Genomic DNA, 144,179 nt, shown 5'->3' on the forward strand with positions numbered 1-144,179 from the left:
GCCCACATACCGACATTCTAATCTAATCTTCAGTTACCGCCCAAACAGAGACATTTAAGTCATATATTTAGTAACTACCGTCCACATGGCGACAGTCTAGTCTAATCTTCAGTGACCGCCTAAACAGCGACATTTAAGTCATATATTTAGTAACGACCGTCCACATGGCGACAGTCTAGTCTAATCTTCAGTTACCGCCCAAACAACGACATTTGAGTCTTATATTTAGTAACTACCGTCCACATAGCGACAGTCTAGTCTAATCTTCAGTTACCGCACAAACAGCGACATTTAAGTATTATATTTAGTAACCTCCGTCCACATAGCGACATTCCATTCTAATATTTAGTTACCACCCAAACAGCGACATTTATGTCTTTTATTTAGTAACCATCATCCACATAGCGAGAGTCTAGTCTTAACTTCAGTTACCGCCCAAACAGCGACATTTAAGTCTTATATTTAGCAACCATCGTCCACGTCGCGACAGTCTAATCTAAACTTTAGTAACCGCCCAAACAGCGACATTTTAGTCTTATATTTTGTAACCATCATCCACATAGCGACAGTCTAGTCCAAACTTTAGTAACCGCCTAAACAGCGACATTTAAGTCTTATATTTAGTTACCATCGTCCAAATAGCGACAAACTAGTCTTATCTTCTGTAACCGACCGAACAGCGACATTCATGTCTTTCATTTAGTAACCACCGTCCACATAGCGACAGTCTAGTCTTATCTTCAGTGACCGCCCAAACAGCGACATTTAAGTCTTATATTTAGTAATCACCGTCCACATAGCGACAGTCTAGTCAAGTCTTCAGTAACCGCCTAAACAGCGACATTTAAGTCTTATATTTATCAATCATTGTCCACGTAGCGACAGTCTAGTCTAAACTTAAGTAACCGCCCAAACAGCGACTTTTAAGTCTTATATTTAGTAACTATCGTCCAAATAGCGACACTTTAGTTTAAACTTTAGTAGCCGCCCAAACCGCGACATTTAAGTCTTATATACAGTAATCACCTTCCACATAGCGACAGTCTACTCTTTTCTTCAGTTACCGCCCAAACAGCGACATTTAAGCCTTATATTTAGTAATCACCGTCCACATAGCGACAGTCTAGTCTAAACTTTAGTAACCGCCTAAACAGCGACATTTAAGTCTTATATTTAGTAACCACCGTCCACATAGCGACAAACTAGTCTTATCTTCAGTAACCGACCAAACAACGACATTTATGTCTTATATTTAGTAACTACCGTCCACATAGCGACAGTCTAGTCTAATCTTCAGTTACCGCCTAAACAGCGACATTTTAGTCTTATATTTAGTAACCACCGTCCACATAGCGACAGTCTACCCTGATATTCAGGTACCGCTTAAACAGCGACATTTAAGTCTAGTCTTTTGTAATCACTGTCCATATAGCGACAGTCTAGTCTAATCTTCATTTAAAGCCTAAACAGGGGCATTTGGGTCTTATATTTAGTAACCTCCGTCCACATAGCGACATACTAGTCTAATCTTCAGTTACCGCCTAAACAGCGACATTGAAGTCTTATATTTAGTAACCACCGCCCACATAGCGACATACTAGTCTAATCATCAGTTACCGCCCAAACAGCGACATTTATCTCTTATATTTAGTAACCACCGTCCACATATCGACAGTTTATTCTTATCTTCAGTTAACGCCTAAACTGGGACATTTGAGTCTTATATTTAGTAGCAACCGTCCACATAGCGACATTCAAGTCTAATCTTCAGTTACCGCCTAAACAGCGACATTTATGTCATATATTTAGTAACCACCGTCCACATAGCGACAGTCTTTTCTTCTCTTCAGTAACCGCACAAACAGCGACATTTCGGTCTTATATTTAGTAACCACCGTCAAAAAAGCGACACTCTAGTCTAATCTTTTGTAACAGACCAAACAGCGACATTTAAGTCTTATATTTAGTCTTTACCGTCAACATATCAACAGTCTATTCTAATCATCAATAACCACCCAAACAGCGACATTTAGGTCTTATATTAAGTAACCACCGTCCATATAGCGACAGTCTACCCTGATATTCAGTTACCGCCCAAACAGCGACATTTAAGTATTATGTTTAGTAACCACTGTCCATATAGCGACAGTCTAGTCTAATCTTCAGTTACCGCCAAAACAGCGACATTTAAGTCTTATATTTAGTAATTAGTGTCCAGATAGCGACAGTCTAGTCTTATCTCCAGTTAACGCCTAAACAGCGACATTTAAGTCATTTATTGAGTAACAACCGCCCACATACCGACATTCTAATTTAATCTTCAGTTACCGCCCAAACAGCGACATTTAAGTCTTATATTTAGTAACTACCGTCCACATAGCGACAGTCTAGTCTAATCTTCAGTGACCGCCTAAACAGCGACATTTAAGTCATATATTTAGTAACTACCGTCCACATGGCGACAGTCTAGTCTAATCTTCAGTTACCGCCCAAACAACGACATTTAAGTCTTATATTTAGTAACTACCGTCCACATAGCGACGGTCTAGTCTAATCTTCAGTTACCGCACAAACAGCGACATTTAAGTCTTATATTTAGTAACAACCGTCCACATAGCGACAGTCTAGTCTAATCTTCAGTTACCGCCCAATCAGCGACATTTAAGTCATATATTTAGTAACCACCGTCCAGATAGTGACAGTCTAGTATAATCTACAGCTACCGCCCAAACAGCGACATTTAAGTCTTATATTTAGTAACCACTGCCCAAACAGCGACATTTAAGTCTTATATTTAGTAACTACCGTCCACATAGCGACAGTCTAGTAAAATCCTCAGTTACCGACCAAACGTTGACATCTAAGTTTTATATTTAGTAACCACCGTCCAGACAGTGACAGTCTAGTCTAATCTACAGTTACCGCCCAAACAGCGACTTTTAAGTCTGATATTAGTAACAACAACATAGCGACATTCTAGGCGTATCATCATAAACTGTCCAAACAGTGGCATTGTTTGCTAATCTTCAGATACCGTCGATACAGTAGCCAGTTAAGCTTATCCTGAGTAACCGCCAAACCGGATGATTGTCTTTTGTCTCAGAGCTTTAATTCTCGAATGCCCCTAAATCGAGGCATACATTTGCTACACTGTTCTTCCATCTGCTATTCCCCCACCAACCACTCTCTGGTAGCTGTAATTGGCCAGGATTGAACACCAGTATGGGAAGGTTTGTCACAAATTTTAAATTTACACATAGTGTCATCAATCGTCTAGGCGCAATGAGAGGTAAACTTAATGCTACCAGAACTATATTGGAACAGTTGCAATATCAAATGCAATCATGGAATTAAAATAAAAAACAACAACATTTTTTAAAAAGCATGGAAAGTCATGTCGCGCATAGCGGTCGTGCACCTGGTTACCATTCAATGGCAAATTGAGAATGACAGGAATTTTATAGTTTTAAGATTTGCCCGATGTTTCACGTTTGCACTGGAAATCTGATTTTACAAACAATTTCATTTAAGGTGGACACCTTTATTCGTAATCGTAAGGCAATAATTTGTGCCGAAATATATTGTTTTTATTAACAGAACAATTACAGTTGTATTGCATAGAAAAATTGGAATGCTTGTTATCTGACAATAGTTTGTTTACGGGTTAAGTTTTATTTAAAGAACTATTGCGTAACTTGATGAAGTTGGATGATGAAATCCTCGAAATATAAAAGCAATATCGAGTACTTACTTGATGACATTGTTGTACATTGTGCCATAGAAGTCGTACTCGTCGGAGTGGAAAGTGTTGTTGTGGTCGGTTGTACTGCTAAACTATATATTTATATGTTTTAACACATGTTTTAAATTTCAGTTTTCATAATACTTTTCCCTTCATCTTGTATTAGGGGTAGCAAAGAAGAGCATAATTTGCCTGTAGAAAACATCTTATAATTACAACATAGTTTAGTCCTTCAAATAAATAGCGCTTTATGTATGCGTGCATCTAGGACCATAAGGCTTCAGAAAGGGATACGCAATCGCAAATCTGACGCACTTGTTTATACTATCAATGTTTTAGATTGAACACAACGTCACGACAACAATCTAAATTATACAATTAATTTGCAATAATAAGAAGACATTTATACATTCCAACTTTACTTTCAAACATATGATTCAAATTCAAATAATTGATTGTTTTCGAAATATTGCTTTATGATCCGAAATAGGTTTATATGTCACTTTATCCAATAGGAGTTTGCCGCAACCCCGCGGGGGAACTAAAACCAATTGGTGACCAAATCACTTTTGGAATTAAAATGTTCATACTTCTCACACTTTTATTGAATTTTATTTGAAATAGTTCATATTTACTGAGTGAACTAACTATTTATCGCTTGATGATATCTCACAAAATAAAAAAAAAGTTGGCAAATAAACCAGATTTGCAAACTTATACCGGATGCTGTTTATTTTGAAGATCATTTTAAAGAAGAAACATCAATACGATTTATATTTGAATATTTTAACATTAATAACTTTATTGTGCACTGAATACATGTCAGCTGAACACACATATATTTTTAAATTCGGGTTCATGACGTAAGCTTCAACTGTATTGAAAAAACGGCATCCTTAACTTTTAATCATGAAAAACTTCGCTCATGCGCAGACATGTCGATCGAAAAATTACTCTCTTTGAAAATAAGTGGTTTAATTCACCGTCAAATCTGCTCATGATTGGAGGTACGAAGGGGCATAACGTAAAGGTGTAGCTTTTTGACATGCGCCCCTTCCTATATCTTACATTAATTTATTGAAATCCCATGAGAGTTTTCCCCATGTTTATAAAACATCACGGGCGAGAGAAAAAAACCCGGAAGGGTAAAAAATATGCGGGTCAATATGACTTCCGAAATTATTTCGCAAAAATACACCAAACTACCTTCTAAATGAAACTTTGTGATTAAAAAACAGGCCATCGTAATTACAGGTTATTTGGAAACACAAAGTGGAGGTCGTATTCAAGAACTGCAATAAAATAGTTCCATGTGACTGAACAGCAGCACAATACAGTCAGGGAAAATGGAGGGGAGTTATTTGGAAGTTGAGGCGGCGGGATAATTTAATATCCCCACCTATACCCCTTTCTTCTTTCGTTTTAAGACCTGGATTACGTAGTGCACAACCAGAGGCCTTTACGTACTAATAGCTGGATGACGTAGTTCATAACCAAAGGCCTTTACGTACTAATACCTGGATTACTTAGTACACAACCAGAGGCCTTTACGAAATAATACCTTGATGACGTAGTGCACAACCAGAGGTTTTTATGTACTAATACCTGGATGGCGTAGTGCACAACAAGAGGCCTTTACGAAATAATACCTTGATGACGTAGTGCACAACCAGAGGCATTTACATACTAATATCTGGATGTCGTAGTGCACAACCAGAGGCCTTTACGAACAAATACCTGGATGACGTAGTGCACAACCAGAGGTCTTTACATACTTATACCTAGATGACGTAGTGCACAACAAGGGGCATTTTCGTACTAATATCTGGATGACGTAGTGCACAACCAGAGGCCTTTACGAACTAATACATCGATGAAATAGTGCACAACCAGAGGCCTCTATGTACAAATACTTGGATGATGTTGTGCACAACCACAGGCATTTACGTACTTATACCTGGATTACCTAGTGCACAACCAGAGGCCTTTATGTACTTATACCTGGATGACGTAGTAAACAGACAGTAGCATTGACGTACACTTTCCTGGATGACATAGTAGAACAACAGTAGCCTACACGTACAAATAGACAGATGCCATAGTGCACATATCGCCTACAAGTACACATAACTGAATGCCATAGTGCATAGTAGCCCACAGTTACATACACATATCTGGATGCTACACGTACAAATACCTTTATGACGTAGTGCAGTAACATTAGCACACACCTACACATACGTGGATGTCGTAGTGCATAAACAGTTGTTCACTGGTACACATACCGATATGCCGCTGTGCTTAAACAATAGCCAATACGTACACATACCTGGACAATGTAGTGCACACAGAGTAGCCTACACGTACACATACCTTGAGAACGCAGTGCAAACATAGTAGCCTACACGTACACATACCTTGAGAACGCAGTGCACACATAGTAGCCTACACGTATACATACCTTGAGAACGTAGTGCATACACAACAGCCGACTCGTATACATACCTTGTGATCGTAGTGCACACACAGTAGCCTACACGTATACATACCCTGAGAACGCAGTGCAAACACAGTAGCCTACACGTACACATACCTTTAGAACGTAGTACACACAAAGTAGCTTACTCGTATATATACCTGGATAACGTAGTGCACACACAGTAGCCTTCACGTGTACATACCTTTAGAACGTAATACACACACAGTAGCCTACACGTATACATACCTTGAGAACTTAGTGCACACACCGTAGCCTTCACGTATACATACTATGAGAACTTAGTGCACACACAGTAGCCTACACGTATACCCACCTTGAGAACGTAGTGCACACACAGTAGCCTACACGTATACATAACTTGATAACGTAGTGCACACACAGTAGCCTACACGTATACATACCTTGAGAACGCAGTGCAAACACAGTAGCCTTCACGTATACATACCTTTAGAACGTAGTACACACAAAGTAGCCTACACGTATACATACCTTGAGAACGCTTTGAACATACAGAAATCTACACGTATACATACCTGAATGACGTAGTGCTCAGACACTAGGCTACACGTACATTAACTGGATGACGTAATGTACACACAGTATCCTACACGTACACATACCTGAATGACGTAGTGCACAACCAGTAGCCAACACGTTAACAATGCTAGATGACTTAGTTCACAAACAGAAGTCAACACGTATACCTACCTGGTTGGCATTGTGCTCAAACCTTAACCTACATGTACACATACCTTGATGACGTGGTGCACAAACACTAGGTCACACGAACACATACCTGAATGACGTAGTGCACATGCAGTAGCCCATCCGTTCACATATCTGTTTGATGAGATGCTCAAACTGTAACATACCTCGATGAAGTGTTGCTCAAACAGTAACATTCACAAACACATACAGGTATTTTGCAACCACTATATTGTTTTGAACCACTTTGTTTGAGCTTTACCAACACATTTCTTGATTTTTTTGTTACAATTGTATGTGACATCACAAATATAATAGCAAACTTATTACAACATACAATCGTCAATAAGATGGGAATTTCAAGATAAGATATCGAGTTCATTACAGTTTTTAAAGATCATGCATGCATTGATACAGAACTGTCGATCAACATTATATGTTAAGGATATCAAAACCAAATACGGTCGAACCCCGTTGGCTCGAACTCCAAGGGACCAGCGAAAATACATCGAGCGTCGGAAAATTCGATCCAAGCGGAAATGCTTACGTTCAGAAAAAAAATTTATCCTTCACATTCACTTCGTGCCATCGAGAAATTCGAGCCAATGGAGTTCGAGCTAACGGGGTCCCCCTCATATTCAACTTTGTAATTCTATATATTTAAACAAAGTATGTAGTAGATACTTAAATGAGGATCGAATTGTATGGGAAAGTAAATTTTGCTCAATCTTGTCATAAGTGTTTTATTACTTAAATTTCATATGCTAACCTATTTTGTCGAAAATGATGAGAGGGTGAAGTTTCGAAATATGAGTCCCATGCTGTTCGTATACCGCTTCGATGTGAATAAAGAGTGTCAAGATGTTTAGAATTTGAGTTTTATGTTAATTGAAAACAACTTCAGTTATAAATTCTTTATTGTCCATATTAGCTAAGCATGACTAGACAGCATCCTCACAAAACGTGATTCACATCCAGGTCAAGGTATTGTATGGACTTCCTTGTTTTGAAGCGTAACTGGTTCGAGCTGACTTTTTTTGAATAGCCAAATTATACTCATTCATGAAAGGTACATGTATTAGCCTATGTACATCCTTGTTTGGAAGAGTTACTGGTTTAATATGATTTTATTTCAATATCGAATGGCAAAATGATACTTCGTTCATGTCAAGTTGCATGTATAATATATTAATCTTCAACTCAACGTGCATCAAGATACGCTTTTGATATTGTCAGTTTCATAAAATGACCGTACATACGATGCAAGCATTAAAACAGTTGAATACCTTCTTTTAGCTATTCGCGTTTGAATATGAATATTTATATGAAAACAAATATTCAACTATATAACTTAACAAGAAGTGGAATGTACTTTTTTGACGCAAATCAATGAGTGATTTTGTGATAGGGCATCTCATTATATTTAAAGTAAAACAGTATAGTAATAATTGCAGAACCAAAGCCGGGGGCACAATTTTAACGAGACAATATGGGGCTGTTGAAGCAGTCTGCGGCTGTGGAAGCCCCAATCCCCCACATAACCCTTCCCGAAATAATCGTTGTCAACTAGGCTTTTCCCATTACTATCAATTCACGTATAGTTGCCAATTTTTCGAAAGGCAGCCGTTTAGAATGTGTAGATCTATTGTGCAGCATAATTCATTTGGTGACTTTATTATTTGCATTGGGAGTCACAGTTTTGCCGGCAACGGTCGAAGTTGTTACCAGGATAATCGACGTCATTTTTGTACACTTGATCCTGACTGACGTCTGGTATAAAGTATTGCATGTTCCCTTTTGTTGCATTTAAATCTCCCGCCACTATAAGATATATATATATATCATATACATCCGACTAAATACAAGAAAATTCCACAGACAAATTCTTAATGCCGTTATTAGAGAGTTCTTTATGTTCTTGGAAGTGTTCTGTTGAAATATATGTGAAAAATAGAACAATATGTTGAGGCAATCTCGTAAACTGTTTATCAATTTAAAGAACTATACATTCTTTGAACATGTTGTTAATTCGTTTAATAACCCCAGTGTCACAAAGTGGCTTCCTAAGAAATGCAGTTTCTTCCACTGAACCGCGCGTGGCTATCTCTGATCGGGAACAGTCATAATTTTATATAGTGTGTAGACATCAAATCAACAAATTATTCATACGCGTTCTGCCACAATTCAAAATCCTACACAGTCATATTGAGTACAAAAAGCAAGAAACTCTTCGTTTACGTCAAATATTCTCAAATCTTATATATTTAATGAACATCGGTTTAAAAACGACTGAATTGCATTATTTGGGCCTCGGCCAATTTCCTTTTTTATCAACGGTAACTCCTGCCTTGCTCTCTTTATCGTACATACAACGTACTCCGTCGACAACTATTTAGTGTTGTTTGAAATGCACGTTTTTACCGGAATCTCTACTCTCCGAAAAGAACGGAAATAAGTCCCTGCGTGCTCGGGAGATTCTTTCTGGAAGGTCCTAACTTATGTTTATTGTAAATGTGTTGGAGCTCCTCCGTTTTGTTCTAAACGCTCAGCCCCGACAGTGAATGGACCTCGGTTAACCCCTCGGTCCATATACACCTTCGGGGGCTGACTGTCATAAAACCCTCAGTGGCGTTTAATATTTCTTAAATATACTTCTTATATATAAAAGCAAAACTAGATAGTAAGGATAGTTTGTAACTGAGCACATTGTTTAAGAGAGTACTTGACGATCGTCGATACTTTTAGCTAAGGCTCCTAAACCCTGACAATTAGTTTATAACGAGAAAATACTATGCTCCTGTTCAATGAATCATTTGGGCGGGTGAATACTAAAATTAAGTATGATTGTTTAGGATATTTTGTTACGAAGTGTTAAGTTTATACACATTTAAATAAAACAATCATAAATAGTATCACGGACTTCTATGTAAAGGTTAATGATAACATATTTGTATAATTATATGTACCTTTAATTGGGAGTAAACAAGTGAAGTTTGTCACAACCTCAAACTTATTTTAGTGACATATGAGTGTGTTCTCTAACCTTTCCGACATGCAGTGAGCACACCAGGAGGTGGAGGTATGAATGCTATTATTTTTCAAAGTATGTTATATTACCTTGTGTCTATGACCATAAGGCATCAGAAAAGAATAAATAATCGCAAATCTGACGTAGTTATATATACCATACGGTTTTAAGGTGGGTACACAGGTACATGGGTATGCGAGACACTGTGTTAGTGAAGACCCCAAGTAGGTAGGTACACATGTACATTGGTATGCGATACACTGTGTTAGTGAAGACCCCAAGTAGGCGGGTACACAGGTACATTGGTATGCGATACACTGTGTTAGTGAAGACCCCAAGTAGGCGGGTACACAGGTACATGGGTATGCGAGACACTGTGTTAGTGAATACCCCAAGTAGGTGGGTAAACAGGTACATGGGTATGCGATACACTGTGTTAGTGAAGACCCCAAGTAGGTGGGAACACAGGTACATTGGTATGCGATACACAGTGTTAGTGAAGACCACAAGTAGGTGGTTACACAGGTACATTGGTATGCGATACACTATGTTAGTGAAGACCCCAAGTAGGTGGGAACACAGGTACATTGGTATGCGATACACTGTGTTAGTGAGGACCCCAAGTAGGTGGATAAACAGGTACATGGGTATGCGATACACTGTGTTAGTGAAGACCCCAAGTAGGCGGGTACACAGGTACATTGGTATGCGATACACTGTGTTAGTGAAGACTCCAAGTAGGCGGGTACACATGTACATTGGTATGCGATACACTGTGTTAGTGAATGCAAGAAGTAGGTGGATTCACAGGTACATTGGTATGCGATTCATAAAGAAATTGGAAAAGTCTTCACTTTTCTTACAATACAAAGACTATATTGAACATTTTATTGAAAACAAAATATTGCACATTGTAAAAAACACCTGTATTTGAAGCATATTTAAATTGAGAATGAAGCTGACTTCGCAGAAAATAGACTATATAGGACATAGCCACACGATTAACATTGAACCTAGCACATCAGACAAGAAAAAAACAGTCCAAGGTAATAAACCGCTGTTTTTTATGTTCAGATAATATTTTGCAATAACGTTGTCTTTTTGTAAAGTGTTAAGGCGGTTTATCCAAGAAAATGAACAGACACACTCGTTCTTTTTTAAACAACTAAGGCAGATGTAATGTCCAAATGTATCATAACGGTCAAGAGATAACTGTATTCCCCGCACCAAAGGAACGCTTAAAACAAACATATTTCCATTCTTTCTTTATACTGAACATATTTCGAAGTTGTTGAGATTTAAATGTCGTATTCTAGTTGCAAGGTATGGAGCGATGTGCAAAAGTAACGTAGACAGTAACAGCGTTATAATGAACTTTATAAACACAGTTAAAAACTTAAACACATGGGGGTACATTTGAACTGGAGGAGCCATGTATATTTATATATCAGTTTTGAGTCGCGCTATACTTTTGGTTTAGCATTAAATAAAGTGCAATAATCACGTTATACATCATAAGCTGGCCAAACCGGTTTTTTAGGGTTATCTCTTGTAAAAAAACTATTTTGGCCAATTAATGATATATTACGCGATTAGTGCACTTTTTTATTGCAATACCTGGTATTTTTAAATGGAAGAAATGTATGTTCAATTCATATCCATGTGATTATTAACATCATTTTAACATATAATAGCCCAGAAGTGGGACGTTTTTATGGATTGTGCGTAATTCAAACAATCAAGTTATTTTACTCAGCAGGAGATTAACCCTGTGACGAAATGTGGGAATTTTGGAAATTGCGTTATTTCACATCCGGTGTCGAAGCAAACTGCTCTTCTTGATTTAAACTGATGTTTTGTGCTAATATAACCTTTTTTGTGTATAATTGAAATCCCAGGGGATTTTCTCCACCCTTTAAAAAAGAACACAGGCGAGAAAAAAACTCCGATTGGGTCCGAAATTCGCAGGTCAATATGACTTACTTTCAAAATAATTTCGCAAACAAAATACACCCAAATCATATCTAAAAGAAGCCTTTTTACTAAAATACAGGCCAGTATCGGATTGCATCATACTTAAAGGGTACTTGAGTTTGCGAAGTAAACACAGTTGAGGTCGTATTTAAAAACTTCAATAAAATAGTTTCATGTGTAAGAACATCAACACAAAAAAGTCGGGGGGAAATAAGAGGGGAGCTGTTTTGAATATGAGGCTGCGGAATTATTTTATATCCTCTAATAAATTCCCTTCTTCTCCACCGAATTTACGCTTCTTCAAACAAGAACATTTACATTTACAAATGAAGATCATTGATATGAATAAATTTCGCTATGACCCATCTTGAGACAATACAAATCCCATTCATTTTCAAGGTGGTATGACTGAATACACTTGTGCATGCATTGTCTATGATATTCCCACAAAGATCATTTTACTGAAGCTTTAAATTTAATCTACCTTGTGAGTGGTGTAAGAAAGATTAAAGATGCAGCTAAGTATAAAAGATGATTGCGGCATTTTACTTTAAACTTGTATGAGTAGGCTCGCTGATAATCAAAATAACTTTTTTTATTTATATCGTACATGTCATGCTAAACTTGCGCAACGAACTCATACTTAATGCACAAAAAGGACCATGCGTACATTTTTACAATATATTGAACTCGTGTATTATATTATGACTCGTGACATGTCCTCTGCACAAAATTCATAAAAAAATGAAATGAGAATCAAATTGTGTGGGATAGAATCTTCCATTTGCAAAAGATACAATTGTGAAATCCATAAACCTGGTTGACTAAACTATTGCGTCAAATATGTGATAAACTGTGAAGTTTCGTAATATGAGTCCCATAGTAGTATCATACTGCTTGAGCGTAAATTATATGTCAAGCGGTTTTTATTTATGAGTATCATGTAGAAAACAACTGAAGTGTTTCGTTAAATGTATTTTTATTGTTGATAGGACCTTAGCGTGTCTAAGCAGCATCCTTACAAAACGTGATTTTCATCCGGGTCAAGGTCAAAGCCAATGGACTATCTTGCTTAGTAGCGTTACAGTTTCAAGCTGTTTATATTTTAATATCGAAAAGCCAATAACACTTATGTAAAGGTACATCATATACTGAACTTTAAACTTGCTTCAAGAGACTATTTTGATAGAACTATCATATAGACGATATAAACCTTAAGTATATAAACCTACTTATAGCTCTTCGTGATTGATAGCCCTGTATTTAACTATTATATAAAGTTACCAATATTTGAATGTACTATTTTCATACTTGTCAATGTATAACTTGGTGATGGGGAATTACATTTTACTTAACGTAGTAAAGTATTACATGGTAGTAACATAGCCTCGGCAAATTTAAAACGAGGCGGTCGGGGTGTGGGGGCTCCCCACCCCCAACTCCGAAATTGGGGAATAAAAGGGATTCCATGCGTTGTTTGCCTATTTGTATGTTGTTTTAAAATCGTAGATAAGGGGACAGTATGGCGATGTATCAAGATAACATTTTTTTTTCCTTTCAATATTCATGAATGAAAGCCAATGGCAAATCTTCGATGTCCGGAGGTGTTCCACAAATGAAAAATAGGCCATTTTAATTACTTAGTCATGTCAGACGAAGCTGCCTGTTTAGAATTAGTCAATAAAATACTTTGTATTTTGATGACATTGGCCCGATTGTTCAGAAAGTCGCTAAATAGTTAACGACGAAAATCGTTGTTAAATTTAGCGATAAACAGATAGCGATCGTTAGGATATTCGCTAATTTGTTTTTGATTGTTCAGAAGTTTTTAGCAATAGCGATCGTCAACATTTTCGTTAAACTAACAACAAATTTAAATCACCTCTTACCCTGATATCAAAAATTTAGCGACGGTTAACGATGACAAACAAAATGGCCGCAATAATTGGTGCTCAGAAGGTAAACATCAGTAAAAAACGTGTTTATCGGCCAAATTTTGTATATAAAACTCTCACAGACAAGGAACTGCGTGTGCGTGCAAAGTACAGATTTTGTTAGGAAGGGTTGCAATTTATAACTGACCAGCTTGAAGAAAGGCTCCGTAGACCTACCGGTAAAGGTTGTGCCATGGATCCCGCAGAGCAGGTAAATATTTATACCATTTTTGTTTCATTTTGGGTAAAAATTTCATTTAATCAGAGGAATTATAATTGGACTTATGTGTATATATATATACCTTTCAATCATTAATATTAACATGGACCTTTAATCAGTTAATAGACCCGTGATATTAATTGTTAATTTTATACTTATGCCAGAATGACAAAGCAAAATTTACCTTCCACTGTTGAAATTGAATAGTAGGTTTGTGTCATCTACAGGTAGATACAAGTTATCTACGATAAGATTCAAACAATGATTAATTAATGCATTGAATCAAATCGTAAAGTACCTTATGTGTCTTGCAATTTGAGTGTAATCCACAAATGTATACACGGTTTTCCTGGTGTTTTTATTTCTGTATCCAATTTTATGATAGCATTGATTTTTTTTTTTATTGCTAAACCGGTTTCGTAGTGTTTAAGAGAGGCCCGTCTTCAAATATTCTCAATACAAAAATCGGTGGAAAACAGAATCTCAAGAAATGAACAAAAAGTAAAGCTAAGGAGCGTTATAATTATTTAAATGATAGTACAGTTAGTAATATTGAGAACTGTATAATAAATTCGTAGAAAACATAAATGTATTATCAATGAAACAAAAACTTACGTGAAAACATACGTATGTTTTCTTACCCTCAGGTTTGCATTGCTCTACGTTATTATGCCACTGGGGCATTTTTCGATGTGGTAGGGGACACCCCATGGGGCGCGACAAGGCGACAGTTTGTCGCGTGGTAAAACATGTAACAGAAGGTCTTGTAGAGATGAAAGATCGCTTTATACGTTGGCCGACTAGAATGGACACCCGTCGCAACATTATGGCAGGGTTTGCGGATGTAGCTGGGATTCCAAATGTGATTGGTGCGAAATCATCCATATGTATTAAAAAATATAAAAATTATGAGTGTAACCAACATCACATTATCACTGATACGTTCATATGTTGCATTAATTTTGGTTCAATTCATTCATTTTTTTTTAAAGCTGTTGTTAAATTTATCATTAATCTTAAAAACAAATATTTGTAGATGGATTAAAGAATTTCCATTCCGTTTCATAGTGATCAATTTATATTAATTATGCTCATTTGTAATAAAATGTGTTTCGACAACAGGTGCCATTGATGGATCACATGTTGAAATTACGAAGCCAGGCCCAACAGAAGAAAGGCCGTTCATTAACAGGAAGGGAAGGGCATCCATAAATGTAATGGCAGTTTGTGATAATAAAGGTACATAATATTGCAATACATTATTCAGGTGAATCCTGTTTTAATTGATCACGTATGTGTTTATCATAAACTATCGTGTGTATTGCATATTAACTGAGTATTCCGCCCGATTTTGAAAAGTAAAAGTCTGAATCTGAATTTTCGCCTATTGGAAAGGATTAATATCATTTAGTGATTTGGTCAGAAGGACACTGACCTCAAAATAATGTTTTTTGTATTAACATCAGTATTTGAATTTATATTTGAAGATGTAGGATGAGCTGGGTCTTATGTTTATCAAGGTGAAATCCTTTTTTAAAAGATAACAATTAACTTGGTCATTTGACCTTATGATCCCATAATCAATCGTCTGTTGATAAAGGTCAGTGAATTAACCTTATTTTCAGGAAGATTTACTTTCATAAATGCAGAATGGCCGGGCTCTGCGCATGACAGTTTTGTTTTTCGAGCGTCTTCGCTACAGGACTTTCTGGAGGAAAATATTCATACACTTGAAGATGGTGTTCTACTTGCTGACAACGGGTAGGTCCACATTAAAACTTTTGTGCAACACACAATATACACAAACATTTGAAAGATAAAGAAAAATGAATATAATTATAATTACAACAGTATATCACACTGTTATAATGTATATTTCAAACCTTTGAATTCAATATGTTTATCATATGAGATCAATTAAAACATTATTAATACTCAGAATGAATAGTGTCATCTTTTTAACACAGTATTATTTTCAGATCTGATGATCTCCCTCTGTTTCTTATCTGCTATGGTCCAATCTGAAACAACAAATTATAACATTATTAACAGCCACAAGATTAAAGTATTTCTCTCTCTTGTCTTTTTTAACATATGCTTGTTCGCGTTACATGTTGACGCCGTACAGAGTCTCTGATACACCGGTGAAAACCAGATTCAACCACTGCCGTTCGAGGGTTGTTATAGAAAGAACATTTGGTAGATGGAAGAGAAGATTCTCCGTCATGTGCAAGAAGGTCTGTTTGATAGATTAATTTAGGTTATGTAATAATGCTATATATCTTTAAAAAAGGATATAAAAAAGGATATATATATAAGCTCGAAGCTTTGCCTATATATGTTAAGTTATTCAATTTGTTTTATATACTACACTCTAGGTAAGGAAGACACCCGCTCAAGCATGTAGAGAGATTGTCGCTTGCGCAGTATTGCATAACATTGCCATGTTGTTTGGTGAACCTGACGTTGATGACGGCGATGTGGATGAACTTCCACTTATACCCTATGTTGGTGGTGAAAATGGATTTGCCATCCGTGACCATATTGCGCAGGCCTATTTTGGATAGGAACATTTCCTATTGGAAGGAAGCATGCAGCTGGTGCTATGTTGTTGTTTTGATGTAACACAGTAAAGTTTATGTTACGTGTTCTATGCATTTCTGTTAACTGATCCACTTACCCTATTCGTCACAAACTAATGGAATTATGTCCATGTCATCCTTCCCCTTCAACTCTGTCTGCAAAGCTTTAAACAGCTTCCTTTTCTCCCTAGACGTTGCGATCTTTTCCCTCAAAAGCTCCATCTCCAGCTCAACTTTTTTGTTTTGTCCTTGGAACCATTCCAGTTGAGCTGTCTGCACCTTTTCCTGGAGAGATGTTCTGCAAGGATAACATGTTAATTAAAAAAAACATTAATTAAAATTTAAAATTATTGTATCTAATAACTGAATAAAACAACATTTGCAGCGTTGCCCATCTATTGCTTATTCAGCTTGTATTTGAAACCAAGGTTATTGAAGGTACAAATGTAGTATCATCTTCATATCTAGACGAAAACATTCAATGCGATAAATACAATGTTATTATGTCTATTCACGTCTTGTTGCATAAATATACAGCTACATATTTCATTCCAGAGTTCAAATAAGTTAGTATTCCATTTTAAAGTTAACAATTCCTTATATGTATAAAATTGCTTACTTCACTTGCTGATTACTCGAGGATTGCGTTCTATTTGGGAATTCCTTGCCGGTGGACTGGCTTCCTTTGTCTAATTCTATCGTCTGATATGAGAAAGCAAATTAAGATATAGAATTAATACACATAGCATAGAATTATTCTTTTGTTTTACAAGTCATGATTTTGGCTTCGTATGTGTGTACCTTACTGTACTTTCAATGTAATAAAATATATATCTTGCAGCTGAGTTTGACAGTAAGTTATAACCCTAAATAACACCCATTTAATTATGTATTTTATTTCAGAATTTGTTTCCTCCTTCAGCCTCTAAATCCATTAACATTTTTAATACAGCCTAGAAAATAATTTTAATTTCTTACGTCCAAATCGAACACTGCACGTCTCTCTGCTTCTGACTGTAAATGTATAAGGCATACATTGAAGTGTACTATTTAAGAATAGGGTGTGATTACATGTTCACTCTTTAATGATCAATTGTTGATATATAATTCAATTTTAATTGCTAAAAATTAAGGTATTTAATTCATAAATGTATACATTATATCAACATGATAATTTACAATTGAATAAAATAAACATACATCTGATTCTGGTATGACTTGAATAACCACATCACCATTTAGCAGCTCATCGACCTTTAATTCTGAAAATATATGTTATGTTTATTTTTTTAAGTTACATCGATGATAGATGAAACAAAGTTAAATTGAAAGGATAAAATAAAATATATTGCATCTAATGTGCTGTATCGAAGCAGTTCAATACTAATAACCGTCTCAAAATTTGGATTTTATTTCTACAATGGGTTATGGTGACCCCATGTCAGGGCCTCAAATATCAAGGGAAGGCACTATCATGAAATATAGAATTGCTTGATTATAATTTTAAATAAATAAATTATTAGATCTAAACAAAATGATATAAATGCTTGCAAAAGATACATTTAACATGTATCACATTTATTTGTTTACAACTGTTTGTGATTTAATGATTATTTCATCGTGTTAAAAGTTTGTGACATTCGAATTTTAATAACATAAACCGGTTAAACCATTCTACAATCAAGTGGCACATGAATCATGACAGAAGTTGGCAAGCGCTGGAAGAAAAAATCGCTTTACTGGATAATATTTGAAGCTGCGACACGTAGCATGTATTTGCAAAGGTATGAACTTATGTCATGGACAATTGACTATGGTAAATTATCATGACATCTTTTCATTATTCAAGGATTTGTCATATTCACACTCCACATGGAAACAAAATGGAGGTAGGAATTCCATTTTCTATTTTTAGAACATGTCGAGTTCATTTGTGTATCTTTTTAGCAGACGGAAATATTTTAATAAGCATTTGATAGTGTAGAAATATATCTGTAAATAAACATGATACTTAATGAATTAAGTAGTACTTGATGATTAAATCTATAAATAAACAATCATTTAAGAAGTCTTATACCCTTCTCTGCTGCAATTGTGGTTTCTAGCCCACCAGGAATCCCACTGAAGCCTGGGTCTGCCTTATTGATGTTAATAAGGCGGAGCACCTCCTTGGGTGGTTTTTCAGATGGTGGTCCACTCCCTGTTCCCTTCAAATGCTTTCTTTGTTGCATTTCTGTTGACTTTGCAACCCGGTTCAAGTTGTGAAATTTGTTTCTCACATCTTTTCCTGTTCTTATCCCAACTCCAGCAAGTGAAACAGCACTTCCAATACAATCCCACATCTTTTGTTTCGCATCTTGTGATACCTTTGCGTTATTTAATTTGTCCTTTACTTTTTCATATTCAGTTATGAGAATTTCCCTCTCATATGCACTAAAGTTGCAACCTCTTTTCTTATTTTTTTCTGACAATGACAAAGTGTTGTCTGCTTGGGCAGCCATTATGTTTTTTTTCAATGCATTGTGGGTAATACTTGATGCATTTAAATGCATTGTGGGAAAAAGCAAATGCATTATGGGTCAACCCCATTATACATTTGTCGCTTAAAATTTAGCGATATCGCTAAATTTCCTAGCGATATCGTTAAATAGTTTAATGATTATTAGTTAGCGATAGCGATAACAATAGTCTGAACAATCAGAATTATAGCAATTTGTTAGCAAGCGATACGTTAAAAATGTAGCGATTGTTAATTTGACGAATCGCTAACTTCTAGCGACTTTCTGAACAATCGGGCCATTGTCTCACAAGTGTGAACAAGCGATATCGAAATCCAAAAAAAGCAGGTTCTATTCATTTAATTCTATGTTTATTCAGATGTTCATAATCGACAGTCAGCAATGATTTTGCAGTACTATTTTCAATAGGTAAGTGTATCATACAACAAGAATCACTGCTTTCACGACAAAATTCTTATCTGCATTTGTTTTTTAAGAACATACTTCTCTTTCAGATATTTTCCATAGAGAGGATAAATTTGCGTCGTTTTCCAACAATTTAACATCGATCTGTTTGGTGCAGAGATAAGGCTTCATGTTTCACATTTCAATCCACTACAGAGATTTTTATTTTCTTTATCTTGCTCACGTTGGATATACAAATAATCACCAGCATGTTCTTTTCGTTTTTTTGTAAAACAACATTAGAAAAACAATTTCTTTAGAATAAGAAATCGTTTGCTTTGCCATGATGTGCTGTAATAACGGATTTGTTTAGGTACCGAATAATTCATCAATTTACAACATGGACAGACACCTTATTTTTCGAAACTAAGAAGACAGGCGCAATTTTCTCATGCACATTGTTTCACAACGAACCAGAAAGAACCTAAGCTTCAAAACATGTTCGCAATCGAATATCGTACGGCATGTATTTGATTTTATAAGTTTTTTTACGTAATTCATATTCTTATTGCAAACTTCAATGTTAAGCTTATGTAATGTCAACCCCAAACTATGTAATTAAGAACTTCAAAAAAACATAGTTTCATATGTGAAATATTCAACATAGTCGGACAGTTCAAATCCCGTTTTTGTCTAAGGTAGTATTGTTGACACGTTTCTAATGTATTCCCCTGTGCATTTATTGTCCAGGTTATTCCCTGGTAGATCGTATTACTGAAGTTATTATTTAAATTACCTTGTTTGTGCAGTAAAGAAGAATTCAAATCACGACATGTTAAAGTTGCAGTTCAATAATCGTTTACTACATTTCACTTTATTTTCGTATGAAGAGGCCAACTGATATTCGTGCACATCACATTCACAACGTACTTATACCTGGATGATGTAATGCACAACCAGAGGCCTTTACGTACTAATACCTGGATGACGTAGTGCACAACCAGAGGCTTTTACGTACTTATACCTGTATGACGTAGTGCACAACCAGAGGCATTTACGTACTAATAACAGAATGACGTAGTGCCGGCCAGAGGCCTTTACGTACTAATACCTGGATGACGTAGTGCACAACCAGAGGCCTTCATATACTAATACCTGGATGACGTAGTGCACAACCAGAGGCCTTTACGTACTAATACCTGGATGACGTAGTGCACAACCAGAGGCCTTTACGTACTAATACCTGGATGACGTAGTGCACAACCAGAGGCCTTTACGTACTAATACCTGGATGACGTAGTGCCGCCCAGAGGCATTTACGTACTAATACCTGGATGACGTAGTGCCGCCCAGAGGCCTTTACGTACTAATACCTGGATGACGTAGTGCACAACCAGAGGCCTTTACGTACTAATACCTGGATGACGTAGTGCACAACCAGAGGCCTTTACGTACTAAAACCTGGATGACGTAGTGCCGCCCAGAGGCATTTACGTACAAATAACTGGATGACGAAGTAAACAGACAATAGCATTGATGTACACATTCCTGGATGCCATTGTAGAAAAAACAGTAGCCTACATGTACATATACACGGATGCCATAGTACTCAGAGAGTAGCCCACACGTACACATATCTGGATGACGTAGTGGACAAACTCTAGCCCACACGTACACACATCTAGATGACTAAGTCAAAAACAGTAACCCACACATTCATATACCTAGATGACGTAGTGCACAAACCGAAGCCTACACGTACATATACCTTGATGACGTGGTGTGCGAACAATAGTCCACACATACAAATAGCTGACTGACGTGGTAATCACACAATAACATAAACGTATACATACCTGGATGACGTAGTGCACAAACAGTACCATTCACATACACGTACATGTATTTTGCAACCACCATATTGTTTTTAACCACTTTGTATGAGCTTAACCAATACATTTCCTGAATTGTTGATTACAATTGTGTGTGACATCTCAGATAGATAAGTAGACTTATAACAACATACACTCGTTAATAAGATTGGAATTATAAGCTAAGATATACAGTTCATAACAGTTGTTAAACAGCATACGTGCATTGATACAGAACTGTCGATAAACGTTATATGTTAAGGATATCAAAACAAAATGGTTTAAATAGAACTCTTATTAGTTTTGAGTAATTTTGCCCAATCTATTCATAAGTATTAAAGTGCTGAACCTCGGCTAACCTATTGTGGCGAACATAAAGAAATGATGAAGTTTCGTAATATGAGTCCAATATTATTCGTAAACCGCTTGTATGTGCATATAGAGTGTCAAGATGTGTATATATTGAGTTTTATGAAAATTGAAAACAACTTTATTTTTACATATTTTCCTGTTCATATCATCTAAGCATAACTAGACCGCATCCTCACAAAACGTGATTCACATCCAGGTCAAGGTATTGTATGGACTTCCTTGTTTTGAAGCGTTTCTGGTTCGAGTTGACTTTTTTTAAATAACGAATAGCAAAATTATACTCATTCATGTAAAGGTACATGTATTAGCCTATGGACTTCCTTGTTTGGAAGTGTTACTGGATTTAGCTGATTTCATTTCAATACCGAATGGCAAAATGATACTTCATTCATGTAAAGGTGTATGTATCATCTATGTATCATCTATTAACCTTCAACTCAAAGTGCTTTAAGCAACTTTTTTGATATTTTGAATTTCATAAAACGACCATAAAGACGATGCAAATAGTATAACAGTTAACAAAGCTTATTTTAGCTATTCGCGTTTGATATTGATATGAACACAAATTCAACTATATAATTTTACGAGAACAGGAATGAACTCTTTTCATGCATATCAATGAATGATTTTGTGATAGGGCATCAGTTATCACTTTAAAGTAAATGTGTATAAAAGTACATGTCAGTACCAAATCCGGGGACAAATTTTAAACAAGACAGTCTGGGTAAGTAGGAGGGGCTGCACCTCCCCCAACCACCCCCGAAAAGTAATTTTGAGTACTGACTCGATTTGCGTTTTCTGGTTATTTTATTGTTGTTAAATACAATAATACTTTAACATCAAAATATGTATAAAGTTAAAAATTGTAGTTTTCATGATTCAAAGACAAGGGCAATTCTACCATGTTCCTGACCCCCCCCCCCCCCCTTATAATGGAGATATAACCAGCTGTGCAGCTGTGAAAATTCCCGATCAGTATGAAATTACACATGAATTGTGTTTGTAAAAAGTGAGTTTTTAGTTTGATTGTAATCGAAATCAAATAAGAAATGCAATGATTTACATCCATAAGGATAGCATTCCAATGACATTAAACGACTTTTCATTTTTATGTTTATTCATGTATTTTGTTTGTTTTTCCGTTAAAAATGCTAATCAAGGCAGCTGCCTCGGTGAACCTCAATGCGGCTAAGGGCTGCATGCATGTAAACATGTCACATGTTTGTTATATGAAGCCATGATATACACATCAATGAGAATAACACACGTAATTATACGTCACAAATGCAGACCACACAACTAGCTGCTGAGTCACACCGATAATAGCTTCGCTAGGCGGCTTGTGAGTGAAAACTTGAAATATCCAGGTTAATAATGTGAGCTTAAAATAAGGAATTAGGAAAACGACTTTCAGCACGTGAGTATGTTTATTTACTGTTTTATACAACTACATACAAAATGACCACATGTTTGGAAATCTGTTATAAATTGTACATGTTCACCTTATATTTCTTTGATATAGAATGGGATCCCAGTTTGATTATTAATAATTCATTCATCACATTTCTGTGGGATCCCGGTTTCTAATACGTCTGTTGAATGAAATTTTATCAATTAAATGTTTAAAGCGTGACACATTCGCTCCAGTTTAATATTGATAGGAAGACAAACAAACATATTGGTAGTAAATACTTATTTTATGATACAAAATAGATTAACTTGTGGTTTTAATCTATAATGTTTTGAATTGCCAAAGTGTGCGCTCTGTAAAATGTAGACAAATGACGCAATTAGATTAAGGTGTGTTAGAAGACAGCTTATGAGTTGTAAATCACGATGGACTACCATAATACATCCTAATGGCGTGTGTGAAACATAGTCCTATACTTTATATTTTTTATAAACATAATCGTACGTGCATTTCCTATTAAAACTACAGCAAAATAAAATGTATATAAATATGAATAATTAATTTTGAGATTTAAAACGTGGTATACAAAAGTGCATTCGGAATTCTCTTGACTGAAAATAGAAAATAGGGGAATATTCGGAATGCAGTTTTCTTAAACACACGATTCGGTTTTCAGAAAAAATCAGCAATAAGGATTTTTGGTGGGGTGTGGGTGTGTGTGGGGGTAATTATTGACTACATTTGGAATTTCAAGAAAAAATCAGCAACGAAGTTGTTTTGGTGGGGTGTGAGTGTGTGTGTGTTTGCGGGGGGGGGGGGGGGGTACTGACTACATTTACACTGTCGTTTAGCGATTTTAACTGTGCTGCATGTGTCAAAGTACATAAATGTAAAATCAGATACAGAAGAAAAACCCGATCCTAACAAGAACAAACCAATAATTTCTTCTAAAAAATATCGTATTACTTCATTTGCGATCAATATATAATAGAATCATGTATAGCATGGATATATACATACATTGCGAAAGAATACACATCGAATTGATTTGGTATTTGTTTAAGTAGGACTGATATATTGATTTACTTATTTGAGTGTATTGTTTGCATGCACATATACAAAGCAAGGTTATAAACTTGAAACTTGAAACTTGTTTATTTGATTAAACGCCTATTTTTACATAAAATACTCAATGGCGTTGTACAATACAATGATAAAATATTTTAAATAATTTACAGATATAATACTATCTAGACATCAAACATACTTAATTTGAAATAAACAAAAATAAATAAATAATTAAGCTAAATACATCGTTAAAGCAAATAAAACACATGACATAAAGTAAGATAAATTAAAATATCTAAAAATAAAATGAATATAAAACATAAAATAAACAATCATCGCATGCTAATTTATCACAGTTAGTTTTCCACTGTTCATTGTTCAGTCACTGTTTTTAAAACAACATGTCAAATTTTCGAAAGTAATGTGTTCTTCTTAAACACTTCTAACGATTTCGATGTTGGTATATCAGATGGCAAATCGTTCCACAGTGCTGGGCCAATGGTACTAAAACTACGATCAGAGAATGTTTTATGTTTGTTTGTTGGTACGACGTAACACCCCACACTGGATAGCGAAGAACGAAGATTGCGTGTTGGTTGCTTTACTGTCAACATATCTACTAGTTATGCCGGTGCCTTTCCGACCGAGCAATTGTACATGATGGTTAAAATTTTAAAGTTTATCCTAGCTTTCACTGGTAACCAGTGTAATTCAAACAAAGATTGTTTGGAGCTTTCATATTTGCCTCGAGAAAGCACAAGTTTTGCACACATGTTTTGAATTCTTTGCATTTTCTGAATATCACAGGCAGCAATGCCATACAAGATTGAATTACAGTAGTCAATGTGTGACATTACCAGTGAAAGAACAAGAATCTCCGTTGCCTCTTTGGTCAAATATTTTCGAATGTTTTTAATTCTCATGTAGTTTAGCATGGCTGTTCGGCATTTTCGTTTTACATGCTCCTTAAAGTTTAAAGTTTCATCGAGAAAGGCACCTAAGTAACGTATACAGTGTACAGCTTCGATACTGTCACCAACAATATTGATGTTTTTTGTTTGACATTTTGCAAGTTGTTATGTTACGACTTCATACTGGAATAGTATGTCTAGTATAATTATGAGTTTGAGGTGCGATGAAAATTGTTCAGGTCAAAATTTCAAGTCTCAATCGAAGAAATATGTTCATAAAATAGGTGCATTTTTTTCTTAAATTAGCTCTCTTATTCCCATACGAGATGTACATCTAATATGAAATCATAGAATAACAGAAACTGCTAATGCAGTACATTTTTTCTTAGGTAAACTAGTGTCAAAGGCAAAATTCATTTTATATGACATACTATGACTATACATAATGCACTCTGGTATAGGGTACTGAAGTGAACGGTCCCATATTCCAACTCTGGTATCCTGGATAAAACGTTACTGGTGAATACAGTATTGAAGTGACCAATCCCAGACGCCAATATGGTATCCTGGATAAAACATTAGTGGTGACATTGGTACTGAAGTGATCAATCCCATATGCCACCATGGCATCCTGGATAAATTTGTTCACATTGACACAGATGAAGAGGCTATCACACTAACAAATGAAATCACCTGTGTTACAAATATGTAAATATGGCTTAAGACCACAGTTATTTTAATCATATGTTTCATATAGACACTTACCCGGTTTATCTCTTCAAAACAGTCTTTGCATATAATATATTTGCAAAAACAGACCTCAAAACTCCTATAGTTCAATTTCAGGCTGTATGCAACACATACTGAAAGTTTGGCAATGATATATTTAACACTTAAATACTAAGTATAAGCACCTGTGGTGTTTTCATAAAAGCAGAAATATCCATTTCCATCAAATGTTAAGCCGCAAACTTTTGAAGAGCCAATGTTTTCTCATGCATTGGAATAATCTGACCAAGTTAAGTTTTCCGTGTAGCTTTCAATGGTGTCTATAACATAGCACCACAAAAATGGCCTGCCTACTCTTTTAAGAGTTTTTCAAAGCAAAATAAGATTTTTCCACTTTATAGGCTTAGCGTTTTATATAGAAAAAAATGACATAGAGCCAAACTGAAATGATTCAACTAGTCAAATTTATGCTTTTTCTGGTCCACTGATACACAAAGGTAACAAAACTGATCGGTTTAACAATTTTTTTTAGTGATCATGTGTTTATAGACAGTCTAAACACCACTATATGCCAAATTATTTGCTTCCGGGATAAATGGCGCAGCAAAGGAAATGGCAAAAAACACCCAAACTGAAATATTCATGACAACTGCTAGTTTTTTCATGTATGAGGTGGCTACATGATGTAGAAAATGCAGCGATATCATTATTATGCTCAGATTTTTTTTTGCTTTAAGTATCTGTTTTGAAGGCTAGATTTGACTTAAAATTAAGAGTACATTACTTTACCATTGTCCAAGTTGCTTATTTACACCTGATGTGCTATAAATCTCACTCTTTGGAATCATTTACACACAAACAAGTACTACAGAGTTGACTTACATCTTCATTCTTCTTAATTATTTGATTCAGAGCTGCATATCCTGGATTCAGATTGCATGACTACTACCAAGGGCTGGTGCATAATGTGATAAATGGGCAGAAATGTTCATTAATTCAAAGATTTTCATGACAAAACCTATCAAATATATAGTCTTTTGGACATTTTGCAATAACTTTTTAACAACTCAAAGAATAATCTTTACTAATTGGGTACCCAGATGCATTTTAAAAGCGTTAAATCCAGACATACTTAGAATTCTTCCTTACTTGGAGACGATATTCCTTTCTCGGAAATCCTTGCCGAGAATGGGTATGGAATTCCATCACAAGATCACGTTTTGATCCGCATTGCTTCTTGTCCTTGAAAATACCTATGTGGCTTCAGCAACCAGGCTGGCTATAGAAATAAACAATAAATGAATGTTTATAAAGGTGCACTCTCACAGATTGAGCGTTTTGACAAGATTGTATTAAATAATTGTCCTGTGATTCGATACTTGTTGGTGCTAATCTGGTGTACAATCCCTTTAAGACACTTTGAGTGTATTTAAGTTTTTTCTTTAATGCATAAAGGGAAAAGGTTCTTATGCTCACTTTTTATTTATTTTGCCTTCAAAAGTGTCAATTTTTTAATCTATAAACTTCAAATAAATGAATATATTTATGAACGATTGACAGTATTAATGAATGAAAAGTAGGAATATTTCTTTAGATATGGATCTCATTGTGTTGCTGTGATTGTTTAAGTAGATGTTTTTTCTTGTTCATTAGCTAAAAATCATATGCACACTAAATGAAACATCATTCTGCATCATATGTGTAATCAGTTTTGATACTTGTTTGCAATTAATGTAATGTTTGCTTAAAAGAGCAAACAAAACGTGCGAATAGATGCACAACACAGACCAAAGACCAATACAGGTCAGCTGTTTCATTATAATATGATATTATCTCAAAGCCGCACAAAAAACGGCATGAAAGAAATTCAATTAGGAAAGAAACAAACAGTAAAGCAATAAGCTTATATGATTAAGAATAGCTTTTATTTGTAACCTGATATCAGTGGTTTAATGACGTTTCGCTAATTCAATCTGAGCTAAATATTGTCCGGTTTATTTCCAAACTAATTGCCTCCAGTTAAACATAATATCATGGCAATACCTGCATTGCTGAAAAACAGTCCACAGCCGTAATGTCAAAAACCAGGTGGCATGGATGCATTCGGAAATACAGAAAAATGTTTGAAATTTGTGCTAATCTGACATATCCCATTTACAAGTGATTTACACTGAAATCTGATTGTTCTATACTATAGTTACAAGAGTTCTTTATTACCAAACATATTGCTTTTGAGCATTAGTACACTGTATGTACATTACTTTTTTTTATTTTGTATGTCATGTTTCTCTGCCCAAATTTATTGAAGTATTTTATTTATAACAGGTTCAAGCTATTTAAGTCAGTTACGCTTAACATTTATGGAGAAGCTGGGGTCTTATCACACGCAGATTTGAGTGAATGGCAGAGGGTCTTTACAGTCTTTACTATCAACGACATAAACTTCTTTCAGACGGCATTGGGGCTGTGGGATCTCATCTAGACTTTTGTACTTAATAACAAGAAGGAATTTTGACACAATGGCTATTTATAACAATTTTGACCATGAGATTGAGTCTGAGCAAGCCAGTATAGTGACTTACCACTTTGGTGAAAAGTTATTAAATGGCGATGTAAGTTGAAAAAATAGTTGCACCTAATTTTATAAGGTGCAGGTCTTAGAAATGGCATTGCGGTCTAAAAAAAGAGGTGCAGTTGTATATATTTAAGAGGTGCACCTCCATTTTAAATTTAGAGGTGCAGTAACATTCTCTCACCAAACCATGCTGTTTCATGGAAAGGGTACCGAAACTCTCACTCAGCCATGTGGTGTTTGGCGGGATGGGTCACCTTCTCCACTGGACAGACTATTTAGTTACAATATTATACAGGATTTGTGGCCCACAGCAACGATCACGATCAATCACAAAGCCATGGTGTCGGACCGCAACCGTCCATTTATCTTTTTAGTCATAATCTCGCACTCCGCCAAGGGGGCGCTGTATGGGCTTTGCTTGGCAGGAGGGGATACCCCTCCCAGTCCAACTTCTTAATCTTTACAGTCACGATCACTCACAAAGCCATGGTGTCGGACCGCAACCCTCCATTTATTTTTTCATTCATAATCTTGCACTCCACCAGGGGGTCGCCGCCAGTGTTTCGCTTTGCAGGAGGGGATACCCCTCCGGCACCCTCCCAGTCCAACTTCTTAATCTTTACAGTCACAATCACTCACAATGCCATGGAGTCAGACCGCAACCGTCTATTTATCTATTCAATCATAGTCTCGCACTCCGCCAGGGGATCGCCGCCAGGGTTCCGCTTGACAGGAGGGGATACCCCTCCAGCACCCTTCCATCATCGAACATCTTAATTTAATAACAATATGTCACACAAAAGTGGTGTTGCATGGCACAAGAGTTCCCCTGTCACACGATTCATGTATATCTTTTTAGTTTCAATCTCTCAACCAGCGTGTTGATACTTGAAAGGTGTTCCCATACTTTGATCTTAGTCAAAACATCTCACTTAGCCATGGTTGTGGCCATCCATCTTTTCAGTGACAATATCTCACTCAGCCATAGCGATTTTTGAACTGGTCAACCGCATGTCATATGTTTATGAAATTGATACTTTGATTTTATGATTTACTGAAAAGTGTTTCTTACAAATAATCATACCTGGTACATGTACGTGACAGGCTCTGCTATGTGTACCGGTGTAATCCATGGTCGTAATTAAATTGGTAATCCACAGGAATAAATTATTCGCAATTTCTATCCGATAAACAATTGTCAAACATTGGAATATTATCGATATTGTAAAATCTATAATGACAACTACTGGAGAATGAACTGTCAGAATAGTGACTTTCGTTTAGAATGGTAAACAATGCGTATGACTATCTTTAATAAACAAGTGAAACCAAAATATATATCTCCGACATTCTTTAGAAATATGATTTATTTGTCTTTGTGTGTTTACCAAAAGCATTCATAGTAATTGTTACTAAGCATACTTTGAACTATTTTGATAACTAGCGCTATTTCGCATCTCATTGTTTCAATTTTCATGAGACTGTTTTCTTTCGGTGTCGTCACGCTCTGATGAAATTTTGGTGTCCGGCATGCTCGCGCTTATTATGGTTTGTGAACAGTAGAATACTGGTTCCATTCCCTTTACGTCTTTTTTTCAGGCTCATAGTGGTTGCACTTTTGAAAGAAAGTAGTGCTAAGCGTATATGCGCGTACATGTAGCCGTAATATGGCTCTGCCGAGCTTCGCTCGGTTTAGAGCCCGTATTAATACAATTGTTTTGTTTTACCGAAAATGATGCGTACATATTATAAACAAATGTTCTTACGGTGGATACCGTGTTACGGTATTTCTACCTTATGAGATGATAGTTGATCAATGTAAATATTTTAGGACCCACCAGTTATTAAGTATTTGTGTGTTATCAACTTTAAAATACGAGTACATGGTTACAATTATGTTATAAGTGATATGATTTTTCCATAAATACATTATTTTATTTAGTAAGAAGGTAATTTAAAAGTTGAATCACTTAAATAGTATGTTTGTTATACATGTGTATGTATTGATTTTTAAAATGAGTGCCACTTGATGGATCTACTTGATATTCTTTGTATTATGTCTTTTACCTCATTGTTTCAACTCATACTCGGGATTGAACTTTATCGAGTACATATTGTTAAGTTGAACACATTTTACTTTTTTTTACAAAACTAACTTGGCTGTTTTTGTATATAGATTAATGCTTATTACACATGTGTAACTCTCATCCCATATATGATTTAGTGGTTCGTGATACTAGAAATCACTGTTATTTCGCGTTCAAATCGCTCAACTTACTGTAGAAAATATTGAACATTTATACAGTGGTGTATAACCTATTATCAATTGTAAAGTAAGACAAATAAATCTGAATTTGACCGAGTATATTCTCATTTTAAACCATTCACAGTGGTCTCCCAGATTGACACATGAGTATGCTACTTTAAGCGACACATAATCTGGAATCCCACCTATTTAATGTGACGAAAATATGTTGACAACCTTTATTACATCGATTATTTTTTCATAAAAATATTAAGATTATCAGGTAACCCTAGTTTACAAAGATACTTATTGACATTGCACATCTAAGATAATATAAATTAAAGAGATTGTATACGCATTTTTGAAGTTAAAAATGGAATAGCTATATAAATGGCACTGCAATTGACTTCGTAAAGATTGCTGTTAAAGATAAAAGTGATATACACTCATCCATATATCATTTCATTACGCATGCATATGCTATTCTTCCACAAGATATGTTTGACTGTTGTACTCTGTTTTCAAAACAATCTTTGTTGCTTATATCCTCTTTATGTGTTGGTATATCATTGAAACCTTGTTTTTTCAACGTGTTATAAACAAGGAACAACTACAACTCAAATGTATTTTGGAAAGGGATTTAGGATTCAACATATTTATTTGACAATACATTCTTGTTTTAGAACATGTAATATATTAAATGATTCTTATAGAGATTATAGTCAGCATATACATTCAAATGTAAATCAAACTTAATGCGCGCAATTGGCATAATTTATCATAAAGAGGGAACCCAATGTCTTTATTTTGTATGTTTGGAAATCCAATGTGTTACTATTTTGCGCAGCTGTGATCAAGTTACGGTTAATCGGTTTACGTAAATAGACATACGCCGTAACTTAAATCTGGGCGGATTTTTGCAAACGCACTTGTCAAGCCATCAGTTACTTTTAATATTTATAAAAATGATACATTGTGTTTGCACCCTGGTTAACTGTGTTCATATGCTTAAGAAAACGAAACGAAAAACATTCATGTTTTAAATATTGTTTCTCTAAGATAAGCATTTAATGGAAATATGCACATTCAATGTATTCAATTTTTAATACCTACAATATTACCAACCTCACAATATATATCTTCACAGGGCGTTCGATAATTCTACTATTCAAAATTATAACAAATGCATTTGGTAGAAAAAATGCAAATTTGTTTGGATTGAGAATCTGATTTAAAATATATTTTGTAAAAACAATTAACATCATATAATACAATTTGCAAAGGATATATGTTTGTTTTTATGCTTGTTTAATATTGAACCTAAAAATATATTACATATGAATCTTTGAAATATTCTATGTTTTAGTTCTTTATATGTAAACTGTTGAAGGCCTTAAATATAACATTTGTTGCAACCATTGTACATTCCTGTTTCTTGACAACCAAACTGCTGATTGTCACTTTGACTTCCTTGATATAGTTGCAAACACATGCTTGTTTAAAAAATTGAATCACGTTTTGTGTTAAAACATATCGAGGGTTTAAAGGTAAAAGGTGCCAACTTCCAATTTCAACATTTGGAAAATAACGGAGAAAAATTTTAATCCCTTCTTTTTCCGTCTATGGTCTTATTTTGCCTAGTCTAACTAGAATGACTATTGCTTGTCATGTTGTGAATGTAAGAAGACAAGGTATACAGTATAACACATTATTTTTGCACTTTTGACATTACATATAAATGTGTTAGGGTAAAAGGTGCTAAATGTAGTTGGCACTGTTCAAATTAATTTCTAAAAAAAGCTGCCAAGTGCAGATAGCACCTTTTGTATTCATTTAATTTCAGCAAATGTTGAGTTTTTCTAAAAGCAAAAGGGACCAAATACAGTTAAACCCTTTAACCACTTCAAAGAACTTGATTATTATAATACTCATCGCAAATAGTATTTTATCTTCCGATAAAATAACAACCAATATATTCATGCGGGCCCTTTATTTAGACGTTTATTGCATTTTGTAACACAATAAGAAATGAGGTATATTTTAACACGTAAAGTATTTTACATTTTTCTTTGTAGTGTCTGTATAACTTGAAGTTATACAGTGTACGCTGAATTAATTAATTATTGATAAATTGATGGTTTAATATCAGATAGTGACCAAAACTGGATATGTATTGGTAATTAAAATATTACCCATGTCCCTTATCTTTTGTTAGACAATGAAATAATGTATATCATACAGTAACAATTATGTACACAAATTAAACTGATATGCTGTTTCCAAATAAACAATCTCCGTCGGATAGATTGCTTTTTCTCCAGCATTTTGTTTGCAATTAACATGTCCTGCCGTTTTGTTTGGTATCCAAACATTTTCTCGTTAGATTCCGTTCTTTAATACTGAGTTCCACAGCTATTGTAATGCACTTGCTTCATCACACTCATAAACGTCCTCGTTTTCTGATTATCCAGTCGTAATGTTCACATATCCTTTTTTGTCTGTCTCATCTCCACAGCTCATACGGCTTTGCTTACAGTTTAACTGACGGCTTCTCTGTATATGTTTTCCTTGTCGTGTCCACCCCTTGTATCTGGTTGTTGTACTTTGATTAGCAACAAATTCTGCAGAAATATTTGATGTTACACAGAACTCACTTACATTAGCGCACCACAATTTTATTGAACAAAGTAACAGCTCTCTTGTTTCAGAACTATATTGTTTCTCAAAAAATAGCTTGTAATACAATGCTTGATTCAAATTACATTGCCCTAACAATTGCATGGGTCCATTTCACTAATGGCTTATCATTAAGAACATCGCAACCTCGTCCATATCTGTGTTAGTTTGATGCTCAACCCGTGTCTGCATTTCGTCATGTCATTGATTTCGTAACACTATTCAATCCAATTTGCATAGAACACCTCATAATCGATCATTTTCTTACTGTAAAAAATAGACCCCGTTTAAAAGCAGTATGATAATTATGTTCAGTTTTGATACTCGTTTCAAAATCGATAGACGTTTTTCTATCACGAACGATCATATTGCGATATGTTAATAGCATAAAACACTTTACGATTATTTCAATACGTTCATTGCATATAATGTATTGAATTAAAGAGCATTGCTGTTACGATGAGTTGTAGCATACTTGTCAACTTATTCTTCAGTAATGACTGACCAGTGTGACCACTAGTTCTCTTTCATCTACACAAGTAATATATATTTTATTTATTTTAAAAACTGTTTAGAGACGTGCGCACTTAAAAACATAATTTTAAGGCAGAACACAATTTATTATGATATAGAGTATACAAAAAGCAAATGGGTTGGACACAAGTTCTAATAACATGAGTTACGTCTTCCCCATGAGCACATGAACTTTATAACTATTTGGCGATCAATATAAATAAGAAAAGGGTAAAGCAATGGATAAGTGAAAGAAATGTTAGTAAAAGACAGGAAGTAAAGAAAAGAAGACGAATTCTGACTCACTGCTACACAGGTGATATGTGGTTAATTGTTCAATAAAACAACCTTGTTCAGTTATAATTAAAGAAGGGGCTTAAGGGCCTTAAACCGTTAAGAGTGTTTTATAAATAAGTGTACATAATGGATTGTGAAGTTCAATTTCAATAGGTGTGCACAGCCTAGGAGCAGTTTCATAAGAATCTCGGCTTGAATAACCCTAGGCATTTCGCTGGAATATGTAATATTTCCCAGCGAATAAAGTAAAACAAAACGTTTCAACGAAACATTTCCTTGTCTCGCTGCTTTATGATATTTACCGAATGCAAACATCCGGTACGGTTTCGGGTAGTACTCGTTACTAAAACACGGAATGTGTCATTATTGATACAACTAAATTCACTATTGCACCGATAGTTCCATTTTAATCCATTCAAAGCTTTCAATAATGTTTGTCTTTCAATTATACGGCGGTCATTTTTATTTTCGTAAAAATGACGTGAGTGTACACGTTCTGTCTTCGTCAGGCAATTATGCCATGATCGCCCTGACGAACCGTGATAGTCTCAAGGGTGGAATTGATAAATATTTTTGCGGGAACGAATTTCTATAGTAAAATGTTACTTATTATCTTGAAGACATTACATGCAGATCTAAACTGCATTAACCTTTTGGTACTTTTAATTTTGAAATGCGAAGAAGGCACATAAAGATCAGAATGGGACTGTATTGATTGTTTATATATTAAACTAGTTCATTCAGTGCACTATATAATGATATTCCGGTATAGTGTTAAATTATTAACGAAACTGATCCAATTGTACTTAATAGCAATAGTATAGTACCGAAATCCACTGAATAAATAATGTCGAATGGGATATAGAACAACTCATTATATCATATTTCATAAAAGTCTTATTATTTTTCAAATTTTACGTACAAAAGTGCCCGTCGTAAAATTGCTAATTTATCTTGGTTTATCATTTAAGTTTAGATTACTTTCAACATTCTTGCTTTTTCTTGTTCTTATTCTTTATTATCTAATACGCAAAAGTCCGCTGATTTAAAACGAATCTATACTGTGAATGTAATTTTGCAATAATAATGTTGTTTAAATGCCTATTAGTCTGTAAATAAACCCTTATTCAAAATGTTAATTCACACATTATAAGTTCCGAAGCTGAGCATTGATGAATAATGACAAGTTTTGACTAAATAAATCTTTTTTAAACCATTTAATTTCTCCGTCATGTTTATACTTCAACAATGTCTATACATAACTACAAAATAAATGCAAGTTTGCACATTAACAAAAAGGATTCCGACAATATCTGTGAAATGTGAAAATATATAGAGGATATTTGTTTATTTCAGGGTAAGATCGTATCTTATATCCCGAGTGTCATAGAACACGTTTTTCTATGATCACGAGTGAACTTAAATTCGATCTTACACTAAACTTAACAAACATCCTCTATTTATGCTTAATTTCGGAGTTTTATTAGTTTTTTAATTTATTTCTAAATTACCCCCATTTTGGAAAGAGTTGTATTTACGCCGCGACCTGTGGGGCATCCCAAAGTTAAAGCTTTCAACTTTTCTACTTCCGGTTTATTGAGGAAAAGTTCTCTGTTATTCATTCTTATTCGCAAGTTTTCAAGTGCAAAGCTTTTATGAACAGTAATCAATGAAGTTTCATAAGTGCACATATGTTCCAAAAAATAACGAAAACACGTTTATTTTAAGTGGGGCATGAATACATAACCAAATTACTTCGCCGCTATTTAATGAATGAATATTTGGAAGGTCAAATGTGTTAGCAAAACAAATGCGGATACTCAGTGGATTTTAAACATTCTTCTTAGCTTAAGACTGAATGTGTTTCATAGTAAATCATCTTACTGTCAAAGACCAGTCTGTTTCGCTTGAAAACATGTTTGTTCATGTAAAGAGTGAATGCCACGATCGTTTGTTGACAAATTTTGAGGCGTGGGTGGGGTAAAAATGTCGGATTATCTGTAAATTGTTGTGTGAATTTTCCGGGAAGCTCATTTTACGTATAACAACGGCAAACAGTTCAAAATACATTTGAGCGATGATATAAAATTATATTCGTGTTCGAACAGTTGTTTTCGTGTGTAATTTGTTTGGTATAAAAGCAAATGTTCGAACATTCTGCTTTAAGATCAAGAAAATGTTTGAATAACGGGATAACTGGTAATAAACGGTAAATTGATAATTTCCAAATATATATGTATGAAAATTCATAGAACATTTCTTTAATTTTTAAACATTTTTTGGCCAACTTGTTCAAAGTCAAGTGTTCTATTTTGATCAAGGCAAGAACAAAGGAATTTAAAAGTAGTTCTGAAAGTTGATATTTTCACTCCTTTTTTGCAGTGAATATATCAAATTGATATTTTCACTCTTGTTATTATACTGTTTAAACCCCATACTTCATCGAAAAGCATGAAAGAAAACCCCATATTTCATCGAAAAGCATGAAAGAAAATATCATCACTATCTCTGTTAATACATATTTTATAAACCGACTCATCGTGTTATAATGACCATTGTATTGTTTAAAATCATAAACTAATTAAATACAACTACTTACTTAATAAAGCATTGATGGAAAATATTAATTGCTGATAACGATATTGTAAACGTGTATTATATAGCTGAAAATGCAAATATATTAATGATTGGTTTGTCCTTGAAAATATACAGTGATCAACTATAGTCTCATATGATTTGAACACCGTGTTTTCAGCACCATTCTTTCAAATTTAACATGGTATTTTTCAAAATAACCATTGTTTTCGATATGTATTCACCATTTTCGTTGAATTATAACAGTTATATTATTGTGGTTCATCATATTTTGGAGTAAGATTGCATCTTTTAAAAAATGTTATATCCTTACCAGAGTGAGCGTGAAACATTACTCTATTGAGTGCAATTAATGAATCATTTGTGCAGATGTACCAGTTTTGGTTGTCTACTATTGACTACATATTTTTGATATCATTTAATAGGTATGACGTGAAGAGAAGTAATATGCTAAACTTATACAATGTTTTTGGCCAATTTTAATAAAAGGATGCAAACTTATAAAGCTTCATCAACCATCTTCCTTCAGTAGTTGGTTTGATAATATTAGCAATTAGTAGGATACAACCTTTTTAGTGATAACACAAATGTTTGAGGTCACCAGTCGCTTTTACTCTGGCTAGTTGAAATGGCAAGCGAGTCTTTACATTGGTTACCTTAACAAAATGAAGTTGTTCAAAGGCACTGGGCTCAAAGACGCGAATCGAGAAACACAAAACGTGAATGTACCTAAAACAGAACGCACATCATCACTATCATTATCAAAAAGTGATGAGATTTCCGATCTAGAAGAGTCAGTGACACACAGATCTATTCGTTGTTGATACCAGTTAATGTGTACACAACTTCACACTCGTCTCGCAATATATCATTATTTCACAATTACATATAGAATCTTCATCAGAATCAATATGAACTTGAAAACAATGATGAATACGGTATAAATTGAAAGCTTTATTCATGAACGGAACACAAGTATACATAATATAATTTAATAATATCACAGGCAAACGATTGAATCTAGCCGGATCAGCAGTTCCAACTTTTATTAGATACGATGCAGAAAGCGAAGACAGCCATTTGACATAGCTCGCCTAAGTAAAAGTTTAAAACTTTGTCTTCACATAGTATAATTAATAATGCATCAGCTGTCAAAAGTGTTTTGAAATGCTAAATCAAAATTTATCGGGACCCTTGCGACAGTCTCGTATGAATGAAGCGCCATCAGCTGATATAAGTTATTGCAGTAATACCGTCTTAAGGATGACCTGTATACCCTACCATTAGTATACGTCTACACACACTTTAGCTGAGCGTTAGCCAGAGTTAAATATTCATCAATGCGTTGCGACAGCCATTGTAAATAGATCGCCTGTAATAACTTTCAGTCTGAAACTCTATATTCATTTAATATATGTGTCAGCTGTAGAAAGGCATTTGACATGTAACATAAGTTTAATCTTTTCAGTGATAGAGACTTTGACCTAGCATATATTTAAAGTGACACTCTTATCTAAAATCAATACCTACAAATGTATAACAAACATTACCTTTAAGTGATAAACCTTGTACTACTTACTAAAAAATGTGTTCATGGAAAATAATAAAACTAATAACAAGATTATAACCGTGTATTTTATAGCTGAAAACACAAAAATATCAAATGACTGGTAAGTCCTAAAATAATTAGTCATCAACTATTGTATCATAAGATAAAAATACCGTGTTTTCTGCAATTTTCTTCCAAATCAAACACGGTATCCTTCATAAGAACCATTTTTAAGTGATATTTTGATCATTATTTTCGTTTAATTTCGACGATTGTATTAATTGTGGTACATCCTATTTGGAAGTAAGTTTAAGAGTGGTCTTTTTTGATTTGTAGAAACCAGTTTCTTTCCAAGTAAGCTCGCTTAGAGTACGAATTACTATAAGACGGGTATCAAATTTTACTGTTAGTTTGTGTTGATGTGTTATTGTTTCACTGTTTAATTGTTGTTGCTGTTGTTGTTGTTAGTGATGCTGTTGCCGTTGATGTCTTAAATTATCAGCAACAGCATAACTGTATATGTTTAGCGTACATCCATGATATCGCTTCTTCAATATTGAGCTTGCAGAGCATTTATCATACATTTAACATATACGTTCCCTTAGCTTTAAGCAAAATATAAGATGAATGTCATATCAATATCTGTATCAATACGAAATATAGAACGCTTATTTATTTCAGGTGAACATTTGTGACTAAAATGGCCAGCGGTAAACATCCTAGGTATGTATATTTTGTTCATTTAACATTGATTTTACAGATCATAGGTTATATACATAATGTGAAAACCGTGATAGTGTATTGTTGTTTTGAATAACTTGGTTCCTTTTCTGAAAGGAAAATCATTCAACAGGAACAGTTTTATTAACAGTCGTTTTAAATTTAGTAGCAGTTTCAGGAAATCGTTAGTGGTAACTAAGTAAAACGTCAAAATGTTCCGCATTGATCAGGATAAAACTGTCAGTCAAACGTCTCCTAACATGCCAATACAAGCTAAGTAATATTACTCATAACCCAAAGAAAATATCCATAATCCTTATTACGCCATGCAAAAAAACATGCAAATACTGTAATGTAATTTGGATCATGCTATGCTGTTGAAATGTACCTTTTAGCAACCTGTTTAATAGTGTAGCTAATTAAATTATATTAACACGATCAAGTCAAGCCCAAAGGCTTCTATCTATAGTCAATCATCATGCAAACGATATACGGTTGAAAATATATTAACGTAAAAACTAAGCACTGAATGATATATATTAATAGGATCTTTATGTATATAAGCAGTTACCATTTTCAGTCCACACATCCAACATGATATTGTGTTTATGTTTTGATTTCAGTTTGCCGATATTTGAATATAATGTGATGATTTTTTCTTCAAATTAAAACTGTGAATATATCTTAACTTATTTGATGTATGTCAAATGTTCTGTGTTTCATGTTTACAACAACAATGCAGGAAGTATAATGATGCAATATAATAATAATAATAATAATAATAATAATAATAATAATAATAATAATAATAATAATAATAATAATAATATTGCTATTATCCTTACGTGTTTCAAAGCAGCAATGTCGAAAGTGTTTACTATAACAAATGAATTATTTGTAAGTAGTCGTTAACATTTAACATGACAATGAAACCATGACATGCGGTCTTAATTGACTCTTAAATGTAACTTGATTTTGTTATTTCTTATTTGCTGCTATAGAAACTGTAAAACATGCCAGGTCTTGTTGCATGAAAGATTAAAATAAATGTCAGATAAGGATTATTTCGGTATGCTCAATATTAATTGCAGACATGCGATTCCGAAGTGAAACATCAAATTGTTCTAGAACTGTTAAATTATCAGGTATTCACCATCGCTGTACATTTGACTTTTCCCGAAGCAGTGAATGCTAGACATTTCAATGATTCTAATTTAAGCATTTTCTATTTTTTCTTTCTCTCGTTGTCCTCAACGGTTGGTAAATTCGAACAGCTACAGTAACTTTAATCTAAAATAAAAAGTATTATAACTGTATTACAGCTATAAAAATACAACTGGAGTTATGAGAAATTGGAGAGAAATTCCAATCAATTTACTTGAACGTTATGTTGAAGGATCAGTTGGTGAATGAACCATGTTGAAATACGGTGTTGGACAAATCAGCAAGTGCATTGTCATTTCTTCGGAAGTTAACATCGGATGAAACGACAGTGGCGATGGTTGTGTTAGGAAATGGGAACTTTCGCGGAAAGAAAGCTACAGGACGCGAGAAAACTTAGTGTTGAACTGAGCTATTTCTTCTGGACATTGCTTGGTGCACTTCAATAAGTTATTGTTTCATTTCCTCGATTTCATGTTTTGTCTGATGCTTTATTTCAAGTTACCAAATTCCGAAATAAGTCGTCAACATTGTCATTTAATATTTCTTCAACTGTTAATACATCATGAAATCAAAATCTGCATTAAAATCATTCAAATTATCGTTGCTCATTTTGTTTAAACTGCTTCACTGCAGATTTTTGTTTTGCAGGTTGCGAATTAATTTACTACGATTTCATTGAAAAAAATATTTCCGTAGTTGATATGCCCCGCCCATTAGTATTATTGCGCCCAATTCCAGGACAGAAGTATCGAATAAATGCACGCGATTTCGTTGGGAAATGCCATTGCGCTTTATACAGAAATATTGTGAATTGATAAACAACAACCATCGTAATGGAATGAGGTTTTAATGTAAATATATTAAGATAATTGTCCGAAAGCTTAACCATGACAGATTTGTCTTTCTAGCTGTTAAAGCTTTAGTTCTTTCTGTTCAGGCTTATAAAAAGTTACACTATGTTTTTATTAACTCGAGTTTGCGAAACAGTAAAGGTTTGGTAGCGAGGGAGAGGAAAGGAAATGATCAAACGCAACTCAATCAGGCTTTGTTTCAATATGTGTGTGGAAGACCAACCATGTGTTGTCCACACAATTCATTCAACTTTCCCGTAAATTGATACTTATATATGAGAAAAGCGTTTCAATCGTTTCGTAGACTTTTCAGTGCACAGTTTGCAATCAATGTATTGAAATGTCAACTTTTTTCTTTCAAAAAAAATATTTTATCGAAAATATGACTTGCCTTGTACATATTCTTACGAATTGATATTTATAGATAATATTCAACTTACACTTTACTTGAAATTATGACGTTTTCATGTTTGACGATGTGTACGTTTAAAGTGACACTCTTATTCAAAATCCATACATACACATGTATAACATACATCAATATTGACTAATAAACCTTCAACTACTTACAAAATAATGCATTTTTGCAAAATATTAATAACTGATTACAAGATTGTAGCCGTGTATGTAATAACAAAAAACGCAAAAATATTAATTGATTGGTGAATGCTAAAAGATTTACCGTGATCTACTATAGTCTATGAGGGTTGAAATACCATGTTTTATGCAAATTTCTTTAAAAATAAACTCGTCTTTTTATCCGTCTAAAAAGCCGTGGTTGTTTTCGACAAACATTTATCCATTTTGGAAAAATGAAAACAATATTATTAAATGTGGTAAATCATATTTGGGAGTAAGAGTGCATCTTTAAAAAAATAATACTAACCAATTGTTGCTTTTCTGAAATGGCATGAATCAAACCAGGACGCCAATGGAATTAATAAGAGACACATTTGATCATTGTTTATGTATACATAAATATTTCTAAGATGTCACATTGTTCTGTTCTTCCCATCACAGACCAATATTTCCACCAATAACGAAATTTGATATATTACAAAGGTGTATTCACTTGTAAAGCGCTACAAAACTTGGACCGCACGAATTGTCCTTTACTTACTTGAATTGGTATATGTAACAGCCAGGGTATCAATTTCATTTGACAAAGTGTCAACATTGACATGGCCAACACCGACGTGATCGATTAATAACCGTGTCACCTCATACCTTTATATTGACGGTCGTTTAGTAAACTGGTGATAAATTATGCTTCTCATACACATTAATAAGGGAAAACGATCAAAATATACCTTACCATGATGCTATTTTGTACTCAATATTATCATATGTTACTTCATAAAAATGTCTACTACAAAATCTTCAAAATGTCGAACTCTACATGTTTTAACATATTCAAACTAGCATGTATGAATTAAAAAGAAAGTTACCTATACTACGATCCTTCAAATTGAACAAACAACAACAATCAGTTTGTTTTAAGCACATGGTATTTACAGCAGTACTGTAGCAGAGAATTGACTAGTGTGAAGTTTTTTTTTATCTGGTGCAAAAAACATATAGTCATGGCTACGAATATCTTACTCGTTCGTTTTCACCACGATTTACAATTACTAACGTAAGACTTTTTATTTTCTGCATCGAGGCTATCAAGTACTTTATTGCTGTACACAATAAGATCAACGCAAGAGTTCGTACACATTTGAATGAATAAAGAGAGAATGAATGAAGAAATGACTGATACATTAAAATAAGTGAGCGGATGAGTGAGGGTGTGAGTGAGTGATCGAGTGAGTGAGCGAGTGCGTTTGTGTGTGCGTGCGTGTGTGCGTGCGTGCGTGCGTGCGTGTTTGAGTAAGTCCTGTACAATATATTGAACATATGCACCGAATATAATTAGTTTGTGCCATGCAGCATATTAAAACAGCTAAATTGTGTTTACATAATATTATGACGGCATGATTTAGTTGTATGCATGTCTGAAAAATCCAAACGCTATAAAACATGGACGAGCGTTTAACGTGATATTGGAGTTATATGTGAACATTTTTTATGATAATCTATGTAAAGCGTTGGTGAACACCTTCTTTCGTACATATGCCTTTAATTTCCTTGAATAAAAGTAAAACCAGTTGTATGATTTTGATGCAAGTTGATCATGTGATAACACATAGCACCAAGATAGTCAAGAAGACGTTATTGTCTTAAGACATACATACGTATTATCCAATGATTAATACCATATTGCAATTGATGTTGTTATATTTTATCTTTACATGTGCAGTGACGAGGATACCAATGGTAAGGCTCTCATAAAGTAAGTATTTTTCTTCATATCAAACTCTTAGAATACATGTATATCATTACGTATATAGTACACTGTATTAATTTAATTGACTTCAATCGACTATGATTAAAACCTAAAAAAATGATGTTGTAATTAAGGAATTGCTTAAATCTTGACTTTTGAAATGCAATCTCGATAATTTTTTATGTTGTATTCTAGTTTTCATTCATTATCTGTGTGCTTTGAACTACACTTATTCAATATAGTAAAGATTCATTGTTGTTCCGGATGATAACTGTCAGATACAGTCAAAAATGTGTTAAATTTGTACATTATTTTATATGCATTGAATATTTCATCCGATAAATGTTATTCGTGCCTTAACTATGTTAATATAATAAAAATGTTATCATTGCATCTCCCGGAAGCTTCCTTGATCGCGCAACATAAGTTTGACTCAAAGTAAGAAACAAAGCAAACAAGTATTCAGTCGGCCGGTCGGTCGGTCTGTCGGTCGACCGATCTGTTGGTCAATATACATTTAAAATTGTATAAAGAATTATCGTTTTACCTTTTGCACTTAACTTTCTTATTTTCTTACTACTCACCCTTCCCTGACAAAACCTAACTATCTTTTTCATATGTTGGTGTTTCATTTATGTTTGTTGGCGCGTGACTGTTAACGAGCATCTAGTTTACTTTGATATAGTTTCCTATAAAAACCTCTGTTTGAGAAAACCGTTGTTTAATCAAAAACACAGTGTTTACGTCCATTCAAGGGGATGCAAAGATATAACAAAATCGGTCTGAAACGGTCCTTCAACAAAATGTGTATTTTGTTAAGCATACCACGGAAATTGACAGTTATTCCACAAAATATATATTTAATGAAATAAATATATATCTGTGACTACTTCTAGCATCTACTGATAATGTGCGAATCAGAATTGATGACGTTACAAATTAAAAATATAAAAGTATCCGATGTAAACACTTGATTGCCTTTTCATCGAGCCCTTAGTAGTTATGTTAAAAGTTATATATTGTGACCCAAGATAGTGTTGATATCAGTTCACACAGTTGTACGTTCTGATTAATGATGTGTGAAATAAATGACCGAGAAACTAGTATGCGCAAAGCTATTGTTATTTGTAAATTTGTATGTATACTTAGTAAATACCCTTGCTTTTCTCATTAAACTAATGAAATATTTTCACTTGATACCAACATAATAGTGGGTCACAAGGCACCCACAGTTCACATAAATGTAAATCAGATTCCTTAAAACAACTCGCGTAATAGGGCTGCTTTTTATTAAAAACCAATGTAAATGCTCAAAAACCGTGAGAAAACTATCATATATAATCTGGTATGCCATTGAAACAATTTGAGCACATTTTAAATATTGATGCAAAGTAATTGCCGGTGTTATGGATTTTTGCCCTGTTCGGAAATGTACCGTCAACCAGTACATCACAAAAGTCAGAATTCTTGAAATAAAAAGCTAATTCATACAATATTTGTACCATATGTTTTTCCTCTACAATATGTGTTTTCTTTAACAAAAACTGAAAAAAGTGCATACCAGCTGTTTTTCACAACGGACCCTGAACACAACGTAACCCACTTGAAAAGGTCACGCAACAGTTGTTTACTGTGTACAAATATTATACTTGGCAATTTATGTTGCTTTGTTCTCTCTTTCCAGGACGCTTTTCGAGATACAGAAACCGTAAGTGTTCTTTTTGCTTGCTATTTAAAACTTGGAATATATAGTAACAAGACAAGGATTCGCGAAATTTCGTACTCCAGTTTTTGTTCACTAATCAGATCAATTAATTGTCACATTTAAGCATATTCCAATATGTCATGTACAATATTATATATACAAGGCTTCGCCTCGGGTAACAGTATTTCCCTCATGTTGACAACATGTACTATCACACAGGAAGCCATGCAATATTTATTTTATCATACCGAACACAGTTACATTTATATACATAATTATATAAGATTTTTACAATTACACAACGTTCAAGTTTAATCAATTTATTCTGTAAGTATTGTTTGTTTACAGTAGCTGACATTATTTCTGCAAATGTCGTTTGGAAATATTGCAAACACTGGAAGGTACCAGATTTACAACACATTTTAATAAGCGCTTACCATCTCAGACTTGGGAAGCCCAACATGACTATTTTTAGAAGCGCGTGCTATTTGACAGTTATAATGTCAACCAGTCAAAACGGTACTGTCAGTGTGACAGTAAGAAATTGCCCATGATGGGTATACGAGAAATTAACATGGGCAGGTCACGTGCGGTATAATAATTACAAATACATATTATCCGCCTATCAGAAAGAGATCAACCAATTTATGGCATTGCCTTATCATCGTAAGAGTTTACTTGAACATTACTTTTCAATAATTAAATCCCTTCCTTGTAACTTCACTTTGAATAAAGCCATTCGTTTAATCTTAAATGCAGGTAGAGAAAATTGTGTACATATTTTGTTTAAGGTGCTTGCATGTATTTAAAACCTGTCAAAAATAACAAACTGTCTGGTAAGAATTTATTGTAAATCAACTCGTGTTTGGTGAAAAAGTAAAATATTTTAAAATATTGAAGCCCAGCCACATTAAACCATCGACGTTCGACAGTCTTGTCCTGAACTTACATTAAAAGCTGGGTACTTAAATGTTAATATATTGTCCATTTTCTTCATTATGTCATAACACTCCGTTCAAACCAAATGAAGCCAACATTTGAGAAAACCTATTATAAAAAGTAGGAATAAAATTATGTTTGGGAAACCAAGAACAGGTCCTGAGAAATAATTAAAAAAAGAAGACCATTTTAAACATTATCTTATACGGGCTCTAAACCGAGGGAAGCTCGGCAGAGCCCTATTACGGTCACACATAGCACTACTTTCGTTCAAAAGATGCACATACTATCAGCCTGAAAAAAAAGACGTAAAGGTGATGAAACTAGTATTTTTTCTGTTCATAAACTATATTGAGCGCGTGCATGCCGGACACCAACGTCAACAGAGCGTGACGATACGGAAGAAAACAGGCCCATGAAATTTAAACTATGAGATGCGGCGAAATAGCGCCCCACTAGTTATTAAGATAATTCAAAATATGCTTATAAGCAATTTCTATGAATACTTTTGGTTAACTCAAAAAGACAAATAAAACATATTTCTATAGATTTTCTGAGATATATACTTTGTTTTCACTTGTTTATTAAAGATATTCATACGCATTGTTTACCATTCTATACGAAGGTCACACTTGACAGTTAGTAGTTGTCAGTTTAGGCTTTACAGTATCAATACTATTTAGATGTTTGACAGTTGTTGATCGGATAGAAATTGCGAAGAATTAATTCCTGTTGGATTACCGATTTAATTACGACCATGGATTATACCGGTACACATAGCAGAGCTTGTCACGTCAGCCAGGTAGGTACAATAATGAGCGATCAGGGATACTTTTTTTATTATTTAGACATTTCATGTGTATCCCTGTAACGAGTCTGCCATAGTCTAAAAATCGTCAAAAGACTCATTGACGGCCTTTTAGGTGGACTAGTTAGCCAGGTACAGTACATGATTATTTTGTAAAAAAGTAAAACCACCTTTTAGTAAATCATACTGCGGTTGAGCAGTTCAGAAATCGCTATGGCTGAGCGAGATATTTTCACTGAAAAGATGGATGGGGTGTACCGTCTGTGAACCTCAACAATGGATGAGTGAGATGTTCTGACTGATATCAAAGGATGGGAACACCTTTCAATTACCAACACGCTGGTTGAGAGATTGAACCTAAAAAGATATACAGGAATTGTGTGACAGGGGAACTCTTGTGCCATGCACCAACACTTTTGTGTAAATTAAGAAGTTGGGCGGGGAGGGTGCGGGAGGGGTATCCCCTCCTGCCAAGTGAAACCATGGCGGAGCGCAAGATTATGACTGACAAGATCAATGGACGGTTGCTGTCCGACATCATGTGAATGATAAAGATTGTATGTAACATTAAGATATTTAATATGTAAAAAATATACGACCAAAAGTGGATTATTTGTTTATTATATTATCATAGAGTACACAATGACAAACACATTTTTTATAATTCTCAGACCAAGAGATCACCCAAGGGACCGAATCGCCCCAATCAGATAGCTCGACTGGCCACAACTGCAGTCCAAATACCAGGTAACTGAAATGCAACACCATTTTTTTGTGACAGATGTTATTAAATTAAGAAGTTGGAAGAGGAGGGTGAAAAAACCATGGTGGAGCGCAAGATTATGACTGAAAAGATAAATGGACGGTTGCGGTCCAACACTATGGCTTTGTGAGCTATTGTGATGGAAAAAGATAAATGGTTTTGCTTTGATCCACATATTGTGTGAAAGATTACAAATAAATAGTGCCGAGTGACCCCTCGTGCCAAGCAACACTATGGGAGATGAGAGATTGTGACTGAATATGTTGAGAGGAAGGCTGACACCATAAGAGTGCAAGATTGTGATTGAAAGACAAATCGAACAGATGGTAAGATCCCCGCCAAATGCCCCTGCACTCCTGGGACCCTAGGCCCATTACCCGCTATATTTAACGCGAAGACAAAAACACCGCATTCACTTGGCACTGAGGGCCACCTGAAAGGTAAACACTCGGCCCGCTTCCCCGTCTATCCCCTGTATACCCCGGACCTGGGGGGCCGTGGTTACAACTGACTGGTGCATAAGACCCCAGCTTCTCGATTAATCTTAAGCGTAACGGACTTAAAAAGCTTGAACCTGTTATAAAATATTTCCATAAATTGGGGCAAAGAAACATGACATACAAAATAAAAAAGTCATGTACATACAGTGTACTAATGCTCAACAATATGTTTGGTCATAAAGAAGTTGTGTAACTATAGTTTGGATTTCAGTGTAAATCACTTGTAAATGAGATATGTAAGATAATCACAAATTACAGACTTTTTTTGGTAATTCAGAATGCATCCATGCCACAGGGTTTTTGACATTACTGCTGTGGACAGATTTTTAGCAATGCAGGTATTGCCATATTATGTATTACTGGAGGCAATAAGTTTGGAAATAAATCAGACTTTTGTCAAGATTTCCCTGAAATAAATTGCCAGTATGTTTCTTGCTCTTTGATATTAACATTCGCTTGTAATGACATCATGATCAGTGTTTATTTCAATAGCTGATTGATGAACTGCTTCTTTCCGAATTGAATTTCTTTTATGCCGTTTTTGTTGCGGCTTTGAGAAAATATCATTTTCTAATAAAAGTGCTGAACTTCATTGGTATTTGGACTGTATTGTGCATCTATTCGCACATTTTGTTTGCTCTTTAAGCAAACATTGCATTAATTGCAAACAAGTATCAAAACTTACTACACATGATGCAGAATTATGTTTCATTAAGTGTGCATATGATTTTAAGCTTATGAACATGAAAAACGTCTACTTAAACAATCACAGCAACACAATGAGATCCCTATCTAAAGAAATATTGCTACTTTTCATTCATTCATACTGTCAGTCATTCATGAATATATTCATTTACTTGAAGTTAATATATTGAAAAAAATTACATCTCAACTCTGATGGCGAAAGCAATAAAAAGTGAGCAGTGGGATTGAGATAAGTACCTTTTCCCTTTATGCATTAAAGAAAAAACCTAAATACACTCAAAATGCCTTAAAGGGTACACCAGATTGGCACCAAAAAGATTATTTTCTGTAGCGAATCTCGGTACAATTGTTTCATAAAATTTGATCAAAACGTTCAATCTGTGAGCGTGCAGCTTTAATAAATTAAAACACTAATTTATTGTTTATTTAATATAGCCATCGTGGTTGCTGAAGCCACAGAGGTATTTTCAAGGACAAGAACCAATGCTGATCAAAACATGGTCTAGTGATGGAATTCCATACCTGTTCTTGGCAAGGATTTTTTAGAAAGGAATATTGTCTGCAAGTTAGAAAGATTTCTAAGAAAGTCTGGTTTAAAGGCTTTCAAAATGCATCTGGGTACTCGATTAGTAAAGATTAACCTTTGAGTTGTTAAAATGTTATGGCAAATCGTCCAAAAGACTATATATTTAATATGTTTTGTTATAATTTATTTGGAATTAATGAACTCTACTGCACATTCATCGCATTAATGCACCAGTCAATCGAAACCTTTGAACCTCCAGGTCCAATGGTAAACCGGGGATAGCCGGGGGAAAAGGGCTGTGTTTTTACCATTCAGGTGTCACTGCAGTGCCGGGTGAATGCGGTGGTTTTGTCTTGGTGCAAAATATAGCAGTGCGGGGGCATTTGGTGTGTATTTAACATCATTTCTTCCCTGCAGGGCGGAGATTTTACCCTGGGTTGGCTGGACTGAAAGTCAAAGTCCCCGCTATTCCCCGGGCTTGAGTGGTGTTTACAATTGACTGGAGCATAATTCCTACATAAAAGGTTATGTATGTCTCAAATGAGTGTTTACAGGCATTTTTCATACTTTTACAGTAGAAGAAGATGCCCATGGCACTGGTCCTGCAATCTAGATCCAGGAGTTGCTGCTCTCAATCTAATATTTCAGAATGAAGATGTAAGTTAACTTTGTAGTACTTGTTTATGTGTAAATGATTCCAAATAGTGAGATTTATACTAATCAGGTGTAAATAAGCAACTAATAGACACTGGTTAAAAGCTGTAATCTTAATTTTAAGGCAAATCTAGCCTTCAAAACAGATACTTTAAGCATTTTTTTAAGCTTAGCATAATTATGCTATCACTGCATTTTCTACATCATGTAGCCATCTCATACATGAAAACACTAGCAGTTGTCATGAATCTTTCAGTTTTGGTGTTTTTTTACCATTTCCTTTGCTGCGCTATTTGTCCCTGGAAAATTTCAGTTTGGCTCTATGTCATTTTTTATATAAACGCTAAGCTGATAAAGTGGACAAATCTTACTTTGCTTTGAAAAAATCATAATAGAGTAGGCAGGCCATTTTTATGGTGCTGTCTTTTATATATATATATATATATATATATATATATATATATATATATATATATATATATATATATATATATATATATATATATATATATATATAAACTTTACTTGGTCAGATTAATCCAATGCATGAGGAAATAATGGCTCTTTAAAAGTTTGCGGCTTACCGATTGATGTAAATGGCTATTTCTGCCACTGGTGCTTATACTCATTCTAAAAGCGTTTAATATATCATTGCCAAACTTTCAGTATGTGTTGCATACAGCCTGAAATTGAACTATAGGAGTTTTGAAGTCTGTTTTTGCAAAAATATTATATGAAAATACTGTTTTGAAAAGATACATTGTAGGCTTGGTTAGTGTCTATATGAAACATATAGTTAGAATAACTGTGGTCTTAGGCCATATTTACAAATTTTTAACAACGGTGACTGCATTTGTTAGTGTGATAGTCTCTTCATCTGCGTCAATGTAAACAAATTGACCCTTGTTTATTATATTCTGAGTTTAAAATAGGTGTTAATCTGTTTCAGATCGGAATTCATCACTATAGTACCGTATTCACCAGTAAGGTTTTATTTAGGATACCGGAGTGGCATCTGGGATTAATCTCTTCAGTAAGTTGGATTCACCAGTAACGTTTTATCCAGGATACCAGAGTGGCATCAGGATTTGATCACTTCAGTACTGTATTCACCAGTAACATTTCATTTAGGATACCAGAGTTGGCATATGGGACGATCACTTCAGTACCCTATACCAGAGTGCATTATGTATCTTGGATCGATGACTTCAGTACTATAATCATCATGAACAATTGAAATAAGAGACAAGAATCGCATATGTATCAAATGCAGAGAAATGTGTCAATTCCCTTGGAGAGTATAAAATACAGTGACATTGTTAAAATTAAAACAAAGCCTAATGCGTTCTGAACAATTAAGTGTATTTGCAAAGTATATACTTTTTGTAGTTTTAAACTGAATGAGCTTATGAATGAGGTAATGTAAGCATAATTATAGTACATTTTTGTTCTGATAATGTTGTGAACAGTTATATTGCTTTAAAGTGCATATAATACAAGTTTACAACATCAATATATATGTATCAATAACAAGAACTAATGTATTGTTGAATAATCTATGTGCTTGGTTTTAGCTCACCTGAGCACAAAGTGCTCAAGTTGAGCTATTGTGTGATCGCCCTGTGTCCGTCATCCGTCGTAGTCGTCCGTCGTCGTCGCCCGTCGTCAACAATTTGACTGTTAACACTCTAGAGGTCACAGTTTGGGCACTATCTAAATGAAACTTGGTCAGAATGTTACTCTCAATAAAAACTTGGACGAGTTTGATATTGGGTCAGCTGAGGTTAAAAACTAGGTCACCCGGTCAAATTAAAGGAAAAGCTTGTTAACACTATGGAAGTCACATTTATGACTGTATCTTCTGGAAACTTGGTCAGAATCTTAATATTGATACTCTCTAGGTCAAGTTTGAATCTGGGTCAAGTGTGATCAAAAATAAGGTCACCTGGTCAAATTGAAGGAATAGCTTGTTAATACTCTAGGCCCCAATTTCTCTAAACTTCTTAAGGCTAACAAGCTTAAGTAGCTTTTAATATTTCAATTACCCAAAATACATACTTGAATGGAATTTTGATAAATGAAAAAAGGTTTAATTTAACTAACATATAGATAATTCCTATCTAAAGTATAAAAACTCTTAAAGAAGTAAATATTATACAAATTATTAAAAACCAAAAATAGTGAGTTTAGCTTAATCCGGTTATAAGGGACTTCAGAAGTTTCGAGAAATTAAGGCCTGAGGTCTCATTTACGACTGTATCTTCCTGAAAGTTGGTCAGAATGTTTATATTGATTAGCTCTAGGCCAAGTTCGATCTAGAGTCATTAGGTCAAATCATAAGAAAAGCTTGTTACTACTCTAGAAGTCACATTTATGACTGTATGTTAATTATACTTTGTCAGAATGTTTTTATAGATTAGCTTTAGGCCAAGTTCGACTCTGGGTCATGTGCAGTCAACAACTAGGTCACCAGGTCAAGTAGTAGGAAAAGCATGTTAACACTCTAGAGGCCACATTTATGAACATATGTTCATGGAACTTGATCTGATTGTTATTCTTGATGATCTGTATTGGATTAGATGAGCGATACAGGGCCGTCAGGGCCCTCTTGTTGTTTTAACTGTTATAGATGAATTGTTGTTGATTGTTTATAATTCAGTTTAAAGACTCATACTTTAAATAATTAAATATTTTCATACTTTCTGCATACATCGTTATATTCAATGATGGAATGGTGCTAACAACATCAACTACAGGGAATTTATATTCATTTCAAATTGCTGAGGTGGTCAAACCATTTTTCCAGGTTATTTGCAGAACCTTAAAAATCTAAAATATACACAATGCTTTTTTATATATTAAAATAGTTTAGTACAGGTTAATTGTCAGATAACTGTAATAATTAGTTTGAAGTAAACTCAATCTGTTTCGTTTACCTTCTTATGTTTAAAGTAGAAATCATTTATTTGTACTGTAAATGCTTGTATGATATTCAATATTAGGTAAATTGATATACTTGTGTTTGTTATTATGAGTTTTTTCAAACATTAAAATTTTAAATTTGCTTTGCATTGCCTTTACCTTGCTTGTTATGCACCTTAATAATCTTATTGGTGTATTCAAAGTCATAGTATGTCATATAAAATGAATGTTGCCTTTGACACGTGTTTACCTAAGAAACTATGTACTGTATTACCAGTTTCTGCAGTTGATAACATACCTAGAGCCCGTCCAAGGCAGTGCCTTATTTCATATTATATTACATTTTAGGCAACAATCCAATTTCTAGCAAATAATGGTCAGCATTCGAAAATATATATAACAATATATAATCTTTGTGTCTGGTCTAAAAAATTACTTCGATCAATAACCATAACAACTATATTTTCACCTCTTAATATACATGAAAAGAGCATAATAATGTTTCATACAGCTTCAATTCTATGATATGAATAATGTTACTGTGTGATTATAAATACTTACTTGTGTAAGTTTTTATAACTGTCATAAGTTTCCCTAGATATTGCCTGAAACATATAACAATTAATTATAGGATACCGAAAAAAGCACAAGCTGAGAGGAAACATGGTTAAGCAAAAACCATTCTAGCATATAACACGTATATCATAGGAGAACGAACAAAGCACAAGCTGAGATAAAGCATGATTAAGCTAAACTCTTTATATATGTCTTACATATTACACTTTATTATAGGATACCGAACAAAGCACACGCTGAATGGAAATATGGTTAAGCAACACTTTTTATAAATTTCTAGCATATAACACTTATATCATAGGATACGGAGCAAAGCACAAGCTGAGATGAAACATGATTAAGAGACACTCTTTATAAATTTCTAGCATATCACACGTATATCATATGATACCGAACAAAGCACAAGCTGAGAGGTAACGTGGTTAATCAACACTCTTTATAACTTTCTAGCATATAACACTTATATTATAGGATAACCAAGAAAGCACAAGCTAAGATGAAACATACATGGTTTAACAACACTGATTATACATTGCTAGCATATAACACTTTTATCATAAGATACTGAACAAAGCACAAGCTGAGATAAACCATAATGAAGAAACACTCTATATAAATGTCTAACATATAACACTTAATGATAGGATACCGGTCAAAGAACAAGCTGAGATGAAAAATTATTAAGCAACACACTTCTAGCATATAACATTTATATCATAGGATATATGGGAAAACGTAATGAACGTAACAATGCGTGTACGGTTACACGTAATGAACACAACCAAGATAATATGTAAATACGTAGTGAACGTAACCATGTGTGTACGGTAATGCGTAATGAACGTGACCATGTTTGTACGGTAATACGTAATGAACGTAACAAAAAGTTATGAACGTAACCATGTTTGTACAGTTATACGTAATGAACGTAACAATAAGTTATGAGCGTAACCATGCTTATAAGGAAATATGTTATGAGCGTTACTATGCTAGTACGGTAATATGTGATGAACGTTACCATGTTTAAAAAAGAAACCTTATAAACGTTTCCATCTTCTTGTGATAAATCCAAATGTTCATGTTATTGCAAGCATACATAATGAACGTTACCATGCTATTGCGAGAAGACACAATGAATGTTGCCATGCTAAAACGAAAATATAAACGTAATGAACGATGCCATGCTAAAATGGGAAAATGTCATAAACGTATACATGCCGTAACGATATATGTAATGAACGTTGACATGTTTATATGGCAATACGTAATAAACTAAACCATGCGTTAGGGAAGCAGTCAGCCTTAAACGGTAATACGCAACAGGCAATGAAGAAAACGTTAAAGTTTCACACGTTCTAGATCATTTCAGTTAATTGTCTTAATTTATCATGCTAACATATGCAGATATGTTGAAATATCTCGTCTTAAAACAAGTGTTAAGACACAATGGATTTATATGTATTTTTATGTTCATGTGTTTCAAGCATGACTGATTACAATTGAATATAGTAGATTGAGCAAACCTTAATAAATTATCCATATGATAATTTTTTCAAAATGTCATATAGTGTTTTGTTATAAAAAATAATTACTTATAGGAAAAAAATATTTTATGAACGAAGTATAAAAATCACATATCTTCATCAACTATTGTACTGAAGCCAAAGTACACACAATATCATAACATAACAATATATTCGTCTGAAAATTGTCATGAGGGATGTAAAACGTATGTAAAGTGAATTAGATCAACGTCAAATCTAGGGGTATACTTATTTAAGTTGTACTTAGTGTATCATCCTATTCCTATTTATCAAACTCATTGATTTCAGCGATATTATTGTAGCACACACACATATAGTATAGAAACGAGCCAACGAAAGTATTTGATGTAACAAAGTTTATTGTCAAACCATCCAAGCATTTTCAAGAACATATAAACATAATAAAACATCGCCATACTTTTTCACTTGGCTTGATGCCAATATGAGTTACATACTTGCAATGCTCATATCAGGATGTACGCCCATTATACTTATTCCATTATAAACGACTTTGTCAAAATAATATGTTAACACCATAAATTTAGTGAAGATATTGTTGTATTTACAGTTGTCCAAACAAATAAAAATTATGTCTTTGAATAACATGAAAAATACCGTTCGACTGCTTTTTTAGTTAATATATTTCAATAAATGACTTTTGTTAAATGTACCTGCTACTTTTATCTACTGTATTAAAAGCTAAATTGCTTAAAGCTGCACTCTCACAGATATACCATTTTTACAACTCTTTTTTATGTTTTGTCTTGAAAAGAGCGAAAATATCTGCAAACAAATGATATAAGATTGCTGACAAAAAATTAGATCGTAGATTTTCATTTTTCCGTTCGAAAACTAATGTTTTATGGCTTAAACCGTTACTAACGGAAAACACATCCGTTCTTGTCTGTTAAATGTAGACCAGTTTGTCTAAATTGACAGCTTCTCAGTCAAAGAGTTAGTGTATGTATTTCCTCAAATAGAAATCTTAGTATATCGCAACGTAAAGCATGCATGACTTTGATTATATATGCAACAATTTCCAAAGGGAAGAAGATGTTTCTGCACTCTAGTGTTTGCTGTGTAAATGAACAGCAAGCCAACCATGGTATACTTTAATTATATAATTCTGAAAATTACCATTAAGTTTGCAACAATTAAATCCTTTCGGTGACCCAGTTTTAACCGGGGTTTGCTCTTAAATTAGCATCAGATATATAAAAAAGCTTAATTCAACGTTTTTAAAATTTGTAAAATGTTTCACAAATATTAGTTTCGCAAACTCAGCCAAGTTTCAAGGGTCATCTTTAATGTGTGGCATTATTTTCTTATGAAACGGTAGTCATTTGCAATTTATTTATTTCTCTATAACATCAACACAGTCCAACACAGGTTAATCAAATATGACATTTTATCTCTGGCATATTCCATCAGAGTTTGCTCAAGTTAGTGACAAGTCGGTGTTTGTCGTCGGGCATACCATCACAAAAATTCACAATCCAATCAACATAATAGATAATATATAAAATTAGGATCTGTCACGAGTCGACATATAATGCACAATTTTATTCATCAAAGGTCTGGGAAATATATTAGTATTCAAGTCGTTGGCGAGCGTAGTTACATACAAGTTGATCATACGTAAATGCAAGTTGAACGAACACATGCTGTTGCAATTTAGGATTTTATTCATGTTACCACTTGTTTTGTACCTGAAAATCATTTTTTACACCGGTTCCGTCTGTAAACTGCTTAGCGTCTACAAACACGGATTTTCAATTGTATTTTAGCCATATGCGTTCAGTCGCTTGAGAAAGCCAGCAATATATCATATCCATATCAGATTGTCACAGTTTGTCACATATACAAAAGAATAATACATGCATTTTCTCTAACAACACTTTAACGCCTAAGGAAGGTCACGCAACCTCTGTCTATGAATATGAATATATATATATATATATATATATATATATATATATATATATATATATATATATATATATATATATGTATAAAGCCTTCCTACCCTACCTGTTTTTGAAAAGGATGTTACCCTAACCAAACCATATTTTTTTTGGCCTTATGATATGTTTGTTTGTAATTCGTGGCGGAAAATAGCTACTTGAGCTAATGTTTTTTATTGTCTTGTACCAGCCTTTCAATAAAGATTCTGGTATCTTTATACTCATATATCTTTTCTGCAGGCAACACCTCTCCTGACAGACTTGATTCAGGCAGCAGTCCCGCCCAGAGGAGCATGCTTGAACTCCTCAGTATAACAGACGCTGCAGCTAAGGCAGTAAACAAGTCCAGCCACTTGGCTACCGGTCATGGATTCCAAAGATCACTGACCCAGTCTGGTCAATCAAGCTGCTGTGAGGGTTCTCATGTATCTTGGCCTATGGACCCCTTGACTCACACTGGTCACAGTCAAGGCTCCCAGAGGTCACAGCAAGATGACAGACTGACCTCCCAGCAGCTAAACGATCGGTTTGAACACATTAATGTTTTTTTCCAGATTAAATGCTATACCTAAATCATGAAAAATGCTTGAGAAAATTCTCATGGCATTGTTTTATGCAAGTCATGCAACAGTTAGATTTGTCATTTACCATCTGAACAACCATATATTTATCACAAACATCATTTGTATTAGGCTGTTGTACACACTTTACAACAAAGGGTATTGTTTTCATATAAAATGTTTATAAACTACTGCTTTAAATATTCATCAGAATGAAATTTATTTGTGATTTTCATCAAAATTGTTCAGCTTGAAACAAAAAGATTCTGTTTTGAAACATTCCCATTGCATTGATTATCTTAGTGGTTTAAAATCTCCTTATATTTTGATTTACAAGATATTATTTCTGCAACATTTTATATCTGCAACATTTTATAAATTCAACAATTACATAATATCATTGAAATACTAGGTCTGGGAAGTCAGTTGGTTCTGCCAGATCAAGAGGGATGTCGGTAAGGTCTCGTGTCAGTGAAGTGTCGGTAACTTCAGATGTCAGTGTAGATTCAGGTGTATCCAAACAACCACATATTAGCGCAGTATCAGGAGTGTCCGTCCATAGTGCAAGGTCTGCACTGTCCCTGGGAAACAGGCAGTGTGGTGGCAAGGTAGGTATTGTGGCATGGTCATATGAAAACATCTTGCCTGATTTATTTATTTTTGTTGTCTTAGAAACAATGCAATCAGAAAATCGCTATTAGAGAATAGAATGAAAGTTTAAGTATTAAAACTGTTAAATATTCAGAAAATGATAGGCTGGTATAACAAAAAACAGTCTTCTAATTATGACACATTCATATGTGTAATGTTGACTTTCTTTTAATATATGTGCATTCATACATATAATGTATATTTAATGTCTATTCAAATCAATGTTTTATTCACATTGGCCTGTTTAAAAATGTTGTTGTTTTAAGTTAGTTACCAAGATATGTTTAATATCAGAGGAATAAACCCTCAAAGTACATCGTTTTTTATTCTGATATTTTTTCTTTCTAAATTGTCTTCAACATGTCATTTTAGGCTGTCAAGGATCTCCGCCATGACAGTGGAGTGATCAGTAAGACCCAAACCCAAAGTGACAGTAAGGTTAGCGGGACAACTCTTGCTGGTTCAGAATTTGGAGAATACTCATATGATAGAAGTTCAGATGATGGCATAACTGTGAGTGGTATACTTATAAAATCCACCCATGAAAACAATGAACACAGTGTCATTGAAAATAGGGCTAAACAGGCTGAGAAAAATGGGCATTCTAGTAGCACGATGTCAAAATGCTTAAACACGTCAAACAGAGTAGAAATTTTTAACTCAAGTGAGCCACAAAAGTGAAAATATCTCAAAAGCATTTAAAAGTCTCCTTATTATGATGATAGCCCAAGAATTTCAGTCTCATATGATTGTAAAAGGCCTTCGTCATTGTTAAAAGGCAAACATAGTGGGCGACAGATGGTTTCTTCAGATGGTCAAAATTCAACAGACAAAGATGCTGTGATCAGTGTTAATGACTCAGATCGTAAAATAACAGTTGGTGTGAAAATGAAATTCACAAGAGGGACAGATAGTCAGTACAATAACCAATTTGAAGTGCAGAAAGAGAAAAAATCTGCTGAAAAAGGTTTCGGAGATGTAGACATTGCTAAAGCCGAACAGAGAAGTGACTTTGAGAGGAAATCTCAGTTTCATAATGCTAGCTTACAGAATGCTTCTAGTGATTACAAATACCCATCAACATATCAGTTACCCACATCAGGTAAAGGACATGTAAATGTGATAGAATCAGATGTCCACTTTGTAAGTACCACCAAGCCTTCAGTGGAGCAACATACTAATCGGAAATGTCTGCCAGGGAAGGCTGACTTGTCAGGAGGTCAACAGATTCCTGCCCTGCTACATGATCCTGAAGACAGCATTCAGATTATATCTGCCTATGGTGTGTATAATGTGGGGTAGCATACAGAAATAGGGATAAAAAAATGGCATCTCATTTTAAACTGGTCTGTTTTTTTCTAAATGAAAAAGATTTTGATCGCTCAATTGCCAAATTTGTCAACAAGGGATAAAATTTAACTCTTGTATGTTTGTTGTATATCTCAAAACTTATTGAAAATTAAAAGATATCTATGATCTCATTTTTGCCAGAGGCATCACATTTATGTTATAAACAACTACTATGAAGTTCTTGTATAACTAAGATAATTGATTATTTTATTCACTGTACAACTGGTTCTGCAGATCATATTTTTCTTTTTATTCATGTTCTGTATTCAATCATTATTGCACCAATTCAGCCCAGGACACAAGCACCGGAAGCTGCCAGCCGGAGATTGTCACATTACCTGAGAGAACCACCATGGTGTCTGCAACCAACTTTGTCTCTCCATCATCTGTCACCAGTGAACCAGTTACAAAGACGACCACCCTGCCCATGACCTTCCATAGTGCAGGGTCTAGACTGCTGGATGACAAGGGGTCAAGTTGTGAAGAAAAGTCTCTAGGTAGTTTGGTTCAGTTATTTTCGAGAACTTTTTAAGATTTTTGAAATTAAAAATTGGTTAGAAATAACCTTAATTTCATGCATTTTCTGAACTATAAGCTTTTTGATAAAATTTTGATATGGTTATACAGCTATCTAGCAGCTTAAAGTTCATCTATATCATATCAGAAGAGTATCTAGTTAATAATTTGAGTTTGATTTTTCGAAAAATAAGGAGTGCTATACTTCCTGCGCTGGCGTTTTAGTCCTGTTAAAGTTTTAGGGCAAGTTGGGAGTTACTTATAATCTCCAATACCCTTCATTCAATTCACTTTCATACTTCACACAGATGTTCAAGACCATCATCAAATTATGTTACATAACTCCATATCATCCTAGATACAAATTATCTGTCATTTTTGCCAAAGGCATCACATTAATGTTATATACAACTACTATGAAGTTCTTTTAAAACTAAGATATTTGATTATTTTATTCACTGTACAACTGGTTCTGCAGATCATATTTTTCTTTTTATTCATGTTCTATATTCAATCATTATTGCACCAATTCAGCCTAGGACACCAGCACCGGAAGCTGCCAGCCGGAGATTGTCACATTACCTGAGAGACCCACCATGGTGTCTGCAACCAACTTTGTCTCTCCATCATCTGTCACCAGTGAACCAGTTACCAAGACGACCACCCTGCCCATGACCTTCCATAGTGCAGGGTTTAGACTGCTGGATGACAAGGGGTCAAGTTGTGAAGAAAAGTCTCTAGGTAGTTAGGTTCAGTTATTTTCAAGAACTTTTTAAGATTTTTGAAATTAAAAATTGGTTAGAAAAAAACTCAATATCATGTATTTTCTGAACTATTTAAGCTGTTGGGGGAACTTTGGTTAAAGTTTAAGGGCACTTTGTGTCTGGTTAAAGGTTTAGGGCAAATTGGGATTTTCGCTTATAAACTCCTATACAAGTCACTCATATTTCACACAGTTCATGACCATCACACTAAAATATAACTGCCGTCGTTTGAATAGGCGGTCATTCGATAACTGGCGGACACTTGAGGTCCAAGCTTTAGTACTGACCATTATTCCTTCTATTTTCATATAAAATATACTAAAACTGAATCGAAACCTAATAAGTCTAGGAGACACGCATGATTGCCAGTTCCAAATACACAAATCATGCACACAACTTAATGCTTACCTCTAGCCCTAGGTCATAATTTCACACATTTTCCCAAAAGCAAGTTCCAAGAAAAACAAACAATTGGCAGGTTTTTCTTTTACATTTTTTCATTAATTTATGACAGATTTTAACCTTATGAGCCATTTTCACAAAGCAATACTCAGTGATAACTTCATACTTTGAAAATACATTCTAAGACATTTCATTTCAGACTTAAAAGGAAAAATACATTCTGAGGAAAATTTCATTTCAGACTAAAATGGAAAAATACATTCTAAGACATTTAATTTCAGACTAAAATGGAAACTTGGGTCATTAAAACATTAGATCACTCGAGGTTTTTGCTGAATGAGAGTTCCCAGCGTCCTCGAGTGATCACAGCATTACTGTATTAGGTTGCATTACTCCATATTATCTTTAATACAGATATTTTAGCCCTTTATTGATTTAGAAAGTTTTGTTCAGGTTCATCACACAATTATGTAACTTATGTATAAGTTATGGCCTGTGAAAATACTGTTTAAAAATTCTAGGTTAATATACAGCATCAGGAGCAGTCACCTACAAGCCAGACTTTGTTGATAGTGAGTGCAGCATAGAATCAGATATATCTGAAAATTTTCCAGTGCTGACAGATGGGAAAGGTAAACCAAGCATGTGTAGACATATAATTGCCAATATTCATGTTGTTATAAAAATTGTAGTGTAACCAAAGTCATAGTCAAATGTAATATAAACAGTGAATAGTATTTTATACTGAAATAAGTGTTGGTTTAAAACACAAAATATCCACAGCCTACACCAACCAACACTATAATTACACTCTGACACTCTCAGACATTTTTCGTGGAATAGTCCTTAAATGTGCAGACTGAAATACCCATTTTTTATTGAATCTTCATTGATCTGTTTTGGCCTTGCGTTGACTCGAATCTTTAAAATATTAAATCGATTCTTGGTTAAGTATACTTTAGAGGCAGGTCAAGCTAAATATGTTTAGCGGGCCTCACAAGATTTAATTCAGAATCAATCTACATTTTATTATTGGTGGATGCTTATAATAATGTTGAAATACAGATGTTGGGTAAATGTTTTATTTAAATAACTGAAGGATACTTTAATTTTTCAGCATCCATGGCAGTTATGAGAAATCTTCAGAAGAAATATTACAACATGAAGGGTACTGTCACTAACATAAGTAAATTCATCAACTAAAGACTTGTAACAGTATTTGTCTGTCAGAGCAAAAAACACCATTTTTAAAGCCTCCTGACCAGGAAGTGCCCATATTTAGTAATGGTGACTGGTCATTGTCTGTCAGCTGTTTTGTGTATAGCATCATTAAGTGGCCCCCTGGGGTCAAAAAAGGCCCGCCTTAGGTGTCACAAGAAATCTTTGAAATTATTCCTTGTCTGGAACCACTAGCTGCAGAAGCTTGATATGTTGTATATAGCATCATCTTTGAAAACAAATTTCAATGTTGTTTTTGTAGAGCAATTAAATTAGGACCATAAACACTCCCATGTAAGTGATAGGCCATCATAGCCTTCTTGTCATAAAGAGTGGTGTTATTGACTTCGGCTAGGTTTGTGACATCTCTATTTCAGGAAAAGTACTTGAAGCTGACGAAAAAAACAAAAGTTGCTGAAGCAAGTGGCGGTCATGACAGTGTAAAATATAAAAGTTCGGGATCCAGAACATGTCATGATGTACATGAAACTGTAACAAGTAGTAAGTGGATTTTTGAAGAATACAAGCAATAATTGTATGCTGTTTGTTCTGTCAGCAAAGGGCAGATACTAATAACTTGATTAGCACTATTTGCTAGTGGTATTGTATGTTATGCCTACAAAACAATTCTATAGAATATATCATAATATGTATTCCTGTTTTCTGGATCCATCTTTATTTACTATTTTGAAATTTTATGCATACTGGTAAGATTATATTCATAGAAATTATGGCCAGTCCTTTCCCATACAGGGTACATTTCTATTCTTGTGCACACTATTTGCAAAGCCCCTGGTTTTAACAAAAATTGAACATTACACATGATGACATCAATCATTCTTGATTTCAAACAACCCATGGTGTGTAATCTGAAACAACATTCTGTGTCCAAGTCATGTGCGGGTCCCTTCATAATTGCAGTGATTGGTGTATTTCTATTATCTGTTTTCAGGTGGGAAAAAAAGAGAATATATGACAAACGCCTGGCTTGCTTATTCTGTGGGAAATTATATAAACACAGAATAATGGAGCATATGTATCTTGCCCACGGTGATGAAAAGGAAGTAGCAAAAGCATTGAGTACCTCCAACATGGAAGAAAAAAATGTCATTGTCTTGAAACTGAAGAACAAAGGAAACTTCAAGCACAATGTTTCCGTTCTTCAAACTGGCGGTGAACACTTCATTGTATGCAAGAGACCAAGTGGACGTCCTATAATACCAAGTGACTTCTTGCCTTGTGTGTTTTTATGCTATGGTTTTTATCAGAGAAAGGAACTTTGGAGACATTTGAAAACTTGCAGCTTAAAAGTAATTCATAGCACAGAACAGAAGAATAGTCTTACGGCTTCTGCTAGGGTTATGCTACGGGCCGCAGTAAGCACAGATCCGAAGGGAAATGATGGTGCACAACTTTTGGAATTTTTACAGACAAGAAATGATGTCATTGGCAATGAAATTATTAATGACAGTCTTATTGTCAAGTTTGGGAAAGTGCTTTTTGAAAAACTAGGAAGCCGACGAAAAAATGATGTATCCCAAAGAATGCGGCAACTTGGGCGATTAAAGACACATATAAACTCTAACCAGATAGAAAAGATTGATTCATCTTTAAGATGAAGTGCTGCTATGATTGATACATGTACATTTGAATCATCTCTTTTTATAGAATGGATATGGTACAGTCGCAAGGAAAAATGAACAAAAATGTTGCGACGCTAATGACCAATGAAATGGTGAGCGCAGTTGATATCCTGATTTCCTGCAGAACACAGTGTGGAATTAGAGAGTCTAACAAGTTTTTTTTCAAACCAAAAGGATGGGCATCTCAGCACCTGGCAAAGTCTTCGTGACATGGTTAATCAGGCTGGGTGCCAAAGACTAGAACTCATCAACAGTAACTCGCTGCAAAAGTACATAGCAACAGTTTGTCAGGTAAGCATTTAAAAAAATGACTGTTATCTGATTCTATTGATAAATGGATGATTTTTACTTTGTTTCTAGAAACCAATATTTTCTAAAACTAAAAATTCAACAAAAGGTCATGTTTTCTTTTTTAAAAATCCCTGCTCTCAGAGGTACCATTTGCTACTTGGGTCAGCAGCTGTTAAGCAAAATTGACACAGCCAGAAAGTACAAAGTGTTAGTAAATAGAAAACCAAATGGTTTCACAATTTGATTAATTAGATATTGTCTGTAATATCAGCATGATTCAGTAAGTACTCATTTTTCCTTTCCTTGCAGATTTTAGATCTAAACGAAGGTGAGGTGCAGTGGGTGTCGAGCCACCTTGCCCACACAGTAAAAACCCACTTAGGTTTTTACAGGCTGCAGGAGGGAGCCATCGAAATTGCCAAAGTATCTAGGCTGCTACTAGCCGCAAAGAACGGGACATTGTCAAAATATGAAGGAAAGTCGCTGGAAGATGTACAGGTTGATGGTAAGAAGCCTTTTTTAGCCCCAGCTGAACCAAAGGTTTTGGAGGGGATATTGTTTTGGCATAGTATATCCATCTGTCATTCCATCCATCCATCACACTTTTTTCTATAAGAACTATTTTTTGGTAGGAGATGTCAGTCTTTGTTCAAATTGTTGTCAGCACATAAGGTTTAAAACTTTGTTATTAGATCAAATCTTCATGATATTATGGAAACAAACACCGGCAATATATTTGCCCCAATCTTGAGAAACTGCCATGATACAATTTTAGATTAGTTTGAAACTAGGTCACGACATCAAATCGAAGAAAAAACCTTGTGAACAGTCAAGAGGCAATATTTCTGGCCCAATCTTCATGAAATTAAATCACTAGGCTGCAACCCCTGCTCTGGTAAAATGCTTTCTGGTCTTGTTAAAATTTGGGATTTTACTTTGTTTTCATTCCAAGCACTAGTGCAAGAATTATGGGCTTGTTCATTACCTTAAATGACAGGTTATAAGACCATAGTGGTACCATTATAAGATGCAGACAAACATTTTCTTGAAAATCTTAACCCTAAATCGACCTCAGAATTTTTTTTCAAAAGCTTGTTACTGTTTGTAAGACGCAGGCATTTTTTAAAATCTAAATATGTGGGGGGAAAAGTGTGTCTTAAACCAGTCATTTACGGTTATAAGTCTATTTTCAATGACTGTAGGCAAGCTTGTGTGTGGGGCAGTTTGTAAGGCAGGCTTCAAAAATCTGTTTCCATTGGATATATCTTTAGATGATAATAAGAAATTCAATTTAGAATTGGTATACAGCATGTTTATATGAAGGGCTTGGTTTTAATTGTTATTTGGGTCACTGTCACTGTTATTATGCTAATCTCTTCAAAGAAGGGAAGTATACTGCTTTGCACATCAAGGTTACAGTTCCTTTGTACACACAAAACTGATAACAGGATAACAGGTTGGCAAACAGTCCTCTCAAACTCAGTATGTATGTTGAATTGTCTCGCAGACAATTTGCTGACATTCAAGGGTTATACATGTTAAATTGAATCTTCAATTTGTTCCTGAAAAAGTGATGCTCAGGGGAGCATGTTTGAGAAACACCTCTTGTCAAAAGTGGGAATAAGATGCTGATATCAAACTTGGTATGGGTATGTATACAGCAGTGAACGTTAAGGGGTAAGCTCGGGTCAAGATCACTTTACCAAAAATAACATAGTAGTATGCTTTTGAAATCAAGGTATTAGTAAATTTTGAATCTTTGTTACTTGTTTTTGGCTTTGTCATGTGTTTAATAAAACGCAATTAATTCTTGTCACTAGATTAAAAGTAATTCTCTTATCTGTTTTGTTACAGGAATGAAAAATGACGGGAAAGTTTTGAATGTAATACTTTTTATAATTAGATATTTAATATATTATTAAGATGGGGTCTGTAATATGAGTAACTTTTTATATTCTACATATACATACCTAGTAATCACAACATATACTTAGAGAAAGGACTTATATCAATTTGTCTTCCTAGATTTACCGTTGGGAGAGTCAGACGATATACCTGTGCATGGAGAAAGTGCATATGATTCTATTGATTTGAACTTGGCTGAGCATTGGAATGGAGATGGTATATTAACAATCAAACATATGTTATGTTTAAAATGTTGCATTTACTCCCTGCTCTCTTAAGTTTTTAGCTCACTTGAGCTCATAAAGGGCTAAGCTGAGCTGTGAAGATAATAAATTGGAGGTCTGCCTTCACCCATTATGTTTAGGCTTAAAAAAATAATTTTGTTTCTGGTTTCCTGACCTACCCTAATTTATTACCCCGGCCCTAAACCTTTTCATTGTTCTTATTAAAGCGTATTTGTGTTTTGATAACAGACAAATCTCAAGAAACAATAAAAAACATTCTGACCAACCTTCCCTATTCTTTTTAGGGCATTTAACTGGAAACAATCATTTTATTTATTTTGCCTTATTAAAACATCTCATGAAATCAGCTGCAAGATGTTGAAATAACTTCAAAGAAGTGATCAGTATCTGACTCTACAGAAATCAGTAAACTAAATTGAATTTATCAATATCTTGATAAAGGGAGTTTGAAGGTACCCTATATTAATCGCATTGTCTGTCTGTCCACAAAATATGTTTTATTTTCTTAACTTTATAATGGATTTCTGGTTTTTCACCAAAACTTTACTGGTAATCATAAAACAAAAAGTAAATTCTTTGTTCCTGTCGTGTTTTATTATGCCTCAATTTACGGGGACCAGATTTGTTAGTGATGATTCTAGTTTATAGCTGTGATCTTGTAAGTTTGCATCTAATACATTTTAGATGAGCAACCAGCAGAGGCCCAATCCTCCATGCCTGTTAACAGAAGCGTCCCAGGCTTACCAAGAAAAGACACATACAAGAGTCAGACTCTGAAGGTAAATTGTGTATCTATATATAGGCATAGTATATCTCACATTAGTTTGATAACCAGATAAGTGTATCATGCATATCGAGACAGTTCGTCACTCTTGTTATAAGAGTTATGATATGTTCACAACTTTTGGATATGTTCAGAAAATTGATAAAATTTCAGATTAGCAACCAGCAGAGACCCAATCCTCCATGCCTGTTAACCAGCGACCGAAGCGCCCCAGGCTTTCCAAGAAAAGACACATACAAGAGTCAGACTCTGAAGGTAAATTGTGTCTTGCAAATTCCACCCAAAGTGTCATTTGTAGGCATGTCAAATACGCCAAATATTTTATCTGTCTTGTTTTCATTAAAATTTGTTTGCAACAATACTTGCCATTAAAATTGATTATAAAGTGAAATGCCATATCTTGAACATTTTTTCTAAAGTCATCTGTATATTTCTTTGGAAAAAAAATAACATAAGCCTTATTGCAAGAAAAGAAATATTTAACACTCTACATCATTTAGGAAAGACTGTGGCTGGAACTTGCAGGTTCATGGAACAAAGGCCTTGCTTCTAGAAATAACCAAAACCTGGTTATCAATAATTGTACATTTGGGGATATTTTAATAATTAAAGAATCTAAATTGGCTGTTGTTTCAAAATCAAACCCACCAATGTTATGCAACTGCTGTTAACATGAAATTACTAGCTTATCCTTTAAGCCTGTATTTTGTCAATAAAATTAACTGAATGTCTTGATATGTTTTTTTCAGATGTTGCTGACGATGACTCATTGATAGATCCCAGTTTTATGGATTCAGGCAGAGAAGAGTCAAGCACAGATGATGAACAAACGTCGAAGAATTTTATCCAGCAACAAAAATTCTACAAACAGAGGTGGTCAGAAACTGAAAACAAGATATTCATACAGATATTTAGTGCCTGTCTGAAGGACAAGCATTTGCCAACGCTTACTGCCATAATGCTAGCAGCTTCAAATATGCCTCAAAGGACAGTGGCTCAGATTAGAACTAGAGTTCACAATATTATTACAGGCAAACAAGCATTCATCCTTTAAGGAATAAATTGTGGGGGCTGATGTCATTATCGGAGTATGAACAAGTTAGGCTGGTAAAAGTATGTGTGGTCCGAAGGACACCACACATACTTTAACCAGCCCAACTGCGTTCATATCCCTAACAATGAGATCAATCCCACAATTCATTACTTATATTTACACCAATAGTTCACCATTTCATTCAAGAATTGTTAAAAAGACTTCATTTCATTTAAGAAAACGTAACAGTAATTCTTCATTACCCAGTAAATAGAACAAATTGAGCGTAACTGAAACAGTTTATCAAATGATATCACAATAATGCGGGAAACGGTCAACCACTTGAAAACTCTTTAAACGTAACATTGAAAGACTTATGTCATCAATACATTTATAATATCATAAATTTACCGTTTCTTACATGTTGATTTAAGTTTTCCGGGACACAATACAAATTCAAACAAGATAAACAATTTTCAATTTACATGTATATTCTTATCCGATGATTTGCGATCCGAAGATGAAGCATTTATCGGAAAATATTAACAATTGCCGTAAGGCAGTTCAATTTAAGGAATGGGAGTTTAGGTGTAAATATTTTATTGTGATAAAATCTTGGGTTTCCGGCTGGCCCCTAATTCTCGAAACTTCTAAAGTCCCTTATAACAGGATTAAGCTAAGCCATTTTTGTTTTTCTAAAATATGCCTTATATTTACTTATTGAAGAGTTTTTAGACGTTATATAAAAATTATCTTTATGATAATCACAATAAACCTCTTTTGATTAATCAAAATCAATTTTTAAATACGTATTTTGGCTTATTGAAATAAGCAACTTAAGCTTAACTAGCTTATTTCACTTAGAACAGCATCCGGTATAAGTTTGCAAATCCGGTTTACTTGCAAACTTAGTTTTTTTATTATCTTAGATATCAACTTCAAAAGCGACACATAGAAAGTTTGCCCATTAAATAAGAAATATTTTAAGTAAAATTAAAAAAAAAGTTTTAAGAAATATGAAAATTTTAATTCCAAAATTGATTTCTCCCGTTGGCCACCAATTGGATTTTAGGTCCCCCGCGGGGTTTTGGCAAACTCCAATTGGATAATTTTCCATATGAGCCGAAACGGGGGAAAAAATCAGCAATTTGAAAAAAATCAAATATTACAATTTGGAACAGAAAATTACATTTCTATGTATGTCTGTAGTACTAGATTCATAAGCATAATTAAAATCTAATAAATAATCAAAAATTATGATTTTGTAAAAACGGCTCTCCAATTGGGAAAAATTCCAATTGGAGAATTCCACAGTCAATTTCTATAGATAAAAGCCACCAATTGGAGTTCACAGAAGTTGGTGATCACAGAAGTTGGAGGAATCACCAGTTGGAGACTTTCACCGTATAACATCTGCTGGAGAGAAATAAAGTTGTGATATATACATGTCATGATATTATTGCTAATTAATTTAATATTGTAGATTATTCAAGAAAATAACATTGCAAGATGTTACCTGATTTCGAGTATTACATCGGTGTTTTCACTTGTGACGTTGTGTGCAATCTAAAACAGTGATCTTAAATACAACTGCGTCAGATTTGCGAATTATTTATCCTTTTCTGAAGCCTTCTGGTCCTAGATGCTCGAAAATATTAAATACTTTTAAAAAGAATAACTTACTAATTTTCATTTCCTGGTGGGCTCAATTTGTGTCTTTCAGTTAATCGAATAGGTTAGAGAACACCATCTTATATTGTCAGTAGGTACATTAAACTATGTTGACTTAGTGACAAACTTAATTTGATCACTCCAATTTAAAGAAAAAAACCTTTCGATGTGTATCTTTTATCCTATGCAAAAGTGGCTTCTTTTTATTATTTCGTTTCCATCACTCACGGTATATTATTTTTCTTGTCATATGAAATGGGTACATATATGTATGATAGCACTATCACGAACCTATTACCAGTATAGGTTAAACAATTATTTATAAGTCAGTGATATTATTTATAAATGTTCTATAACATTGTGTACTGACTTAATACTTCGTAAAAAAATAAGCTCAACAATCATTCTTTGTTTTAGAATTCATCCATTTCAAATGATTCTTTGAAAAGGAGCCATTATCTCGGTTCACTTATTGTCAGGGTTTAGGAACTGTAGCTAAAAGCAGTGACGAAATTCGTTTACACTCTTAAATTGTGCTCAGTTACATTGAACACCTGCCGTAACTGAATGATAGCTTTACATTGATAAATAAGAAGTAATTATATCCAAATACTATTGCAAGGGGTATTTTTTTTACAAAAGTGTATAGCCCTTCACGCAATTCATGATAGTTTAAAAACTCATGTCTTGAATGACATTATCTTTGATCAAGTATACGTTCTAAGCATTAGGAATGATATTGTTTATATTGTTTCATCCTGCTACCTGTTTGCATGTTTTTGTTCGTTTATCAAATATACGCATGTACTTTGCTTATCAATATCATGTCCACGTGTTTGTGAATGGAGGATAAAGATACTGTAATAATGTTTCAAAGATGAATATCGTTAAACACGTTGATTAAATATTAACATATTTTTAAATCACATTTATGAGAGTTAGGCGAAGATTTTGTGATGGATTTTATATTTGCTACAATAGGGGAGGTTACTGCGTAGGAGACGAACATTTTCTTAAACCGGTTTAGCATCAAATCAAGTAGGACCTGCTCCGGTGACCTCAGACGAACATTCGTGTAAAAAATGGATTGAAATGGACAATCATAAAATTTTGGGCTATGGACTTATTGAAGACAACTGTATGGTAAGTCTAAATGCCGTTTGTTTTCATGATGGTTTAAATGATAAGAATTGTTTTGTTATTTTTGATCACGCACAGGTATGCGCCCCCCCCCACATAGTCACATTACTCCGCAAAGCTTTGTCTGCTTTTTCCTCGCAAAATTTCTTCGGGAATGGGCGTAACCTAGGTTCCCTTTGGTGCGAGGACATTTTAACATCAGTTCATTCCTGCAGGGAAGGAATTTAAGCGGGGGTTAGTCCACCTTAATGGCCTTCAGTCTTTTGAAGATTTTTAGACTATGGCAGACTCGAGACAGGGATACATAATGTAGTTAGTGTCGGTTAGAACCAGCCGCCCACCCGGGTAGCCCAGTTGGTTAGAGCGCCATGCTAGTGGTCCGGCGGTCGTGGGTTCAAGCCCCACACCGGGCGCACTTTTCCTCCCAGGTTAACTTTAATAACAAATGTCAAAATAATAAAAAAGTATCCCTGATTGCTAATTATTGTAGCTTTATAAAGCCGGGGTTGGCTGAACCGAAAATCCCACTATTCCCCGGACCTGGGGAGGCCATGGTTACAATTGACTAAAAAAGTGTTAAAAAAGTGTTATTGTTTATCCTTCAAACTAAATTCAATTGACGCCAAGTCTATTGCTAACTATTGCACCAGTCAATTTTTCATAGAAACAGTGATTCGTCACAATCATGAGCTTATTTGTTTGTCATACTGTACCAAATTATTTGGGAATATTGTTAGCACATGTTTTAATAATACCATTTTACCTCAGGACAATTTTTCAATAAGAACTCAGTCAAGTATGAAATATTTCCATTTTGGAAGAATGCTGTAGATCTTTTACATTTGAAGATTTGGAAATTATTATTGGTTATTCTTTAAAAAGTGTCAAAATTTGAGTAGATCTATGGTAATGCAATTAGTAGCTCAAAATTTTAATCCTTCAATTGTTATTTTAAAAACTGTTTTACTTAATGATAAAGGAAAATTATTCATTTTATTAAACAGATGTACACAAGAAGGTATGCAATTCTAATTTTGTTAATTTTATCCAAAATTGAAAACTTATGACTAAGTATCTGTAGATGTTGATATATATTATATATACAACTGACTGTTTTTATTGCTTATTAGTGTTGGGAATCGGACTGAAATATTACTATAGATAATCGGTTTATGAAAATAATGATCGATTATTAATCGTTTTAATCATTATTTAACTATCTTAGGTCATCATATATAAGGCATATAGATAAACTACATGAACCAGTTTAAAAAAAAATGTTCCCTTACAATATTATTTGTACATTTATTTGTATAAATTACATTATTTATTCAGAACACAACTATACTTTAGTGTTTACAAGTTACTATTACAGATCATGAGACTGCAGGCTCTAAATTTTGTGTACGGTATTGAATACATGTGTAAAGTAAACACAAAGAAAAATATCAATTTCGTTTTGATAATCAGTCAGTAACAAGTAAAACAAACAGTTGAATATTCTGTGTTTTACAAGAACATTTTCTTTCAGAAAACTGAGAAAACTAAATTATTACATGATATAAGAAGTAAACAATACCGGTAACATTTTAAAACCACGAAAGTGTGATGTTGAGAACCAATCCTTTTGCAGTTAAATTACAAAGAAAATTTGTAATAAGGTACTGTAGTGAGCTACTGACATGATAATATGACTAGATAACACAACATAGTACCACATGAACATTTCAACATTAACATGTATTGACCAGAAACAAAATATATTTTCAAGACAATCTTTTAACTGGTAGTCGGTAGTGGGTACGTCTCTTGTTTCTATAATCGATTGTTCAAATTTCACTATCGATTGTCGCTGATGAAGGCCTTTCCGATCAATTGTCGATTATAACTGATCTTCGGCACAACACTATTGCTTATACTTCAGCGTTTTGAGATTTCATTAAGTTTCAAGTAATATTTTTCATATACTATATCAATATAATTTCCATGTTCTTTTTTTTTAATAATGATAAAGATAGACTATACTAATTAGTGATGTTCTGATGATCAATTATAATGAAAAAATAACTGGTATGTTCCTGAAATCAGTTTTTCTTCTTTCGTCTTGTCAATTTTGTTCAGTTGTAATCATTAACAATATGGCTAAAGCAACAACAACATTAATAGTGGGTTTTTTTGGTGAAATTTACTGCCTTACTGCCTTCTTCCCTAGTGAAAACTTGTCCATTTTTCACCATATTTTATGTTTTCCAAATTTGATAAGTGGAGATTTCATAACATTAATGAATAAAAAATCTTGAAAAGACTTACTATAAATTAACAAAATAATATATGCATAAAAATCTTTAAAACATGTAGTATATAGAATATTTTAGCACAAGCCCACAATCCTGCACTGGTGAAAATTATGTCATCGGGGCTTGTTCTAATTCTGAATTAAATATAGCAGGGCTTGAAAAAAAAAATATGCCAACCAATAGAGTAATAATTCAGGCTTGTTCATCCCCAACTCCAATTTCGATGATATATTTTGCCATTAAAATCTAAATTAGATATTTAAGCCTGATTTTGTATTTTTCCCAATGTCAACTTTTTTTCCCAAATTGTATTGTACAGGTGGTAAAAATAATTCCATAAAATACACTAACTAGATATTTTCAATCCTTTACCTAACATAAGTAGAGTAAAGGATGATGAGTTTTGTACAAGAATAAAATTACAAGTACGGTACCAGGTATTGTCAAAATATATTTCTTCTATTAATAAACAGCAACGTGAGTGGAACCGATTACCAATAGTCAAACCAGTGTGTGTATACCACGTCATATATGCTACGTCGGAAGGCAACATTTTGCTTAAAATGAACACTTAAATTAAAGATACCTTTTCTTTTACACCACCATTATAAATGAAACAAAGGGCAGTCTATGCCGCTTAAAGAGCCCCGCATTTGTTTTATTACCGACATTTGATAAAGTCATTAGTTTCATCAAACGCTTCGCCCGTTTTCAAAATCATGTTTTGACAGTGCTCCGTCTGACGGCCGTATTGTGAAAAGGTTTGTCGAAGTGTTTAAAGCAATTAAACTCGCAATCAAACTCTGGTAAATGGCCGAAAGCAAGGCTCCGTAGGTGGCGTAGACTGTGCTTTGTTTCATTTAAAATGGTGAAGAAATAGTAAAGTTATCTTTGTTTAAAGTCTTTTTAGCTCACCTGTCACTTTGTGACAAGGTGAGCTTTAGTGATCGCCTTTTGTCCGGCATGCATCGTGCATCGTCCGTCAACAATTTACTTAAAAGACATCTCCTCCTTAACCGCTGGGCCAATATTAATAAAACTTCATAGGGATGTCCCTTGGGTGGTCTTCTATCAAAGTTGTTCAAAGAATTCAATTCCATGCAGAACTCTGGTTGCCATGGCAACCAAAAGGAAAAACTAAAAATCTTCTTCTTCCAAACCACAAAGCTTAGGCCGTTGATATTTGGTAGTTAGGATCACCAAATAGTCCTCTACCAAGATTGTTCAAATTATGGCCCTTGGGTCAAAATTGGCCACGCCCCGGGGGGTCATGGGTTTTCTCTATATGTTTATAGTGAAAACTTAAGAAATATTCTCCTCTGAACTTACTTGGTCTAGAGATTAGATATTTGGCATGATTCATCGTCTAGTGGACCTCTACAAAGTTTGTTCAAATTATGGCCTTGGGGTCAAAATTGGCCCCACCCTGGGGGGTCATGGGTATTTTCTATATGTTTATAGTTAAAACTTCAAAAATCTTCTCCTCTAAACTTACTTGGACTAGAGCTTAGATATTTGGCATGATTCATCGTCTAGTGGACCTTTACAAAAATTGTTCAAATTATGGTCTTGGGGTCAAAATTGGCCACGCCCCGGGGGGTCATGGGTTTTCTCTATATGTTTATAGTGAAAACTTCAAAAATCTTCTCTTTTGAACTTACTTGGACTAGAGCTTAGATATTTGGCATGATTCATCGTCTAGTGGACCTCTACAATGACTGTTCAAATTATGGCCTTGGGGTCAAAATTGGCCCCGCCCCTGGGGGGTCATGGGTTTTCTCTATATGTTTATAGTAAAAAAAATCAAAAATCTCCTCTGAACTTACGTTGCTTAGAGCTTAAATATTTGGCATGATTCATCGTCTAGTTGACCTCTACAAAGTTTGTTCAAATTATGGCCCTGGGGTCAAAATTGGCCCCACCCCGGGGGGTCATGGGTATTTGTTATATGTTTATAGTTAAAACTTTAAAAATCTTCTCCTCTGAACTTACTTGGACTAGAGCTTAGATATTTGGCATGATTCATCGTCTAGTGGACCTTTACAAAAATTGTTCAAATTATGGCCTTGAGGTCAAAATTGGCCACGCCCCGGGGGGTCATGGGTTTTCTCTATATGTTTATAGTGAAAACTTCAAAAATCTTCTCCTTTGAACTTACTTGGACTAGAGCTTAGATATTTGGCATGATTCATCGTCTAGTGGACCTCTACAAAGACTGTTCAAATTATGGCCTTTGGGTCAAAATTGGCCCCGCCCCGGGGGGTCATGGGTATACTCGATATGTTTATAGTTAAAACTTCAAAAATCTTCTCCTCTTAACTTACTTGGACTAGAGCTTAGATATTTGGCATGGTTCATCGTCTAGTGGACCTCTACAAAGATTGTTCAAATTATAGCCCTGAGATCAAAATTGGCCCCGCCCCGGGGGGGTCATGGGTTTTCTCTATATGGTTATAGTAAAAAAAATCAAAAATCTCCTCTGAATTTACGTTGCTTGGAGCTTAGATATTTGGCATGATTCATCGTCTAGTGGACCTCTACAAAGATTGTTCAAATTATGGCCTTGGGGTCAAAATTGGCCCCGCCCCAGGGGGTTTGGGTATTCTCTATATGTTTATAGTTAAAACTTCAAAAATCTTTTCCTCTGAACTTACTTGGACTAGAGCTTAGATATTTGGCATGATTCATCGTCTAGTGGACCTCTACAAAGTTTGTTCAAATTATGGCCCTGGGGTCAAAATTGGCCACACCCTGGGGCTGATGGGTTTTCTCTATATGTGTTATAGTGAAAACTTAAAAACTTTGTGCAATATATGACAGGTGAGCAATTCAGGGCCATTTGGCCCTCTTGTTTTAAATCAAAATATTGCCTTCTGACGTAGCATTTATGACGCAATTTATCACGTGGTTTACACACACTGCAAACAGGAACTGATTCCCAACACTTTAGTTCTTTAAGCATTCTGTGCAACTCTCCAAACTTGCCCCAGGGTCTGAAGTAAAAAAAAATGACCTAATAAATATTCTGCTTTGTGGCATGTTATTAAATGCTTGATCAACACATATCCACTGAATATTATATATATCTTAAAATGTCTGACCTCATCAAATGCAAAAGAATCAGTTACTACAATTCAAAAAAAGATTTTGGTATTAATTTTCTGTCACATAGCTTAGACTTTAAAATTCTAATTAGCTCTTAAAACATGATTTAACATAAGTCATATATGCACTTGCCACTTGACCATTACAAGTTAAAAGGCCATAAATCACCATACATGCCATATCCCCCGGAGGGGGATAAAATCCCCCGGAATTTCGACCCATCCCCCGGTCTCCCGGAGGGGGATGAAAATCCCCCGGAATTAAAGTGTTTAAAATTACGCAAATTTATCACAGGGTTTAATTATATATGCCTGTTTACAGTTATAATGCCCTTCCTGTCTTGAAGCTTAATTGGATTATCAACTGATGGTGTGTTTTAACAACACCTATTGGGTGACACTTAATAAATCAGCAGGGCACATTTCATGTATTGTTTTGATTGAAACTGACAGAATTTGCGTAAGAAATGTCAATTAGACTGGTCAGATAAAAGGACGATTTTCATTGGTTAAAACTATAATTTTTATCCAATCAGAGAGGATGTAACAAATTAAAGCGTTCTTCATAACATGTGTCATTGTCATCAAAAGGATTGATAATTAAAATGTGACAGTAAATTATTCATTAAAGAAAAGGATTATTATAACTAATAGACAATGCTGTTCTTTGTTATGCCTCACTAATATGTTTACATACATGACATGACCTTCATCGCAAATATCGGAAAATAACAGAACTTCCAGAAGAGAAACTGAAAGTAGACAATTCGGATGAAATGACTTTTATTTATTTATTATGGTGGTGATGTTTTTATTTTTTGACCAATGCCAAAAGAAGATATGTTTATGAACTTAAACAATAAATTATGCATTTGCTTTTTATCAGAAGCAAACAAATCTGACTATTTGGGAACTGAAATGAAAAATATTGATAATTCATTCCATTCTCTCTAATAGTCTGAAAGTCATCATTTATGATCATAGGCAGCAGATTTTGTATCCAATTTTAGAGGAAGGTAAGCCCATTAAATTGTCTCTGAAACATATTTTTCTGTGAAGTATTCTATTTTGCAAGTGAGTGATTTTATTATGCAATATGGTTGTGTCTCATAAAAATATAGATGAAGTGCTGGAAAAAGGGGTAAACAAGGTGAATTGGCATGTGTGTCATGCCCGTAATGCTACATGGCAATGATGAAAATCCCCTGGTATGTGACCAAAATCCCCTTAAATTCTGGACATAATCCCCTCAGGAGCCTTTCAAAATTATGGCAATTTGTTTTTTTTCGTACTTGCGTCTTAAAATACTTTGAAATTTTGCTGAATTAGATCTGCTAAAAAATCCCCCTGAATACTACCAAAATCCCCCTGAATTTTCAGACTTTTGAACAAATCCCCCTGAATGGTCTCCAGAAAATATGGCATGTATGTTACTCTTTATAATAGGAGATTTTACTTAATCATACCCTCATTGAACAATTTCTTATAATATAAGGGAATGGTTTCTGGAGGAAAAATAATTAAAGTAATAGATTTTATAGTATCAAAAAGGCTATTGATTGAAAGTATTAAATTAAATCTTTATCAAACTCTTCACTTTGATAATAATTTAAAAATTGAATGATTCTAAAAATATCGAGCTATATGTAATAATTTAAACAAATTTGAAGAGCTTGAGAACCAGAAATTTACAACTTTTAATATTTAGTGTAGCATCTTTTCTGTACTAGGTAGTGTCAAGGTTTTTTCTGCAGTCCTACTGTGGGGACATTTAAAAGTGTCTGACAAGTTTATGATATACACAGAATGGTGTCACTGTTTCCCACAAGGATCATAAAAACAATGAAAAGGCCTTTTTTCAAAGAACGAAGTCATTCAATACATAGGAAAAGCAATAAATAAGGCCATTTCATAGTAACTTAAATTTAGACTTAGAAAAAGAAAACTTACAAGTATGGTGGTGCCTAGAATTATGCTATTTAAATGACTTATTAGTATGTGGAAAATGCAGCTATTATAATTTCAACAACTTTAAGGTTTAAATGACAGTATATTAATTATAAATTATTATTCACAAGTAGTTTTAAGGTCAATATGTTTTAAATTTTATTGGGACTTTCCTTAGTGGCGGTGGGGGACAATATTGTGCGAGTGTTCTTCAGGGTTGGAGTTGTGGAGGATGGTATATTAACGTTGACACACTTTAATAATTGTTGCCACTCAAATAGGATTATCAAATATATATTTTGATATTTAAAATATCCAATCAAGTTCCATTTCTTGAAACACATATATGATATGTAAACGTGAATTAATCGCCAAATTATAATAGATTAAAGCTGCACTCTCACAGATTTACCAATATTACAACTGTTTTTTTTATTTTTGTCTTGGAAAAAGCAAAATTTTGGTAAATATCTGCAAATCAATGATTGAAGATTGCTGACAAAAGCTAACATCAAAGATTGGCATATTTCGGTCAGAAATTAATAATTAATGGCTTAAGCCTTACTAACGATTTAAGAAAACTGCATAAAACATTAATATATATGTGTGGCATGTTAGTATTAAAAGTTTAGCAACTAAAAAAGAACACAAGTCATGCATTCAGTGACATATAAAACAATAAAATTGTATTGTTCAGAATTTAAGATATAAAGAAGAATATAGTAAAATTAATGTACATTTTTATTTATTTTTAATTCAATATACATAAATCACGGACCTATAAACCATAGTTTATAGGTCCATGACAATATATCATTGAAGGCTACTGATCAAATTTTGATAAGAAATTTTTCAGTAGCAACTCTCTGACTGTTATCTTTGCCTTCATCTAAAAGCACCAAGTATTGTCATGGTAACTGTCTTTACTGTGTATAATTAAGATCTTAGTTGGTCATTTTCCTACTGATATTTATTAAATATAGTCAATTTGCCTGCTAATAGTTTAAATGATCTTATTGACAAAATAAATTGGAATGGTTGAAAAAAGCATATCATTAAAATTTGCTGTTGGAATATATTCTGTGGAATAAATAATAGAATTATATAGAGATATATATAGTTAACTTAAATAAGTTTTGTTTTTAACTAAATTACATAAAAAAATGAATTGAACTGTTGTTTTTTCACACAAAAAATATTTGTTCATTCCTGGATCTTTTGATGAAAAAAATATGTTTTAGATCACCTGCATCATTGTCATAAAAAACACTAGCCTATTCAGATCACTAAAACTCAAAACATGTTCAAGAAGTGAAAGCCCAAAATTGGTAAATACTGAGACAAATGAACTTGGTTTTGTTATATATCAGTGTGTGTATATCACATGATATGTGCAGTCACAAATGCTGCAACAGTAGGCAATATTCCTTTGAATGACTTAAAAGTTAAAACAGAAGACAACTTTTATTTTTCTTCACCATTTTGAATTAACTAAAGGACAGACTATACAGCTGCAAAGAGCCCTGTATTTGTTTTCTTACTGGTGTTGATAAGATGATTACTTTTCTCAAACACTTTAAAGCTGCACTCTCACGGATTTACCATTTTGACAAATCTTTTATTTTTTGTCTTTGAATGAGCCAATTTTTGCCAAAATATCTGCTATAAGTGATATAAGACTGCTGACATAAGATCTGACTAAACTAATTTTAATGGCATAAAGCATTACTAACAGTTTAAGAAAAATGCACAAGTATCCATTTTTTAAATTAAAATCGGTGATCTGATTTTTTGTCAGCACTCTTATATCACTGGTTTCCATTCATTTTCGCATAAAGTGGCTCATTCCAAGATAAAAAAAAAAAACTTTTTCAAAACGATCAATCTGTGAGAGTGCAGCTTTAATATACCTGTAAAGACTTATCATAGTGTGCCAAGAAACTAAACTCTCAACCAAACTTTGGTAAAAGATCAAATGCGGGGCTCTGTGTGTGCGGCATAGACTGTGCTAATTTTTATTTAATATGATGAAGAGCTAGTTAAGTTATCTTCATATGAAGCAAAAAAAATGTTTCAATACCCTGTATGAATTTTTTTCACCGGATATTGATTCATAAAAAAACTTGCTGTAGGGTGCGGAGCTACTTTTCGTTATATGTCTAAATGGAAAAATCTTCTCCTCAGATCCTGCTGGCCTGTTTTCAAAATAATGTCACAGAAATGTTCCTAAGGTTACCATCTGTCAAATTCCTTTACCATATGTTGATCCATAAAAAATATGGTTTCAGAAGGAGGGGGATTAGTGGGTGTGGTAGTGGATCTTCACCAAAAGTGTTCAAATGTCCCTAAAGTGAAATATAGCCCTGAGTTATTTACACCCCATAAAGTAGTAGTCTTACACATTTATTTGTTCATGTTCTGTCAACAACTATGCCGTGTTATTTCAATTTTTATATAAATTATATTGTATTATGAAATATCATTGATAATATAATTATGTAGGATTTGAAAAAACAACAACTGCATACTGTTATAAATAAAATATGTATATTTTACCAATATATTATCGATGTTGGCCTGTCCAATTTGTATTTTTCCGAGAGTCAATTTTGTTCCCCAATGTGCAAGGCACAAGCGGTGAAAATAATTCCAATAAAAGTCACTAATTATTATTATTGTTATTATTATTAATAAACTATTACTGTTTCAGGAGATAAACAGAAACACAGAGGTGCTATACATTCTGATGGAAAAGACAACAAAAGCATCTCCCATCATTTTGGCGTGGCTCAGATCAAGAGGAGAAATTTAAAAAAGGTAATAACTGAGCAACTAAGAACATGCAAGTTGCACTGGTTAGAGTGTAAGACCCATCTCGCTTCAAGAGAATTGATAATCATCAATGTATTAAATCAAGAAATTGAATGTAAGTGTCTTGTCTTTTGCAATGTTTTTGAAATAGAATTTATTAAAAAAAAAAAACTAAATTATTTTTTAATATGATTGTGAATGTGTGATGTTTTCTTCTGATCATTCTCTCTCAAAACCAGATATAGCAAACATATTTCAAGTTGTAGATTTTTTTGTTTTACTTGTAAATATAGTTCTGAGGTTGTATTTTAGGCAAAGCCTTTTTATTCTGCTCAATACAAACTTATTTTGTAAGAATTATGGCCCTTTGTAATTTTTAAACAAATACATTTTTTTTTATGTTTTTGTAAGCCCATTATAAAGGGACATTTAATATTTTCACCAGCTGCATTATAAAGTCAGACCAAAAGTGTCCAGTAAGTGTTCAAACAATAACTAATTTAGAATCCTTTCTCAAATCTGGTGAGCAATATATATAGGGCCATCTCTGTGTTTGTCTGACAAAAAAACAATAATCAATATTTGAGTTAAATTGACAAATATTGTTGTAAAATGTTTCGTGAAGACATACAATTGGATTACTTTTGGGTTAGTAGGATTAAGGTTTCTGCACATAAAAATATTTAGAATAATATTTGGGTCAGTCGGTTCATGTTCAATATTACTGATAGTATAAGTGGAAGCAGTGACTTAAAATAAATTACCAAACAGTTTATGCTCAATTGCTTTGAGTTAACATACAAGATATGACACTTGGAATACTATATCTTGGTGGCATAAATAAAAGACCTTGTTTTGTCACATTAACTTGTAATCAAGCACTAACTTCCTCTAAATTCTCTTCAGGTGATGGTTGGGCACACACAAGAAGACATAGATCACAGGCGTATAGCATATGAGTAGACAGGAGTTTCACACTCTGCCAGACTTACTTCCTCAGACGAGCAGATTTAGGCTTCTCAAGATCACGCACTGCACACCAAGACATAGTCTTTGACTACAACAAGGCCTTAGGGGATGAAAGTACAGAGAGGTCCAATTGAAATCAATTCTGTGCTGCATCATTTCTTTATTCTAGAGGTTGATGGACATGATTTATGGCATCAATTGTGCAGTTTGTCAACTAACTATCAACACAGCAGTCTTGTTCACCAGCTGCGCAACTTGAGCTTTTAGCTTTATTGCTTGAAGCCACTGTATAAGAGGAGGGAAGGTGCAGACTCATCAAAAAGTCTCAAGGTTGAAACTAGGAAGAGAAGTTTGTCAAGAGTGTGAATATTTGCTTTGAAAACAATTGTTACAATGATTTGGTTTCCTTTGAAACTTGATACATACTATGTGTATGTTGAATGAATTGAGATGCTTAAATAAAGAACCACTATTCAAATATCAGGAAACTGCATTTTTCATACTAAATTGGTAAATGATGTCACCATTTCCTGTATGTATTTAGATAAGATATGTTTCCACAAGTAATATTTTTAGGGACTATTTCTCAACGTAATGAAATAGATTAAATTTGTACAGCGTTATATGAGCTTAATATGTGTTTTCTGTTTCCTTAAAATTGATGAAAAATTGTCAGAAGGTAATGAGACCAGTATCCATTACTGCAATCATACAATAAAAAATACAGGGACAAGCCCACTGCTCATATAATATGATTAAACCTTGTTTAGGGGCATGAGGCAAACAGAGTTACTTTCAAATGTTAAAGATGCACTCTCACACTTTGGATGTTTTGACAACTGTTTTCATTTTTAGCTCTACTGGCCAAAGGCCAGAAGAGCTCATGCGATGGTAATGTGTACGTAGTATGTGCGTCTGTAAACAATCCTCGTTTACATGATACAGCCTACAGTTCCTTTCGAAAACCAGCCAGATCCGCCCATGTATGTATTATGCCCCACATTTTTGCTACATAAATTAAATATAAATTTATGTAAAAAAATGATAATTGGAATTACAAATATTTATTTTTATGTGGATAATATGTGTATGTTGTTAAATAACTCAGAATTACTTATTTAGATATAGTTTAAGAATAACTATTACGACTAAAACTCCTTTTCGAACTTTGCATGTCTATACATCATGTAAACATATTAATGCCTGCAGCCTGTATAATATTTTTGGCAGTTTATAAATATCTTTTTAGATTCTTAACTTGTTTTTAAGTTTAATAATTTGGCCACCTTAGGCTAAGTGGTTTCCTTTAATTACCTTAATTGATGTCAACCTATCATATATTTTTCTTCAAAACAGTAGCACAATCCCTCAGGCTACTCAGCTTCAATTTTAGAATTTTTGTACTGACAAGTTAATGATTTAATGATGCTTATCAAATCTGAGATCTGTATCATATTGTTAAAAACTTAGTATTTAAGATGAAGCCTGTGTCCTGAAAATCATAAAGGACTTGATTTTTAAACAAACGTCATCTTCATTATAAATTTATGTAAAAAAATGATAATTGGAATTACAAATATTTATTTTTATGTGGATAATATGTGTATGTTGTTAAATAACTCAGAATTACTTATTTAGATATAGTTTAAGAATAACTATTACGACTAAAACTCCTTTTCGAACTTTGCATGTCTATACATCAAGTAAACATATTAATGCCTGCAGCATGTATAATATTTTTGGCAGTTTATAAATATCTTTTTAGATTCTTAACTTGTTTTTAAGTTTAATAATTTGGCCACCTTAGGCTAAGTGGTTTCCTTTAATTACCTTAATTGATTTCAACCTATCATATATTTTTCTTCAAAACAGTAGCACAATCCCTCAGGCTACTCAGCTTCAATTTTAGAATTTTTGTACTGACAAGTTAATGATTTAATGATGCTTATCAAATCTGAGATCTGTATCATATTGTTAAAAACTTAGTATTTAAGATGAAGCCTGTGTCCTGAAAATCATAAAGGACTTGATTTTTAAACAAACGTCATCTTCATTATTCAGGTATGTTGTCATTATTTTTATATATTACTTTTTGTGTTTAACTCAATTTATTTTATCAAAGAACTTTTAAATATAATAGTTTTAATATTTTGTTAATTTATTGTTAAAACATTTAGAAGTTATATTCATATAATAAGAAGTTTGAATTATGTGGAAATTATGTTATTCAATTATTTGTCTTAAAATATGAACTCATTTAGAAATGTACAGATGTTATTTCTGTTTGCAAGTATTTATAAAGTTCATTTTATTAAAGTTATTAAACAAACAATTATTAAATTAAACTAATTGTAATATGAAATGTTGTCAACCAGTTAACCTTTCACATGCATTTTTAAAAGCGAGTTGTATGCTAATTTCCCCAAATTAGTTTAAGTATTTTTAACATCTATTTGTACTTTGTGTTTATTGATATATATATATATATATATATATATATATATGTGTGTGTTTGCTTTCAAAATAAATAAAGGACTTGATTTTCAAATAAACCTCATCTTCATTATTCAGCTCAGTCAGTGAAGCTCCCATTTTCGGGAACAATCTCCTCAACGAATCAACAACTCCCGCGACCTCCTATTTGACATACTCTCGACAGCCGCACTAAGCGCGTCCCGGCCGGCATAAAATATGCCTAGTTTATGGGCCTTGATAGTATACAAAAATCAGTGTGTCAGTAGGCAATTGCTCGTTAACATGATACAGCCTTTTTGATTGTATCTCAATGAAACTTGTACAGTATCTACATATCCATATGAGCTCGGTTCCTTTCGAAAATCAGCCAGATCCGCCCATGCATGCCAAGATTATGGGCCTTGATAATAAAAAAAAATAGTGTGTCAGTAAACAATTGCTCGGTAACACGATACAGTCTTCAGTTTTGATTGTATCTTGATGAAACTTGTCCAGTATATCCATTAGAGCTCAGTTCCTTTCAAAAACCTGATCTGCCCATGTTTCCTGGATTATTGGCCTTGAAATTATTAGATGATGGGCCTTGATAGTATAAAAAATGCTATTTTGTAATAAATGCTTGCGAATATGATACAGTCTTCAGTTTTGAGTATTCAGATACCCATAAGGGGTTGGTTCTTTTCGAAAACAGTGATGTTGACCACACAAACCCAGCCAGTAGAGCATTGGCCCTTTTGGGCCTCTTGTTTGTTTTGGATTGGTACCATCCAGTCTTTGCGAAAAATGCATGGAAACCAGTAATATAAGACTACTGACAAAAAATTCAATTGCAGACTTTTTTATTTAAGTTAAAACATTGATGTATTATGCACTTTTCTTAAACCGTTAGTAACATTAATCTTCGAAGGAAATATGAAATCTGGGATTTGATGTTTTGTCAGCAATCTTTTACCATTGGTTTGCTGATATTTACGCAAAAATTTGCTCATTCCAAGACAAAACAAAAGTTGTTAAAACGGTATATCTGTGAGAATGCAGCTCTAAATGTTTTGGCAAACATGTTTTTGATTTGGCAGCACAATCAATCTTGAGCATTGCTTGATTTTACTGCTGTATTAGAAATTACAGGGGTAATGGGGGATTTTTTTAGTGTTTTTATTGCTTTTTGTGATCCATACAGTCATACTTCATTCCCCAGGGCACAACTTACAAATAGACAGAACAGGAAAATGGTCATTTTAAAAGGTCAAGGACAATGCATTTTAACAATCATATTGTTCATGGCTTGTATTTTTGGTATATTTTGTTGCATATATGCTATAAAAAAAGTTGAAAATAACTTCATAGTTGAAATGATGGCTTTGAATGGTTTTGTCAGTTGAGAAACAGCACTATTAAGAAATATGTTAATGGTACTTTATTATTTTAATCAATTTTAGATATTTGTATGAAAATTAGTATCTTATTTTGTACATGAGACCTTTTAAACAGTTATTTATAATTTAACAATGTGTAAATGATCAAAACTTAAAGCTGCACTTTCACAGATTGTCATTTTAGACACTTTAAAAAATTTGTCTCAAAAGCTGATTTGGTTATCATTCCTTTAATTCAGTCATATTAGATAATTCACAATAGAACCAATCAAAAATGTTTGGTAAGACTGCCGAAAAGTTCATTTACATTAAATTGTTCGTAATGCTACTATACCCATAAAACATCATTTTAGCCATAAATATGACAAAATGCAATCTGATCTTATTTCAGAAGTCTTATATCACTTAAAATTGGGTCTATGCAAAAAATGGTCTATTTATAGACCAACAATAAAAGAGTGCCGGTAGTCAAAACGATCAATTAGTGAGATTGCAGCTTTAAATACACCTTTTTAAGTCCGCTGTAAAATTCCAATGGTTTGCCTCAATCTTTAACGCTAGCATACTGTTTAATTGACAGCCATACTTTTTGTTTAAAAGTGTCATGATATGTTTGTACAATGTGTTTATATAATTCATTAAAGAAGTCAAAACAAATTTGTTTATCTTGTAATTTGTTTTCTATTATTTAAATGACCCAGACGAAAATTGGGAACGTCAGTGCTAGTTCTTTTACTGCTAATATTCAATGAAGTTTCTATTGGTGTAGCAGCAAGGAGGTGTTACATTAAGGATGCATCATATAAACCAAATTATACATTCATATGCACAACATACAGGCGTGTAGCCACCTATACGTGAATACGCGGCTGAAAAAAACATGGTTCTGAAAAAAAAAACACTGAAGTAGCAGTATGCGAACTTGACTACATGATCCAAAAACTGGTTATTTTCCAGAATGCACTAGATTGCACCATGGTTTTCAAAATTTTCTGAGGGGGGCATGCCCCCGAACCCCCCAGCACATTTATGAATCCACATGAATAGAGGGGTAGCTACGCCCCTGACATTATTGAAACCACAGTGTGGCTAAACAACACTTGTATGATTATCCTTCGCAGTGATCTCCCATGGAAAATGCAATCGTCAAAGAATCTAAAGGGGATGTTTATATGGACTAGATTTGAAATACACCAAGTGTTTAAAAATGTTGATTTCAGTCACGAAGAGAATCAACCATACTCCTCACTTGTTGGAGTAAGATGAAAAGTCCACTTACCGCGGGAAAGAAAGTACATTGAAAATATTCATTTGATTCAATTGACTTTATCTTTTTATAAATATGTTGCAATACATAAAATACGTTATTTTTTTTATTATTGTTCACCCATGTTGAATTTTATTTGGCAAATTTATTAGAGATTTATATATTAAGAAACTCAGTTTTTTAGTATGTGAATGGTTTGGACCGGCTTCCTCAGCCGCTAAAGGGATATGTTTATGACATACTTTTTTAAATCTTTCTCACTTGAGTATTTGAGTGAATTTAAGTGAAGCGTACAGGGTTTTGAAAATGCATCTTTTACTTGGATTTTATAGCTTGTTATTACGAAATAAAGTATTGTGAATCAAACTAAGTGTTAAAGCTAAGCTATTGATGGCTGGAACCCTAAATGTTGATATGTGCTAAAATATATAGTCTTTGAAGTCCAAAATTTTGAAATGCGTTACAAACACGATTCAACAAAAGGCTGTTGCACAATCAATTGATTGACATAATCTTCGAGTATGTGTTATCTGCACCGGCATGGGCTTGCTCCCATCTTTTTTTAAAAATGCAATTGAAGTATAAAAGAAAATCAACCTGGTTACTATTATTTCTGCAAATTCAGTACCAAGGAGTAAAATAAATATAAGTGTTCAGATGCATTACGAGAAAAAAATATGTCTGGTGTTAAAACATGAGAGAGTCTCTTTAAACAGAAAAGTTTTGGCAGATAGTCAGTCAGATGATCATAATTGTATAAATAATAGCTTTTAAACGTCGTCATTCCTGTTCATCAGAGGTCGGATGATAAATATAATGCATAGCATCATCGCACTGGAGTACGAGAACGTTGTATACAGAGTATGTTTAAACTGAACATGCGTCTGTTTATTTCGATGTCCTAAAACGTTTAAACTGTTTAAAGGAACTATAACATTATGAAACAACAATTCTGATTACAGAAACTCATTGGCTCAATCTTTCCACATCCGCCCCTCCTTCAGAACAGAAATTGAATGGCTTAAAATGTTGGGCCGGGGTAGGTGTACTCCTCTAATTTACAGTCCGAAATAGGGCATTTTTATCTTAATATTGTATTTTCCCCGATATTGACTAAGAATGTATAAACGGACGACTGACCCCCCCCCCCCCCCCCACACTGAATCTGCAATTGAGTACATGCATTAATACCGTCTCCGTAGCCTATTGGTTAAGGCGTAGCCTATTGAAGTCGTAGTCGTGGGTTCATTCCATGGTCCATTTAGCTCGATCCCTTTGCCGCGTGATGCCTGCCTCTCGGTACTTTAAGGATGAAAGTGGTTTAGTGGTGTAGGTTTCTGCTTCTTACCCATGACTATGTGGGTTCGATCCCTACCAAGGCTACTATCTCATGGATGGCCTCTCAAAAATGACACAGTAACAGTTTCTAGCCAGGAAACGGACTAGAGAGTGATTTTATCAGCTAATCACCTTTAGCAAAATCGAGCTTGTTTATTTTAGTTAGATTTAACCAATGAAAGTTGTACCCCTTCATCGGTGCTTTGAAAAATAATTAAAGGCCCTGTTTGAAGCAAGTGCTTGCGCTTGAAACACGGGTAATCCTTGACCGAGTGGTCTTAAGGAATACATTCAGTGTTCTCTAACCTTAAAGTCGATTAAAATTTCAATATTATAACCAAGTACCACCAGGAAGTATCTTTGAAAAATGCAAAATTAAGCAAACAGTTTGATTTTTTAGATTTATTAGTGAAATATGCAATTTGATAAAACAGTTTTCTGCAAAGGAATAATAAAACTACACATCTGACGCAGTTGTATATAATAAAACTGCTTTAGATTATGTAGTGCGAGTGCACTCTTTGACCTGTTGACACATGAAGTGCTGACGTCACTGGTCTGTGAGCACATCTCGGGGAGTTCGAGATCAGCTGTAGAAGAAGCAAGTCGTACTTTGATATACTGCTTAATAAAAGACCTCACGTGTGCTTTCCCTAAAGTTAATGGTAAGCTAGGTTTGGTCTAAGTTATAATAGGGAATACTTTAATGGTGGCAGCGGTGTTTTATTAAGCCGTTCCAGTGCAATTGTTGCTGAAATTCTGCAACTTTTGTTGGCAAATTTTCCTCGAGAATTTTCCCGCGTTTGAAGCCACATTTTTTCGTCAATTTTTGGCCATTGTTAATTTTCTTCTGGTCTTACCAGTTGATTATTTGATTCTACGTCGTAGTCTCCATGGACTGCCACTAACCCGGCCCCTTCGTTTGCTTTTGTTTGTTTTTTGAGGCCTTTTCAGCGTCCTTAGCCACTTTTCGGACGGGAAGAGTAGCCGGACAGAAGACAAACAAGGTCGGTGGTTGTACAATCAAGTTAATCTTCTACTCAGGAGCATTTGATTTGTAAGCATGGCCAGTAATAAAGTGCTTGTAAACTTCTTGTCTGTTGAAGACTTGCAGACAATTCCAAATATTGGCCCAAGGTTAGCATCTACTATTGTGGATTTGCGTGAGCATTATGGCAATCTCACACCAGAAAGTTTGCAGACAATGCTTCGGCATAAACTGCCGGACACTGTCATGCAAGAGTTGGATTTCACCCCAAACAGAGACTTGGTCGGCAACACCTGCCCACCTCCTCTAGGTGTACAAACATCCCATACCACCCCTCTTGTTTCAAAGATTGAGACAGAGGTTGACGGGTTTGAGACCTTGGTTGCCTCTGCACAAAAGCAGTTGAATGACCGCATTGATCAACTTACATCAATGCTACCTAGTGTCCCACAGCACTATAAATCTGATCATGTATTGCCACGCCCCAGTGTTTACAATCAGACAAATGCCCCTGTTCCAATGGCCCACCACTATATGCCAACGCCACAACAGCTGAAACCCCAGTACCCCGTTCAACAAAGGTTGGACCTGGGTAGACTGCGAGAAAGCGACAGTGACGAGGATGTCCAGTCAGCGTCTGGTATCCCTCGCTCATACAGTACCCGACAGAAAAAGGTACGTATGCATAAAAGCAGTCGGTTACCTCACTCCAAACTCCTGTCCCTTCACCGTCTTGATTCATCTACTGATGAGTCCGACACTAGACAAGCCCCAATGATAAAGAGTGAGCAAGTCAAGTTACACTCCTCCTTGCCTGATAAGGACCATATTTCGCAAAAACATGCGGAATACCCCCGAGAGGTAGTACAGGCATCCCCTCATGGCCACTCTGTGCGCAAGGGTAGTCATGCATTGAAGGATATACCTAAATCTCTGGTATATGATGGTAAATCGAGCTGGCATTCATTCGAAATGAAGTTTCAGCAGTGTGCACAGTCATTTGGCTGGAGTACAGATGATTGTAAACTCTGTTTATTACATTGTTTGTCAGGGAAGGCACTCGACAAATGTGCTCGATTGCTTCAATGCAGTCCACAAATGCCTTACCGTTCTTTATTGAGCAAACTTAAGGAGCGGTTCGGCTCAGAGTTTCCCGCCTCTGCGCAAGCCAAGTTCGCTGACGCTTCTCAGGAAAAAGGTGAGTGTATGGAAGACTGGGCAGATAGGGTACAAGAGTTAGCGGCTGAAGCTTTCCGGTCACTGCCGGAGACCTTCACAAACCAGCAGGCGATAGACCGCTTCTGTCAAGGCCTGCAAGATCGAGAAGCTGGGCATAGCACCTTCATGCGTAAGTATACAACCATTGAAGAGGCCATGAATAACATCAGGTTGTTTCAGCATTCCATGAGTGCTATGAGTAAGAGTAAATCTATTCATACAGTAGTAGATTATGACGAGGATATAGCAAATGTTTACGCCGTTCAGAATCCTTCTGGACTTGCGTTAGACATGAGCGTTCTCAAGAGAGAACTACAGAGTCTGCGAGAAGAGGTGAAGCGGCTTGGAGAAGCTAGGCCCACTCAACCGTGTAGCAGACAGCAGCGTTTCAACCGTCCGCGAGGTACGTATGGCTGTTACATTTGTGATAGTAAGTCGCACTTGATCGCTGAATGTCCCCACAAGAAGGACTTTAAGGCGTTTGTTTTAAACGCAAAAGGGTCAGGATAGGGAGCCAATCCTTGACCCAAGAATACTCCGGCTCAAACCCAGAAGAGCGAAACGAGGTATGTAGCAAACTTGTTTCTAATGAGACCGTACCATCCAATTCACTACCAGACGGGGCCCCGTCTGCAGTCATTGTTTCATTAAATGAGACCACAAATGACATACAGTCAGAAGAACAAGGCGAAACACCTTCTCCTTGTTTGACACCAGGTACTCTGCCAGCTGATGGTACAGTACTTGCACCTCCTGTCAAGGTTTGTTTGTTGAAATCCATATCAGCATTAGCAAAACCGGTATGCGAGTTTGTTCTAAATTGCGACGTGTCGGACAATGTTGTCAGTGCGAAGCTCTTGCAAATTCAGAATGGTACAGAACATGTCATTGCCTATGGCAGTTACATCCTAACGGAAGAAGAGCAGAAATACTGCACTACGAGAAAAGAGCTGTTAGCAGTTGTAAGATTTACTCGGCAGTATAGACATTATTTGCTTGGTAGACCTTTTAAGGTCCGGACCGACCACTCAAGTTTGACTTGGTTGTTAAATTACAAAGAACCGCAGGATCAGTTTGCTTGTTGGATTGAGGAATTGGCTCAGTTCAACATGGTCTTGGAGTGCCGATCAGGAAAGAAGTCACATCCTGGTCACTGCAATTCATATGTAGCTGGAGTTGCAGTTGGAGATCTTCCTTGCGGTGGTTGTAATTATTGTGTGAGGGCTGACAACCAATGTGGTTCATTTTCCCGGAAGGTAGATGTAGTTCCGATGACAGCGCAGAAGGCTGAGGTTGGGGAAGGTCGCGCCTTCGTGAACCCAGCATCCGGGAGCGTCTGTCAGGGAGTGGGGGCTACAGCCACATTGGGTAGTACACAACGGGCACATAGTATCTCGTGGCCGGAGGGCTCAACGATACAGAGTGAGATTGTGCACAGGGGATCAGCGAGTGCTCAATACATTACAGAGCAACAACACCATGTCTGTGACAATAGTGGCAAGCCGGTGGACCAAGGGGGTCGTCCGCAAATAGATGTCTCTGAAGTAGCCGTTTCAACTGAGCCTGATACTCAGGCTTCTCCGACAACAGCAGAAAGCAGGACATGGGATCCAGGGGGAATGAAGTATCAATGACAGCCAACGCTTATAGTCAGCGGCTGTAAGCAGTATCCTGAAATACAGGATTAGCTGCCTTCCTTTTCTTCTAGGTGGGAGGGGGAAGGTGAAGTAGATGGGTTTACAAAAGTTAAGCCCATAACACCTAGTTGCAGTTGGTTACTTCAAGTAGCCTCAACCAGAAGTGCTGGAAGTAAATATTTACTGATGTAGATATTTTGGTAGTCGTCAGTGGCTCGTTCAACTTACTGGTTGGACCAGCCCTAGCAGTGATCTTGTCAGATACTTTTGACTTGATCAGCCTTCTACAGACCCCGGTGCCGTCCCAACAAAAGAAACAGGGGGAGAGTGTAGTGCGAGTGCACTCTTTGACCTGTTGACACATGAAGTGCTGACGTCACTGGTCTGTGAGCACATCTCGGGGAGTTCGAGATCAGTTCAGCTGTAGAAGAAGCAAGTCGTACTTTGATATACTGCTTAATAAAAGACCTCACGTGTGCTTTCCCTAAAGTTAATGGTAAGCTAGGTTTGGTCTAAGTAATAATAGGGAATACTTTAATTACACACAAGTTGAAAATGCCGATGGTATACGCGAAATCAGGTAACAACTAACATCTTGCATTTGTTATTTTCTTGAATATTCTATCAATATTAAATTAATTAGCAATTATATGATGACATGTATATATCCCAACTTTTTTTTAACCCAGCAGCTGTAATACTGTGGAAATCTCCAACTGGTGATTTCTCCAACTTCTGTGTTCTCCAACTTCTGTATTCTCCAATTGGTGAATTTTATCAATAGAAATTGACTGTGGAATTCTCCAATTGGAAATTTCTCCAATTGGAGAACCGTTTTTACAAAATCATAATTTTTGATTTTTTTTTAGATTTTAATAAAGTTAATAACTCTAGTACTCAAAACATAAATAGAAATGTAATTTTCTGTTCCAAATTGTAATATTTGATTTTTTTCAAATTGCTGATTTTTTCCCCCGTTTCGGCTCATATGGAAAATTCTCCAATTGGAGTTTGCCAAAACCCCGCGGGGGACCTAAAATCCAATTGGTGGCCAACGGGAGAAATCAATTTTGGAATTAAAATTTTCATATTTCTTAAAACTTTTTTTTTAATTTTACTTAAAATATTTCTTATTTAATGGGCAAACTTTCTATGTGTCGCTTTTGAAGTTGATATCTAAGATAATAAAAAAAACTAAGTTTGCAAGTAAACCGGATTTGCAAACTTATACCGGATGCTGTTTTAGCCGAATACAAACTTCAATTTGATTTTAATAAATAAATAAACATTCCTTTTTGTGATTATCATAAAAATAACTGAATACTCTAAAAAAGAAAGTATAACATGAGTTATAGGGAAACAAAAATAGTGAGATTGGCTTAATCCTGTTATAAGGGACTTAAAAAATTTCGAGAGGGGCCAGGCTACTTGGTTGAGATATATATAGTCATCATGATCTTTTATTTTAATTTAAGAACCACTTGTTTGAAAAAGACTGCTTCAAAGCTGTACATGTTTCGTTCTTTAAGCTTCTGTGTAATGAGCATGTATAACATTTAATTTTATGCCCCCAATTATCAGGATAATGGATTAACTATGGATTGACTTTCATTTTGGTTGAAAATAAATGTATGAACATTTCCTGGTGTATTGTGGGGCAAGTGGGGGCATCCGTGCCCTATGGACACACTTTAGTTCAGTGATTATATCACCCATACTTTGGTTTGAAGGGCTTTGTGTGCCAAGATGGAAATATCATTGAAGTTATAATCGACAGAAAAAAGGTTATGAAAAGGTTTCCAGGTTTACCATATAAATGATTATTATGAACTTTCGATTATTGTCGGATAGTAAATCGAAATGCTTGGTCCGAATCGATTCGATTATTGATAGCAAATTGAGTCAGATTTTCAAACACTACTAATACTGAGTTATTTACAATGTAAGTGCATTTTCTTGATTGCGTTAAATAACCGGAGATACGAAAGAAGGTGATTTGTCTATGAATGATATTCTTAAAGAAATCAGTCAACATAATAATATTCTTCCATAGGCAGCGCAGAATCCTCATGAAAGTCTTCGCGACATTCTTCACCTTAGGAATTCAGCACCCCATACTTCTACACCAATCAAAGAATCTACCAGATTTGAACATGCTTCTACTTTGCTAACCCCACGATTACCTTTATTTTCTGGGGACCAACCTCTTCCAAAGGGAGAAGTGTCTTTTGTCATCTGGCGACATGAAGTAAAGTGCCTCCTCAACATTTCAGAACTTCCTTCTTCATTCATACTGATGGCGGTCCGTTTATCACTACGTGGTATTGCCAGACAGTTGATAGTTTCTCTCGGTGAATCTGCTACTCTCTCTAACTTTCCTGAATTACTAAAATCTCATTTCAGTGACCCTTCATCAAATGAAGATCTCATTTCTTACTTTTTCAACTCTGTGCAGAAACCATCTCGTCTATGACAGCTTTCGCATGCAGAATAAAGACTGCTTTTCAAGACATCATTAACAAGGGCGAACTTCCTTCTTCAACGAAAAATGAACTGCTGCGACATCGATTCTGGAATGGTCTACAATCTGAGTCATTGAAACAACAAACGAGACACAAGCATGACTACACCAGCGATTTCAACATCCTTCTACAAGAGATTAGACAAGTGGAATAAGAACTTTCGAAATCATCATCAACCATGTTTTCATCTTCAAGAAAGAAGCCACAACATCAACCTATTTTGGCAGATGAAACCATGACTAAAAGACTTGATACATTGAAAAGTAAAGTTAATTCATGGGAAGAAAGATTTGATAGAAAATTTGCCCCCAAGTTTGATCAACTTCTCAATCATCTTGGTACCTCTTTATCTCTAGAGCAACTAAACCAACAGCAGTTTACACAGAAACGTGGAGGCTAGCGTGGTAGATATAGAAGAGGTGGGAATCCTTCTGCTTCATATCAACAGCAGCCTATAGGACCTTCTCCTCAACCTTCATTTTCAGGACCCATTTCAGTACCTTCTTTGCCACCTTCTTTTCCACCTCCGTTTCCTGGTGCTTCTTACATACCTCGACACTTTAACCAGCTGAACCAATTATACCCATAGAACTAGGAATTTCACGCCCCAGCAGCAGACTAAACTACACCCAAACTACTATCCGCTTCGATAGATGGCCGATCGGCAGCGGATAATCAGGAAGGCCAATTGAGGAACCGAGTAGGACCTGCTAATTAAACTGTAATCTGTAATTTTCAATGAAATACCCGTTTCTGCTTTAATAGATACAGGTAGCATGGTTTCAAAATCCTTTTATGATAGTTTGTCTCATAAACTTAAGTTGTTTGATATTACCATATTAGGCAGCTGATGGATCGAAATTAAATGTATTAGGTTACATTGAAGCTTCTGTTTTTATTCCAAATTTATCTGATTTTAACATAGATGTTCCAGTGTTAGTCGTCCCGGACTGTTTATTAAATATACAATGTCCTGTTATTGTTGGTATCAATATCATTAGGAAATGCAAGTCTTTGTAAATGACTCTGCTTTTTTTGATATTCCACATGTTTGGGACATTGCTTTTGACTCTTTGACGTGTCATCCTTGCACGGTGCGGTCAATCAACAATCGTACCATTGAAGTTGGTTCGTATGAGACAACAGTTCTTAAAGGCATTGTGAGGGGTGCAGATTTTAAATCCTGTGTTAATGAATTTCTTGTATGTCCTCAGTTGGTCAAACTTACACATAATGCTTCATATTCCAAAGTGCCTGTGAAGATTTGTAATGTTTAAGCAAAACCATTTCTATAAGGCCAAATTCCAACTTGTGCCAAATTTCTGAAGTTAGTGTTGTAGATAATTTGTCGTCTTTTCATTCTGATTGTTCTGATAAGTCATCTTTTTCTACTTCACTTTCTGAATCTGATAGTCCATTGTCAGAAGCTGAACAACTTGGCTTGAAAATTGATACCAACCATGATACTTCCGAACAACTCCATCGTATACGGCAGGTAGTTAGTAACTGGACACAAGTCTTTTTATGGCCTGACAGATATTGGATGCTTCAACCTTGTTAACACAAGATTATGTTAACTGATGATCGTCCCATTAAGCAACCGTATTGAAAGATTCAAGCTTCCATGTATGAGGAAGTCAAACAGCATCTGAAGGATATGGTGGATTGTGGTGTCATCCGTCCGTCCTTACTCTTCAAATGTAGTCTTCGTTAGAAAGAAAGATGGAAGTTTACGGTTTTGCATAGATCATCGAATGTTAAATGCTAGGACCAGGAAGGATGCCTACATGTTACCTCGTTTCGATGATACCATTTATGTACTTGCAGGATCAAAGTTCCAAGCTAGATTTTAGGTCTGCCTATTGGCAAGTGAAGATATAGGAAAAACAGGGAGAAAACTGCATATACTGTTGGTAAACTTGGTTTCTGCGAATGTAATCGCATGTCCTATGGTCTTACAAACGCACCTTCAACCATTCCGAGCGTTGCATGGGTGGTATGTTTCTCAAGGACGGTCTTGTCTTTATCGATGATATTCTATTCTTTTCTAAATTATTTGAAGGCATATTGATCGATTAGAAACTGTTTTCGCTAGGCTTGACAAGCATGGCTTAAAGCTTAAATCTTCCAAGTGCGAGCTATTCAAATCCTCAGTTGAATATCTTGGGCATGTTATTAGTCATGAACGAATACATACAAATCCTAAGACGACTTAGGCTGTCAGAAAATGGCCAGTCCCTTCAAACATAAAAGATCTACGTGCTTTTCATGGATTCACAGGGTACTATCGCCGTTTTGTGAAAGACTACGATCTGATAGCCCAGACCTTGAACCATCTCCTGGAAGGTCATCCTACATCCAAAAAGTCCAAGAGGTCCAAACCCAAAGCTCCTGTTTCCTGGCAGTGGGAAGAAGAACAAAAACATACTTTTGACTTTCTGATATCTAAACTTACTGAACCTCCTATCCTTGCTATTGCAGATTTCTCTTCCCTTTGAAGTACATTGTGATGCTAGCGCTTGTGGCCTTGGTGCAGTTCTCATCCACTATTTATGCAAAAAGCTACAGAAACAAGCTCAGTAGCAAAAGGTTTAAACAAAAACCCGGTTTACTGGCACTGGGCAAACGCCAAAGACAAAGAACACAAAATAACAAACAAGAAACATAGAAGAAAAACACAAAACTCCACAAACAGCACAGTGCATACATACTATAAATATATATAAAATATTGGTATGTTTATCAAGAATTGTTAGGTACCGCCTTGGAACGGTCAGTAAAATGTAAATTTACTTGGGGTTTAAACCAGTTTATGTGCACAAACCTCACTCTTATCCAAACAAGCTTAAATAAAGATAAAACGCAAAAGGTAAATCTTATGAAAGTATGCATTACCTTGAGGAAACTTATCAATAAAACAAATCATAATAAACCTATAGGTAGCGAGGTCAGAACTTTCTGCGCATGCGTAAATTATATCTGTCAACATTGATCATACATGTAATTCAAATAATAAGATTAAATATAAATATAAGACTTAACACCATCTTAAAACCTTAAACTAATAGATAAATGACATATTGTCACATTCGTTTAATTTGTTTTAACCCTTTTTAGCTTTTTCACCAATAAAACCCATGTTTAAAATGCATAAGCGCATGCATTAATCTCAAAATAACACTGTTTTCCGACTATTTTTAGAAACAGACCTGCTGGAAAAGCCGAGCAATTTCAACTAATCAAAATCACTTTCAGTGGCTGTTATTATTTTAAAACGAGGCTATAAGACCTGCAAAAGGCTCCTACGGGTGAAAATGCTGTTTAAATGTAATAAAATATGTGGGAAACTGAAGGGAAAAAATCACATTTTTGATGACTTAAATTTTGTATTATGGTCCCAGTGCTTCAGAAATCTTCACATTATATTATTATAAAGTATGATGTTTTAACTTTAAAATAAAACAAAGCCCGTAAAAATTGTTACTGGCGGAGATATGACTACCGACTTCCAACATGACCTACCCAAATCGGGCCCCATTTGTCATGAAGAGTTGTCCTTCCAAATTATCTCCCCTTATGCGCGCACTTTCAATACCAAACATCGTGACATTTTTATACGAAATTGAATCCAATGTAAGTAGTAATCCATTTCGTAACGTTTGCTGATATGCAACTTGGTTAAATGTTATACTATTTATGTTTTGTAGAAGTAAAAGGAAAACCACGCCACAGCTGTGGTCACCAGATTGCAATGTGCACTTTATTCATTAATGTAAACAATACCCCACCCACTGACTTGTAATGATGAGCCTGAGGCAAAAAAAGTACATTTTATATACTTATGAACAGGAATCAGATAATAAAACTGGTAAATGTGTCAAGCTTTTGTACGTTTATTTGACCAAATATCATTGTCTAGACTGAACTTCTTAAGATTAATCATCATTATCATGTCATTTTATACTTGCATTTTTTCTGCATGACTGTCCCTATGCCTAGCATTAATGACGCTTAACTGTTTTTATTTAACAATTTATCAGATATATGATCCTGGGTAAGTTACCAGTACTGCTGGTCCATTCGTCCTGACACCAGCACAAATCCACATATTGTAGTTTTACTTTCAGGTATGATCTGGAATGAGTGACAGTGATAGCCTTTCACTTTCCCCACAACCACGTACACCTTTGCCGGCTGTGGAATTGGTTGAGCATGAGGATTTTTCTTTTCCAAGGCGTTCTATCAGACAGTCGTCCCCGTCCCTTTCCGTGCAGTTCGACAGTGACGAGGATTTGTTTTCTTCGCCAAGGGCAAGGCGTTTGACCAGAAAGTCATCTACATCCCTTTCCTCACAGCCAGTTGTAATTGATCAGCAAAGGTATCACACTTAAATGTTATTATATATTATAGAACAATCCTTCAATAATGAGTTTTTGGGTCATGAAAACTCTATTTCACTGAACAGCAAGTAAATGTTTTAATACTCTCACAGGGATTAATCATTAAGTGTTATATACAGTAAAACTTGTGTTAGCCATCACTTCTGTTAAGCAGCCAACTTGTATTAAGCAGCCACTTGAAGATTAACCATACAAACATTTTCTTCTGTATTTGACTTGGTGTTAAGCAGCCACCTGTGTTCAGCAGCCAAATTACTCTCCTCATTGGCTGCTTAAGACAAGTTTGACTGTATATGAATCAAACTTTTGTGGAGACATTGTCATTACTTTCTAAATATGTTTATAATTTATATAGAGATGTAATTGTTAAATGTTTATTTATTTATCTTAATAAATTTATACAGCATTTGTTATATTAACTACATTATTTGATTGTTGTCCAAAAATTGATTGCCAAATGTTTTGTTATTATAGTCCCTCCTCGAGTCAAAGATCAACACAGCCACCATCACCAGAAGTTGTGTGCATAGGCTCTGACTCTGAACTTGAATTCTATGAACTGACTCAGCTTCAGGTATGAGTTTAGAAAAATAATTATTTGCTTGAAGAGATATTTTGACAACCTGGTGCATATGGTCATGGTAACATGATGATGTTTTTATTCAGCCCCATATGCTTTGTTTATAATGTTTGAAGACAATTAATTATAGAGTTTGGAATGAATGAATGTTTGTAAAAAAATGAATAAGAAGTTTGAAGAAGTGTTAATACTAAAGCCCTAACTCACTTTTTTATTTTATGGGCTCTTCTATCTTTTATTTCTAAATATTGAGCAAAACATTTGTCATACTTGTTTTCAGGCAGTTCCAAGTCCTGTCTTTCCAAGCAAAAAGATAATTTTGTCAAGTGGTCCGGTAAGTTGAATTACATATATAGCAATTGTAGCTTGTAGCACTTCAATTAACCCTCTTAATGCTTTTATAATATTGTATGTGTGTGCTTTTGTAGTAGAATTTATCAAGTAACACTTAGCCAACTTCCTTTGAAAAACAGTATTCAACAATTTCTGTAAAAAAATGGTTGTTTTGTAATTTGAGTAATAGAATGTTTGAATTTATTATTTGGCCAGTTACTGTCGGCTGTCTTTTCAACGCATACTATAGTGGACTCGAATACTTCGTTGAAAGTAAACTTAATATTTAACATGTTGTCTGTGCCTTAGAATAGCCATTTTTCACAGAGACTGTAACAGAGAATACAAAGTTGTACTTTTCATTCAAAACATTTCAATATAAAACAAGAAAACTGTTTAACATAACATAATAATTTACTAACAGCCTAGTGTTATAAAACAGTGAAGTAGTCTGTGTTTATACTAATATTCAGTTCTTTTCACCCCCATATTTTACGTTAAAAACTATTTTCAATAATCGATTATTGAAAAACATAATCGACTATCTAGAATCGGTACATATTTCGATCAATTTTTGATTATAATCGATCATCAGTACAACACTAGTATATAGGACACAATCTTGATTGGCTAAGTGAACCAACCCAAATATATATTTTATTGATTTATTAAAAATTGTTTTATTTATTTATTCTCTCAATGAAAAGATGATAAATTAAGATAAATACTTCAGGTTCCAGGCTTTCCATCTTGGTTCAACATCAAATACAGTGGCGACAGGTCAATTTACTCATATGAACTTCTACGAGAGCTGAAAAACGGTGACTTGAAACTTCTTTTGTAATCAAACAGGTGAATAAATGATGATTTTATTATGTGATTTATGTTATTTATATTAAGTAGTTTGCATAAGGTTTCCAGAAATGTATAGTTTTGCTATATTTCATTATTTTTCAAAAGAAGTGTTGATCTCGCTAGTATAGGTAAACTCCAAGTACTTCTACGATTAGAGATCCCAACTGTCTGCAGACGGAGGTAAACAATTTAGAGCACCTAATGCAAAACTTTTCAAAGGTACGATGCAGTCATTGTTCAACTTAGAAACTATAAATATCCCACACAGACTGCCTGATAAAATAAAAGGTTTGAAACTGTGTGATCATAGAGTTTCATGATAAAAGGCATTATTGTACTAAAACTGGGAACAAATAAAGGAAACGTTATTAAAAATAAAAGCGACATGTATTCGCTAATCTTTCCTTCCAAATGATTTGAAAATGTAAAATATTTGAAGAATATAAAGTCACATGCCAAAACACTCCGAGTAAGTCAAAAACGTGTTCACCAAAAACGGTTTTAAAGATAACATGAATTAGCAAAATCTTCAAAAAAAAATCAAAGGACTGAAAGGTTAGTTATGAAAGGATGCTATATTCAACCCTATATTCTGTTTCAGGTATTTATGTTAAAAAACTAGAAGGCAAGTGCTCTTCAATATATTCTTCCAAGTCCAAGATGGGGTTGAAAGAGTGCTTCTCTGTCTACTTATAACTTCGCTATTCAGTACAAGTCAGGTTCTACCAACTTGATGGACTCAGCCGTCAGCTGTTTTCTGAAGCCATCAACACCATTTGTGCTGCTGCAGTAGCTTCTTTTCCCTCCATTGAAGTTCTTGCCTCTACTCCATTTCATGATGATGCAGGTGATGATGTTGAATTTTCTAATGAATTCCTTCAGGTGCCATGGTATAAGGAGCAACGTGAAATTCGACTATATCCCGGGTCATGAGTATCATGTGTGGCGATTTTCAGTCATGGGAGGAAAGTACCCCCTCCAGTCCAGAGATCACTCCGTGAAAGAAAACGGTTGGTGATGGAGTTCTATACAGGACTGCCACACATGCTGGCCAGCGCGTTCGCCAACTGGTTGTTCCTTCAGCATATCAGAATATTTTTAGAATGGTGTTCATGGTGATGTTAGTCATCAAGGTAAAGAGAAGACTCTCTGGTTAGCCCGCCAAAATAGTTTGGCCTGACATGGAGAAAGATTTTGATTCAAGAATTATCTCTTGTTTACGCTGCGTTTGTCGCAAGACACCAGTCACCCATTCCTCTCAACTTCTCCCTATAGTAACTTCTCGTCCGATGCTTGATATTTTAAAAGGTGGTTTTGAGGCTGTTCTTGTCATCACTGATCATTTTACCAGATCTGCTAAGGCCATTCCATGCAAAAAGACTACGGCTGTTGCCACGGCAAAGGCTCTGTTTGATCAATTTATTGTTCACTCTAGTCAGGGTTCATATACTAGTTTGGTTGCCCCTTAAACCACCTCACAGATATGGAGAATGGGTCGCTCCTCAGTTGGAACATATTTGTGTAGTTCCCTTATTCGAGTTGTAATGCATTGGTCTTTAATCCATTCAAAGAGTTTGATTTTATCTCCTTTAAATTCTATGTTTTCTTATATACATATTGTTCATTGTGAATCATAGTCGACTTATAAATTTATAGGTACGATTGACATTTTGAGGTATTCGCTTGTATCATTTACTCCGATTTGTATCTTTTGTAAAGTTTTATTACTATAACATACAATTTATAATATATATTGAGCGCATTTTCGTGTAGTAATCATCCCATGGAATGTGATTGAATTTCATTCGTAAAGGTATTACTGTGCTTTAATAGTTCTTTTATTCAGATTTCATGGTGTCCCTTTAAATTTCAATTTTCTACATAATTAAATTATTGTTCACTGCAAACATAATTTTCATATTATTATGTGAAGTTTCTAGGTTTTTATGTATTTTGCCTCATATTTCAATTGTTATATGCTTTGCTGTGCTTTATTTTATCTCTATTTTTGCTTAAATTACAGTAAAGATTTGTTTCTATGCTGTGTTATTATTACATTTCACTGTGTATTTTCCATATTCATTTGGATAAATTAGATTATTCTCGGGGGGTTTTCTATGTAGCTTGAAAAGATGTACATAACCATTTTAAATGTATTTAATATTACTCAGAATCATCATTATTATTCTTTTTGATATTGAAATGTGTATAATTAATCAATTAATTAGTCATCGATTCATAATCTGCTGTCAGTTTCGCTTTTAAGGGCGACAATTGCTATATCTTAAGTTACAGTTCATACAACAATTACCTCCCATATATATCTTGCCATTGTCACTTTTGCTTGTTCATAGTGCTGTAAGCAAAAGTTACTTATCATTTGTTTAGTTTCCGGATTCATTTAAGTAGTTTTATTTATTTTAATCGGAGACCAGGTTTCTTTATACTTATGGTAAATTTCCATTTCCGGAGAAATCCTTTCCCGGGCGGGGGGATATGTAACCAGGTGTTAAATTTTACGTCTTGCGAGTTTTTCCCAATACTAATTATCCTGTCATGGCAGTGAACACGTTTTACTTACATAATTGTTGTATTCACGGTCGATGCACGATTTATAAAATATTTGTTCCTTTTCTTTCTTCTTTATGTCTTTCCAAATTTGCCTCTTGTAAGAGAAAGATTAACATTCTATGCTCAATACTAAATTTGACTTTATTATACAAACATCATAGCTGTCCTGGTAAGCTTCTTATCTTCCCTTTTCTCAATTTCTATTTTGCATGTCGTTCGTAATTGTGTATTAAATAAAATATAATTATGTATTTTGTTTTTGTGAATTATTCTCTTTATAATGTCTCTAAAATACCCTTTTGTTTGTTATAGGTTTTTTCCTCCACATAGAAATAAAATAAATATCGAACCCATCAAGGCTTTTATTAAATAAATAGCCCAAAAGTTACACTTAAAATGGAAGAAAAAAGAAGTTTAAATTGAATTTCTCAACTCAGGCTGACGTTTTTCTGTGTGTAATTTCAACCATGTTTGTTCGCATAGCGGCGTTTCTTGTATTCTTCATATGTGATCTTTTCATAGATTTTACAGTCACATATTACATTATTTTCAAATTTTATTTCTAAGACAATGGGTGCTACTGAAAAAAACTATTTACTGCCCTCAGAAGGCTGAATATTAATATTTCATGGGGTTCTCTGTACGACAGAGTTACTGTTACACATCTAATTCTCCTCCTGATTTAACTTGTAAATCACTGCATTAAGTATGCTATTATGTTTAACAGTTGCCGTAATAAACATACCTATTAAAATGAAATGGAAGCACCAACCTCTGATTTTACCGACAGCTGTAGACTGTATTATCAGCAATAGTGTAAGTCTATTTAAAAAACAAACGTTAAAAGTCAATTTCAATGGCAAAGACCATATTCAATAAAATATGTTGGAAAAGTGGACATGTTAATCGATTTTAACTTAATTTCAGAAAATTCCTAGGCGTCGGAAGAGGACATATTCTGGACACTAGTTTATATGATTATCTAGAAAGCAGGACAGCAGAGAACACAACTGTTGACAAGAGCCATGGAGAAAAGGGAACGCAAGAAAAGATTGATGAAGAGGGTGATGCATAAGAGGACAGAATGAAGACAGTGATGTAGAGAGCGAGTGAATAGAAAACCCAAATAAAGACAATGATGTAGACAGTGGGGCAAATGAAAACCCATATGAAGAAAGCACGGTAGAGATTAAATTAGAATCCAGATGAAGACAGTGATGAAGATAATGAGGCAAGTAAGAACCCATATGGAGAGAGCAATGTTGGAAACGAGGAAAAAGATAATCGAGATGAAGTCACCGAGAAAGAGAGTGTGGTAAAGACAACCTGATAGTATATGATGATATATTTTATTATAATAGTGAAAGAAGCGGGAGCAAAAATTATTACCAGAAACAAGAAAAATATATGTTTATGGGGATCAAAGGTGACTGGTCTCACAGTGAGCCGAAATTGACTGGTGAAGAGGAAAGTCTGGGTCTGAGATGGGAATGATCTATGAAAATAGCAGTGACAAACACTACCCAACCTATAGCAATGGTTCTGAAAATGAATGTTATGATGAGGAGGAGGATGAAATACTATGGAAAAGAAACGAATCTCAAGATAGAATATGTATCTAAAAATCAGAACATGAAAATGAACAACAGCTCGAAAGTACAGTAAATTGTTTGAAAGATGGAAAGTGATGATGACTCTGATTTGAAAAGTGATAATGTCAATGAAAGTGAGATGGAAAGTGGAAGTAGAACAATTCCACTTCTACAGAAAATGATGATAAGATCCAGTTAGTTAGAATGGAATGTGGACGGACATTTGAAATAATGATTGACCGAGATGAATGGGGAAGCATAAAGCCAATACAGGTTGGAAAAATAGTGAAGACAAATTTGACCAATATTTTTAAGAGGCTTTTAGTGAAAAAAATGCCAGGGCTGGAAACTATTTAACAACAAAAGCCTCCTGCAAGCATCCTGGTTGTGGCATGTTTATGCTTAGAATATGCCAAAAACCTAGAAAATCGCTGAAAGAATTATGGTTGACGTAGATGTCACCAAGCCAATTGTCAATCACAAACCAGAGCTGTTCAAGAAGCGGAAGCTTGCTATGAACAACAGTCAAAAAGCAAAACAAATATTGAAGACTCAGACCGCTTCCACAATCCACAATCCATTACAGTGAATTTGGGGAAATGACAAATGAAGAATTTAAAGGGGGTAATTACAGAAGATGCCAATCAGAACAGGTATTAAGAAAACCAAAATCAGAGTGCGATCTGCAAGCCCCGTTACTTCAGGATCCAATTACTGAACTTGTCATTAGCCATGATATCTACAGAGAAGAGGACAACGAATCCAAAGTTCCAATTGGCTATATTCAGGAAATTTCATATCAACCATTCATTGTCATCATGTAAATGGAAACATCAATCGAAGCGGCTAAGAATGACATTAAATATAGAAATGATGTCTTATACATGAACGCCACAGGTTCAATTGTGAATAAAAACAGCCAGAAAGGAAAGTCTTGTATTATAATTCTGCATATAGATGGTGTGATAGCCCCTGTCTTAGAGTATCTTACAGACCGCCATAGCACCAACTTTATTACAAGACCCCTCCTAACTTTCCAAGGTCTGCTTTGCCAAAATAATAGGCCAAACAGAAAGAGTTTGATTTCTCTTGGGCCTTGATATATTGTGTCTTGTTATCTTTTTATTGTTTAAAAATCAATGAGTATTTGGATTTGTGCTTTGAACTGGATGAAGAACCAATGCAAAAACGAACAACAGTAGGTTATGTCGGTTGCGTCCACATTCTAAGAGTTGTACGGCAACACTTGAAAGAAAAAAGTGATGGAGAAGACAATTTGAGAACTGATATTAAGCTGTGGGCAGTGTTGCAAAATACAAAAACAAAAAACTAAAGGAAGCCAGAAGGGTTTGGGAAGTCATGTGTCTAGTATTTGCCAGAAAGTATGAAAGCAGGTTTGAAAAAAAACGATTGAAGCCATGAATGCCATGGTGATGACAGCCATTATTGACAATCTGGATGGCAATTTTGCAGTAAAGGTAAGCTTTGATAACTTTGTAAATTGTTTAATATGCCAATTCATCAACCAGCAAGTCAAACAATATGTTTCCCTGAAATACTAATATTTAAATCAGATTTTTTTCTTTGAATTTTGGTTGATTTTAGGGCTCTGTGATAGATGATCAGGTTCGAAATAGTTTTGGTCCTGAAAAAATGACTGGGGGTGTTGGATTAAACATATTTTATTAAGCAAAATTAATCAACAATTCAATACAAGTACATAATCAAATTTCAGGATTGGAACAGTAGAAGACACTAATAGAGGTTCTTTCCCTGTTATGATAAATTACAATTGGCATTTGAGGCAGATATTAGTGATGAAGTTATACTTTTCAATATACAAGCTCATATTTAATCATGTTTTAAATACAGGTGATTAAGTGATTAAGTGCAATTACCTATATTAAAGAAAAATATCTTTATACTAAATTGATAAAGTGTATTAAAGTAGAAAGAAAGACGTATGAGAAAAGAAGGAGGAATAAAAACCAAGAGAGGCAAAGTAAAAGATGTATGAGTATTGGTGGTTTTAGTCGATCACTGGCTTTCAAATCTTTTTGACAAATAAATAAAACGTTGGGCTGCATCAAACAGAGTACTATTTTGCTCTTCAGTGAGTGTGTCATCACCAAATAGTAAAGAACGAAAGGTAACCTCAGTCAGAAATTGAACAGTAGTTAACATATGTTGCCTTTGTTCAGTAAATAGAAGACAAATAAAGAGATGGTGGTATGTAGTCTCCTGTCTTCCACACCTACAAAGTGGTGAGGAAACAATATTTTTAACATAGAGATAGTGATTCAGGGAACTACAATCGGTGCGTAGGCGAGTGTGCAGAACCTAAAGCCGACGTTTGCCGTAATGAAATAGTCAAGTATTTTGGGCTTTTCATAATGGAGGTACGATTTAAAACCAGCGATATTGTTTACAGCCTTTGCCTCAACTGGAAGAGAATTCCATATAGTTCAGATATTGCAGAAGGAATGAAGGAATTCATATACAAAGATGTGCGGGTTCGGAAACTTAATATATTGGACGAATTTCTAAGTGTTCTTCATGGAGCTTGTCCTACTGTCTAGGGAACCAAAACCGACAAACAATCTGGCGTATAACCATTTTTCATTTTAAAGAAGAGAAGAAGTTTGTGTTTCTCGCGTATAGTTCTGAAAATTTTCCAACCAGATTCAATTTGTAGTAAGTGCAGAAAAAACAATTCTAGTACAACTAGTACTATACGTGCACATTCATTTTGTATTTTATCCAGTTCGTATTTCTCGTATTGTGTACAATTATCCCAGAAAGCATCTGCATACTTAAAGATTGGCCTAATAAAGGAGAGAAAAATTACCTCCAGAGACCGCCTATCAAGTAGATAACAAAGACGTTTCATTAAATAAACTCTGGACCAGGCTATATCTTTGTTGTAGTTAATATGAGCATGCCAATGCAATAAACAGAGAGAGAAATGCCAAGATGTTTGTGAGATTTAATAGAAGGAATAACTGTGTCGAACAAACTTACTGGTGTGTGAAGGGGGTTTATTTCTTTTGCGAGATATGACCATTGATTCTGATTTTGATGGATTGAACTTAACAATCCATTTGTCGGCACAGAGAAATATTTTATTAATGTCAGTCTGTAGTTTTAAGGTTGTTACTGAAGGGAGTCGATAATAACAAAGAGACTCGTATCATCCGCAAAAAGGTTTATATTCCACTCAACCTCATTGACAATATCATTGATGTATACATAAAACAAAAGGGGACCTAGAATTGATCCATGTGGAATTCCCGCTTTGATCTCAAATAATGAGGAAGTAGCTCCTGGAATTACAACGCGCTGAGACCTTTTTCCTAAGTAACTGAAAACCAAGACAATAGACGTCGTCCATCGGCGAGAGTTTGACAAAATGTACTAGAAAGATTAACAGTCGAGTCAAGGGGCATAAAACCTGATTGAAAACTGGTAAAGAAGTGTGAATCACGAAGAAAATTAAATACATGTTTAGATACAATTCTTTCAAAGACCTTTTCCATTGTATTAAGAAGTGAGATTGGTCGATAGTTTGAAGGGTTTGAAGGATCACCTTTTTGAAGACGGTGCAGACATATCATTATTTCCATTCTAATGGCATAACCGAAGAAGCAAGTAAAACATTGAACAATTCACATAAAGGTTGGCTAAGTTGGGCAGAAGCTTCATGTTGCTTACGATTATAAATGCCATCTTGGCCTGATGCCATAGTGTGGTTTCATTCAGAAAATCTGCCGCTTGGGAATAATCTACGTTTATTTGAAAAACAAACAACAAAATGGAAGTACCAACCTCTGTTTTTACCGACAGCTGTAGACTGTATTATCAGCAATAGTGTTAGTCCATTTAGAAAAAGCTTTAAAGTTAATTTAAATGGCAACAGACCATATTCAATAATATATGTTGGACAAGTAATAAAAAATGTTCATCGATTTAAACTTAATTTCAGAAAGTGTCAAGGCGTCGGAAGAGAACATATTCGGGAAATCAGGACTCATTGTAAAATAGGGCCTACCAACAAATGCTTTTGATTGCAACTTCAGAAACTTGGGCAAGAGAAATCAACACGTGTAAAACGTGGAAGTAAAGGTAAACACTCAAAGGAACGTAAGGATACAAATGACCGACCTCAAGATAAAAACAATAGAACTAGTTCATATCTAGAAAGCGGGACAGCAGAGTACACAACTGTTGAGAAGAGCCGTAGAAAAAAAGGAACGAAAGAAAAGATTGATGAAGAGAGTGATGCAAAACAGACCCAAGATGAAGACAGTGATAGAGAGCGAGGGAATAGAAAACCCAAATAAAGACAATGATGTAGATAGTGGGACAAATGAAAACTCATATGAAGAAAGCACGGTAGAGAGTGAGGCAAATGAGAATCCAGATGAAGTCAGCGTGGAAGAGAATGTGGCAAATGTAATATAGTATAATATGTGATTTGAAATCAACCTAAAATCATGGTTTATAATTCTTAATGCCGGTCACCTGACCAGTCATGTGATTAATATAGAATTGTTGGTTCTCAGACAGGTTTTTTTTTCGCATTAATATTCAATTTTATTTAGCAACCAATAATGTTTTCCTGAGTTTTTATCCAATTAATGTCTTTTTTGAAGCTTTTGGTGAACCTCGGCCAAATAAAGATTCTCACAAAAATTCTGATTATGGTTTTCGACGTGAACAATTTTCAATAAATTATTAAAATTTCATTTAGAGACAAACATCAAATTTAAGTTATTTGCTTCCTTCTTTTTTTTTTTACTTGTTTTGCAATTGAGATTCAAATAGTTGTTATATGAGATTTATTATTGTTGGAATTTGACATAGTATTTTAACAAATAGCTTATTATTTATTAAATTGCATGTTTCAGCATTAGCAAAGAACATCTAAGTTGAAACTCCTGTCTCCTTCGATGTCAGTGATACATATATATATATATTCTAGTTTTACACACACACACACACGCAGTGTATAATCTGTAGTAGGCTATATATGTATTATTTAGTGTGTGTGTAAAACAAGAATTGCAAATTTCTTTGTAATGTGTTCTAAATACTGAATTAAATTAACGGTTTAATAACCTACATGAATCAATGGATCTTGTTGTATTTGTGTATTTTGTCTTATGTTCTAATTTTTGTATGTGTGTACATTGTTTTATTTACAATTTTATTATAATTATAAATTATAATTACTTTGTTTGTTTCAGGGCTTGAAATGAGCTCAGCTCAATATTATATAGAAAACTTAAATTGAATACTACCGAAAATTAAGAACAAAAACATTACTCACGCCTTATCTATTTGGATAAATAACGTTAAGATCAAAAAAATAGATACAACACAAAGACAACCTGATACATGATGGTATGTTTGATTATAATAGTGAAACAAGCTTAAATTATAACCAGAAACAAAAACAAATATGTTTATGTGGAGTAAAAGTGACCGGTCCCACAGTGAACAGAAAAAGACTGGTGAAGAGGACAGTAGTGACCTGTCAGAGAAAGACAAAAATAAAGACGAACGTATGTCTGAGTTGGAAATGAGCTATGAAAGAAGTAGTGACAAACACTATAAAACCTATAGCAATGGTTCTGAAAATGATGTTATGATGATGAAAATGATGAAATACTATGGAAAAGAAACTAATCTCAAGATGGAAACTATTCTAAAAGGAAATCAGAACATGAAAAAGACGATGGAGCAAAAGCTATAAAGTACAGCAATTTGTATGAATAGATGGAAAGTGATGATGAATCTGATTTGAAAAGTGATAATGTCAATAAAAGTGAGATGGTAAGTGGAAGTAGAACAAATTCCACTTCTACAGAAAGTGATGATAAGACCCAGTTAGTTAGAATGGAATGTAGACGGACATTTGAAATCATGATTGACCGAGATGAATGGGGAAGCATAAAGCCAATACAGGTTGGAAAAATATTGAAGACAAATTTGACCAATATTTTTGAAAGGCTTTTAGTCAAGAAGTGCCAGGGCTGGAAACTATTTAACAACAAAAGCCTCCTGCAAGCATCCTGGTTGTGGCATGTTTATGCTTAGAATATCCCAAAAACCTAAGAAATCGCTGAAACAATTTTGGTTGAAGTAAATGTCACCAAGCCATTTGTCAATCATAAACCAGAGCTGTTCAAGAAGCGGAAGCTTGCTATGAACAACAGTCAAAAAGCAAAACAAATATTGAAGACTCAGACCGCTTCCACAATCCATTACAGTGAAGTTTAGGAAATGGCAAAATTAATGAAAAAATTAAATAGGGTAATTACAAAAGATGCCAATCAGAACAGGTATTAAGAAAACTAAAATCAGAGTGGGATCTGCACGACGTGTTACATCGAGATCCAATTACTGAACTTGTCATCAGCCATGAAATCTACAGAGAAGAGGATGACGCATCAAAGTATCAATTGGCTATATTCAGGAAATTTCATATCAACCATTCATTGTCATCATGTAAATGGAAAAATCAATCGAAACGGCTAAGAATGACACTAAATAAAGAGATGATGTCCTTCACTTGAATGACACAGTTCAATTATGGAAAACAATCAGCCAGAAAGGAAAGTCTTGTATTATAGTTCTGCATATAGATGGTGTGATAGCCCCAGTCTTAGAGTATCTTACATACCGCCATAGCACCAACTTCATTACAAGACCCCTCCTAACTTTCCAAGGTCGGCTTGGCCAAAGGCATTGGCCAAAACGGAAATAGGTTGATTTCTCTTGGGCATTGATTCACAGTGTCTTGTTATCTTTTTATTGTTTAAAGATCAATTAGTATTTGGATTTGTGCTTTGAACTGGATGAAGAACCAATGCAAAAACTAACAACAGTAGGTTATGTCGGTTGCGTCCACATTCTAAGAGTTGTACGGCAACACTTGAAAGAAAAAAGTGAAGGAGAAGACAATTTGAGAACTGATATTAAGATTGTAGGCAGTGTTGCAAAATTCAAAAATAAACACGGGCCAGAAGGGCTTGGAAAGTCATGTGTCTAGTATTTGCTAGAAAGTATGAAAGCAGGTTTAAAAAAAACGATTGAGCCATGAATGCCATGGTGATGACAGCCATTATTGACAATCTGGATGGCAATTTTGCAGTAAAGGTAAGCTTTGATAACTTTGTAAATTGTTTAATATGCCAGTGTTCGAAATAATCCTTTTGACCTCATAGCCAATTCATCAACCAACAAGTCAAACAATATGTTTCCCAGAAATACTAATATTCAAATCAGATCTTTTTCTTTGAATTTTGTTGATTTTAGGGCTCTGTGATAGATGATCATGTTCGAAATAATTTTGGTTTTCAAAACATAGATACAACACAAAGACAACCTGATATATAAATGATTATTTGATTATAAAAGAGCCCCGTAATGATTACCAGAAACAATAACAAATATGTTTATTGGGAGTTAAGTGACCTACAGTGAACAGAAATGGACTGGTTAAGACGAAAGTAGTAACCTGTCAGAGAAAGACAAAAATAAAGACGAACGTATGTCTGAGTTGGAAATGAGCTATGAAAGAAGTAGTGACAAACACTATAAAACCTATAGCAATGGTTCTGAAAATGATGTTATGATGATGAGAATGATGAAATACTATGGAAAAGAAACCAGTCTCAAGATGGAAACTCTTCTAAAAAAAATCAGAACATGTAAAAGACGATGGAGCAAACGCTAGAAAGTACAGTAATTTGTATGAAAAGATGGAAAGTGATGATGAATCTGATTTGAAAAGTGATAATGTCAATAAAAGTGAGATGGTAAGTGGAAGTAGAACAAATTCCACTTCTACAGAAAGTGATGATCAGACCCAGTTAGTTAGAATGGAATGTAGACGGACATTTGAAATCATGATTGACCGAGATGAATGGGGAAGCATAAAGCCAATACAGGTTGGAGAAATATTGAAGACAAATTTGACCAATATATTTTAAAGGCTTTTAGTCAAGAAGTGCCAGGGCTGGAAACTATTTAACAACAAAAGCCTCCTGCAAGCATCCTGGTTGTGGCATGTTTATGCTTAGAATATGCCAAAAACCTAGAAAATCGCTGAAAGAATTATGGTTGACGTAGATGTCACCAAGCCAATTGTCAATCACAAACCAGAGCTGTTCAAGAAGCGGGAGTTTGCTATGAAAAACAGTCAAAAAGAAAAACAAAAAATAAGGACCCATACAGCTTCCACAATCCATTACAGTGAATTTGGGGAAATGACAAATGAAGAAATTAAAGGGGGTAATTACAGAAGATGCCAATCAGAACAGGTATTAAGAAAACCAAAATCAGAGTGCGATCTGCACGACCCGTTACGTCGAGATCCAATTACTGAACTTGTCATTAGCCATGATATCTACAGAGAAGAGGATAACGAATCAAAGTTTCAATTGGCTATATTCAGGAAATTTCATATCAACCATTCATTGTCATTATGTAAATGGAAACATCAATCGAAGCGGCTAAGAATGACATTAAATATAAAAATGATGTCCTTCACTTGAATGCCACAGGTTCAATTGTGAATAAAAACAGCCTGAAAGGAAAGTCTTGTATTATAATTCTGCATAAAGATGGTGTGATAGCCCCTGTCTTTGAGTATCTTACAGACCGCCATAGCACCAACTGTATTACAAGACCCCTTCTAACTTTCCAAGGTCTGCTTGGCCAAAGGCATTGGCCAAAACGGAAAGAGGTTGATTTCTCTTGGGCATTGATTCACAGTGTCTTGTTATCTTTTTATTGTTTAATGATCAATGAGTATTTGGATTTGTGCTTTGAACTGGATGAAGAACCAATGCAAAAACGAACAACAGTAGGTTATGTCGGTTGCGTCCACAATCTAAGAGTTGTACGGCAACACTTGAAAGAAAAAAAGTTAAGGAGAACTGATATTAAGATTGTAGGCAGTATTGCAAAATACAAAGAAAAAACAAAAAAGGAAGCCAGAAGGGTTTTGAAAGTCATGTGTCTTGTATTTGCCAGAAAGTATGAGAGCAGGTTTGAAGAAATGATTGAAGCCATGAATGCCATGGTGATGACAGCCATTATTGACAATCTGGATGGCAATTTTGCAGTAAAGGTAAGCTTTGATAACTTTGTAAATTGTTTAATATGCCAGTGTTCGAAATTAACCTTTTTACCTCATAGCAGATTCATCACCCAGCAAGTCAAACAATATGTTTCCCAGAAATACTAATATTAAAATCAGATTTTTTCTTTGAATTTTGTTGATTTTAGGGCTCTTTGATTGAAGATAATGTTCGAAATAATTTTGGTCCTGAAAAAATGACTGGAGTGTTGGTTTAAACAAATTGTATTAAGCAACATTAATCAACAATTAAATACAAGTACATAATCAAATTTCAGGATTGGAACGGTAGAAAAAACTAATAGAGTTCCTTTCCCTGTTATGATAAATTACAATTGGTATTTGAGGCAGATATTAGTGATGAAGTTATACTTTTTAATATACAAGCTCATATTTAATCATTTTTAAAATACAGGTGATTGAATGGTTAAGTGCAATACCTATACTCAGGAAAACTAAAAACTTCTCTGTTTTATAGCCGGTGAAGCTTTGGCTGTATAGTTGCAACATGTTCAATGTACATGTATTTTAAACCCTGGCGATGTTCGGAATACGATCGTGTACATTTTACCCGATACGCAACGGTTTACATATCGGCTAGTAACCGCAACGGTCATTTGCACGTTTTGCACGTGCACGCTATACATGACATCTATATGTTAATTCAATTCATGTCGTACCATTCATGCGATAAGGGCTATTCTGAAAATTAAGTTTTCACTGTTTTCGATATGCCACGGCTTTCCAAAAACGAGCGAAATCAGGCAGTTGGGATGCTTGCGGGTTGGATGTCTGCAATGGTAGTCGCGCGTCGGTTCGGGTGCTGTCGGAAGACGATTAATCTTCTTGTATCCCGGTACCAGCAGACTGGGGCTGTTCACGACCGGCAGTGACCTGGTAGCCTTCGTGTAACGACGGCTAGAGCAGATCGTTTCATTACGTTGACGCACTTACGTCAACGTCAATTGGCAGCCACAGTCACTGCTAGGCAATACGGTGTCTCAGGGCAGACCATTCGCAACCGGTTGCGTCGTAACGCCCAACCAATCAGGGCCCGCCGCCCGTATACTGGTCAGATAATGACCCAACGTCACCTTGCTGCCAGGATGTTATGGGCGCGACGTCATCTGGTTTGGAGTAGGGCTGAATGGATCCGAGTTTTGTTCACCGATGAATCTCGGTTCACAGTTGGTCATGCTCACTGAAGATTCCGGGTATACAGGCGTAAAAATGAAAGATTCGCCGATTGTTGCATTGTTGAGAAGAACAGGTTTGGGGGAGGGAGCGTGATGGTCTGGGGTGGGATCATGGGAAACCGGAAGACAGATTTGGTTGTTGTACAGGGCAAAATTATTGCACAGCGTTATGTTGCAGACGTGCTAAATGCATATGCCTTTTTATTCGTCAGCATGGTCCTGGTGTAACATTGATGCATGACAATGCCCGCCCTCATGTAGCCAGGGTCACCACTCAATTCTTGCATCAAAACAATGTCAACGCCATGCCATGGCCCGCGGTTTCCCCGGATCTCAACCCCATTGAGCACATATGGGATCAGCTGGGCCGCAAAGCATGAGCTAACTATCAGGTTGATAATGTTCGCGATCTTACACGGGCGTTACAACAGGAATGGAGGAATTTGCCCCACGCACTGGTATTGCGTTACGTTACGTCGATGTGGCGTAGGATCATTGCATGCATTCATGCAAATGGTGGCCACACTGGGTACTAACTCGAAAAGTTAACAAGATAGCCAGATGTTATTAATTGGTTTTGATACAGAAATGAATGAACTTGTTTTTCTATTTTGATTCATAAAAGTAACCCTTTTGGTTTTCGATAAATCTTTCCTGAAATATGGAGGGACGTTTTTATGTTTGCTGAATATATATTAAAACAAATATTTATACTAAATCAACTGTATTAAAGTAGAAAAAAAATGAAGTATGAGAAAAGAAGGAGGAAGAGAGGCAAAGTAAAAGATGTATGAGTGTTTGGTGGTTTTAGTCAATCACTGGCTTTCAAATCTTTTTGACAAATAAATAAAACGATGAACTGCAAACAGAGCACTATTTTGCTCTTCAGTCAGTGTGTCATCACCATATAGTGAAGAACGAAGGGCAACCTCAGTCAGAGTTTGAACAGTATTTAACATATGTTGCCTTTGTTCAGTAAATAGAGGACAGATTAAGAAACACTGGTATGTAGTCTCCTGTCTTCCATACCAACAAAGTGGTGAGGGAACAATATTTTTAACATAGAGACGGTGATTCAGGGAACTACAATCGGTGCATAGGCGAGTGTGCAGAACCCTAAGCCGACGTTTGCCGTAATGAAATAGTCAAGTATTTTGGGCTTTTCATAATGGAGGTACGATTTAAAACCAGCGATATTGTTTACAGCCTTTGCCTCATCTAGAAGAGAATTCCATATATTACAAATATTGCAGAAGGAATGAAGGAATTCATATACAAAGATGTGCGGTTTGGGAACTAGATGTATTGAACGAATTTCTAAGAGTTTTTGATGGAGCTTGTCCTGCTGTCTAGGGAACCAAAACCGACAAACAATCTGGCGTATAACCATTTTTCATTTTAAAGAAGAGAAGAAGTTTGTGTTTCTCGCGTCTGGTACTTAAAGTTTCCCAACCGGATACAATTTGTAGTATGTGCAGAATAAAACAAGTCTAGTACAACCAGTAACTATACGTCCACATTCATTTTGTATTTTATCCAGCTCGTATTTTTCGTATTGTGTACCATTATCCAAGAAAGCATCTGCATACGTAAAGATTGGCCTAATAAAGGAGAGAAAAAATAACTCCAGAGACCGCCTATCAAGTAGATAACAAAGACGTTTCATTATATTAACTCTGGACCAGGCTTTATCTTTAATGTAGTTAATATGAGCATGCCAAATGCAATCATCAGAGAGAAAAATGCCAAGGTGTTTGTGAGATTCAATAGAAGGAATAGCTGTGCCGAACAAACTCACTGGTGGGTGAAGGGGTTTATTTCTTTTACGAGATATGACCATTAATTCTGATTTTGATGGATTGAACTTAACAAACCATTTGTCGGCACAGATAATTATTTTATTAATTTCAGTCTGTAATTTTAAGGCTGTTAACTGAGGGGAGTCGATAATAACAAAGAGACTCGTATCATCCGCAAAAAGGTTTATATTCCACTCAACCTCATTGACAATATCATTGATGTATACACGAAACAAAGGGGGACCTCGAATTGATCCATGTGGAACTCCCGCTTTGATCTCAGATAATGAGAAAGTAGCTCCTAGAATAACAACGCGCTGAGACCTATTTCCTAAGTAATTGGAAAACCAAGACAATAGACGACCAGAAATTTCTGCTTGTTCAAGTTTGTACAGTAGACCACAAAGCCAAACTTTATCAAACGCTTTACTTATATCGAAAACGACACTCTTATTTCAAGTCCATCCTCGAGAGTTTGACAAAATGTACTATAGAGATAAGTTCATTGATTAACAGTAGAGTCACCGGGCATAAAACCTGATTGAAAACTGGTAAAGAAGTGTGAATCACGAAGAAAATTGAATATTTATTGTGGAGGATGATTATCTACACCGGATGGACCTACTGCCGTATGAATATTTGCCGGATGACATTTTATCTAGAAAAAAAAGGACAAAATTGTTAATGAGCACGAAAGATGTTTGATTGATTTTTGTAAAGCCACTGGTTTGAGAATTTTAAATGGAAGGACAGATTTGAACAAGGATTTAGTAAATTTACATGCACAAGGTATAGTAGTATAGATTTTATTATGTGTAGAAGTGATAATTTTAATATTGTTAAAAAGTTCTATGTTAATGAACCAAATATTTTGTCAGATCATTGTGCGATTAACTTTGTTCTACAATCTTGTTTTGTTAGTAATGGTGACATAGCATGTGAAAAAGATTTAGTTAACAATTATCTTAAGTATGCATGGAAATCAGAGAAAAAAAGAATTGTTTGTCGATACTTTACAATGTGACACAGAAGCTTTAACCTTTTGCGAAAATACAAATTCAGCAGAATATACTTGTGATGTTGAAAGTAGTCTCTCAGATTTATGTAATATTGTTAATATTTGTGTACCTTTATTCAAAAAGGGGCTAGAAGTTTGCAAAATACAGTATCAAATCAAAATGTTAATAAATGTTTCTTTGATGTTCAATGTAAAGATATAAAATCATTTTTTATAGATATTTGATTACTTAAAAAAATGTCCACATTACAGAAAATAGAAAAGCTATTGTCCAAGCTGGAAGCGATTACAAAAATACTGTCCGAAAGAAGAAATTTATATATGTTAGTAACCAGACAAAAAGGTTAGAATGTGCCAAGTATTCAAATGCTAAGGCCTATTGGAGATTGTTAAAATGAAAAGTTAGTAAGCAGTTCTCTTCAAAATTGTCAGCCAATGATTTTTTGGCATATGTTCAAGCTATTAATGACCCGGACTCTGTGTTTTTTCAACCTGATGAAGATGTGATATATTTTAATGAAATATATTTAGATGGTGAAATGCAGATAATGTTTGATGAGCTAAACATACCATTTTCATGTGAGGATATTGTTAAGGCTTGTAAGAAGCTAAATTGTGGTAAGTCAGTTGGACCAGACTTAGTGCTAAATGAATTTTTGAAATATGGTATTGAGTCTGAACATTTTTTGTCATGTTTAAGTACTTTTTTTTAATAAATTTGATATGAATTACTTTCCAGAAAAGTGGTCTGAAGGATTTATACTTTCGTGAAAAGGGTGATGTATAAAATGTAAATAATTGTAGAGGAATTACTTTGTTATGTACAAATGGGAAATTGTTTACAAAAACAATAATTGATAGATTAAGTTCTTGGGCTGAAACATATCATGTTTATATAGAGGCACAAATCTGGCTTTAGAAAGCAGATGGGAACTGTAGACAATATATTTGTGTTACATGGTACCATTAAGCATTTGTTAAACAATAAGAGAAAATTATTTGCAGCCTTTATTGACTTTACCAAAGCGTTTGATTATATAGTGAGGGATAACATGTGGTTTAAACTCATAAAGCTTGGTGTTAATGGGAAAATATTAGATATAGTTAAGTTAATGTATGGAAGAACACTTTATGCTTCATGGTTTTGAAGGGGTTGATTTAGATATGTTAAAAATGTTCCTGTTGCTTTATGCTGATGATATTGTTATTTATCAGAATCTGAAAGTGGGTTACAAAATGGATTAGTACTGCTAGAAGATTATTGTAACAGGTGGAAACTTAGTGTTAATATAAATAAAACAAAGGTGATGATATTTAAGGTCGCAATGCTAGAAGAAATATTAAATTTATGTACCAAGGACAAGAACTAGAGGTTTTAAAAAAGTTTACCTATCTAGGCATTGTATTTACACCTGGTGGTTCATTCAGTACAACTTTGGGATTCTTGTCAGGACAAGCTAATAAGGCTGTATATAAGCTAAATTCAGATCTTATTAAGTTCCCTGATATATCAATAAGCCACTATTTGTCATTATTTGATAAACTTATATACCCAGTGTTAAATTATGTCTGTGGAGTCTGGGGGTTGAACGATAGCGTAAAGATAGAACGATTTCATTTAAAATTCTGTAACGAGATTCTAGGTGTAAGAACACAAACACAGAACAAATTTGTTTATGGAGAACTTGGAAGAACACTAGTCACTAAAAGAGCGTTATAAAGTACTGGTTAAATTTTTTGCATTGTGATGATATCAAATATGTAAGAGCAGTTGTATAGAGACTTAGAGAGACTTCCAAATTGTAAATCATGGGCAAAGAGCGTTAGAGATATTTTACAAACATTAGGATTTAATGACGTTTAGTTATTTCAAACTGTTGGTGATGCTGATAAATTTGTATATGAATTAAAGCAGAGACTGCAAGATGTTTATGTACAAAACTAGTTTGCAGAAATTAATAACTCATCCAGAGCAAAATCATATGAGCTGTTTGCAGATTTTAAGTTACAATCCTACTTGTGTGATGTAGATATTGTAAATTTTCGGAAAGCTACAAGGTTAAGATTTTCATCACATAGACAGAAATCGAGGCCGGCAGATGGCATAAACCCGAATCTATCCCTGTTAATGAACGAAAATGTCATATTTGTAATATTCTCGAAGATGAGTTTCATTTCTTGTTATAATGTACATTGTATAATGATTTAAGAAAACAATACATCAGTAAATAGTATTCGAAAATACCAAATGTACTGAAATTTGTTGAACTTATTACCAGTGATAAGAAAGCTACATGTAGAAAAGTATCGTTGTGTGTACATAAAGCTTTTGAATTAAGAAATAGTATTATATATATTATAGTTTGAATTATATAATAATACAGTGTTAGTTATTTATCAAATTGTATCTATGAGCTTGTATTTGACGACTGATCTATGAATTGTCATGATATGTGTATATATGCAAAATTCTTGTATGCTCATGGGCCTATGGCCTTTATGCATTTGAATTAAACTTTAAACTGTTAAAATACAACTCTTTCAAGATAGTTTGAAGGGTTTGAAGGATCACCTTTTTTGAAAATGGCACAGACATTTGAACATTTCCTTTCTAATGGCATAACCGAAAAAGCAAGCGAAACATTGAACAATTCACATAAAGGTGTCTAAGTTGGGCAGAAGCTTCACGTAGGATACTATTATTAATGCCATCTGGGTCCGATGCCATGGTGTGGGTTATTTCAAAACACCTGCCGCTTGGGAATAATCTACGTTTATTTTAAAAAACATCATCATCCGGATTTTAATATCTCACTATATTAAAGGATATAAGCAGTCTGAAATTTGATTTTAGCACACCTTAGCCTAAGGCAGAGGGTGAGCTATTAGAATCGATAAATGCCCGTCGTCAGTTGTCCGTCGTCCGTCCACACTTAGTTTGTTAACACTCTAGTGGTCACATTTTGCCTCATTTGTCATGAAACTTGGTCGGGAGGTTCAGTAATTACTCGGGAGTTCGAGTATGGCTAATCTGCGATGAAAAAACTAGGTCGCATGACCCACAAATAGAAAAAAACTTGTTAACTCACTAGAGGCTACTTTTTCCGTCCAAATATCATGGAAAGTTGTCTGTAAGGTTGTTTCGTTGATTTCTAGCTCATATAGTCCATATATGGAAACGTGTGGTTAACACGCTAGAGGTAACATTTTCAGCCCAAATATTCTAGAAATTTGTCAGAAAGGTTGTTTTGTTGATTACTAGCTCAAGTTCGAATATGGTTCATCTGGGGTCAAAAACTAGGTCACAGAGCCCAAACATGGAAAAACGTAGTAAACATTCTAGAGGTAACATGGTGTTTCTTGTTTTCTAGTTTAAATTCGAATATGGGTCATCTGGGGTCAAAAACTAGGTCATAGAGCCCAAATATGGAAAACCTTGTTCACTCTCTAGAGATAACATTTTCTGCCCGAATATCCTGGAAATATGTCAAAAAGGTTTCTTTTTGGATTACTAAATTAAAAAATTTATCAGAAATGTTGTTTTGTTGATTTCTAGCTCAAGTTCGAAAATGGTTTATCTGAGGTCAAAACATAAGTTACAGAGCCCAACCTTGGAAAAACATAGCTTACATTGTAGAGGTAATTTTTTCTTCCAAATCTAGGAAACTTTTCAGAAAAAAATGCTTCTTGATCTATATCTCAAGTTCGAATATGGGTCATCTTGGGTCAAAAACTAGGTCATAGAGCCCAAATATGGAAAACCTTATTGACACTCTAGAGATAACATTTGCAGCCCAAATATCCTGGAAATTTGTCAGAAAGGTTGCTTTTTAGATTACTGGATTAAGTTTGAATATTGGTCATCTGGGGTCAAAAACTAGGTCATAGAGTCATAATATAGAATAACCTTGTAAACACTCTAGCGGTAACATTTTCAGCCCAAAATTTCTGGAATTTTGTTAGAAATGTTGTTTCGTTGATTTCTAGCTCCACTTCTAATATGAGTCATCTGGGGTCACAAACTAGGTCACAGAGCCTTAATATGGAAAAATATTGTTAACACTCTTGAGGTAACATTTTCAACCAACATATCCTGGAAATTTGTCAGAGATGTTTTTTCGTTGATTTCTTATTCAAATTCGAATATGAGCCATCTGGGGTCAAAAACTAGGTCAGAGAGCTTCAATATGGAATATTTTATGTCACAGAGCCCAAATATTGAAAAAAACCTTGTTATAATTCTAGTGGAAGGTTTTTCAGTCCAAATATCCTGTTTTGATTTTGTTTTGATAATATTATTTTTAATAATATTATGTTAAGTCAAGTTCGAATATGGGCCATCTGTTGTTTTTTTTTGTTATTTTATTGAATTCAAATCATTGAAGGTACCAACTTCAAAATTTCATGAACTTATTCACCGTGAATTGTGATTCTTTGTGACGAGTTATAAAAATCTAACCATACTATTGTAAGAGTTATTGTCTTTTGTACCTTTATAAACAAATACATATAGATACATATTATTGTCATGTTTTACACGCCTGTTTAAAAATTAATGGACATATAATAGTTCCACCTGTGGTGTATTGAAGTACAGACACGCACCATCGAGTATGTAGTCCTATCAATAACTTTTGAACCCTTTGTCCAATCATGACCAAATTTGGTAAGAATGTGTTTGAACACGTTTGATAATTAGCAAAATTGCTGTAGTTACCCGAAAGTTTTTGGGCTTTAATTATAGAAATTACCTAAAATTGCTCTGGTCCTATCATTCACTTTATAAGCATTTATCCAATCATCAGAAAATATGTTGAGAATATGAATCAGCATAATACATCATAGAGCTACATCCCTATTATTGCCCTTTAATTATCAACAAGTCTAAAGCACAAATGTTTACTCAGGTGAGCGATATATGGCCATCTTGGCCCTCCTGTTTTATAACGTTGGGACATTTTTGCAAAATCCAAAAGGATTTCGGATTACAACTAGATAGTATTTACTCATTCCTTTAAGCTTGCTGGTACAATTGCATTTTAGTGAAACACGTAATTTTGAAATGCCTACGCAGTGAAATAAGATTTGAAAATCTGCTAGTCAATTTAAATCTTCGAAATGCAGCTTTCTTCCGATAAAGTCCAAGCATTTTGTCAACGCGCCATTTATATTTATATTTAGCGAGTTGAGCGACGAACGAATTACATTTATTCGCAAAACATGCGAGTTTCAATCTAAACTTTTCCACAAGTACAAAACGATCGTCAATTAGTGGTCCCGCTAAGATTTTATCGGTATGCTCTATTCTATCTAGGAAGAATGATAATTTAGAAGAAATTGGTCAATGATCCTACTCATCGCGCATTGTGACACTTACAACATATATTAAAGAAAAGCTCAGTAGACATGATATATGATAATGAACAACTCTTGCACCTTTATATGTTATGCATGTAAAATTGTCATAAATGTCGTCAACACTACATCAATTTAAAATATGGTTGTTATAAGTACAACACATGTCAATAAGATATTTTCCTAAAGTTAATATATCCTATTTTGTCTTTGTTATTGCGAGGTAACTCAAAATTGTCTGAATTATGTTCATCATCAATATTACAAATGTTTTGCAGATTATCGTCTGGAATGTAATCTAACAATTCTTTCGTGCGGGAATTGAAGTCCCCAGCTAGATATAGATATGAATCGGGATACTTATTTCGTAAAATATTATTAACAGATTTAATTCCATTTGTTCTCATCTCTATTGCGATAAATGTTCGAGCTCTCGGGTGACACATACGCAACATATAATAGTATATCGTACATAGAACGGGGTATAGAACTGTTGATATAGAATACTACACAATCCGCTTATTTATAGCATATTCTAGTAATATAATCATTTTTTAACAAATCATTATGTAAAATGTAAACACCTATTCCACCACTATAAGCAAAGTAATTAAGGATTTTGATCTAACACAATCCGCCCTGCGACCCCGATTGGTCTGTATCGCTGATGTCATGGTCACTTGGGCCCGCTGACTGGTCATTGTTGTGGTCACATGGACTGTTAACGTTACCAAGTTGTCCGCTATCATTTGGTCTTTGACCCGACCGTGGACTACTAATCCTCGTGACTTGCTTTGACAGATCATCGTATTTATAAACGCCATCATCAATGATTAGCTTGTTATAGCACATTGTAGCATACTGGTCCCGATTTCAGGTCTCAACTAATCTCTTACCTAGTTCAGGCCTAATTGTACAGGTGCAGCGAAATCCTCGCGTACTGAAAACTGTGACTACCTGTCAATTATTTGTTTTGACCTTTTGATAATTGTCTCGCGGTCTTTATAGTGTGAGAATTTAACAATAATAGGGCATCTTTCTAAATTCCTACTACCCATGTGATGCGCCCTTTCTTCATATTCGCGGCTTAACTCGGAAAGCTAAAGCTTGTGTGAAATAAATTACCTTACTTTAAACTCGGTGTCCTCCCATTTCTTGCCAAGCCTTGCTTGTATTCCATTAAAACGATTCTATCCCTCTAGTCTTTCAACTATTGACAAATTTTACCATGTTCTTGCTTAATTTCGAGATATTCTTGCCTGAAAGATTCGTTTTCAGGCTTTAGAATATTAACAGAATTGTGTTTGTCGTCCACTTTAGAATTAATGGCGACTTGGTCCGTGCGCACTTCCGCTTTCATATCCCTGAAAAAAAAAGCCAGAACTTCAATATCTTTAGTTCCTCTGATCAACAAATAATTGAATTACAGAAAACTTCTGTCAGTATTCAGGATTCATGCCGAATCATTTATGAGAATGTTATTGATGTTAAATCAAAACTTATTAGCCAAAATCCAATGAATTAGATTCGCTAAGTAACAGCCGACTCGTACGTTTGGAGAACACTAATGTTACTGAAAAGCAAAACTTGATTCTAGCTCAAGTTCGAAAATGGTGTTCATACAAATATGTCTTACGACGAAAGTCACAGCGACCAGGCTGTTGAAAGCTCATATTTTCATGAACAATTTATCCCGTGACGGCAAATGGTGCTAGCACGGTTCACGTTTTACGCTAGAAATCAACCCCTTGTGTAGATCGAGATGAAACGCATTTAATAAAACCGCAGACGAAAGCATCTCTGGTATAAACCACCTATAAAAGCATGATACTTTCAACATTGCGACATATGCCGAGAAAACTAAAACTCGTTATAATGCGATTTTGAACATTGATCACGAGACTGCCGATACTAATGTACACAAAGCGCAGCGGTCACTTTCTGTGATATATAATGTTAAAGAAGGCAGTTCAGGGTTCATAGTCCAGCGTAAGCGCCTTAAAATAGCCTACTATTTGGGCAATATCGAATCCTCAGTAACATACGGGGATGTTGTTGATTTCATGAAATCAAAAAAAGCTTCAAGCGACAAACATTAGAATCTTTTATCGAATCAGTATCTGCAAGGTTAAAGTTCGGATAGATCTGAAGATGTAAAAAAAATGACTTTCGGCCACCTGACATGGTGTGTAGACATTGGAAGACAAGATCAGATTGGGAGACAGAAAGACAATCTAGGTTTAAACATAATGCAAAACTAATAGGCGCGTTAGGCAACGGATTTTGAAGCACCCAAGTCAAAAGGCATGACTCGATACAACTACAATCACGACGGTCGTGACGAGAGGTACGATTACTATGGCGAGAATGAACACTCCGACGATTACTACAATCGTTACGATAGACAAAATGATGCCGATATCTATCTATATCAAAGATTCTTCTTAATGATAAAGTTCGCTACGAATCCAGCGTATCCAGCGTCATGGAAACATAATAACCTTATCCCTATTTACAAAGAAAATGGCACGCCACGGTCAAGTCCATGTAGTTACAGGCCGATTTTACTTACTTCTACGTTTTACAAAATATGCGAGCGTGTCATCGTTAATATATTTGATAAAATGTCATTTTCCAAATTTCCGAACAAACAACAAGGATTTCAAATAGGACTGAGTTGTATAAATGCAGCTGTTCAGGAAGTAATTACGCATAACCTCGATAGTGAAAGTAATGTATATATAGCTCAGTTAGATATGTAAGGCGCTTTTGATGTTGTCTGGCACGACTCCTTAATTTTGAAATTGTAGGCTCTTGGAATTCAAGGGAAGCTATGGAAAACGCTACTTAATGGTTCCAAAACCCTTACATCATACGTGAGGTGGTCTGGTTTAGCGTCAGACTTTATAAATGTACGTAGATCTGTTCGCCAAGGGGGCGTATTATCAGGTTTCTAAAAGTTAGTGCATATTAACGACTTGTTTGATCGATTTGAAAAATTCGGCTATGGCGCCAAAGATGGTACAATTGCTGCAGGGAATCTTACCCTCGCAGATGACATTACACTAGTTGCTTTAACGCCCTCCGGTCTTCAGCATATGCTTGATATCGTACAAGACTATGTAGTTCTTAACAAATTTGAAATCAATACTACCAAATCTTGTTGCTTGTTGTTCTCCAAAAAACGCTTGTCAGTTCCATTATTAGTAACATTTGCCGGACAATCGTCCACTCGATAAGGGATATGAGTTAACTCTGAATATGGGGTGCGGTTTAAAACACGTATTAAAGAACGGTGCCAAAAGGTCAAGAAATCATTCCATGCTATGAAAGGTTTTGGACTACATGGCGAGGGTCTTAGTCCATTAACTGCCACAAGCATACATGAAAAATTATTATTCCAACTATTTTGTATGGAAGCGAATTGTGGAATAACCTCCAAGTCATCGGATCTCGTTATTATCAATAGAACTCAACATTGTGATGCTAAAATGATTCAAAGCTTTAATAAATACACTCGTACCGACATGTGTGAATCAATGGTTGAACTATATCGTCTTATAAGCTTAGTCGAGATCCGCAAATTATCTTTTCTGCAAAAAATAATGAAGCTGCCTTCCGATAGTTTATGGTAGCACACCCCTAATTGGCACCGTTTCAAACTATGATCAGCTTGATAATTTCTTAATGCGTAATATTACCTGGATTTAAAAACAGTTTAAACATAAACCCGGTTTAGTGGCACTGGGCAAACGGCAAAGACATGAAACACAAAATCACAAACAAGAAACATAGTAGAACAGCACAAAACTCCACAAACAGCACAGTGCATATATACTATATATAAAAAATAAGTAGGTATGTTTATCAAGAATTGTTAGGTACCGCCTTGGAATGATCAATAAAATGTTAATTTACTGGGGGTTTAAACCAGTTTATGTGCACAAACCTCACTCTTATCCCAACAATCCTTAATAAAGATAAAACGCAAAATGTAAATCTTATCAAAGTATGCATTAACTTGAGGAAGCTTATCAATAAAACAAAAAATAACGAATGTATAGGTAAACCCCAAGTACTTCTATGATTAGAGATCCCAACTCTTTCTGCAGACGTAGGGATACAATTCAGAGCACCTAATGCAATAACTTTTCAAAGACACGATGCTTTCATTGTTAGAAATTATACACATCCCACACAGTCTGCCTTATAAAATAAAAGATTTAAAACTGTGTGTAGTGTGGGTGTACCAAGACAAAACCACTCACCTTCGGAGTTCGAATATATTTATTTACGTTGTCGAATGAAACCTAAAACATCAAATAAAACATATAAAAGTATATGCTAACATAATCATATTATTAATAACACAAAATACAAAGACAATGGACAGTGATCGGTAAATATATCAAGGGAGACTTCGCGGTTAAATACATAAAACATTCTAAGAACTATGAGTAATAAACTTACCAGGCACGTCTAAATAATAATTAAATATGAAAGAATATTTCAGCTCAAAGATAAGAGCGAAAATTAAATAAGTTAAATATTTCAGCTCAAAGATAAGAGCGAATATAGTAACAACTGTTACAATTGCAATCTTGACTTGCGTCGATGATGATTCAGAACAGAATGATATATGTGTATATGTAAATAAAGGCGTGTGCAATGAAGCGGGAAAAAGGGGAAAAGGCATTATGCCCCAATCAATCACTCTATAAATTTAGACAAACTCGCATAACCAGTATTCACGCTCTGAAGCACTCGGACATAGACGGACATTGACGGACATAGACGGACAGTAACGCACAGAGGACAATAACCACGTAGCACAACACTAAACACGACGATACACAAACAATACAATACAATATACAATATAGAACCATACCAAACACACAAACTGATAAAATACTGAAATATGCACCTTGCTACATACTCGCCCTCCTGGTTGAAATGTACCTTACATTCAGGAAACATACCTTCCGGTAAAGAAAGTAAATAATTTTATCTCAAGGAAATGAAATATGAAATATATCAATATTAAGTGTCAACGATAGTGTCAAATAATATTACGAGAAGAATAAAATCTCATAATGTATAGCAAAGGCTTAAATATTGTATATAAAACATGAGACAAAGGATGTGGCAAATACAATAGAGTATATCTCAAACAGATACAACTGTTAATACATATATGTCACAAAGGGCAGCAGTCGCTTCGCAATGAAAATGCCTGTAACGCAATATGAATATTATAATGGGTAAAACCATAGTACACTGCGCTATAATAATAAAACTACTAATACTGTTGTGAAAACTACCTGAAATGCTATAATGAGAGCAGTACAACTCATACATAAGCCTGCTCAATTTACTTAGTCTCAAACAAAGAATGCAGCTGTTTGCTGATAAGCCCACTCGCCATACCTATCAGGCGGACGTTTAGTACGTCGCGGCCTGGACACGGGTATGGGAGTAACAGGACTCGGACTAAGTCTAGAAATAACTGGGTCAGGAGTTCGTAAGGACGGGACAGGACTAGGCGTAGGATTAGCGACAATATGAGGGGTATGGGCAGGAGAGGACGGGGCTAAAGAATTGACGCGTTAGGGCGGTTGAGAAGAACTGAAACGACGGAGACCTCGACGCTGAGGGATGATATAGACAGCGGAGGAACTTGACTCATCCGAGCTAGTGTCGCCATCATTCTCCTTGTCAGCAGGGGCTGCTCTGGTCCTCGGTCTGGCTTTGGGGACAGGTTGGGGTGCAGGTGACTCCTCGTCAGTGGGAATTGACTGAAAAGGGAGAAGCATGTTCCGGTGTAATGTTCTTACAGGTCCGTTGCCGGACTCCAGGCGAACCTTGTACACCGGCTGACCATCGTACGGAACGTCTAAGATAACGTAGGGGCTACGTTCCCATCGGATGGCGAGCTTCTGCCTTCCCTGGAGGTTGACATTCCTGACCAAAACGATATCACCAACCACAAGCTTATTCTCGTGAACACGACGGTCATAGTGGGCCTTGTTCTGGCTGGCTCGCTTTTGTGCGGCCTCTCTGGCAACCTTGTAGGCATAGTGCATACGTTTCTGTAACCTTGCGGCGTAGCTGGAATAATTAGAGTCAGCAAGGTTACCCGGCCTGGTGCCCATAAAAGCGTCAACGGACAAACGGGAATGTCAGCCGAACATCAGGAAATGTGGGGAGAAACCTGTAGAAGAACTTTTAGTTGCGTTGTAAGCTTGAACAAGGGCTGGAAGGTAATCTTTCCAGGTGGCTTTAAGATCATCGTTAAGCGTGCCAAGCATACGTAAAAGAGTGCGGTTGAAATGTTCCGCAAAAGGATTACCCATAGGGTGAAAAGGTGTAGTGCGCGTTTTGCGGACATTCGCAATAGTACATAACTCTTAATAACCTTGGACTCAAAATTACGCCCTTGATCAGAATGCAATTGCTCGGGAAAACTGTAATGCACAATAAAGTGCTCATATAGGGCCATGGCGGTGGTAGTCGCCTTTTGGTTGCGACACAGAATCGCCTTAGCATAACGAGTTAAGTAGTCCGTTATGACAAATACATCCTCGTACCCACCCTTGGACCTCTCGAGCTTCAAGAAATACATGCATACAAGCTGCATCGGTCGTGTGGTGTTGATGGGTACGAGTTCTGCGCGCGGTACCACAGGCGTCTTCCTACAGACACAAGATAGACAGGAAGAAACATGATCCTTAATAAAGGATTCCATACCAGGCCAAAAGAAGCGTTGGCGGGCGAGCCATAGAGTCTTGTCGCTGCCAGGATGACCGACACCATGGTGGATACCACGAAAAGCAACAGACCTGTAAGCAGCCGGAACAACTAAGTGACGGACCTGCTCACCATCCACGGTAGCGGTTTTGTAAAGTATACCATTATCAAGAGAAAGAGATGAAAGGTCACGGAGTAGACAACGGACTTCTCGAGACAACTCCTCCCCCCTCGGCCGAGAACCGGACCGCAGGATGGAAACAACCCTGGAAACATCAGCATCCTTGGCCTGCACCCAATCGACAGGATTAACTGGGACAGTATCTGAAAAAATATCATCTTCAAGGACTGCATCACTATCACAAGAAAGACTTTCAACAGCAGCAAAAGAAGTAGTAGCTGCCAGACAATTAGCTTTGACAGCTTCAGAAAACATCTGTGGCTTACGACTCAAACCGTCACAGTCATTATTAGATTTGCCGGACTTGTAAACAATATCGACGTTGTACGCAGACAAGGCCGCCACCCAGCGGTGACCTGTCGCGTCAAGCTTTGCAGACGCCAAAGCATAGGTCAATGGATTGTTGTCCGTGAAAACAGTGAAGGTGTTACCGAACAAGTAGTCGTGGAACTTGTCGGTGACAGCCCATTTGAGCGCGAGGAATTCTAGCTTATGGGCGGGGTAATTCCGCTCACCTGCCCGAAGACCTCGGCTCGCATAAGCGATCACTTTCTCCTCGCCATCCTGCTCCTGTAAAAGAACTGCGCCTAAACCGGTCCCACACGCGTCTGTATGGACGATGAAGGGTTTACTGAAGTCAGCGAAAGCTAGGACGGGAGAAGAAGTGAGTTTAATCTTTAAAAGATCAAAAGAATGTTGCTGGGCGTCGGACCAGGACCACGGGGCTGGGGAATTTCTTTTAGATTTCCTAGACTTCTTAGAGGACTTGGTGGAACCGTGCCCTTCGAGGAGTTGGTTAAGGGGATGGGCTATCTTAGAGTAACCCTGTATAAACCTACGGTAAAAACCAGCAGTCCCTAAAAAAACTACGCAACTCCTGGACATTCTTAGGGACGGGCAAACCAGAAATTGCAGAGGTCTTGTCCGGGTCAGTGGAAAAACCATTGGCCGAGATAACATGGCCGAGGTAGGTAACTGACGACTTAAAGAACTCGCATTTTGAGCTTTTTTGTTTAAGACCATGAGAATGGAGGCGTTGAAAAACAGATTCGAGACGGGACAAATGTTCTTCGAAAGGGTCAGAGAAGATAAGGATATCGTCAATGAAAACAAGACATTCTCTGAGGTTTAAATCGCCCATATATTTCTCCATAAGACGCTGAAATGTAGCGCCACTGTTCGTCAGACCGAAAGGCATTCGGTTGCACTCAAAGAAGCCAAGATTGCCTACAGAAAATGCGGTCTTGTGCTTGTCTTCTTCTTCCATTTCGACTTGCCAGTAACCTGAGCGTAAGTCTAGTTTGGAGAAGAACTTGGAACCTACCAAAGTGTCGACGGTATCATCGAATCTTGGCAGCATATAGGCGTCCTTACGTGTCCTGGAATTCAACATACGGAAATCCAGACAAAAACGCAATAAGCCGTCTTTCTTTCGCACAAGAACTACATTAGAGGAGTACGGGCTATCACTTTCGCGAATCGCACCGCAGTCAAGCATATCTTTAAGATGTTGACGTACCTCCTAATACATTCCTGGTGGAATCTTGCGGTATGGTTGTTTAAAGGGCGTGTCATTGGTAAGAACTATCTTATGTTTGACGATATTGGAACAGCCAAGATCAGTAGGGCTGGTAAAAAAGATATGACGCCAATTACCAAGTACTTGGCGAACCCGCAGAATCTGATCTGGTGACAAGTTATCGATGTCGATTTTGACACCAAGATCGTCAACTGGGTCAATACTAGAAGAAGAGGAAGAAGGAAGTGAAGAAGCAAGATTGTCAATGACCTTGACCTCGTCTACAACACATATGTCTGACTTTGGCCGGATGAGGACGGGTTTGGCAGTCATGTTGCACAACCTAACAGGGACCTTGACATAATTACCATGGTGAGGGGCCTTCAAAACATGGGGTCTAACAAGGTATGGACTATCAGGAGAAATGTTCTCAGTAACAATCTTCTGAACATCATGTTTAAGACCTCTGGCAATTCCGTTAAGGGTAACTGACTCATAAGGACCATGCTGTACAGTATGCTCATTAGTAGACTTTACTGTAATAGGTTCACAGACTAGGGCATCAAAAGCTGATTGCCAAGAATCAGGCAATAGACGGGCGGGTGCCACAGACGCTGACTTACAACGTCTAATGATATTGTTGCCCACAATCACCGGATGACTGCCAGTGTCGGGAACTACAAGTGCTGGAATATCAAGTTCAAAATTCAAATCAGGAACAGCCAAGAGTGATTTCAATGTACCCAAAAATGGCAAGTTTGTTACCATTGGCAACAGTAACATTTATGTCGATATTCAAATCAGACAATTCCTTCAAAGGAGGCTTACTAGGCAAGACCTAAAGAAAGTATCACTAATAGTAGTGACCATGGAACCACTGTCTATCAGACCTATAGCAGGAACTGAATCAACGACAACATTGGATGTATTGGACGCACCAACAAGATCAGAAACACTAACAGCCGAAAACGGCGCCAACCCCTGGGTGGCCACTGGCAGGGGCGGCTAAAAGTTTGGGTGACTAGGAGACTGACCAAAAGAAGAATGGCGGCCACCACCTCTACCACGGCGAGAACCACGGTTACCAACTGAGTATACATTGGGTGTCGGAGGGCCGTAACCATGCGGTCTGGGAGGTCCCGCCTGGGAAGGGGAAAACAAAGGAGGAATGTATTGGGGTGGGGGTACACTAACATTATGCGAAAGTGTGAGAGTGTCTAGGCGCTGTAAAATAGTGGAAAACTTTTTATCAACACCAGACTGGACAGAAGATATCCGGGAATTGAGCTCTAAGTCAGAAAGCTTCTTATCAAAGTTGGGGTGCTGAGAACTGGGGGGCATAGATTGCTGTTAGCTAGAAGCATGGGGGATTTGGACTTAGGTAAAGAAAGGGACAGCTCTTTATCAACCTGCCGGACATCCCGGAGAAACGCATCATAATCTGCTGCTGCGTCTAACTTGTGGCGTGTGTTTGTGCGCAACATCTCTGTGCGCAAACCAGACCATAGTCTTTCGCAAAGCAGTTCGTTACGATTTGTCAGTGTTATGCGGCCGCTGTCAAACGCTTGTGTCAAAGCCGACTCGAGCCGACAACCAAAAGTTGTGACCGACTCATCTGGTCTCTGAGCCAAATTGAAAAACTCCTTCATAGATAAAGACTTTTGAGAAGGTTCGCCATAATTCACTTCAAGCTTCCGGAGTACCGTGTCTACTGTAATATTTTCACCAAGTGAAACTAGTAAACGACGAGCTGTACCCCGTAATGAAGACCTCATGGCGCCACTCATAAAAATTGATCTCTGACTTCGGCGTAGGATCATCACCAGAGAACGGTGGGATCTTCGGTGCCTTAGTCGCCATAGAAGAAGGTGTAAAAGCAAAATGAGATGGGGGCGTGGAAGGCTGGGTCAAAAGGGACATCAATGGTTGGGGCTTTGGCTTGACATTAGAACCTGAAAGAGGTTTGGGCTTAACATCAAAAATGGGTGGGGCAAGCTTAGGTATAATATAATACTTGCTGGACAGCAACTGTAACATTTCAGCTTCAGATGGGTATGACATATCACCACCAAGTGCACCAAGCTTTTCCTCGGGCATGGGGGCTTCTTCGTCACTCATGGTGACAGAAAGCAACAACAACAGAAGGTATTGCAAACCCAGAATGAAGAAATGATGTACAGAAAATACAGTAGAAAAGAAAGGGCAAATAAAACAAAAATAAATTAATAAAACAGAAAGCGGCTATGATCCACTACACTGTGTGTGACTATTAGTGTATTAGTGTATCACAATGTGCTATGCTCACCAGTGAATTATTAACAAACGCAAATGTATATCTTTAATTAAAAAAATATATCAACGGATGTGTAAAACTATATCTGTACTGTATGTGTAATTAAATTTTAATGTGATTAAATTTAGTTTAATTAATTATGATGAAAATAAATTTCAAAGTTGATTTAATGAAATAAATAAATTGAACTTATCCTATTGATGTATGTGAATGTTAAACTTTAATTCAAATGACAAATAAATTAATTTTAATTAAACTTATGAAATTAAATGTAAAGGCCAAAGACAAAGCAAAGGACTGATCCGTTAAAAGATATAAATAATACAAGTGATAAGTTTAATGGCCGGGGACCAGTCTAAGTTTAAACAAGTTCAGGGTCAAACAGGGTCAAAAGGTGTTCCCTAAATATTCTAGTAGGCTACCAAGTTTATTTATATAACTATTTCTATTTAAGCTATGACACAACTACCATAAATACACCTGGTTTAGCTATATTCACACAGTAACTATGAACAATAAATAATTAAAGTACTAAATTGTGTGTGAAGCAAAACTTAATAAAATGATTTCAGAATCTCAAATTAATCAAAACTGTGAGATCACACTCTGAAATGTAAATAATAACAGGGAAATCTGGAAATAAAGTAGGAAAATTACATGAAAAAGGGCAAATATTTATAACCTAGTCTGACAGGTCAAAATATGAAACATATAATGTACAAAGAACACAGAAACAAAGAACACAGAAACACACAAGAAACAAATAAACAAACAACAATGCAAATGAATACAGTAACTTGCCAAGCACACTTAACCGGTCACGCAAGGGGAAATTTGGGATGACTTAAAGCAGGGGTAATGTGTATATGTGTAGTTAAAATTTATATGTGTAATATGTGTGAAGGATGGAAAACACAATAATAAATACACTTAAGTTTTCTAATGATAAATCTGATTTAAACTAACGTGCTAAACTAAGTCTAAAGCATGTATAAATTAATTGTAAGCGTGTAAAATTAAGCAAAGCAATGTATGCAACCAAAATATATGCAAAAGCCAGGCAAGATCACAATAACCCAGCAAAATGAAAATAATGAAGCAAATAAAGCACAGAAATACTAAACTGACACAAGTAAAGCAAGCAAGTTAACACAAAACAAAACATTTAAAGCACATTCAATGGATAAGCAATTCAAAAGGAGCCGTGTGTACAATTAATTAAACCTATGAATTTAGCTGTCAAAATTAACTGTCAAAACAAATACCGGGTCGCGAAAATATGTCACAAATGAAAATGACTGACAAAGTACAAAATGACAGTAACAATTTCAAGCAAAACAGACAAAATCAATACCAAATGAAATTAAATAAACCAAAAATATATGTACTCTTACCGTAAATAAAGCAATTAATCCAAAAAGTAATCCAAAAAAATCTAGGTCACGCTATTTTCACTTTATAAATGTCAACTAGCCAGTTTACTCAAAAGGAAAAAATAGTTACAGCCAAAATATCAAACACTTACAAAGTAATGTATAAAATAAGGGTACTCACGGGTCAACAAAAAAAATCACACACACACAAACATATAATCCACAATTACAAATAACACATATATCACAGACAAAACACACAGAAATCCATACGCGGTGTTCCTCTTCTGTCACGTGACACGCGATCAGCTGATAACTGTCAAATTTGACAGATAAAATGTAAATAAAACAGGATTAGACTCTCTCGCGAAATATACTACACGATCAGGGAGGATGGGTGGGGGAAAGGACTGGGGGTATATTGCACGATCAGGGAGGATGGGTGGGGAAAGGGACGGGGAGGTATACCAATACGGAGGTGACGGCGGATATGCTGGGCTTCTCGACCTCTTCTGGGCGTCAAAACGCAGACAAAATCCCCTCAACGTCTGGTCTGGAGGACACGACGGCCTGGCTCTGGACTACGCCAACCTCGATCGGGGAACCATTTGTAGTGTGGGTGTACCAAGACAAAACCACTCAACTTCGGAGTTCGAATATATTTATTTACGTTGTCGAATGAAACCTAAAACATAAAATAAAACATATAAAAGTATATGCTAACATAATCATATTATTAATAACACAAAATACAAAGACAATAGACAGTGATCGGTAAATATATCAAGGGAGACTTCGCGGTTAAATACATAAAACATTCTAAGAACTATGAGTAATAAACTTACCAGGCACGTCTAAATGATAATTAAATAAGAAAGAATATTTCAGCTCAAAGATAAGAGCGAAAATTAAATAAGTTAAATATTTCAGCTCAAAGATAAGAGCGAATATAGTAACAACTGTTACAATTGCAATCTTGACTTGCGTCGATGATGATTCAGAACGGAATGATATGTGTATATGTAAATAAGGGCGTGTGCATTGAAGCGGGAAAAAGGGGAAAAGGCATTATGAACCAATCAATCACTCTATAAATTTAGACAAACTCGCATAACCAGTATTCACGCTCTGACGCACTCGGACATAGACGGACATTGACGGACAGTTACGCACAGAGGACAATAACCACGTAGCACAACACTAAACACGACGATACACAAACAATACAAAACAATATACGATATAGAACCATACCAAACACACAAACTGATAAAATACTGAAATATGCACCTTGCTTGATCGTAGAGTTCCATAATAAAAAGCATCATTGCACTAAAACTGGGAACAAATAAGAAAAACATTATTAAAAATAAAAGCAACATGTATTCGCTAATCTTTCCTTCCAAATGATTTGAAAATGTAAAATATTTGAAGAAAATGAAGTCACATGCCAAAACACTCCGAATCAGCCTAAAACGTGTTGTCCAAATACGGTTTTAAAGATAACATAAATTATCAAAATCTTCATAAAAAAATCAAAGGACTGAAAGCTTATGAAAGGATGCTATATTAAACCCTTTATTTTGTTTCAGGTATTCATCTTCAAAAACTAGAAGTCAAGTGCTTTTCAAAATATTGCCTTTATATTCATGGTTTAAATAAATTCCAAGTAATTCATTATGTCTATCTGCCCAACTACCTGCTGAAAACATTTTAATTTTACGAATTCTTTTTAAAACATCACCATAAAAATCGGGATGAGCAATACTATAATCAATCAGCGATTTAAGACTACTATTGTACTTTGATATGAGATTATAATGACCATTAACAAATTTTGAGAAAGTTTTCCTTAATTCATAATGTCTGAAACCCTGTTTTAGAAGTTTTTGCGTCATGAGTTTACTGCGAGAGCTGAATTTGTTTACATCTGTACATAAATTTGAAATACACTATTCCAAATTTCAGAACTGTCGATAAAAAAGACAACACCGGGAGACAAGAACAATCCTTTATTTCATTTTTGGTATCAGACTAACAAAAAATATATTTGCTTTCAGAAATAATACATTATTGATCACATCAACAGATATAATAATACTGTACTGAAATAGCCATATGGTATTTCAATTTTAACACACTGTTTGAACATTGATTTTTAAAGAAAAATAATAAGGTTTAGATATACTCATGACCTGTTATTTATTAATAATTATCTTTAATCTTTTGGGAATATTATGCCGTAAAATCAAAATGTTTACCGTCTCATTAAAACAAATAAAGTTTGTAATTCCCAACTGCCTATTTCAGGCGTATCTGTAAGTTATTAGATAATCACAGAAGCTAATAATTATGTGTTAAAATGTTTTTAATTACTTTTAAATGAAAAAAAAACAATATTAAATATTGTAAAAGATCGTTAACAAATTAAAACAAAGAAGAAAAAAATAAAAAAAATATTTGTGTGCTTCTGGCTGGATTCGAACCACCACCTTGAAACCCTCAAAAGATTTTTTGTAGTCATGTGCTTAACAACATAGGCTAAAGCATTAAAATTGAAGAGTTTCAAGTGGAGGTTTTCATTAGGGATGTCATACCTTAGCGCGACGACTAGTTGATCAACAAGCATTTTTTTTTCAAATGACGTCTCAATAACGCGGGAAAAGATCAATCACATTTTAACTTAAAATTGTTACACTTATGGCAACTATACATTTAAAATATAATAAATTAACACTTTCAAAAATGTTAATTTATATTTTACGGCCCCTGCTGGTATAGTACAAACATTTACAAGATCAATAGTTTTCATGTATATTGTTATACGATGAATTGCGATCCGAACATATCCGAAGATGTTGCGTTCATCGATTTCATCATTGTTTGCATCGCAGTAAAATTTTTAACAATATGTGGCATACCATGATCATTGTTCATATCATCAACATAAGCATTTCTAGAATAAGTTTCTAAATCACTTAGGTGTGCAGGAATATTTGTTTCCTTTTTTGCCGTTTAAAATATTCCAAAATATATTCGGATTTCAGGTCTTCAATGATTTTAATTTGATAACATTCGAGTTTTGAATTGATTTATAAGATTTTTTTGATTTTTTTTCATATAATTTACTTGCGTGAGACTCGTACATGGACATGGAAACAAATCAAACACCTTTTTGTTCGATGTTCTAACCACACTAACCTAAATGAGTATATTTGCTTCAAGCGGAATGCTGCCAGTTTCCTCCAGTTTGCATTTAAATGCTTAGTTCGGTAGGACTACGAATTAAACCTGACATTGAACAGTAAGTGAAAAGACGACGAACAATATGAGAATAATACGCATTGGTGACCTAATCTCTCAAAAACTTTGATGTCTTAGGTGTTGTTTAAACCAGACAAAACACGTTTTTTGCAATGTCTGTATACATATTTTAAAATTAGATCATCGGTATTTTCGATATTAGGATATTCGTAAAGAGACAATAGACCGCGTAACAATCATTGAACGGTTAAGAGACACGTCAACACCACATGCACTCAAACTATCAATAGGCGTCGTTATGCTGTCCCAATACATGTTACATTGAAGTTACGTTATTCTTGATATTTGTTTTTGTCTGATCAGGTTTTACCAAGATCTTATGCTAATTGGTTTGATTATATCATACTTTTTTATTTGCATTTCCAGTCATTATGACGTCTTTGGTATACAAATAGTGTTATGCCACCAAGTTCTTTCGTTGAGTCATTTTCTTGCATCCACTGTTGCCACATGTACCTTTTCATGTATTACTTTCATTTCTTCATCTGTTGCGAGCTCAAATATACAAGCACCGTTTACCCAGCTTTGGTCCAAATATCCATTCGAATTGATGATATTTTCATAGCTAAGAAAACCTGGTCAAAGAAATGTTAACGTTTCAATAGACTGAAGACCCGACTTGATAAACATTGTTTCAAACTCATCTGAGGATGGTAGATACTGGATTAGTATGTGGCTCAGTTCATGACACAGCTCGTGGCACCAGTAACGCATGATGTTGGAGGGTAGTACCGAGGTAATTGCCACTATGCCTTTCTTTTTCAAACATCTGTTGACTTCGTCAAGCAAGCGAATGGCATTAGGAAACGTTTTCCCATTTACAGAATCTAAATGGTGGATGACATGTATTGTACAAAACGCTTTAACTCAAACTATACTATAATGCCACTTATATTAAAACAATATATGATCAAATTGACCCCCAATAGGGTTTCTGTCTTACCGTGTTCAGAAGCAACAGGTCAAAACTCCCGTTTTGGTATGCTAAAGGTGGTTTCTGGAAGTGTTCTAAACTCAAGACGCACCCTGAAACGATTATAATTACATTCACTGAAAACATGCTGTGTAATTACATATGCACTTTGCGCATTGAGGTGAATAGAATTTGAAACAAATGCCTCTAGCATTTATTAAACAATCACACAATTCTTAAAATGACGCTTTAATTCGAAATTATTGCATACATATGTGTAATAAACATGAATTTTGAGTTATACACCTTTAAATACTAAATAATGCATTTATGGAAAATATTAAATACTGATAACAAGATTGTGACTGTTTATTTAATAGCTTAAAACGCAAATTTATCAAATGATGAAATATTTACTGTGTTAAACTATAGTCTCATAAGGTAAATATACCATGTTCTCTGCACCTTTCTTTCAAATTAAAAGTGGTATCCTCCATACGAACCATTGTTGTCGACATTTATTCATCCTTTTTGGTATATCAAAACATTTGTATCATTTGTTGTAGTTCTATTTCGGAGTAAAAGTGCATCTTTAAAACTGAGAAAGGAAGTTGTTACCTTGTCCTATTTATGTGGCAAGTTTACTGCTTGCTACGTTCAACATATCTTGTGACGCATCAATTAGTGACATTCTGCCAACCCCCTGGTCCAACAAAGCCTTGGCGTACAGACCGGTCCCACAGCCAACATCGAGAATGTGAAGGTCCTGCAATAAAAACCAAACAAAATACCATTGTAATGGTAAACCTCTTTGTAAATGATAGGCATACACACTCTCCTTTTACTTATTTAAGACGTTTTAGACATATTTTTCAATCATTTGTTGTTGTAGCATCTCTGAACTGGTTTATTAACAATCAGAGGAGCTGCCGGGGTCATCCAGTTTAAGTAATTATGCAACTGCGAATGGGAGTAATATTTTAAGGAAGAATTTACACTATATACTACTCATTAATGTCCTTTAACATTTAATGTAACTAGGCACAACTTCAAATTCAATAAAATCACTTTGAAACTAGGCACCTTTTAGTTTAAGGAATACATGTTGCATCATGCCGGAAGAAACTAATGTTCATGTCAATTAGAATATATTTAATCTCTGAGATATGCATGAAATGCTTCTCTCAGAATGCGGGGAATGGACTGATATCAAAGTATAACGCCTAAACATTATGTGAATTATACACACTTAAACAAAATATCAATCCAAAGAATCCTTCCAAAACTTAAATATAGAGATTGCATACAGGCACTTGGAATTCAGTTAAAACGTACCTACACTATATCCATATGCATGCCAACTTGATGGTAAGCATTACGTGTATACGGACAAATCAGTCAGTGTTATGGACATGTATTTTGCATCCAATACTTCATCGGTATGAATGGAACACATGAGCAAAGAAGTTATTGTAAAATATCTCTTCGCTTGACCAAAGTAACAGAGTTCATAATTGTATGATAAAACCTAAAGTGTGACCTTGAACTCTGAGGTGGGTTCTTTATGTACAGAAAACATGTGCCAATTAATTCTTGAATCACTCCGCGTAAGACAAAGTAACTGCCCGTACGCGGACCCTATCTATTTGCATATATGCAGCATTTCATACTGATTTAGTTCTAAGTTTGATCTTGGACTTAGAGGTAAGGGCACCTTCGCGTACGTATGTGCAGTCCGACAATGTAATCTACATTATAATGTTATTTATTAGGTGATTCCATATTGGCCGAGTTATTTGTCCTCGGTCAGCTGTAATTGCATTCGCCCTGTTTGGGCTCAGGAAAATACAGGTAACCTCGGGCAAACAACTGGGCCAATATGAAATCACCTAATTCTTAACAATATATTGTAGATTACATTGTTAAACTTTACCCTTTAAATCCTATATATATATATATGGTATTGCTAGGACACCAATATTTACACATTACTCGCATTCGATACGTACTTAAAATCCATATGGAAATTGATAAAGTCTTCGGCAATCACACTTTTATTTATAACGAATCGATTTTCCTTTGCTTATGGTAAACAACGCCGTGTTCGTGACATCCCCAAATATTTTTGAGTGTGTGATTTTAACGACGCTTTCATTGGAAGTGCCTTTGATACTTTCAAACACTTAATCATAAATTATTTTGATGGAATTGTTAAAGCTAAGTGTGGTACCCTTCACCATACATACACCGTGTCTCTTTTGTCCAAGGAACCTCGTCCGTCAGATCACCAAGGTAATCGCCAGGCGTCGGCTTAAGAGGCCCAGGACCACTAGTAAATGTTATTGAATCTGTGTCACAATAAAGTGCGCGTTCACTGAGGCGATGCAAGTAGCTATTAAGTTTTAAAATACGCATGATGTGCATGTCAAAAGTGGTTGGTGTGTCAAGGAGAAAGGGAACCGCGATATCGCTAAAAATCAAAACAAAGATAAATTTAACAAGTTATACGGTACATCGATGACGGACATTACTAAGAAAATGTGTTTGTAATTAATGCGGAGCGAACACGTCCATTTACAAAAAGAGTTTTCTTTGCAAAATGCCAGTGCCTTTTAGAAATTAATACGTCACATCAGATTATAGTTAAGCAATTCGATAAACTACGACCTAGCGGTGTTAGTTTGCCTTTTTATTCAGTAAAAAGAGTCCTCGGAAAAATAGGCACGAGTTTTAAGACTTATTCCAGCTATCAGAATAATACAGCAGAGACGAGAGTGACGATGAAAGAATTAATGGAGTGGAACAATATGTTTACAATTATATACTAGATGCATATAACTTTATTTGTTCATCTGCTATAGATAGGTACACATATGGCTCCTTAGGACTACGATCCGTCACACGCTGCCAATTTTGCAGGACCTCAGAAACCGTGCAAAATGATGAAACGAGAGGGACAATACAAACTTGGAATCAACAGAATTCATGACATTTTTGCATGACCAAGAATCGTACAGTCTTCACAAACCAGTGCTGTGGCGCTTTCAACAAAATCATGTTATAAGTGCGGGAAAAAACGATTCATGGATGGCTGTTCATATCGATACGGTCAAGTTTGGGAATTAAAAAACGGCCACAAGTACTTCGTGTTGGTCATAAATACATTCAGCAAGTACGTGTGGCTACGGGTCAGAAGGTCGCAGATGCGTTTGAGACCATATTTCAAACGTTTGGCAAGGATCCAGCAAAATTGATAACGGATAAAGGTACATTTTCAATCAATTGTCGACGTTTATGAAAGTCAACATATTATGTTTGTAAATTTTGTGTTAATTGTCATACTTAAAGTTTTGAACCGATATTAATACTACTTACTTTCATTTTCTGTTTTACAGGGCAAGAGTTAAAAGCAAAACTGGTTCAGAATTTAATGCAAGAAGCAGAAATGCCTTTCTTTCCAACACAGAATTAGACGAAAGCGTAAACGTCTGAGTGAGCTTGTCACCCTGAAACAGAACATGTATCGCTATTTTACTCACAAGCACACTTATAGCTATCTACCCGTGTTGCAAGACAATGCCGATAGTTACACAAATACCTATCACAGAATAATTGGAATGTCTACGTATGCATAAGCCTTTTAAAATGCGTTAACTCGAGCGTATGATGAAACCTACTAGGTGAAGTATTTCGTACACATAAATGTTACCACTACATGACTTACAAGGTGAAGATGGCAAAGGAACATTTTATCAAAGCGAGTTGCAGAATATAACATTGATAATAA

At 35.1% G+C, this 144,179-nt stretch overlaps 5 protein-coding genes and 1 long non-coding RNA gene across 17 annotated transcripts; 5 read left to right on the forward strand and 1 right to left on the reverse strand.

The window, feature by feature from the left end:
- Positions 1-16,006: 16,006 nt before the first annotated feature.
- Positions 16,007-21,718, reverse strand: LOC128238916 (uncharacterized). 2 transcript variants are annotated; one of them, XM_052955253.1, is made up of 6 exons: positions 21,445-21,718; positions 17,886-17,947; positions 17,664-17,699; positions 17,305-17,387; positions 16,784-16,983; positions 16,007-16,124 (listed from the first exon to the last, which is right to left on the reverse strand). In XM_052955253.1, the coding sequence occupies exons 1-5, from the start codon at positions 21,545-21,547 to the stop codon at positions 16,785-16,787; spliced, it is 483 nt and encodes a 160-aa protein (XP_052811213.1). In that variant the 5' UTR covers positions 21,548-21,718; the 3' UTR covers positions 16,007-16,124; position 16,784. The 2 variants fall into 2 exon arrangements, with proteins under 2 accessions (XP_052811213.1, XP_052811204.1); XM_052955244.1 differs by lacking the exon at positions 21,445-21,718 and adding an exon at positions 18,763-19,372.
- A 1,407-nt stretch (positions 21,719-23,125) lies between these two features.
- Positions 23,126-57,449, forward strand: LOC128230453 (uncharacterized). Of its 9 annotated transcripts, XM_052942733.1 has the most exons (8): positions 23,126-23,248; positions 39,082-39,123; positions 43,438-43,454; positions 47,588-47,663; positions 48,457-48,517; positions 49,320-49,415; positions 49,986-50,067; positions 51,014-53,110. In XM_052942733.1, the coding sequence occupies exons 2-7, from the start codon at positions 39,101-39,103 to the stop codon at positions 49,986-49,988; spliced, it is 276 nt and encodes a 91-aa protein (XP_052798693.1). In that variant the 5' UTR covers positions 23,126-23,248; positions 39,082-39,100; the 3' UTR covers positions 49,989-50,067; positions 51,014-53,110. The 9 variants fall into 9 exon arrangements, 2 of the variants coding, with proteins under 2 accessions (XP_052798693.1, XP_052798685.1); XR_008260226.1 differs by lacking the exons at positions 48,457-48,517; positions 49,320-49,415 and adding an exon at positions 45,149-46,910 and having other exon boundaries at positions 23,132-23,248; positions 43,438-43,470; positions 51,014-53,111; XR_008260230.1 differs by lacking the exons at positions 48,457-48,517; positions 49,320-49,415 and adding an exon at positions 45,149-45,172 and having other exon boundaries at positions 23,132-23,248; positions 43,438-43,470; positions 51,014-53,107.
- Positions 57,450-58,959: 1,510 nt separating this feature from the next.
- LOC128230428 (uncharacterized) lies at positions 58,960-68,300 on the forward strand. 3 transcript variants are annotated; one of them, XM_052942695.1, is made up of 12 exons: positions 58,960-59,563; positions 59,922-60,128; positions 60,682-60,888; positions 61,835-61,945; positions 62,431-62,481; positions 62,909-63,032; positions 63,484-64,465; positions 64,775-64,970; positions 66,491-66,586; positions 67,300-67,394; positions 67,553-67,654; positions 68,149-68,300. In XM_052942695.1, the coding sequence occupies exons 7-12, from the start codon at positions 64,385-64,387 to the stop codon at positions 68,170-68,172; spliced, it is 594 nt and encodes a 197-aa protein (XP_052798655.1). In that variant the 5' UTR covers positions 58,960-59,563; positions 59,922-60,128; positions 60,682-60,888; positions 61,835-61,945; positions 62,431-62,481; positions 62,909-63,032; positions 63,484-64,384; the 3' UTR covers positions 68,173-68,300. The 3 variants fall into 3 exon arrangements, 2 of the variants coding, with proteins under 2 accessions (XP_052798655.1, XP_052798662.1); XM_052942702.1 differs by lacking the exon at positions 66,491-66,586; XR_008260215.1 differs by lacking the exons at positions 64,775-64,970; positions 66,491-66,586; positions 67,300-67,394; positions 67,553-67,654; positions 68,149-68,300 and having other exon boundaries at positions 63,484-64,369.
- Positions 68,301-70,393: 2,093 nt separating this feature from the next.
- On the forward strand, positions 70,394-86,987 carry LOC128230476 (uncharacterized). Its single transcript, XR_008260239.1, has 3 exons — positions 70,394-71,246; positions 81,302-81,408; positions 82,309-86,987. It is a non-coding gene; the product is annotated as an uncharacterized LOC128230476 (long non-coding RNA).
- Positions 86,988-89,195: 2,208 nt separating this feature from the next.
- Positions 89,196-92,667, forward strand: LOC128228083 (uncharacterized). Its single transcript, XM_052939174.1, has 2 exons — positions 89,196-91,436; positions 91,652-92,667. Exons 1-2 carry the CDS (start codon positions 89,891-89,893, stop codon positions 92,665-92,667), a joined length of 2,562 nt encoding a protein of 853 aa, XP_052795134.1. The 5' UTR covers positions 89,196-89,890.
- Positions 92,666-101,349, forward strand: LOC128230443 (uncharacterized). The gene is made up of 5 exons (XM_052942715.1): positions 92,666-93,166; positions 99,320-99,570; positions 100,067-100,166; positions 100,453-100,506; positions 101,239-101,349. Exons 2-5 carry the CDS (start codon positions 99,332-99,334, stop codon positions 101,347-101,349), a joined length of 504 nt encoding a protein of 167 aa, XP_052798675.1. The 5' UTR covers positions 92,666-93,166; positions 99,320-99,331.
- The last annotated feature ends 42,830 nt before the right edge of the window (positions 101,350-144,179 follow it).

Source organism: Mya arenaria, chromosome 1 (genome assembly GCF_026914265.1).
Source record: "Mya arenaria isolate MELC-2E11 chromosome 1, ASM2691426v1".
NCBI classification, from domain to species: domain Eukaryota; kingdom Metazoa; phylum Mollusca; class Bivalvia; order Myida; family Myidae; genus Mya; species Mya arenaria.

Excerpts from the sequence above, each read along its gene's own strand:
- LOC128230453 (XM_052942725.1), top strand. The coding sequence starts at position 39,101 with ATGGCCAGCGGTAAACATCCTAG. Across the intron at positions 47,664-49,985 it reads AACTGCAGTCCAAATACCAG|TAGAAGAAGATGCCCATGGC; the intron begins GTAACTGAAATG and ends ATACTTTTACAG. Across the intron at positions 50,068-51,013 it reads TAATATTTCAGAATGAAGAT|ATCGGAATTCATCACTATAG; the intron begins GTAAGTTAACTT and ends AATCTGTTTCAG.
- LOC128230428 (XM_052942695.1), top strand. The coding sequence starts at position 64,385 with ATGGTTAATCAGGCTGGGTGCCAAAGACTAGAACTCATCAACAGTAAC. Across the intron at positions 64,466-64,774 it reads ACATAGCAACAGTTTGTCAG|ATTTTAGATCTAAACGAAGG; the intron begins GTAAGCATTTAA and ends CTTTCCTTGCAG. Across the intron at positions 66,587-67,299 it reads TGAGCATTGGAATGGAGATG|ATGAGCAACCAGCAGAGGCC; the intron begins GTATATTAACAA and ends AATACATTTTAG.
- LOC128230443 (XM_052942715.1), top strand. The coding sequence starts at position 99,332 with ATGAGTGACAGTGATAGCCTTTCACTTTCCCCACAACCACGTACACCT. Across the intron at positions 100,167-100,452 it reads ATGAACTGACTCAGCTTCAG|GCAGTTCCAAGTCCTGTCTT; the intron begins GTATGAGTTTAG and ends ACTTGTTTTCAG. Across the intron at positions 100,507-101,238 it reads TAATTTTGTCAAGTGGTCCG|GTTCCAGGCTTTCCATCTTG; the intron begins GTAAGTTGAATT and ends TAAATACTTCAG.
- LOC128238916 (XM_052955244.1), bottom strand. The coding sequence starts at position 19,258 with ATGCATTTGCTTTTTCCCACAATGCATTTAAATGCATCAAGTATTACC. Across the intron at positions 17,948-18,762 it reads CACAATTGCAGCAGAGAAGG|AATTAAAGGTCGATGAGCTG; the intron begins GTATAAGACTTC and ends ATATATTTTCAG. Across the intron at positions 16,984-17,304 it reads TCGAGTAATCAGCAAGTGAA|AACATCTCTCCAGGAAAAGG; the intron begins GTAAGCAATTTT and ends TTATCCTTGCAG.
- LOC128228083 (XM_052939174.1), top strand. The coding sequence starts at position 89,891 with ATGGCCAGTAATAAAGTGCTTGTAAACTTCTTGTCTGTTGAAGACTTG. Across the intron at positions 91,437-91,651 it reads GCGTTTCAACCGTCCGCGAG|ACGGGGCCCCGTCTGCAGTC; the intron begins GTACGTATGGCT and ends ATTCACTACCAG.